Source organism: Phacochoerus africanus, chromosome 6 (assembly GCF_016906955.1).
Source record: "Phacochoerus africanus isolate WHEZ1 chromosome 6, ROS_Pafr_v1, whole genome shotgun sequence".
Classification (NCBI taxonomy): domain Eukaryota; kingdom Metazoa; phylum Chordata; class Mammalia; order Artiodactyla; family Suidae; genus Phacochoerus; species Phacochoerus africanus.
The window spans coordinates 57,904,944-58,010,004 of NC_062549.1; the positions used below are offsets into that span (position 1 = coordinate 57,904,944).

Below are 105,061 nucleotides of genomic sequence, written 5' to 3' on the forward strand. Positions count from 1 at the left end.
AACAACAACCACAAAAAATTACTGAATCTCCTGGGAAGAGTGTAATGTACACCTATAGGGCCTCTGCTCTTCAATTTGACCAAGTCTTGTCTTCAGGACAATTTCTTAAAGGAGCCCCACCGTGACTTCTGGATGTAGAGATTATGGGTTAAACAGTGATGCCAGGAAGCATCTGCCAGGGCTTAGCCTTGGTCATTGATTTCTCTAAGCCTAGGACCCAACTGTCTGCTAAAGTGCTGATTTCCCATTCCTAGTCTGGCCTGTTCTACCTAATTTTCTTGGTTTCCTTCCAGGGCTGGAAGGCTTTTCTGGGCTCTTGGTCATGTGGCTGAGTTCCGGGATCATGTGTCATTCTTGCCAGGCCTTTCCTTTGTGTGTCTGAACCAAAGCTTGGCTCTCTAGGAAAGGCACTTGTCACCTGGGTTCCAAGCTTCCATCCACAATAGGAATCATACCAGTCCTGCCCTACCCATAGGTCTGTAGAGTTTGGTATGCACACCTCCAGGATTAGCAATGAGATAGAGTCAACACCATCTGACTTCTCTCCACTGAGCCAGCCCCAAGAGCAAGAGGAGTGTCCCCAGCCCAGCTTTGGCTCACTTTTCAGCTTCCAACAAAACCTCAGCCAAGCCTAATGCCTTTTAGGATACCTGCATCCAAGCATATAACTGAACTCTCTACCACAGAAACATTGAGAGCAAGTCTAAGAAAAACATTCTGTAAACTTTAAAATCCCATGCACATTATGCATTAACAATAATTAGCGTTGCATTTCCATTAATAGAGTAGTGATATCAGACATACCATATATAAATAAGATCTGTAAGTTTTCCTGAGATGCTGAGTACCATGGTGAGTGTTGTTTCAATAGACAACATGCATTGAATTCTAAAGCATCTATTGGCATATTTGGCACCCCAAATATCTAGTTTCACTACAAAGTCAGCAGCCCTTGGTGGACATAGATAAAATGTGTTTTGCTGGCAACATGATTTCCAATAGGCATTTTGAATAACAAGACCCGGTCATCTATTTTATATTTTTACTGCATCCAAAAGAATATGAGCCAGCCAGGATAAATAAGGGGAAATTCAGTGTAGAGAACAAAAAAAGTCTATATGGCTTTGTGTTTCTGATGCTATCTGCAAGGGAGCATGCCCTGAAGAAATCTCCCCAAAAGAAGTTGTGCCATGTCACAATTTTATATACTCAAGTACCAAGATGCAGGCACAGTGCACTTGTTCTTGATTTAGATACCCTTGGTTACCAGAAAGGCAGAACCAGTCTGTGCATAATCATAAAATCTGCTGCATTGTGACCATGTAGAAAAGTCACTATGCTCTTTGCATTTAAATGCTGAGGTTGGCTTCTCTTCCCTGGGTCTGTGTGCTCAATATCTATTTGGCAGGAAGTTTCGATTTCATCTGCTTGGACCATTAGTTCCAGCCAGCTTACAGCCTCTTCTCCTCTATGAAATTCTTTAGCACCAAAAGAAAAATCTAAGGTGGCAAAGTGAAGCCATGGTTAACATCCTTTTATGCACATAAACATTCTCCTTAAAACATGTATATTCCACTCACAGCGAAATCATGGTAGCCAAGCAGTTGCCTTCATCCTGTGTTATTCAAAAGAATATTTCCATAAGCTTCCAGCTATCTCTTAAATCGTGTTTCTGTCAAGAGCTATTACATTCAGTCACAAAGTATGATTCATTCTCTATTATCCAGCCTCATGTGATTAAATCTATGACTCAGCAACATTTCAAGCCACTGTATCATACACTTTGGAAACTGTTCTCCATTTACTAAAATGATGAACGTTCACTCTTCCCAGGCCCGGGGTCTTCCACTTAAGCTCTCCAATCTTTACATGCTCTCCCCACAAGCCACAGACCAATGACAGACAATCCATCCCCAGGGCGATGCCCAAGAGATTGGCCAGAGCTCTTCCCCTTTCTCTCCCACTTAAGAAATCATGTCAAAAATCAAGTGAATGACAACAATGTTCTGATAAGTATAACCTGAAACACAGTCTGAACTGCCCTGAAAAAAACTATATAACATCATATCCTAGGAAATAGTAAGAACCAGCAACCTATTTCACAATGAAGCTCAACACGTCAGTGTATTACAAGAGCATATTTGAAAAATGCTGGTCCATAGTGCTGGTTCATTGTCTGGCAATGGGATTTTTACAACACTTTATATGCGTTGCTTCATCCGGTTTTCACAATATTCCTGGGAAGTAAGAGAGAAACACATTATTTCCCGCATATTAAAAGTTTTATATATATGAGCATGAGTCAAGTAAGCAGTTACAAATTGCACATCATGGGCATCGAAGCTTTTGCTGTATGAACAGAGGGAAGAAAGGAAGAGAGAGGGAGGGGAAATGAAGGATGTTTTAGGGTTAAGCTTGCAAGGCTTCATACAAAACACTTTTCTTCTTCACCTACAATTAGGCAATGAGGCTGCTAGAATAGTATTTCACAGAGTCTGTTCTACAAATTTATTTTTCCTCCATGATACTTTATAGAAAAAAAAAAGGTACTGAATTCAAATAAGTTCTGGGAAACACTGCATACTATGTCTCTCTTAGATACTCGCAAGGCCCTTTTTGCATAGTGAAGGTGCTAAAAGTCCTACAGTAAAGAATCATGTTTAGTTTTCTTTTCCTTCTTTCTTTCTTTTCTATTTAGGGCTTCACCTGCAGTGTATAGAATTTCCCAGGCTAGGGGTCGAAATGGAGCTGCAGCTGCCAGCCTATACCACAACCACAGCAATGCAGGATTGGAGCCACATCTGCAACCCCACAGCTTGTGGCAACACCAGATCCTTAACCCACTGAGCTAAGTCAGGGATCAAACCTACATCCTCATGAATACCAGTCGGGTTCTTAACTTGCTGAGCTACAATGGCAACTCCATAATTTTCTTTCATTTGCGTTATTACCATTTATTTGGCCGTGAAAAACCCTGCCTCCTGTAATTCCTATTAACATGATGTAGACCTGGGTTCTGAGGAACACACTTCGAGAACTACTGCATAAGGGGTTAATTGTCTGATAGTTCATATACTCAAGTGTCTTACTGATGTTTTACTCACTCACTTTTATTTGAAAGAAAAAAAATAGCCAGATGCCTTATGAGAATCCTTTATAAAGGCCTCTTTTTGGATAGAACCAAAAAATAAAAATGAGAAACAAAATGTTTATCAGTTCTGGAACTCATAAATACTGCCAGTTCACAAATCTTTGGCAGAAATCACTACCAAATGCAGTAAATCTTAATTAGTGTGAAGAAAAGTATCAAAGGTTGATGAACAACTTCCCTTCCTGAAAATGTGCAGTTTCCAGAGAAGTAACTAAAGCCAATTTTGCCAATTCTCACTAAGAGTGAGTAAGTGGAGAACAGGACTGTTAGCAGAGGAGGCCTTACAAGAAACAGATTTTGGCCTCCCGAGGCTAAGCAAGTGCAGAAAATGAATACCCATGCTTTAGAATTTTATTACTGTTTGTTTAATGATAACACCCTTCTTTAAAGTAACATATTTCTCTAACATGGCAGAGAGGAAGGTAATCTCATTACCTAGAGACTCTGGAAGCAAGGGTGAGCAATTTTTAGAGACTGCAAATGTGGTGATGCAAGAAACAGGGAAAAGCAAAACAAAGCAAAACACGTGGCCCCACCAAACTGAACTCCCTTAGGTGTGTAACTTATCTCCAACCTGACGTCCCACCTCTGTCTTAGTTTCCTTGGGCTGCTATGACAAAACACAATATTTTGAGTGGCTTAAACAACTGGCATTTATTTTCCCATGGTCTGTAAGCTGGCAATCAAAGATGAGGGTGCTGGCAGGGTGAGTGTCACAAAGGTTCTCCCCCACCTCACCTTCTCACTGTGCTCACAGGACTGTTCCTTGATCTGAGTGCTTTCTCCTCCTCTTCCCATAAGGGCACTAATTTCATCATGAGGGTTCCACCCTGGTGACTCTATTGAAATCTAATCACCTCCCCAACACCACCTCCAAATACCTACCACCACACTGGGAGTTCAACATACGAATTTTGAGGGAACGCAAATATTCAGCCTATGACACCTGCCTTGTGCATGCAGGCGAATAGTGCAGAATCAAAGTCCTCCTTTACACCTTCGAGGCAGAAGATACACAAAATCCACCCCCAACCTGTCACCAGCAATTCACATGCAGTGGAACTCACATAACACACTCCTAGTGAGGTTTGCTGCATTTTCCCCTGTCACGTAGAGAGAGCAAAACATTCAGAAATAAAGATTTCTAATGAACACGCTATGACTATGATCTTGCCAAGGGACTCACAACAGATTAAGCATCTGGATCCAGTTGCCAATTTACAGGAAATGCAGACAATAAATATGGTGATCTGCAAAAAATTTTATAGGTCCATTTCCCCAGGATCTTTGGGATATTCATTATAATGGAAAGAAAGCTAAGGGAAGAGAACGTGTAGATTAAAAACAGTAAAAAGTCGTGTAAAGTTTTAAAAAGTGGGCATGCACTCTTGGGTGATAAAATCATAGAAAAAGCAAAGTCAGGGTAGTGGGTAATGGGTACTTTCGGAAGGAGAAGAGGTATGATTAAGATGGGAAAATAAGACAAGTAAGTCCTGGGGATGCAATGTACAGGATGGTGGTTATAGGTAATAATAATGTATCATATATCTGAAAGTTACTAGGAGAGTAGATCTTAAAAGCGCTCATCACAAGAATAAAAAAGTGTAACTATGCGAGGTGATGGAAGTTAACTAAACTTACTGTCGTAGTCATTTTACAAAGGCTGCATATATTAAATCATTAGGTTGTACACCTAAACTAATATGATGGTGGAATTTCCACTGTGGCTCAGTGGTAACAAACTCGACTAGTATCCATGAAGAGGCAGGTTCCATCCCTGGCCTCGCTCAGTGGGTTAAGGATCCGGCATTGCCGTGAGCTATGGGTGTAAGTCACAGAGGTGGCTCATATCTGGCGTTACTGTGGCTGTGCCATTGGCTGGTGGCTACAGCTCCAATATGACCCCTAGCCTGGGAACCTCCATGTGCTATTGGTGTGACCCTAAAATAATAAAATAAAATAAAATAAAATAAAATAAAATAAAATAAAATAAAATAAAATAAAATAAAACTAATACAATGTTATATGTCATTTGTACCTCAATAAAAAATAAAATTCAAAAAAACAACAAAATGAAGGGGCTTCTGGGAAGGCTGCTAAAGTTCTGTTTCTTGACCTAAGTAATGGTTACGAGAGAATTCATTTTATTTCAATTACGTAAGATAGATAGGTTCTTGAGATCTAAATTGCATAGTGCCTTTAACTAATACTGGATCGTGTACTTAAAACTTGGGAGTTCTCTTGTAGTGCACCAAGTTAAGAATCAGGTGTTGTCCCTGCAGTGTATGCTCTGGTGAGGGTTCGATCAGGAATTTCTGCATGCCATGGGCACAGCCAAAAAAGTAAAAGTAAATAAATAAAACTCAGCAAGAGAGTAGATTTATGTTAAATGCTCTTATTATAGGTAAATAAATACACTAATAATAATAAAGGGGGTAAGAGAAAACTTTGAGAGGTGAAGATACGCTTATGACCTTGAAGGGGGTGATAATTTCATGGGTGTCTACCTATTCCCATACTCTTAATTATACACAGATTTTATAATATCAACAATACCTTACTAAAGTGATTTTTAAAATATTCTGTTTACAATAATTCATTAATCTCTATCTTCCTTTTTGCTTCACTTGTGTTTTATTTTAAAATTAAATAGCTTTAAAATAAAACAGAGCATGCAAAACATAGACTAAGCATATTTTTTGAAAAAGATTTATTCCAGGAAAGAGAAGAATTTTTAATAGGAACTATACTGTTCAGAAGTATAAATAAATACAACATTATAAGTAACTAAATTCCAATATAATTTTTTTGAAAAAGGGAATAATGCTTTATTTCATTTGTATATGTTCACAATGTGGACTACAAAAAGTGTCCTGTAAATAGCACAAAGAGAGAGAATTATAAATATATGAAATAATATATATCTACAGGTAAATCCCCTTCAGTTCCCAGAGAAGTTATTAAATTCATATAAAGTATTCAACCGTATGATTATACGTTTGAGAATCTATTTAAAAGAAATTTTTCCTGGAAAATAACTGAAGCAAATTGTCTCAAAACAAATCAACAATAAAATGAAGCACAGACTCAGCTGTTAGAGAACATCAAAGAATGTGTTGCAAGAGCATTCTTTCAGATTTCAAAGAAGAGTTTACTTCTAAGAGCACAAAGAAAGAAGGAAAGTTTCACTTTCTATAATTTAACCCTGAAATAAAGCCTGGCTAAAAGAGCGTTAATAAAACCACAGACTCATGCCAATACAAATTTAATAGCAAAAAATGTTAATAAAATGTTAATATTTGTAACCAATTGCTAATTGAAAGTCTACCACTATAGGACCAACCGATGCTTATTCCCAGGATGGTTTAATGCTAGAAGGCTTGCTAATATAATCCCCCCCTAAAAAAGAAAGATGAAGGGGAAAATATTCTGTAATCATAATAGGTCCAGAAAGCCCATCAAAGATGTATTTCACATTTTTTTAACTTATTAATCTTTATTAAGATTAACAAGATTTTTAAAATTTCCCTAGCCACCAGAACTTTTTACTCTCAACACTACTATTAAGATGCTCTAAAACATGACATATTGTGCCAGACATATTTTTCTAAGTATTGTTCTAGAAATAAAGAAATCGTTAAAAATGTTTTCTAAGAATATGAAATAGAAACAATTGAAAGGAGCTCATACATATAAGGAGATGAAAATATGCTAATTTTATTTGCAGTTAAAAAATAGTTTCTACACGAAGAAAACAAAATATTAGCTAACAATACCTTAAGAGAGTTTTGCAAAGATATCCAGTTACAAAATTATTTTTTTTCTTTTTCTTTTTTTTTTTTTTTTTTTGCTTTTTAGGGGTGCACTCGCAGCATATGGAAGTTCCCAGCCTAGGGGTCGAATTGGAGCTACAGCTGACAGCCTACTCCAGAGCCACAGCAACGCCAGATCTGAGTCATGTCTTGGACCGACACCGCAGCCCACGGCAACGTGGGACCCTTAAGCCACCGAGCGAGGCCAGGGATTGAACCTGCAACCTCATCGTTTGTATTCGGATTCTTTTCTGCTGCACCACAATGGGAACTCCCCAAAGTTAATATTTTTAAATGCAGCTTTCCTATATCAGAAAACAACTACTTTAAAGAAAATAAACATATTCGGATCACAATAGTTACTGTTATTCAATAGCCTTACAAACATCAAACGTTAGTAGTTAGAGATGGGATTACATGTGTTTCTTTTCCACTTTTATAGTTTTCTACACCGCTTTAAAAAAAAAAAAAAAGACAGGAGTTCTCATTGTGGTGCAGCAGAAACAAATCCTACCTTGAACCATGAGGAGGTTGTAGGTTCAACCCTGGCCTCGCTCAGTAGGTTAAGGATCCGGCATTGCTATGAGCTGTGGTGTAGGTCACAGACGAGGCTGGGATCTGGTGTTACTGTGGCTCTGGCGTAGGCCGGCGGCAACAGCTCTGAGTAGACCCCTAGCCTGGGAATTGCCACATGCCACGGATGTGGCCCAAAAGACAAAAAATAATAATAATTAAAAAAAATTTTAAAGACATATTAATTTTATTTTTTTAAAAAAAGACCTATTTTCTTTTAAAATTGAAAAAGAAAATGTGTCAACAAAATTTACCTTTGTATTTTAACAGATGATACATTTCAAAGGCATCTTCCATAAAGACTCACTCTGTAAAATTATTTTTTAGTACTCAAACTCAAAGAGGTTTTAGAAGATGTCTAACTCAAGCTCTCATTTTCAAATTGGAGATTTAGAGCCTCTCAGTTGACAAGTTTGTTTCATGTTTCTATTCAATGACAAAGGCAGAATTAAAACTCAGGACTTCTGATTTTAAGTCCATATTTCTGTTACTTTTACCTAATTTTGCTTATCCACTTCATTCACTATTTTATTAAGAATAATGTTTTATTTAAAATGGATGAGCAGTGGGGTCCTACTGTACAGCATGGGGAACTATGTCCGATCTCGTGGGGGAGAACATGATGAAACATAGTATGACACAAAGAATGTGTATATACGTATGTATGACCGGTTCACTCTGCCTTACAGCAGAAATGGACTCCACACTGTAAATCAGCTATACCCTAATTCAAAATAAATCTGATTATAAAAAAATAATGTTTTAGCAATTAATGACCTTTGTTGATTTTGACTAGATTTTAGAGTATAAATAAAACACTTCTTTCAAGTCACACGGATATTTTGAGCTTGGAGGCAAAAGTCATCAATAGAGGTTTAGGGATTCAGTCTAGCCTGTTATCAAAAATTCTTGCAGGTATGTCTTTTCATTTAACACCGACAATTTTGCCGCAGCCATGAGATGATTATTTTCTGTTGTCCATGAAGACTAAAAATGGAAAGTGTTCCTCTTTCCAGTGTCTCGTCTGCCCACATCCCACTCTACTTTCTACCCATCTAAAAACAGAAACAGAATCATATCCATTCACAAAAATACATGTCCTCCTTGCCCTTTCATGGAACTCTTTCAGCAGAATTAAAGGTTTTGTGGCCAGATGCTAGATATTGTTTTATTAATAAAGGGTTACACTCATTTATAACCATGTTTCTATGATCCCAATCCAAAAACTTGATTCAGAAGCGATCCCTCTTGTAAATCTAGTTCTAAACCCTGGCTCAACTAAACATAGTCACCATGGTCAACATTAATGATTAATAAAATAGCAGAATAAATAACAAGCTGCAAAGAATTAGCACCTAGACTATAAGCAAATCACAAAAGGGCCAGCAGTATGGTTTAGACCGGGAAAGGAAGAGTAATTACAGGTCTATTCACCAGGAAGCAGAGGCAGAAGAGGAGAGAGGCTAGGGGTCCAGCAGTTTTTGACTAACTTTAGAGTAAGTAACGAATTGCTCTGGGCTATGATGGTGAGAAGGTCATCCCCCACCCACTGGTACTTTTACACTATGATTATCTAATCCACTATCCCACCTGACTCTTCCATAAACGTCTCCCTCCACTCACCTCCCCCGCCCAAACACGTCTCCTGTCATCACTCTCAACTGATGGTTGTGCTTTCTACTTTGCTGGAAAGACTGAAACAGAAGATACATGAAATATCTATGGAAATAGAAGAGAGGCTCCCACCGTCATATTTGCTCATAGTAACTACACTTCTGTAATCTGCTCTCGTATTTTTATAGGTGAACTACCTGCATTTTTATCTAAGGCAACACCTTAGTTAGGCACGAGGTCACATCCAGTCTAGCTAGTCAAGGATATAGCTCCTCAATTCTCTCTTCTCTCTGCATCATCGATTTGCCACCCTACACCAGATCATTTCTATCAGCCACAGCACTGAACCACAAATCAGATTAGGATTTCCATTCACCACCAAGATACTAAATCCCCTGATCTGTTCTCAGTTTTTTTGTTTTGTTTTGTTTTGTTTTGTTTTTCTTTTTAGGGTCCCACCCACGGCATATGGAGATTCCCAGGATAGGGGTCGAATCGGAGCTGGAGCCACCGGCCTATGCCACAGCCACAGCAACATCAGATCTGAGCTACATCTGCAACCTACACCACAGCTCACAGCAACACCAGATCCTTAACCCACTGAGCGAGGCCAGGGATGGAACCCACAACCACATGGTTCCTAGTTGGATTTATTTCCACTGCACCATGATGGGAACTCCAATTTTCATCAAATCTGATTAACTGTAAGCATTTAAAATGGTCATTGATTTGGCTTTTAAGACAGGCTCCTGATTTTCTTCCCCCCTCACTGGTTATTCCTGCTCTGTTTCACATTAGTCCTATATCCTCATTGCCTTGGTGATTTTAATCCTGACTCCTGGCTCTAGATGATCACCCTGTCATGGACAACATGTAAATTTATATCTGCAACTCACAAATCTCCTCTGAAGTACATATTCCTATATCTAAGGCTCTAGAATGACATTTACAATTGAGATGAACATATCCAAAATAGAGCCTCTCCTCTCTCCAATGCTGCTCCATCTTCCCATCTCAATTAATGGGATCACCACCCATTCTGGTGCTCAAATCAAAATCCTGAGACTCATTTTGATTCCTCTCTTTTCGTCACACCCTACATCCAATCCATTGACAAGTTCCGATGACTTGACCTTCTTCATATTATATGTAAAACCTACTCTCACTATTGCCACCTTGGGACTGTCACTAACTTCTTGCACCTGGATTATTACAACATCCTCCAAACTGGTCTTTCTGCTTTCATCCTTAACCTGTACCAGTCTGCTTCTCAACAAAGCAGCCAGAGTATCATTTTAAAATGAGAACATATCACTCTTCTGCCTAAAATCCTGCATATAATATCAGTATCTCCCCACTCTAGAGAAAAAAACCAAATTATCAATATTGCCTGCAAAGCCCTATGCATCTAGTCCCTTCACTGCCTCTCTGATCTCCTGATTGCTTCTCCTTGAATCTTCTGCTTCAGCTACAGTGGATTCTGTGGTGTTCCTAGAGGAAATGAGGAATATTTTAGCTCAGGGCCTTTGCACTTGCTGTTCTCACAGGTGACATACACAATCTGTTAACAAATCCTAATAACCCTACCTTGAAATTAGCTCTAGAATCTGATCTTTTCTTAACACAAAGATGTTCTCTTATTTTCCCCTCAAAAATCTATAAGGCTTACTCAGTTCAAAATTAGTCCTGCCCTCATGGCAACCCCTAACCCTCAGGCTATTTCCAAACCCTCTTTGTTGAAACCCAAGCTTGGTTTACAATATGCCAGGATTTAGGAGCTGTGATTTTTCTGCCCTGCTTGCCTCATATTCTCAGATTGTTAACCGGCCCCACTCCTTTCTTTTGAGTGTCACAGTAGGTTTTTTTTTTAATTTTTATTTTTTTATTTTTTGTCTCTTTGCATTTTCTAGGGCCACTCCCACAGCATATGGAGGTTCCCAGGCTAGGGGTCTAATCCGAGCTGTAGCCACCAGCTTACGCCAGAGCCACAGCAACTCGGGATCCAAGCCGCGTCTGCAACCTACACCACAGCTCACGGCAACACAATCCTTAACCCACTGAGCGAGGCCAGGGATCGAACCTGCAACCTTATGGTTCCCACTCAGATTCCTTAACCATTGAGCCACGACGGGAACTCTGTCACAGTAGATTTTAAATTCATTTAATAAATCCTGTACCTCAAGGTATTATAATTGAGTCTGTAAGCCTGTCTTCTCTGTGATTTCTGGTACAGATAAGTCTCCTGGTGGTGTACTTGGAGGCTGCAAGTATAAATGGCCCCAAAGCAATTTCCCACATGACAATGGAAGTATTTACGCCATCTGCTGACTGTGGATAGACATGTTGCAACTCATTTTTTTATGTTTAAATAAGTATCAATTTGTGATGAAGGATGATAATGCTTTCTGATTTGTGGAATATACAAACCTGCCTTCAAAGATATCAAATGGGAGAAATGAGGCCAAATTATGTAAAGAATTGATCTGTGTCTCGAGAAGTTTAGAAATGTGACCCTGTCAAAGTTTGGAAAGCCTGTCCTTAAAAGCACAAAAACAGCAGATGCAAGTGTTTAGCTTTGTTCTGCTTTCACTCCTTCCAGATGCTAAAACACAAGGGATTTTTTTTTAAAAAAGTAACTTACGAAAACAAAAAGCAGTATTTTTGAGTTCTCTCCAATATTATACCAACAGACCAATTCTATGGAGAGTTCCAATGGCAACTTCCCAGGAAATTATGATGGAGAGTAGAATTTTAAGCTGACACTCTAGGACCTGATGTTGATGTTTCTACAAAGGGAGAGAACGGGTAATGTGGCTGTTATTATCAGATCTCTGTGTTGGTGGTACTAAAAAGCCTTGTCTTCTTTTTCTCCCAGAACTGTAGCAGACAAGAGCCAGCAGAAATTCTTTGCAAGGTGTCAAGCTCATATGAGTGCAGGGGGAGGAGGGGAATCTATCTCATGAAAGATGAAGACCTACGAAAGACCACTACTAAAGCAAAAGACTGTGGACCAACCTGGTAAATACCCTGCCTCTGGCCAGGCTGCATCTGCACCTTGAGAGGATTTGGTTAGGTTCTTTCTCTTCCTCCATCTCTCTCTCTCTTTCCCCCCTCCCCCTCAATTTTTTCCACACACACACACACACACACACACACACACACACACACGCGCGCGCGCGCACACACACACACACACACACACATACACACACACACACACCTTTATCCAACCACCATCATTCAAACACAATTTCTGATTGCAATTTGTAGACTCTCAGCCTTATAGTCTCTTACAGATCTCATGGTCCTGATCAGACTTGTGTTGAGGAAGTCTTGTGTTTAACATACTTGGTTAAATAACTGAGTGTAAATCTTATAACACGTGACATGCTAGTGAAAAAAAAAAGTAACGCTGAGATAATATTTCACTATCTGTACCGTGATTACCTCTAAGCATAGTGAAAGTCCCCATGATTGTAAATTACTAGACTATTTCACTTACACAACTGAGGAGAAAAAAAGGGTGTTTTCTTTTAGCCTGGTAAAGTGCTCCCATCTATACTTTACAGCCACTTGAAAGACTGAGTGACTAAGTGGAGAAATAATGTGCTAACTGCAGAGGTACAAAGGAAGAGAGCTGCCTTCCATTCTAGCTCCAGATTGCTTGCATCACTGAGTCAGGCATTTCCCCATGACTGGAAATGTCTCTGCTTCCTGCTGGTCCTCCTCTGCTGTGCTCTGTATCCTTGGAGTGGACAGACCTTCAGCAAAGTGCTAGATGGCCAAGTTGTCCTGAATGTGCTGAAATGGGTATTTAATATCATGAGGATGTTGTCTAAGAAATAATTCAAAAGCACACCACCAAATTGCCTTTTTAATTTACAAAGAAGAGCCAAGTAAGTCTTGAGGTTTGTTTGGGTTTTTTTGGCCATGCCTTGGGGCATATCAATGTTCCCAGGGGATCAAACCCATGCCACAGGAGCAACCCAAGCCACTGCAGTGACAACACCAGATCTTTAACCCACTGCCAGAGAACTCCATAGCTAAATAAGTTTTTTGTTGGCTTTTTTTGTTTGTTTTTTGTGTTTTTTTGACTTTTTGCCTTTCCTAGGGCCGCTTCTTGCGGCAGATGGAGGTTCCTAGGCTAGGGGTTGAATTGGAGCTGTAGCTGGCGGCCTACGCCACAGCCACAGCAATGCGGGATCTGAGCCACATCTGCAGCCTACACCACAGATCACGGCAACGCCAGATCCTTAACCCACTGAGCAAGGCCAGGGATCGAACGCACAACCTCATGGTTCCTAGTCAGATTCATTAACCACTGCACCATGACGGGAACTCCAGAGCTAAGGAAGTTTTGAGATGGATGTATTTATTACAAAACTATATCCCCACTTAACACCATATATTAACATAAATCATAGCAAATTACAGAATTGCCTGTTTTAAAAGTAGGAAATAAATAAAATAGAGAAATGGGTGAAGATTCTCAGCAAGTACACATTTCTAGTTATAAAATAAATAATTCCTGGGGATGTAATTTACAGCATGGCGATTATAGCTAACATTGTTTCTTATATTTGAAAGTTGCTAAAACAGTAGATCTTAAAAGGTATTAACAGAGTTCCTGTCATGGCACAGTGGAAAGGAATCTGACTAGAAACCATGAGGTTGCGGGTTCGATCCCTGGTCTTGCTAAGTGGGTTAAGAAGCGGGCATTGCCATGAGCTGTGGTGTAGGTCACAAACTCAGCTCAGATCTGGCATGGCTGTGGCTGTGGTCTAGGCTGGCGGCTACAGCTCCAATTCGACCCCTAGCCTGGGAACCTCCATATACCACGGGTGCAGCCCTAAAAAGACAAAAAACAAAAACAAAAACAAAAACAGTTATTAACAAACAAAAAGTATAATTTGAAAAGATACAGTTACCGCAATCTTCCTAGAAGCAGCATTTACAATAGCCAAGACATGGAAGCAGCCTAAGGGTCCATGGACAAATGAATGGATAAAGACTGCTCCCTCACTCTCTCCAAATATGTGTGTATATATATACACACGCACACACACAGACACACACACACACACATATACATATATCTCCATATCTCCCTCTCTCTCTCTCTCTCTATATATATATATACATATATGTGTGTGTGTATATATATATATATCAACATGGATGGACCCAGAGGTTATCATACTAGGTCAAGTAAGTTAGACATAGAAAGACAAATATCATATATCACTTACATATGGAATCTAAAAAAGATGACACAAATGAACTTTCTTACAAAAGAGAAACTGATTCACAGACATGGAAAACAAATTTATGATTACCAAAGAGGAAAGAGGGTGAGAGATAAATTAGGAGCTACTATAGTAATATATATATATATATGTTAAAATATAAATATATAAAATGGTTAAACAGTAAGGCCCACTCTATAGCACAGGGAACTATATTTGATATCTTGTAAGAACCTATAATGGAAAAGAATCTGAAAAAGAATATATGTATTATATGAATATAATATATATATTTAAAACTGAATCACTTTGCTTTGTACCTGAGAGTAACACAACATTGTAAATCAATTATATTTCACTTTTTTTTTAAAAAAAAAAAGCACCTATCACAAGAAAAAAAAAATTGTAGCTGTGTTGCAGTGAAGGTTAACTAAATTTACTGTGCTAATTATTTTGTAATATGTACATGTATCAGATCAATACACCTAAAACTAATACAGTGTTATATGTCAATTATATCTCACTTTAAAGTGAATAAACAAAACTGGAGAAAAGTCAATCTATCAAATTTCAGATGGCTTTTCTCATCTTAAAATGAGGAAAGATTTTTCATAAAGAATGTGATTATTATTTCTATATATTATATATATTATTTTAAAACTTTTGAACATGAAAATACATCATAAAGTCCAAAGGCAATTAATAAACTGGAAAAATTATTTCAAATTACATAAAAAGGCTACTGTATTTGTTAATGTGTAACATATAAAGATATTTTGTAAGTCACTAAGAATAGCCCAGTAGAAAAATAGGAAAAGGACATGAAGAGGACTTGTACCGAAAAACCAAGTAAATACTAGGTTATGTTGTGGTACTCTGTTAATCCTCAAACCTTAGGAATTTAGCACAAAACAAATTGAATTCTCATTCGTGTGACAAGTGTATCATATATTGGAGGGGAGCTTTGCTTCGCATAGTCACTTAAGGATCTAGACTGAAGAAGTCCCTGCTTATAGCTGTTCCATCTGCAACCTGTGTCCTTCTTTATGAGATGAGGTAAGAGAATCCCATGTAATCTTTTCTCTGTCTTGGCTCAGAAGTAATACATGTCACTTCTGCTCCCAAATTCCTTGGCTGGTACTAGTCATGTGCCTTTCCAGTTCCAGCATTGCTCTCTCTGCCAACCTCTCAAGTTGGCAAAGATTATGAAGAAAAAAAGAGAGAGAAAGGAGGGAAGGAAGGAAGGGGAGAAAGAAAGAAAGAGAGAGAGAGAGAGAGGAAGGAAGGAAGGAAGAAAGAAAAAGAAAGAGAGAGAGAAAAAGAGGAAGGAAGAGAGGGAAGAAGGAAAGAAGGAAAGAAGGAGGAAAAACCTGTGTTGATCAAGATATTTCTTGTCAAAAAAAGCAGTGTGAGCAAGGGAATGAGACATGAAACTGTATGACATATTTGGAATTCTGCAGAGTTTTAGCTGGAAGAGAAAGAAGAATAAGAAATAAGTTGGGGAGTTCCCGTCGTGGCACAGTGGTTAACGAATCCGACTAGGAACCATGAGGTTGCGGGTTTGGTCCCTGCCCTTGCTCAGTGGGTTAAGGATCCGGCGTTGCCGTGAGCTGTGGTGTAGGTTGCAGACGCGGCTCGGATCCTGCGTTGCTGTGGCTCTGGCGTAGGCTGGTGGCTACAGCTCCGATTCAACCCCTAGCCTGGGAACCTCCATATGCCGCGGGAGCGGCCCAAGAAATAGCAAAAAGACAAAAAAAAAAAAAAGAAAGAAAGAAGTTGGGAGGTAAAGAGAGGTCATCCTATAAAGGACCTTATAGAATTTAGGCTTCACTCTGAAGATAATTAGAAATTACTGATGATTTTTAAGCAGAAAGTGCTATGATAAAATATGCATTTTGAAAAATTACTCTGGCTGCTGTAAAAAAAAAAAAAAATGGAGGTGGAAAAACTGGAGCAAGGAAGACACTATTGCAGGAACTAATAAAAGTATCAATTAAAAATCAAGACTGTCTACTACCTAACACATTTGAGGCTGTTTTCTTAACTCAGGAGGGGGAGATCATATCCTCATGTCAATTTCATACAAAAACTAGTATTATAAACTAATTTAATTAAGCAAACTACAAAATTTAAAGTTAATTTCGCAGCTGGAATAAGAAGTTACAAAACCCAGTCCCCAACTATGCATAACATCAAGATCTTAATTAATCCTTGTGACTTTTTTTGGACCCTGTGCCCTCCTCCCAGTGATACAATGAGATCCGTTCTAACAAGCTAGACTCCAGTAAGCCAGCTATTTTCAACAATGTGACTCCTCTCTTTCCAAAACCCATAGACTATATATATGCAAAGCTTTTTCTGACTTCACAAAGGGAGGAGGATTCTTAGTATCAGTTTCTTGCATCTTCTCTGTGGCTTGTTCATTCTTTTTCTCTGAAGACTTACTTCAAAACCCCTTTGAAGTCTGTGTCCTCTCTTTATCATTTCTTCAACTGATTCAATAGACCACTTGAGAGAAAGAAATTGTAGGATTTAAGGGCATAGCCTGAAGCCAGACAGCCCAAATTCAAAAACTGGTGCCATCATCTACTCACTCCAGGAACTTACCTCTCCATATTTCAGTTTCTTCTAACACGAGGATAACAATAATGCTTATTTGTGGGAAAAGTTGCATGAATAGTTTCCGTTCTTTGCTGGAGCCATACACTTAGCACTTTGACTTTGTAGTTCTTTTCATTAAGAAGCAGTGTCCATTTCCCACCTTTTGAACCTGAACTAGTGCTTTGATTTGTTTTGTCCAATACAATATTAGAAAGTGATTGTGTGCAGTGTAAACTTAGGTTTCAAGAAGCATTACATGCCTCCACTCTTTCTTTCTTGGAATCTTGGTGTGGAGCCAGGTTGTCCTATCTGAGGCCATCCCAGGCCCACAATTCCCATTTAATTTGAAAGTGGACTGCAGATAAACGAGTGAGCAAAGCTGGGTTCTCTTGAGCTTAGCCAGGTTTTCCTACCTGAGGTCATCCTTTGCCCACAATTCCCATTTAATTTGAAAGTGGACTACAGATAACGAAATGAGCAAAGCTGGGGTTTTTTGAGCTTAGCCTAGATCAGCAGAAACAGTGACTTGTGAAAAATAAGACATGGCAATTGTAAATGGTTTTACGTTTTTAAGATTTTGAGTGGTTCGTCACACAGCATTATTATTGCAATAGACAACTGATGAGTTAATATATGTCAGGTACTTAAAACAATCGTTGGCATTTAGTAAGTGTTGTATAAATGTTGATTTTATTATTATTTGTAGTGGTAAAGGTAATAGTAGAGAAATGGGATTTGGATTGGAAATACAGACCTAAGAATAAGCATAAGGGTGGCTGGAGAAAAAATGACAATAGATGGGATTCATAGAAAACATTTTAAAAATCCAATTTCATCTGCTTTTTAAACTTAAGCAGATTGAAATGGGCATTTATTTCTGCTGTGTCGAGAAACATCCTCAAAATTAAAGGAATAAAAAACTGTAACATTCCATAAAGACAATGAGAAGAAGAGGTTGACAGATGCAAAAAGTTATATCAATTTAAAAGAGACTGGGTTCTCCTTAGCAAAAATCCTTTTATCAGATTCTATGTATGGAAAGCAGGGATACAAAGTGTGGCTAACAATGAGACACTGGAGACAAGGGTCTAAGTATCAACTTAGTTTGATTCCAGTCCTATAACTCTACCCAACACAGACAGACTACTACCATTTCCACCCACCTTCCCAGCCTCTCAGAGGAGTCTGAAGATTATTTTCTTGGGAACTGGGACCTGAGGCATTGAACTTTGGAATAGTAAGCAAAGTAGAAGGAAAGACTGTGGTAAAGAGAAGAGATAAAGGAAGCTAAGAAGAAACCAACATGCTTAAGAGTAGATATTCAGATCCCTCCCTTCCACCCTGGTGTTGGTAGACAGATTTATACAAACTCCCCCCCCCCACCCCCCAAGAAATAAGAAGACTCTGCTCTACTTTTAGCAAGAGACATAGTGAACAAAACCAAGAAAAAAAAAAAGACAAAGACTTAAATAAGTGGAAATAATTCAGGTTAAAAAATGGACATTTAAAATCTCTCTTTCTGTCTCACAACATACAAGAAAGTATTGCAGCCACAAATCAAGAAGAGGTTGCTACAAAAGTTAAAAAAAAAAAAGGAAGAATCAGAGAATAGGAACTCAAAAATAGGGGCTCTAATTACCCACTCACTGCTTCAAACTAAGACACCAAAAAGATGTACCCTCTTGTAAACAGACACTCTCAATAACACAACCTTTGATAGACTTATATAGCTGATCTTTTCATCATCTGGATTGTCTAAGAAATCTCAAACTTTGAACTCAGATTAAGATGGTCCCAGACTGGAAATGCCTCTGACAGAAGCAAACAAAAGTCCTTTCTAGAGGAGGATATCCATCACTAGAGACTTCAAATTATTACAAATTACAAATTATTATTATTATTATTTAGATGTTTCTAAAACAATGTCTAACAAGTAATGCAATGTGCCATAACCAAGCAAAGAAAGAAGCAAGACCCCATGGGTGAAAACAAGTGGAAAAACAGGAGATAGATATATATCCACAAATACTTGATATACTACCCTTATTATTGGATGTATAAGAACACTATAAAACATACATGCTTACTTTATTCAATAAAAAATAAAAGACCAAGATTCAATATTTCAGGAGGCACTATAAACTATAAAAAGTGACAGAGCACATTAAAAATGAACTAAATAAAATGTCAAAAACAGAAGAACATAATAACTGGAAAAAAGTTCTATGTAACTTATTAGATTAGACATAAAGAAAGAATTAGTAGGGGTGGAGGGATGGGCTGAGACTTTGGAATGGACATCTTGTAAAACCAGGTTATCATGATCATTGTACAACTATAAACATAATAAAATTTATTAAGTTTAAGAAAATTAAAAAATAAACCAAAAGGAAAAAAAAATAATTAGTAACCTAGAAGAAAATTTTGAAGAAACTAAATAGTGTAAAACCCTGAAATGTGAAGGTATAAAAAATATGGAGGAAATGGGAAGAGACTTTGAGAATACACTGATAAAGTATGACATCTCAGAAGTAGAAGCTAGAGAATAGAGCAGAGAAAATACTTGAAGAAATAACAGGTGATATTTTCAAGAACTGAAAAAAGACAGCAAATGACAGATTCAAGAAGCTCTAAAAATCTATAGCAGGATACGTAAAAAGAAATCCACACCTAGGCATACCACAGTAAAACTTTATACAAATTCATAACAATAGGGAAAATTTTTAAAGGGCCATAGGAAAATAGATTATTTTTTAAATAGCCACATATCCTACGATTCAGCAACTATACATGCCTGAATAAGTTTTGACAATTTATATCTCAATAAGCAAATCTCTAAAATAGACCTAAATACTACTGAAGAGTTAGACCATTCCATTGTTGGACAGCTCTAAATGTGAAAAAGTGCTTTCTTTTGCTAAGCCATCATCTCTCAATGTGTGCCCAATAGCTTGTTGGTAAATGATACATTTTTAGAGTTTACTGGTTTCTGTGGCAGAAACACTCCATGGGACATTACTGAAGAGCTGAGAAGAGATGTTTGTCATCAACTCCCCCGGGCCAGTATGAACCAGTGCCAGCACACTCTTGATTCTATTCCTGATTATGTCTTTCCTTAGCAAGGTTAAACATCCCTATTGCTTAGGTTATTTCCCTAATGCAGTCATTTACCTGTGGAATACTCATTCATTCAATGGATATTTATTAAGGACTACTTATTTGCCAGTAAATGTTCGAGGGACTCAATGTACATCAGAGAACCCCCCAAAAATGTCTTCATGGACTTAATGTTATAGTGGAGGGAAAAACACAGTGAACAAACAAGTAAATATGCAATCTGTCAAGTGCTGATAAATGGCATGGAGAAAAAGACATGGTGATAAGGTAGGGGGAAATGCTATTTTATTAAGAGAGAAGTCCTCACAGATAAAATAAATTACATATTCTTCTCTGCTCTCACTCTTTGCCATAATATTATTGATTAATTAGAGAGGAAAATATTGGCATGAAGAAAGCTAAATTTATGAAAACTTAAGTGTGTAAGCACTATAAGAGGTATTACTGTAAAGTCAAGATTGCAAATTAAGACTTGAAGAAAACTGAGTCAACATTTAACAAGTGGGAGGGTCCAGCAAATATGCAAATGTTCAGCCTTGCCTGCAACACTGGAAAACAAGGCAATGCTGATCCAGCATTCTGGCCTCCTTTGGACACGTCTTGAACTCTCCAATCACCACCAACCCTAGCAGGCTGTCTGCACTCACCTTACATTAAGCCAGCTACACTTGCGACCTGGCCAAAATTAATTAACAATTAAATTTTTAAGAATTCCATAATTTTTTCAATTTCTGATTTATTTTTCCACTATTTTATTTTTTATTATTTTTTAATACTTATAATCTACAAGTCTTATTTAGAGTTATTATCAGAGTTCCCATCACGGCTCAATGGCAAAAAAGCTGACCAGTATCCATGAGGACGCAGGTTCAATCCCTGGCCTTGCTCAGTGGGTCAAGGATCCAGCATTGCACGAGCTGTGGTGTAGGTCCCAGATACAGCTCCAGTCTGGCATTGCTGTGCCTGTGGTGTAGACTGGTAGCCACAGCTACAATTTGAACCCCAGCCTGGGAACCTACACATGCCACAGGTGTGGCCCCAAAGAGACAAAGAAAGGAAGGAAGGGAGAAAAGCTTCACTATTTTTAAAAGTTAAACTCTTAATCATAATAGAAAAATTTTTAAATAATATACTAGAGTCTCTGCAATCTACTCCAAAATACGTTTCCAAAATACGTTTTGAAGAGTAATCACATGAATAAAATAAAAGAGATGTATAAATTCACAAGGCAGCCTCTTTGAAGGGAAAAAAAATCAGGAAGTAAAATTTTCAGAGCGTTAAAATATTCATAACACCTTGTATTAGTAATTAAAGCACATAATATTATTTAGTTACTCATATTATTTCAACATAAATTGTTGGTTTTAGAGCACAGTTTTTCTTGTAATCACCTTTACCTTACCATCATTAATAGAGCATAATGAAATATGTGACATAATCTACTTTGAAAGTATTTAATATATGTTGGTAACATGGAGGGGTTTGACTAAATTAATTACAAATCAATGCAGTATATTTACATCAATGAATGTAGTATGAAGTTTATCGAATTATAACCCATCCAATTCAGATGGAATAATTTTTTCAAATTCACCATTCCAAAATACAAATAAAATTTAAAACCAACATCAAAACCAATACCTACACTAGTTTATAACACATATTTTAAAGACCTACTTTATGCAACATCATCTTCCACCTGCCAAGACATATACTTACAAAATTCTATTTACAGTGCTGCCTAGAAACCACTCTTAGTCATGATAAATATTGCTATAATGAAATAATTCCCATAAACCAAAATGGGAATAATTTCTAGAGCCAGTCTCCTCAATTTCAAATATTGGTTTGTGGGAAGGAAGAGGAGGAAGGTAAAATAACTAAGGTAGATCTTACAATCAAATTTATAATATTTTCAATTTAATAATATATGTAAATGGAAGTGTTTAGATACATGTTTGACACAAGAAACTACTTAATATTTAACTTAATTCTCCTCCCCTCAATATTGCTATTTCCTTATATCTAGTACTTAGTTACAGAACACTACCACACATAATGCATTAGATCCATCTAGAGACTATTTTTTTAAAAGAAAGTCTTGTTTCATATTTATAGTATTGTTCTATCTAGATTAAATGAGTCTGAACACATTAAATTGCTTAGGATAGTAATTGTTGCTTGTATAGCATTTTTAACACAGACAAATATGCCAAATATCAGAGATAAAATCAGATAGGTATGTTGAAATCATAATAAGTGAATTTGTTGTTCAAATATATAATTAAATTGAATGTGCCTAAAAGATGAAGTCTGTCTATATATAGAATTCTAATTAAAATGAGATATCCTAATTATTCTAAAGCTTAGTTATCAGCTGATGAGTAAATATCCAGCATGAATGCATGCATCTAGATCTAAGATGATATTGGCTATATGTTTACTGAGTGCGGTGATATGCAGGAACTGTGCAACTGTGCAACATTGAGAATAGAGCCACAAACAAGATAGATATTTGTCTCATGGACATGGAGAACAGATTTGGGGTTGCCAAGTGTGTGGCGGGGGGAGACTGGCAGTTTGGGATTAGTAGATGCAAACTATTGAAGTTGAGTGGATAAGCAATGAGATCCTGCTGTATAGCACAGGGAACTCTATCTAGTCGCTTGTGATGGAATATGATGGAGGATAATGTAAGAAGAAGAATGTGTGTGTGCGACTGTGTCACTTTGCTGTACAGCAGAAATTGACAGAACACTATAAATCAACTATAATAATTTTAAAAAAAGATAGATGTTTGTCCTTAGGAAATTGTGACTCTAATATCACAACACAAGCACCAGCAGAAGCAGCCAGGCATTCACTCAACAAGCTTAAATCAATCACCTAAGGCAAGACAGCCAATGCACGGCTCTAAAGACAACATAAACAAAAGGGAAGCCCTTGCCTTAAGGATCTAATAGTGTTGGGAGAAAATCATCAAAACAACTCTAACAAAGCTGACAAAGATTTGATAAAATAAGGACCTGGTCCATACAAGTGATTAAATAGAACATCCCTCAGGAAATAAAACCTGAACTTAACCTGAAGAATGGAGTGGGCAGGGGTACTCTAGGCTGAAAGCACAGCAAGTGCAGAGGTAGAGAAATCTGAAAGTCAGAATGATTTGAAGGTTCAAGATGCTGGATGGGACATCAAAGTGATTGGATGGCAGGAGGGTGGCACTAAATAATGAAGCATCTTGTATCGCACACAGAGTGTCTGTAGACACTGCCCCTAGGAAACAGGACACCATTGAAATACTTGGAGTGGCAGATCTGATTTTGTTAAAAACATCTTTTAAAGAGGTTTTGTAATTGAGGAGAGATATAAAGAGGACCTACGATAATATGTGAAAAAGAATGTATATGTATGTGTATGTGTGACTGGGCCACCTTGCTGTACAACAGAAAATTGACAGAACACTGTAAACTAGCTTTGATAGAAAAAAATAAAAATCGGAGTTCCCGTCGTGGCGCAGTGGTTAACGAATCCGACTAGGAACCATGAGGTTGCGGGTTCGATCCCTGCCCTTGCTCAGTGGGTTAACGATCAGGCATTGCCGTGAGCTGTGGTGTAGGGTGCAGACGAGGCTCAGATCCCTCGTTGCTGTGGCTCTGGTGTAAGCTGGCAGCTACAGCTCCGATTGGAGCCCTGACCTGGGAACCTCCATATGCCGCGGGAGCGGCCCAAGAAATGGCAAAAAGACGAAAAAAAAAAAAAAGAAGAAAAGAAAAAAGAAAAATCATTAACAAAAAGAAAGAAAGAGGACCTAAACAAAGACAGCAAGAAAGAATGAGAGAGGACAGTTATTAACAAGCAAATGACATCAAACAGAATTTAGTGATTAATTTTATCATTTCTCAGTTTCTGGCTGGGACATGAAACATATGAAGTATATATTCTAAAAGGATATTAAAAAGAACAAAGTAGAAAATAACTATGTATTAGTATATGCTGAGTTTCAGATGTCTTTGAGAAACTCAGAGATGCACCATATATGCTGGATACCTGGGTTGGAATTTAGTGTCATATAGGACTAGGCTGGAAATGTAAAATGTAGGCAATGAGCTTAAACCAATGGTTAAGACCATCCCCGTGGATGAGGTGACTCGGGAAGTGAGTGCAGCCCAAGAGGAGAGGCCACAGTCAGGACCCTGAGGAAGAGAAATGTTACAACACACAAGCAGCGAAAGAGAATCCAAAGAATGAGGAGGAAAGATTGCAAGTCTGTAGGATGAGAATTAGGAGAATGCGGTCAGTGGAAACATAGGAGAGGGAAAAAAAAACAAGAAAGAGTGATTAGTGTCCAATGCTTCTAAGATGTCAAATAAACTAAATGGTGAAAAGTACCCCAAACCAAAACCACTTCGTTTTTACAAGACTGGGTCCAAACTGAGTGGCCAGCAATAGAGTGTCGGCTGAAAAAATTATGTGTTTTTATATATAATGCAGCTCTCATAAAACAAAAAAACAGAAAAAGTCTCTGTGTTCTGACATGGAGAAAATATTTACCTGCTGGGAAAAGAAGATGAGGTAAAAGAAAAAGAGGTAGAACTTGCCACATAGAACTTCTCTGTAATATGTTTTCTGGATAGTTAATTAAGTACCATTGAAAATAACTGAACCTACCATATGTAAACTTGGTAAAATAAACATGAATAGAAAACATTGATTTTTAAGAGACTCTGGAATACAGTATTTTGATGTTAGGTATGTCCTTAGAGGGATGAATTCAAGGAACAGAAAGTGCTATGAAGGTTTAAAATTCTCTTCAAATTTATGTTATTTAATGTACTATTAGTTTTAATATTTTATAAGTACTTTATGTATATTGTTTAAAAATAAGTTATGTTTATATGTTTATATTAAATAATATCAATATTTTCAGTGGAAGAGAAAAATGATAACTTTCTAAATTTTAAAATGAAGTGAAAAAAGCTGAACTCTTAAAATGTAATTAGAAAGATCAATACTAATTTATAATTTTTCCAGCTACAACCGCTAAAATGACCTACAAGTAATGGGCACTTCTAGTGCCCCAATTGCGGTTTCTAATATAAATAATTTACTAAAGGAAACCAGAGATTCAATTCAATGACTGTTTGGGGGTTTATTTTGGAAATCTGAATATCTGGGTATTAGATAAGAATTAACTGAAATATAGAGATAGATGACTGAAAACAAAGCATATTGCTAAACAATGATCTCATTTCGGTAAAAATAAATATGAACAGCATGATTGTCACAAGTGTGATGGTTATATGGAGTTTTAATTTTCTAAAATTTTACTTGTCTCCATTAATTCAATGCTTACATTTTATGTGTTCTGTTTTCATAGTTATTTATTTATTTTTCTTTTTAGGGCCACACCTGAAGCATATGGAAGTTCCTAGGCCAGGGTTCGAATTGGAGCTGCAGGCCTATGCCATAGCCACAGCAACACCAGATCCTACACCACAGCTTGTGGCAACACAGATCCTTAATCCACTGAGAAAGGCCAGCGATCTAACCTGCATCTTCATGGATACTAGTCAGGTTCTTAACCCACTGAGCCACAATGGGAACTCACAGGTTTATAATGCTTTTTTTTTTTTTTTCTTTTTGTCTTTTTGCCTTTTGAGGGCCGCTCCCATGGCCTATGGAGGTTCCCAGGCTAGGGGTTGAATCCAAGCTGTAGCCACTGGCCTATGCAACAGCAACACGAGATCCAAGCCACATCTGCAACCTACACCACAGCTCACAGCAACGCCGGATCCCCAACCCACTAAGCAAGGCCAGGGATCGAACCTGCAACCTCATGGTTCCTAGTCGGATTTGTTAACCACTGAGCCACAACAGGAACTCCTATAATGTTTTAAAAGGCAATAGGGAGTACTATGATCAGCAACAGCTAGCCAGCTAGTTCACAGATGACTAGGTATGGTAGCCAGAAGCCAGGGTTCAGTAGAGCGAAGACGGAACAGGAGTGGAAGCTCTTAAAATTGAGTCAGGTACCCAAGAAGGAAGGAGAAAGTAAAGGAAGAAGCAGATAGCTCAGTCTCCAGGCATTCTTTCTGCCATAGAGCTCTGTGCTGTCTTTCCTCTCTCCAGACAATGCTTATTACGGACATGCATGTGACTCACTCAGTCACCTTTCAGTTTTTGTTTAGAGGTCACTTTCCCATTGAAGCCCATTTAAAAATCACGACACACTTCTCCATTCTGCACTCCCCTTCACATACACAAATTCCCTATCCTGATCCTATTAATTTCCATCAACCTTAGTAAATTTCTAACATTTTACATAGATATATATGTATTTACTTTTTATTATCTATCTCCTCCAGGAGAATGTAAACTCAATTTAACAGAAATTATTTTAGTCTGTTTTGTACACCGATATAGCCCAAGCACATAGTATTATTTGATAACTATGTATCGAATTAAAAGAAGTTATATAGGGTTGAGAAAAACTTGAGCACATTTATGTGCTGACCTTGACTAGTCTTAGGAAGAAACAAAGATTCTTCAAACAATGGAGCAAAATATTATATATTATATATTTCTTAAGAAACATACCCTATGAAATGGCAGCACTATGCTTTGATTTCCTGTTTGTTTTGCTGCGTTAGCAATTTTCCCTAATGTTTAACAGGTTTTCTAACCATGTCTTCCTCTTTAGATTATTTTCTTTTCGGCCAACAGTTTTTCTCCCTCATCTGCGTAAGTAAAACATTGGGCTTTTTTTGATCAGTGAAATATAATATTTTCTATTTCCTGTTATTTCCCTCCTTTAAAAATGATATTCTGTATCATTCTCATTCTCTGAGATTGCTAAACTTTTATTCAGATTAGAAAAGTAAAGCTCCTTTGACTCTAATTCCAAACTAACCCATATTATAACTTTTTTTAATTCTAAAGTAAACTTTATGAAATTAAGACTGTTACCAAAAGGTCCTTATGTATTTAGCAATTGCAGCTTTTTTGAGTCTTCAGTATATATAGTTTCACTTTGTATACATGCTCTAAGTGGCTTGCAATGAGACCTAATCAAAAAAAAAATGGGACAAAAAAAGGATAATGTACATTGGTCATTTAAGAATCACCCTCGGAGACTAGAAATTTTTGCAGGCATTCTCCAGTAATAATCAGATTTCAATCAGTGACTTCAGAGTAAAATCCAAAAACAATCCAAATAAGACAAACTTGAGGATTTTTAAGAGCCACAAAGATCACTGTTAGAAGGAGGGAAAAAAAAAAGACTAGAAGCAGAAAGAAATCTGGAAAGGTTAAATCTACAAAAGTGCTGGAATATATAGAGTAGATCAAATTCATCCTTTGCTGGTGTTGTTATTGTTACAGTAGCTTTGTGTTCATCTTGATTGCAACTACCGTCTTCTTTATGACTTTAGTTTCCTCTTGGTTTTTTCGATGCCCAGAGAAATATTTGTTTTGGTGACGTAAATTTAACTTTTTTTCTTTCCACTGCTAAGTCTTTGTCGGATTAAACTGTGAAAGGAAATAAGTAAACCTGATGGCAAACCTGTTCTTGCAAGTAGATCTCTTTGGCAGTTCTCTTTCGGTACTTTTTCTGTTGTATGCAGCTAATTCAATATACCATATCAGTAAAGGGAATTAACTGGACCTCCGATGGCTAACAACACATCCATTAGTATACAAATGGACTGGATGATGCAAACCACACAAGCTGCAGCTGGTAGCTATGTGGGCAGTATTTTTCTCTTAGACTAGCCAATACTCAATCCAGAAGTAGCTCAGTGAGTCTCAGAGGGAACATTTCAATATGAAACATAAAATGAGGAACTGCGAATTTGTAGTGGATTCTGATTATTTAGAATTACAGATTTTAAGGAATGAAATGAAAGAGGAGGAAACAGGAAAAAATTAATCAGGTATCTTGGGTTTCTTGGTTCCATCCTTTCCTACATCTTCAGAAGAATTTAACATGTTATCTATTAATATATAAATATGTTCTAGGGCCTGTCACACATGAAAACTTTCCATTATTTATTTATTTATTTATTGTCTTTTTAGGGTTGCATATGGAGGTTCTCAGACTAGGAGTCGAATTGGAGCTGTAGTCTTTGGCCTATGCACAGCCACAGCAACACAAGATCCAAGTCTCATCTTCGACCTACACTACAGCTCAGGGCAATGTCAGATGCTTAACCCACTGAACAAGGCCAGGGATTGAACCTGCATCCTCAGGGATGCTACTCAGATTCGTTTCAGCTGAGTCATGACAGGAACTCCTCCATTATGTTTCACATGCCTTTCAAACCACTACCTGATTTCTTTTATCTTTACCAGGCATCTGAAAAGTTGTCGCCTCTCATTGTGTGTCCATCTTTCCTTACATGCCACAGCTGGAATAGTGCTTCTAATTACACTGCTCTTCTCAAACTGTTTTCATGAGGGCCATACACACTCTCCACTGGGCCAAATTCAGTGGTCATGCCTTTCAGTATTCACTTTGTTCAATTTCTATGTGACATTTGGAAATACTACTTAATCTATTTTGAAATTCTATCTCCCTTGGTTTTCTGGGAAGCTGGCTTCTGCCTCTCCTACTTCACTGCCTATGATTTGTCAGTTTGTTGGTTGGCACCCAATTCTCCATCTACCCTTAATGCCCATGTCTCAAGTTTTCTCCTGGTATTGTCTCTCTCTCTCTTCTTTCTTCAAAGTTGCAGGTTGAATGATTTCATTCATTTACATGGCTCAAGCAATCATTGATATCCTGACATACCTCTTTCCATCAGACTTCCTGATGGTCTGATGTAGCTATTTTGATTCAATCTTCAGAAGAAACTTTTTTATTTTAATTCCTATAATGCTCAAAACTGGCAATCTTAGTCCATCCCTGGGCTGCATGAAATTAAATGTTTCATTGTTGAACTCCAATCAGTCATATAATGCTTAAGCCATTACAGTTTCTAGAAAACACACTGGAAACCTTTTATGAAGCTAGGAAAATCTGACAAATTCCCAAATCCTCTTATGAAGCTAAGAAAACCTGGCCAAAATAGCCCCAGCTCAGTTGAATATAATATGAAGAACAAACATACCTCAATCATGAATATAGTTGCAAAATTCTAAGTTAAATATTAGCAACTTGAATTTAACATCATGGTAAATTTGTGGTTTCTTCAGGAATGCAACAAGAAAAAACATGACCTTGTAAATAGATGTTAAGTAGTCATTTGATAAAATTGAAAATTCATTCTCAAGCTCAGGCTTGAAATGCAAACAAATCTGATTAGAACTGTAGGTTATCCACTTATAGATATTTTTCTCTTTTTTTTTTTCTTTTGACCACACCCAAGGCATGTGGACATTCTCAAGCCAGTGATAGAACTTCAGTCACAGCAGCAACCCAAGCCACTATAGTGACAATACCGGATTCCCTATCCTGCTGTGCCACAATAGAACTTCTGTTTTTCCGCTGAACAGATAAATGTCCTTTTGGAGTCCTTTTTTGGACTCTAACTTCACTAATTTTTAAAAAGGGTCTAGATAGTCAATCCTCTGCTTTAAAATATATCTCTACATTTCCTTTTCATAATATTCTTTTTCCTTGTAATTACACATTTAACATCTGTTTTCTCCACCAGACTTAAACCACCTTGAAGATATGCATTATTATGCACAAAGAGTAGCTTAATAAATGTGAGTATGCATGGCCAGTTACAGAATTTGTGGGTTCGATACAAAGCGAAAATGAGAGTACCCTTGTCCAAAAATAATTAAGAATTTCAAGACAATGAGTACCGAGCATTAAACCAAGCCCAGGGCCCTTCTAAGCACAGGCCTCATGTATTCTACACAGAACACATGCCCATAAAGTCCAATAAGTGTGTGTGTGTGTGTGTGTGTGTGTGTGTGTGTGTGTGTGTGTTTGAAATATGTTGAATATTATGCTTGGAAAATTAAATTACAGGAAAGTCAAAAAATATCTATAGACAGAATGATAGCTAGCATTCAGATCTCAAACTATATGGTCATGTTAAGCTGGTTAAAAATAGTTCAGATCATTGTCAAGAAAAGATGTTTAGGTTACCATAATGACTATTTTGATTGAAGATTATAGAACATTTAAAAAGGCATTGGTTACCCTTTAACAATTCTCTCTCTAAATTGACATTCATGTTGTTTTACTTGCATTTTTTTGAGTACATCGTATTATCCATTCCAAGAATGTTGTATTCTCTCTTAATATTTTTTATTTATTGGTTATAATTCATAAACTTTATATACTATTTTGTTTCTGTATTGACTTTTCTGCACAATTCATTGAGTCTAGGAGTGAGCATAATGGTAACCACTCCATTTTTCTAATCACAAAACATTGGCATATAAAAATTCACAAAACATTTTATCCTTATCTATCTGTCTTATGAAAATAATATTCAGCCTATCAAAATATCAACCACAAATTTAAGACTACATTTTGGACTTTTTTTCAAATGGTATTAATTCTACCATAGACAGAAAAATAATTTGATGTAGCTGGAGTGTGCCCATCTTCATGTCACAATAAAAATGCCAAATCCTTTACATTTTCTTTAGAGTGATTTTTCACACTTGGGGCCAGAGTCCAGTGAGGAATTTACATCTCCTCTCCTGGTGTTCTGAATAATTTCCCCTCATGCTTCCCAAAAGTTTGCTTAAGCACGAGCCCTTGTTCAACCAGGTTTTATGGTGACCGCATGAAACAGGAAGACAGATTTCCTGTTGAGCAAGTTATTGATGGATGCTCTTTTAATCGTCCCTGGAAAGTTTTTTTTTTTTAAGTGCAAGCTGCATGCAATTACACATCTTAATACTGCTTTCAAGAATTTGAAATAAATCAATAACCAACCTTGTGTTTAGTTATAGAAGTCACTTTTATAGTCCAGCCTCCTATTTCTCTACACCTCCACCTTGGTGTCATTCCCATGGAAATACTTGGCTTCCCCCCCCCTTCCCAATCTGCCTCCTGTTCTCATTTGCTTCTCTCGTTCTCTTTCCCTTTTCTTCTATTTCTTTTCTGCCTCCACATCCTTTCTTTCCACACATATTCCCATTCATCCATCTCCCTCAACTGTGCTCTCTCATTCTTTCACTTTCTGGATGGCTTTGTTGTGCTAGATACTCTTTTAAGTGGAAGTCAGCTTGGCTGGGCATAAGGAGGAAAAAGGACATGCACTGTAGAGGGGGTCAGAGAGGGCAGTGGGACCCAGATCATACAGGGACTTGAAAGCCTGGTGTGCAGAAAGAAGTGACCAGAAGGTGGTCACAGAGGGTGGCAAATGTAAATCGGATGTCCTGCTGCTATGAAGAGAATGTAGGGGGTGTGGGCAAGAGCGAGAACTGGAAGATTCCCTAGACAGCAGGGTTTTAATGGTTTACCAAGAGGCAAATCACAGAGCAGATTCAGAATGGACTCAGGATTTATTTTAGAGGTAGAGTTGACAGAACCTGCCTATAGATTGAGGGTGGGAAGTGAGACTAAAAGAGGTGTCAGAAATCCAAGCTTCAGCCTTAAGTGGGGCTGTTTCACTGTCTATTTCATTGTTTTTTGTATTTCTCCCTTTTTTTTCCCTCTTTTCTTTGTTCACACTAGAACAAAGAACCTGGAGCGCTCACATTCCCAGGGTAATGAATCTCACTTGGGTCTCAATTTATAACTCACAAACTCCAGAAAGCTTTCCTGAGGTCCCCACACTGGGACAAAGGCACATCCACATGATACATGGCCCTGTCTCTCTCCTGGCATTAATTTCTACATTGTTCACAAGGATTTTTAACACAGGAATTCCAAGTTGTGGACTCTTGAGCCAGTATAGAGTAGGTTTGGATCCAAGCTCTGTTACTAACCAGCTAAGTGAATGCTGGCAAATGCTTAAGGAAGTCTCAGTTCCCACATCTGTCAACTGCAGATAACAAAATTGTCTACCACCAAGGAAATTTTGTATGAGAGGATATACATAAAATGCTTAGCACAATACTAACACAGAGCAAAGGCTAAATAAATGAGAGCCATAATATTATCACTGTTATTACTTTACATTACCCACCTTCACTTAAGCAACACTTTTGTGGAATATCAGAAATCAAAGAGAAACAGAAAAATACCTAAATAATTCAGTCCTGGAAAAAATAAATGAACTCCTATGTAACACAGTCAAGATGGATAATTTAATTTATGAGTCAATTCAGATAGATGCAGTCATTGTCATTAACTATTATAGTCAGTCTCCACTCCCTTCCAAAGATAGAATTTACCAGATTAGGCGGACCCACCTGATTATTTTTCTTTGAGGTCTCACCTGGGCAGGTGCATATACAAAAGACAGAGAGGAAAGTGACTTGAGCAGTAGGAGAGACTGAGGGCGTGTCCCTCTCAACAATTCTTTACTTCCTTTTTTTTTTTTTCCACTATGCTACTTGGCATGGTCCACTACATCCGCGGCAAAAGCTGCACCGCCTCTTCCCTGACGTCCACTTGCAATAGCCCAGCTTTCGCCCTACACATTTGTGGCTTCCGTGGACATATTAGCAACCGATGCTTTTAGATCTTAGTAAAAGCTAGCTTTGTCAAGGCGGCAAGAGGTCATCTGGAGTCTCTTGCCTCGAATCGCCCTGATTCAGAAAGCCAACTCATTCCTCCTGCGGTGCTTTGGGAATTCGCGCCCTCCTCTGGTCTTGATCCAGGCTCACAGGAAGCGCTAGGGGAGGACGCAGGTGACCAGGGGGCGGTGAAGGAGCCACAGCGATTAACTCAAAAGATTGAACCTGCAGACCAAGCTCAAAGTAGAAACTGAAAGTACACCGCCGGCTGATCCTACGGAAGTTATGGGAAAGGCAAAGCGCAGAGCCGGGCCGTGGTGTGTGCCGCCCCCCTGGGGATGGATGAAACAGAAGGCGCGGCGTGGGTAGGAGGAACCAGCGGCAGAGACAGCCCTACCCGGCGTGGACTCTCGGCAACTCCGCGGAAGACCAGGGTCCGGGGAGTGACTATGGGCGGTGAGAGCTTGCTCCTGCTGCAGTTGCGGTCATCATGACCACGCCCGCCTCCCGCAGACCATGTTCCATGGTAAGCGCTCCTCTCCCGGGCGCATGAATTCGCGCGCCGGGCACGCCCCGGGGACTCTGGGACGCGCTTCGAGGCCCCGCGCCCAGGCGCGTCCGGGAACAACCCGGCCTTGCCCTTTGGACATGCAGAGAGCCCTGGCTCTGCCCTGGGCGGCAGTCACCCGCGTCGGATCCCTGGCCCATAGCCACTTTGCACATGGGACTGTTGCGCTTGTCAGGCTGCGTGCTAGAAGCAGTCCCCGACGCCGGCTCTGTCCCCAGATCGAGCGCTGCAGCCTCCGCGCCGCTCAGCGGTGGCAGCGGGCAACCAGGTCTCAGGGGTAGCAGTGCTCTCGGTCAGTCTCCCCTCGCCATCGCTGCCCTCTGTCAACCTGGCGCACAACCCACCCTCCCCCGGGTCCTGGCCGCGCCACTTTACTCACAGGCGCCCCCGGATCGGCGAGTATCTGGGCTCTTGTAGCTCCAACTCCTTAGAGAAGTGAAAGCGAAGCTCCCAAGGGACGCGCTTTTAAACCCCAAGGGGATAGGTCTCTGGAAAACCCCGTTTTCCCCCCTCTTTGAGGCTGGGAGTTTCCGACTGGGGCTGTACTTTGTGTCTTTTTCTGGAAACCCAAGTGTTCGGGCTGGCACTGAAAAAGGCCAGTTTCGGGTTTTTGTTTTTTTCCTAAATGGGTGCTCCTTGATGCAGGCAGAGTTACCAGGCATACTTCTAAATTCTAGACCCTTGCTGAGGTCTCATATGTTTCATTTGTGCGGAATACAGACCTAAGATGGACAGAGGCAGAGTGGAGGCGAACTGGATTCCGTTGGCAGCCGTATGGTCTATGTGAAGAGTACAAAAGCTGACTGGAAGGGGAAAAAGGGGATAGGAGATGTGAATGGAGAGGATCTGCTGAGGGAAATTCTACTGTTTAACAGTAAATTACTTCCTCAAGCAGAAGGAGACGGGTGGGGGAGGGTGCCGGAATAGGAGCAGATTGTTCTTGTGTTCGATGCCTGGTCTGTGCCCTTTCTTGGTTGCACCGTTAGGTCAAAAGAGGCCTTTCTCTTCTCATATATATTAAAGCATCAAAAATTGACATAACCAAGGAGTTCCCCATCGTGGCCCAGTGGTTAAGGAACCTGACTAGTATCCATGAGCACAGGGGTCCAGTCCCTGTCCTGGCACAGTGAGTTAGAATCCTGGTGCCCTGAGCTGTGGTGTAGGTCGCAGAAGCGGCTTGTGTCCTGTGTTGCTGTGGCTGTGGTGTAGGACAGCAACTATGGCTCCAATTCCACCCCTAGCCTGGGAACCTCCATATGCTGAGGGTGTGATCCTGAAAAGACAAAACGAAAAGAACAACAACAACAACAAAAAAATGGCATAACCAAGAAGTATCATATCCATAACAAGATAAAGAGGGGGTGCCAGTTTAGGGTATAGGAGATTTGTAATGGGCATCCTCCAGAAGTTTAATATAGAATTAGAAATCAAGTATATCCCTGTTATCCCTGCTTTCCTTAATGTCCATTGGAGCTCCTGCAATTGCTCCTTTCTTTATCAGTCCCCAGTTCTAATTCTTCCATCACCTCTGGTCTAAAGTAGAAAGGTAAAACAAGAAAAGGAAACTAAGGCGGCCATTATTAACAAGTAGCTGTCACATCCTGAATTATGTCTATATTAATCATGTGCCATAAGTTATCAGCAGTCAAAATACTAGAATTCTAAACCCCTACTCACAGCGATTATGAGTGGCTTTCTGCATTTTGTTCCCACAGATTTCACTGGATCCTTCAGGGTGGGGTTACTTCTTTTGTTGAAGTATAGAATTTTGCTTTAACTTCTGCTGTTCAGCAAAGTGATTCAGTTTCACATATATATATATTCTTTAATATTCTTTTCTGTTATGATTTCTCATAGGACATTGAATATAGTTCTCCGTGCTATACAGTAAGTCCTTGTTGTTTATCCTTCCATGTGGAAAAGCTCACTTCTGGTAACCCTAACCTCCCTCTCCACCCCTCCCCCAACCTCCTCTCCCTTGGCAACTACAGGTCTATTCTCCTGAGTCTGTTTCTGTTTTGTAGATAGGTTCATTTGTGCCATATTTTAATTTCCACATATAAATGATATCCTATAGTATTTGTCTTTCTCTTTCTGACTCATTTCCCTTGGCAGGATAATCTCTAGCTGCATCCATGTTGCTGCAAATGGCATTATTTTGCTCTTTTTTATGGCTGAGTAGTATTCTATTGTGTGTGTGTGTGTGTGTGTGTGTGTGTGTGTATACTCCATCTTCTTAATCCATCTATCAGTGTACATTTAGGTTGTTTCCATGTCTTGGTTATTGTGAATAGTGCTATTATGAACATAAGAGTGTATGTATCTTTTTGAATTATATTTTTGTTCCACGAGTGGGATTGCTGGATCATATGGCAACTCTATCTCTAGTTTTCTGAGGAACCTCCATACTGTTTTCCATGGTGGCTGCACCAACTTACATAGGATGGGGTTTACTTTTTACCCCCTTTTTTTTTGCTACTTCTTTTGAGAGTTGAGTACATTAAGGACCTACTATGCTATGCTATCTAGCAACTGTGCTATCTAGTTTAGGTAATTTAGTCATATTTGAGGACCCAAATATGGAATAGTAATAAAAATAGAGAATTGAAAACAAATGATAAAATCCTGAACAAGTATAAAGAATTATATATAGCCATATATCAATGCTCAAATATCTTGAACAAAAATGGAAAAAGTTATTTCATAGAACCAACTTACATGTTGAATTCACACATATGCATTGAGATTTTTTTTATGCCCTCCTCAGACATGTAACCTAGTGTAATAAAAGCAAATAATCAGTGTTTTTGGTTTTTTTTTTTCCTGAAGTAAGAATATGTGATGCAGTGTTTCAGAGCTTGACCAAGGAAGTGCATTAGTAAGATTCATGTGCTGGAAGATGGATTTTTGTACCTTTCTCTTGACTACATTTGTGCAGTTATTTTTGTAGGAAGCAGTACAGCTCAATGGCTAAAAGCTAAAAGCTAAAAGTTTCTTCAACTTGATAAACTTGGATTTAAATCCTGCCTCTTATGAGACACATTTTCTATGGGAAAGAATTTGGGCCCCAAATTCTCCACCTGCAAAAATTTTAATAATTGGTAATGCTTACCTCATGAAATGGTTATGAGAGTAAATGTAGTATTTTATGCAGTATTATAGGATGGCCTCCAAAATGCTTATCACGAGACTTGTGGATTGAATTTATAACTCAATCTTAATGTATTTGTGACAGATATTAGATCTTTATGTGAGCATAATCAAATTCATTTTTATAACCTTAAAAAGCTGATTTCCACATAATATGGTTATTTCCTACTGTTTATTAACTTTTTTCTTTATTCACTCACTTGTGCTAATTGTTTATATTAAAGCCAAATCTTGTATGTTCATATATGTCTTTCATTTCATTCTGAATGTCTTTTGACCTTTTTTTAAATCCCAGTGAAAATAGGACTGTGTAATGTTTATTATAGTCAATAAACACTGATTGATCTTAAAGACTAATGAAAGATTAAATTTAAAGGACTGTGAAAACTAATTTGTTTATGTTCACTTTGACCCCATAACTTAAGCATCCAGGATTGAATGTATTATTTGGCTTAAATTAAAAACCAACAAGAATTTTTTAGACAGCCATCATTCTGGTTTAACCAAATTCCCTATTGAAAACAAATTCTCCAATTTCAATCCCTTTAGGGAATCCTAAGAAAATTCCACAAGTCCAAGCTTGCCTTGCATTATTTCTTATGGTTTGTCTTTTTTGTAACCTAAAGGAAAGTTCAGGGTGGGGGTTGAGATGGGTATCTACACATAATCTAAAACTAAGCAAAAATAAAAGCAAAATCCTTTCCTATTATGAGAACAGAGTTAAAAGCATACCCAAACTAGGCAGTGTTAATACTACCTTCATTATGGTGTGGAAAAAAGGCTTCACTCTCCGACCAAACTGCAAGCTATTAATGAGATAGCTGGAAACCTATGAAGTGTGAGTTCAAAATTCAGAGTGTGTTTGCAACATTGTCCATCGCACAATCTAAGATCAAAAGTGTTACTGTGGTCATGGAACTCCCATTGTGGCTTGGTGGGTTAAGAACCCAACATAGTCTCTGTGAGGATGCGGATTCGATCCCTGGCCTCACTCAGTGGATCAAGGAACCAGAGTTGCCTCAAGCTGTGGCGTAGTTCGCAGATGTGGCTGAGATCTGCTGTTGCTGTGTCCGCGGTATAGGCCCTCAGCTGCAGCTCTGATTCAGTCCCTAGCTTGGGAACTTCCATATGATGCAGATGTGGCTGTAAAAAGAGGAAGGAAGGATGAAAGGAAGGGAAATAGATTCAGAATTAAGGTGCTTAAGGATTGAAAGGGACATTAAGAGATTAGTCTAAAATTTTCGTTTTACAAAATAGGTGACACTTTTAAGATACTCTGTCATTCACTCAGTCACACCAAGACAAAAGCCTCAAGTCTCCTCCGTGTTTTGCATCACCCTAGTATATCTGGAACTGAGTGATTTAACAACAATGACGGCAACCAAAGACACTCTTTATAGGTAAAAGCAAATAATATTTTAAAATTGAAACGCTAGTTGTAATTACACAAAGACTGAAATTTCCATCAAGCTATCATTTGAAAGCATTGTTAAAATGACATCAATGAATGAATAGGTCATTGTGAATTCTGGGAGCACTAAATATTGAAAATTGTAGTGAAGAGGGAGTTCCCGTGGTGGCTCAGTGGTTAATAAATCCGACTAGGAACCATGAGGTTGTGGGTTCAATCCCTGGCCTTGCTCAGTGGGTTAAGGAGCGGACGTTGCCATGAGCTGTGGTGTAGGCTGCAGATGTGGCTCGGATCCCGCGTTGCTGTGGCTCTGGTGTAGGCCGGCGGCTACAGCTCCGATTAGACCTCTAGCCTGGGTATCTCCAGGTACCCCAGTTGCGGCCCTAGAAAAAGACAAAAAGACAAAAAAAAAGGAAAAAAAAAATTGTAGTGAAGAGGACACAACTAGTGTTCATAGAAAATAAAACAATCTCCTTTATTAAAACATAAAATGTGGACCTTTGAAATGACATTTATGTATAATGGCAAAAATGTCTCTTTTTTTATTCTAATGTTTAACCATTTTGTTGTATTTCCTTTGAAGCTAATTTCAAGTTATACACTGTATGCTTTTCCTTACACTCTATTCTTCTCAAAGTGTACCTGCCAGACATCTGTAAAATAACAGATAAGAGAAAAGGTTTGACTCTGTGTAATCTATACAAACCTGATTATGAAGTTAGGACCCAGTAAATAATTAGCAATTGATCATTGTTTGAGAATCTTTGTGATGAAGGGATAGTAATAGAAGAAAGAGAAAAAGAGTTCTATAATAGTGCATAGAAGTGATTTTCATTCAGAAGACCAATGTGATAATAAGATCATGGCCATTTATGATCAAATCCTGGTGAAGCAGCAAGCTCAGAGTAGAATCCAGACCTGGCACATACTATTTTGTTTTTACAAAAAGCTTAGTAGGCAGGACCCTTTTGATCCTTAACAATAGTAAGTATAAGGCACAGAATAGTGCCTGGTACATAGTAGGTACTCAATTAAAGGTAACTAGCATCATCATCGTTTTTAATCTTCTAAGTGAATTCTTGCTCATCATGCGTATAGACACTTAGTGGCCAAACTGTGAACAGATTCTGCATCTCGCTTTATTTCTCTTATCTTGTCAAGTGTCAGTGGCACTTGCAGATGAAATATGGAATTCATGTTGTTCCCATATCTGTTACCCAGCCTACATTTTCTACTATAATAATATGGATCACTAAGAGCGCATAATTTATTGGAGAGTGCTACTCAATTTTATGTGATAGATAATGCTGAAATAAATGACAATGCTATTGGAAAATTTATGATATATTTAACAGTCTTCAGGTTGTCACAATATTATTTCCTCAGGTTCTAGGGAGTATTGTTTATAATCGTAAGAGGAGGCTTATGTGCGAAATGTACTCAACAAGTATAGTTAAAATTAATTGGGAAATTCACAGGAAATATATTGTCAACATAACTCAAGAGTTTAACAGAAAGATGCAAACAAGAAACTCTGGTAGTTTTATGAGGAAATCCCTATATAACCAGACTTCGATGTCTCAGGGAATTAATTACTGGCTTTCTATCAGTGTGTTACTACTGCCCAGAATGATGCCACTCATAATTTCATTCCTTTTGATTAACAATGGCCCCTAATCAGGAAGACATATTTAAAAATAGATGAAAATTACTTGTTAACAGGGTATGAATTTATTTGTTGGGTTTTTCTAACATGTCAAGAGCTGAGTTTGAAGACAATATGATTTTCTGGGCACATGAAATTACTAAAAAGATAAAAATTCTGCTAATATAAATATCAACTTTGGCACAGTTCTGGTAAAGGTAAGCCCTTTAAGGTGACTCATTAAAAAGAAAGAATACAGGAGTTCCCATCGTGGCACAGCAGAAACGAATCCGACTAGGAACCATGAGGTTGCAGGTTTGATCCCTGGCCTTGCTCAGTGGGTTAAGGATCTGGCGTTGCCATGAGCTGTGGTGTAGGTCGCAAACGTGGCTCAGATCTGGCGTTGCTGTGGCTCTGGCATAGGCCGGAGCAACAGCTCCAATTAGACCCCTAGCCTGGGAACGTCCTTATGCCGCTGGTGCGGCCCTATAAGGACAAAAGATTAAAAAAAAGAAAGAAAGAAAGAAAGAAAGAAAGAAAGAAAGAAAGAATACAACCACCATGCAGTATGGAAATAAACTTCCTGCAATGGTGCCTCTAGGAAGCAGCTGGACACTTGAACAACCATCCAGTTTTACATAAATATACAATCACATGCCATAGACCATATAATTTCAAAATTTTATAGCTTTTTTACCTGTAGTTAACATGTTTTTCTGTTGATGAAGCAAAGAGACTCTACTGTCATCCCATCTGTTTTGCACTTTCCCAAAGATCAATTTCTAAATAAAAACCAAAAGAGACCTAAACTCTAAAATACTGTGCTACTTTGTTGCATAATATTGAACTTTAGAGTTCTTCCCACACTATCCAAAAATCGAGATGCATTTTTAAATGCTTTGTTATTATTATTGGAAATAAGTGCTCAGGCCAATTGAAACACCACCAGCAAATGATATAACATGACTTAGGACATTGAGCTTATTCTTACTTCCTGTTGAATTTAGTTTCTTTTAGGTATATCTTCGGAATTCCTCCCCTGATCCTTGTTCTGTTGCCAGTAGCATCATCTGATTGTGATATTGAAGGTAAAGACGGCGGAGTGTATCAGAATGTTCTAATGGTCAGCATCGATGACTTGGTATGTGTTCGTTTTCCTCACATTTTATTTTTATTTTTTTGTCTTTTTGCCATTTCTTGGGCTGCTCCCGCAGCATACCGAGGTTCCCAGGCTAGGGGTCTAATCAGAGCAGTAGTTGCCGGCCTACACCAGAGCCACAGCAACGCGGGATCCCAGCTGCGTCTGCAACCTACACCACAGCTCACGGCAACGCCGGATCCTTAACCCACTGAGCAAGGCCAGGGATTGAACCCGCAACCTCATGGTTCCTAGTTGGATTCGTTAACCACTGAGCCATGATGGGAACTCCCTGTTTTCCTCACATTTTAACTCATTGGGAAAATTTGATGTCTACTCTTAATATGCAGTTTTATATTCAAGTATGTTTATTCCTTGAACTAAAGTGAAATAGCCAAAGAATAAAAAGGAGTGGGCTGCTAGCAATATATTTTTAGAGTTGACAGCATTATATCCTTAAAAAATAATTCTTTCATAGCCCTTCAGACCCCCACAACGGTCCTCCTGAATCCTAGTTTCCTTCACTATCAAATTTTTTGTGAATGTAATTTAGCATAACTGCATTCCCTCACCTCCCATTGACAGACCCTGTAAAAGCATTATATTAGGAGAGGGAAAATAGCAGAATATAATGTTTAAAAATTATCCTGAAAAGAGATGTATAGTTATTTTATTTATTGTTATACATGAATATATATTATGTATTTTATACATGTTTATATATATGCTATTTTATGAGTTATTTTTTTCCTTACTATGCATATTTTTGATAATAGATATTATTCTTTAGAGTAGTTTTAGGTTTACGGAAAAGTTGAAGAGGGAGTAGAGAATTCCCTTATACCCACTCTTCCTCTACACAATTTCCCTATTATTGCTTTGCATTCATGTGGTATATTAGTTAAGATTGATGATTTTATGGCCGCGCTCATGGCATATGGTGGTTCCCAGGCTAGGGGTCAAATCAGAGCTTCAGCTGCTGGCCTACACCACAGCCACAGAAACGCAGGATCCAAGCCACATCTGTGACCTCTACCACTGCTCACGGCAATGCCAGATCCTTAACCCACTGAGCCAGGGATCGAACCGGCAACCTCATGTTCCCTGGTTGGCTTTGTTTCCACTGCGCTATGACAGGAACTCCTAGGGTGTTACACAGTTCTGTGAGTTTTGACCAATGCAAAGTGCCCTGTAGCCACCATTACAGTATAGCACAGAATGGTTTTACTGCCCTTAACAATCTCCTGTGCTACACTGACTCATCCCTTCCTCCCTCCCCTTGAGTCCATGGCAACCAGTGATCTGTTTATAGTCTCTGTGGTTAGCCTTTCTAGAATGTCATATAGTTGGAGTCATTCAGTACAGAAGCTACTTCAGTAGCGTTTTTAGACTGGATCCTTTCACTTAGCAATGTGCACTTAAGGCTCTTCCATGACGTTGTGTAGCTCTCTTTTTATTGTTGAATAAAATTCCATCGAATGGATGTACTACAGTTTCTCCACTCATTGATTGAAGGTTATGTCTTGGTTACTTCCCAGTTTTGACAATTATGAATAAAGTTTCTATGAACATTCATGTTCAGGGTTTCATATGGACATACATTTTCAACTTATTTGGATAAATACCTAGCTTTTTGTATTAAACTAGTGGTGGAATATATGGAGAGACTGTTTAGCTTTATATTAAGCTCCCATAATGTCTTCCTAAGTGACTGTACCATTTTGCATTCTCACTAGTGATGGATGGGAGCTCCTGATGCTTCACAACTTCATCATTTGGTGTTGTCACTGTTTTAAGTTTTAGCCATTCTAATAGGTACGTTGTGGTATTTCATTTAGTTTTAATTAGCAATTCTCTGGTGTCATATGATGTGGAGAATCTTTTCATATACTTACTGCCATCTGTATATCTTTGGTGCCATATCGTAACTTACATCTTAACTGACATATTAACAATATTGAACCTTATTATTCATGATCATGGAATATCTTTCTGTTTGTTTCGATTTTTAGAATTTATTTCATGGAATTTTGTACTGTTCCTCATACTGATCTTGGTCATATTTTGTTAGAGCTGTACATAAGTATTTCATATTTTTAGTGCTCTTGTAAATCATGCTGTGTTTTGAATTTCAAATTCCAGTTATTCATTGCAGGTGTATAGGAGGACAACTGACTTTTTTATATATTAACCTTGTATTCCACAACCTTGCTGTAATTGCTTCTTAGTCCCAAGAGGTGGTGTCATTGTTGTTGCTTCTTTGAGATTTTCTACATTGACAATTGTGTGATCCACAAAAAATTAATTTTTTACAGTTTGAGAGCTGCATTAATATAACAGGATGTGTTGATTTGACAGTAATCAGTATTGGAAGCCCTGAATGGCAAAGAAAAACTCTCAATTATTTATAAGTTGGGAGAAATTGTCTAACCTTTCCCCTCCTCTCACTCTACTTTCTTCTCTACATACTTATACTCAAGCAACATGACATCTTGGGAAATTCAGTATCATACCTCTCGAAACTCCAGATGGTATTGAATATTGTACCATACAGAACTGCTGATTTTGCTTACTGATTAAAAAAAAGTGCACAATAAAGGGTAATTGCCCCATTTTACATTTCATGATTTTTTGATGTTTTCTGCATTAAGTGATGCTACTAAATTAATCTTTTTGAGTCAAAATAATGCTTTTTATTTAATTTTATCATGAATAAGGAATTAACAATTATTAGTTCTACAACATTTCTAAATAACTATATTGCATAAAACCCCCCCCCAAAAAAAGGAGATGATATGGGCAAGTCAAAAGAAGGAGCGTTTCATCCACCAGATTCATACCACAATTTTTTTTTGAAATATAGAGTAGCCTATCTCTTTAAAATACATAGCAGCAACAAGAATAACAGCAGCGAGTTCCCACTGTGGCCTAGTGAGCTAGGAATGAACCCAACTAGTATCCATGAGGACGAGGTTCAATCCCTGGCCCCACTCAGTAAGTTAAGTATCCAGCGTTGCTGTGACCTGTAGTGTAGGATGCAGATACAGCTCAGATCCCAAGTTGCTGTGGCTGTGGCATAGGCTGGCAGCTGCAGCTCCAATTCAACCCATAGCCTGGAACCTCCATATGCTGTGGCCCTAAAAAGACAAAAAAAAAGAAAAGAATAACAAAAAGCAACAATGGTAATATTGAAACAAAGCAAAACATGGCTATTCTCCATGAGAAGATTATTTCACAGGACATGAAAGAGTCTGTGAATGAATTAATCCAAGTGAATAATGCCATAATCATCTCGAGAGTTCTATAAATATGAAAGGATAAATTTGAGGGAAGAGGAAGGAAAAGTCACAAAGAATCATTCTTATCAATCAGCATGTACAAGATATTTTACAGGCATTACAGTGTTTCATCTCAGAAAGACCATTAATACTACTAGCATTTAGGAACTGATTGTTATAACTGATTGCATATCTTCCAGGTGTTAACAAATTTAACTCTAACAAATTTAGCCCCTGTGAGAGGTGTTCTTATCACCTTCATTTCACTGAGGAAAATTCTGAGGCCCAGGGTGGACCCAGTTAATTGGCAGAGCCAGGATCTGAGGCTCTGCTATTAACCAGCACACTCTCCTGCCTTCCTGTAGCAATCTCTGTGTCAGTTTATTCATTCAGCAAACACTTATGTGGAGTCTGTTATGGGCTAGTTATTATCGAACATCCTTCTGTGTGCTGGGGCAGTGGGGGTGGGAGCAGAAGCAAGGATTGACTGGATATAGACATATACTGCTTCTTCTAAGAAGCTTATATTTGGTGATGGTTAAGTCTTAGTCTGAAGAATTCAAGTTGCAGCTTGAAAAGGAGTGGCTGCCATACTCTTGTTTCAAACAGACTGGTTGTGAGTCAGATTTGGAAACAAAGAAATAACAAACTGTATTCTAGGAGGCATTGAGTAAAACAGCTTGATACTAGGAGAGAAACTATCATGTGGGATAGTAAACTGAGATCCAGACTTCTTAGACAGTACACCCTTCTTGTGAGCCTGCACTTCCAATAGGTATTTAGCATTTATTTGCATGTTATAGCATTTTCGTGGTAATTTTGCCTACATTATTACATTGTGATAATAACCAAACAATGAAAATGGACAAAAGATGAGAAAAAAACTATAGATGGAGTTTCAAAAAATTTTTCTCCCAAACTTGCAATGGATTATCCATTGTGGACTCCACTTTGAAAAGACTGCTGACATAGTGGAAGACACAAGTAGATGTATCTGTTAGAGCAAGATTGTGAGTGCTTTTTTCTTTTTAGGCCCACACTGCAGCATATGGAAGTTCGCAGGCCAGGAGTCAAATCAGAGCTGTAGCTGCCAGCCTAGGCCACAGCCACAGCAACATGGGATCCAAACGGCATCTGGGCCCTACACTACAGCTCAGGGCAATGCTGGATCCTTAACCCACTAAGTGAGGCCAGGGATCAAACCTGAGTCCTCAGGGATACTGTTCGGGCTCATTACCACTGAGCCACAACAGGAGCTTCCATGAGTGGTCTTGATGTGATGATGTTTAGACATAAACGAAAATCAGTAGTGATTTTATCACAAAGTAACATTGAACTATAGTACAGATTTTGAGCACTTTCTATGTGCAGTGTGAGCCATTAAAAAATAAGGTAGTCTTTGTTCTTCTATAATCTGTCAGGATGAGGGATACACATGTCCCTGTAATAAAAAAATAGTAATAGCAATACATTACAAAACTGTTCCATACACATTATCTTATTTGAACTTCACACTATTTCTATTAGATGATGATAATAATAACTCACACAAATTCAGGCTGTGTGCCAGCCCAGCTTTGATTACTTTCCATGTATTAGTTATGTAATCCCTCTGATAACTCCATGTAATGAGAAAATTAAGACTTGGATCACATAGTTAAGTAAAACTGGAATTCAGACCCAAAGCATTCTGGCTCCAGAAAAAAGCCCTCAATATTATGAGGAAAAGCAGGTGATAGCCCTGTTTTTGTTTTGTTTTGTTTTTTTTCTTTCTTTCTTTGCTTTGAAGAAGAACATGTGACAGAGTTGTGATGCTAACCTCATGAAAGAAGGGTATCAGGACTACTAGGATGGTGGCTGGACTCGTTGACTTGTAGGAAAAGATGATGGGGAGCTGAACAGATGTTTCCAATTCTGTTAAAGTCATCCAGAGCAGATCAACAAGGTGGAATTGAGTTGTAGAAGGAAGAAAATAGAAATGATGGGAACTATTACAAAGAATCCAGATAGGGCCCATGGTAAGGGGGAGATTCATTTTTCTACCTACCTCAGAGCAACAGGAGGTTCATAAAAAATAACAAGGACCCTTTTTCCATGTGGTCTGCTAAACAAGGAATGCAGATTCCTAGAACTCAGATGACTAAGCTGAATAGAATCAGCACTTTGAGTTTCTCAATATGTATTACCACATTATTTTCCAGAAAAGACCCATCAATTTACAGTTCTTACAGTCATGTATGAGATCATTATTCTTGTCAACATTGAGTATTTTTATTTTTGGTAATATCTACTAAAGCAATGGAAAAACAGCCTTTTGATTTACATTTCTTTGATTGCTAGGCACACTGGTTGTTTCTTTTAGCAATTACTCACATTTATGTTAATTTTGCACTGAGATAAATTTCAATATATATTTTTTTCATTTTTTAAGGTTTATCGAAGTAGAGTTGACTTGCAATGTTGTGATACTTTCTGCTGTACAACAAAGTGATTCAATTATACATGTACACACAAAAAAATCCAATGTACCTTTTAAAGTGTACAAGCTAGTGACTTTAAGTATATTCACAAGTTGCAGAAGCATCACCACTATCTTCACTTTCATCACCTCAAATAGTGAAATAATTTAGTAATTACTTTCCATTCTTCATACCCAGTCCCTGGTAGCCACTAATTTACTTTATGTTTCTATGGATATGCCTTTTCTGGTCATGCAATGTGGAGCCACTTGTACTAGACTTCTTTCACTTACCATAAAGTTCTCAAGATTCATCCATATTGTAGCATGAATCTGTACTTCATTTCTTATAGATCAATAGTCTATTGAATGGATATACTATATTGTGTTTATCTACTCATCAGTTGATGGACATTTGAGTTGTTTCTACTCTTTGGCTATTATGAGTAATGTTTCTTTAAATATTGGTTGTACAGGTTTCCATGCAATTCTCTTCAATATACACCTATGAGTGGAATTATTGGGTCATGTGGTAACTTTATGTTTAACTTTTGAGGAAATCCCGAACTATGTCCAAAGTGACTGCACCATTTTACCCTTACAGCACAGTGTATAAGGGTTCTAGTGTCTTTATATCCTCACCAAAACTTGTCTGATAAGTTTTACTCTAGTCATCCTAGTGGGTGTCAAGTAGTATCTCACTGCTCCTTTGGTTTACATTTTCCTGATGACTTATGATGTCAAGCATCTTTTCAATAGTGACTACTCTAATTGTCCAATGTATAGCTTTTTTGAAGAATTTTTTTCAAATTCTTGCTCATTTTTAAGTTGAGTTGTCTTTTTATTGTTCGATTTTGAGAGTTTTTTATATGTTCTGGATACCAGGCCTTTATCAGATGTGCAGTTTGCAAATATCTTCTCCTATCCTGTGGATTGTCTTTTCAACTTTTTTTTTACAGTGTCCATTGAAGCACAAAAGTTTATTTTGATGAAGTCCAATTTTTTATTCTTTCTTTTTTATTTTTTTGGTAATGCTTATGGTGTCCTATCTAAGAAACTATTGCCTAATCTAAGGTAACAGAGATACACCCCTTTATTTTTTATAAGAGTGGTATAGTTTTGGTTCACGCTTAGGTCTTTGATCTGTTTTTAGTTAATTTTTGCATATGATATGAGGTAGAAATTCAGTTTCGTTTCTAGGTTTTTTTATTACTTAATGATTTTTATAACGTTTATAGTTGGACAACACTAATCACAACTAAATTTTACAGCATTTCCATCCCAAACCCTCAGTGCATTCCCCCTTCCCCCAACCTGTCTCATTTGGAAACCATAAGTTTTTCAAAGTCTGTGAGTCAATATCTATCCTGCAAAGAAGTTCATTGTGTCCTTTTTTCAGATTCCACATGTCAGTGACAGCACTGGATGTTGGTGTCTCATTGTCTGACTGACTTCACTTAGCATGAGAATTTCTAGGTCCATCCATGTTGCTGCAAATGCCGTTATTTCTTTCCTTTTAATGGCTGAGTAGTATTCAGTTGTGTATATGTACCATGACTTCTTTATCCACTCCTCTGTCAATGGACATTTAGATTGTTTCCATGTCTTGGCTATTGTATATAGTACTTCAATGAACATTGGAGTACGTGTGTCTTTTCAAGTCCTGGTTTTGTCTGGATAGATGCCCAGGAGTGGGATTGCTGGATCAAATGGTAGTTCTATTTTTAGTTTTCTGCGGAATCTCCATACTGTTTTCCACAGTGGTTGTACCAATTTACATTCCCACCAACAGTGTAATAGGGTTCCCTTTTCTCCACACCCTCTCCAGCACTTATTGTTTATAGACTTTTTGATGATGGCCATTCTAATGGCTGGTGTAAGGTGATACCTCATGGTGGCTTTGATTTGGATTTCTCTAATGATGAGTGATGTTGAACATCTTTTCATGTGTTTTTTGGCCATCTGTATGTCTTCTTTGGGGAACTGTCTGTTTAGATCGACTGTCCATTTTTTGACCGAAGTTGTTTGTTTTTTTGGTATGGAACTGTAGGAGGTGTTTATAAATTTTGGAGGTTAATTCTTTGTCAGTAGATTCATTTGCAAATATTTTCTCCCATTCTGTGGGTTGTCTCATTCATTTCTAGTTTACCCACGTATTTTTTTTTTTTTTGTCTTTTTGCTATTTCTTTGGGCCACTCCCGCGGCATATGGAGGTTCCCAGGCTAGGGGTCAAATCGGAGCTGTAGCCACCGGCCTACGCCAGAGCCACAGCAATGCAGGATCCAAGCCACGTCTGCAACCTACACCACAGCTCACGGCAACGCCGGATCGTTAACCCACTGAGCAAGGGAAGGGACCGAACCCACAACCTCATGGTTCCTAGTCGGATTCGTTAACCACTGCGCCACGACGGGAGCTCCCCCACGTATTTTTTTTGAAAAGACTTTTCCCCATTGAATTGTCTTCAAACAATTATTCGAAATCTGTTGTACCAAAATGTATGGGCATATTTCTAGATTTTCAGTTCCATTCCATTGTCTATATATCTGTTCTTATGTTGCTATTATACAGTGTTTATCATAGTAGCTCCATAGTTAGTCTTTGTAAGTTGGAAGTGTGAGTCTTCCAACTATGATCCTTTTTTAACACTGTTTTGGCTCTTCTGAATCCTCATCATTTCTATTAGGTCAATTATTGATATTTATTCTGTTAATTGTCTACATTTTTAGGGATTCTATTGTTAAAATGCTTTAGAAATTAAATGCAGTACAAAACTTTTGCAACACAATGCCTCTGTGCAATCCACATAACTCCACACACCACTAAGCATGGCCAAGTCAGTGCTGTGGACAGAGCAATGACAGTGGTAGTGCTGTGAACAGCTTAAGGATATATTCTCCTTTGTATCCCTCAATATTCTTTGCCATTTGTCTATTGGCTTTTATTGAAATTCCCATTATTTGATAGGAGCTCATTACATATTAAGTATAAAAATTTTATAACTATCATATTTGTTGAAACATTTTCCAGTTTATCATTTACCTTTTTATCTTGTTTTTCTTGGTATACAGATTTTATTTTACCTATTAACGTGTGTAAAATGGAATTACATATAAAATAGGGTACCTTGTGAGCACCAAAGTGGGAGTTTTCATTTCCCTTTTTAAGGAGAGAAGTCAGTTAAGTCTTCATAGCAAACATGATTCTTTTTTTTCTCTCTTGACTTTTTTAAAGGTACTTTTTAGAGCAGTCTTATATTTACAACAGAATTGAGAGAAATGTATATATTTCTTATATATTCCATGCCTCCACTCATGCAGAGCCTCCCCACTATTAACATTACTCACTGAAAAGGTACATTTTTTTTTAATGAAGGATGCACCTACATTGACGCATCAAAATTACTCAAAGTCCACAGTTTCTCTTAGGCCTCACTCTTGTGTAGTATAGTCTATGAATTTGGAGAAAGTATAATGACATATAATCATATTATCATACAGAGTATTTTCACTTCTCTAAAAATCCTTTATTCTATGCCTGTTTCTCTTTCTACTCCCCTCAACCTCTAGCAACCACTGATCTTTATAATGTCTCCCTTGCTTTGCTTTTTCCAGTTTTATGTATTCTTTCCCAGTCTGTATTCCTTTTATTTCCTGTTCTTGCCTTATTGCATTAGCAAGTACTTCTAGTACAGTGTTGAAAAGGAGTAGTGTAAAGGGATATCCTTATCTTCTTCGTGATCTTAATGGGAAAACTTCAAGTTCCTCACCATTAAGTAATACATTAGCTATAGGTTTTTTGCATGATCTTTTATTAAGTTGACAAAGTTTGTTCTTTTCCTAATTTGTTGAGAGGTTTTTTTTTATTTCATGAATAGGTGTTATATTTTGTCAAATGCTAAAATCATGTGACTTTTTTTAAACTCTTTTGATGTAGAGAGTTACATTAATTGATTTGCCAATGTTGAATTAGGCTTGCATATTTAGAATAATTCCCACTTGGTTGTGGTGTACAACCCTTTTTGTATTTTTTTGGTTTTGATATGCTAATATGTTACTGAGGATTTTTACATCTATGTTCATGAGAAAGACTCATTTGTATTTTTTTTTTCTTACAATGTCTTTATCTGGTTCTGGTATCATAATGATTGTATTATAGAATGAATTAGGAAATTTCCCTCTATTTATACTCTCTGAAAGAAATTATGGAGAATTTTTATAATTTCTAGCTTAAATGTATGTTAGAATTTACCAGTGAACCCATCTGGACCTGGTGCTTTCTGTTTGGAGAGGTTATTAATTATAGATTTTATTCATTCAATAGATATAGTTCTATTTAGATCATACCTTTCTTTTTGTGTGAGTTTTGGTCTCACATGATTTTTGAATCTTAAAATACATGTAGGTTTTGCCAAAAAAGAGTAAAACAGGGTTGAGAGGATCCCCTGGGGAAGGGATAGATCATCTTGCAAAGGAAAGTAAATAAGAAACCAACTGGCATGGTGTGGTAGGGTCGTAAGAGGCAAAATGAGAACCAAATCTTCAGAGGAAGTCTGAACCACTGAATGCTGTACCCATCACATAAAGGAGTTTGGACATTTTTTTCTAAACAGGAAGTCACTGAGGATTTTGGATGGGAAAAAAAAGAAACACTGAATATATGCCCCATAAGAATAGAAATCTTTGTCCTTTGTGTTTACTACTGTACCCTGAAGGGCTAGAAGTCTCAATAAATAGTTGGTGAATGAAGGAAGAATGAGATAACACCATCATATTTTAATCTTATAACCATTTTCTGGCAATCATATGGATAATTTGTGGAGTAGGATGGAAAGCAAAGAGACAGTGGGAAACCACTTCAGAAATTTATTTTTTTAATTTTTTTATTTAAATTTAGATGAAAATTGTAGATAGGCATGGAACATGGTGATGATTCATAACTTTAGGGTACTTCAGATGAACTGATAGGCTTATTAAAACACAAATTGCTGGGCCCTTCTCCCAGACTCATATTTTTGAGGACTTGTGATGATCTGGGAATTCCACTGGATAACTCCATGTATGTCCCTGACTCATAAGGAAAGAAGTCATAAACTTAAATGAAAAATTAAAATAGCACCCTGATTTCAGCTAATACATAAATTCTATTGCGTCAGGTCTGCAGTGCCACAAAATACACTCTGTGGATATTAGCTCCTATGAGTTTCATTTGTTTTTCAGTTTTTATCTCAACCACAGTAACAAAGTAGAAATAATGTGGAAGCAAAAACTAGGCTGTAAATTCAATTAGCCATTATTTTAAAGTCATCCATTTCATTTTTGAATCCATGATTGAGCATCTATTTTAAGGATAAGTAAACCAATGTTCTGCAGCATGGAAAAATATTTTTTCATTGATAGCCTTGATTAGATTGCTTTTGAGTGAAACAGCATTTCAGTTCAGTGTAAGGGACACTGAATGAAGGATCAGAAGACCTGGCTTTGTTATTAGCAAGCACTTTGATCTTAGATACCTCATTTAACCTGTTTGGTACTTTTCAATCCCTTATGAAATGTGAAAACTGAATTATCTCTAGAGTTTATCATAGTGCTAAAATTTTTTGAAACAAGGGAAAGAGCCTATTTATTTCTTCTTTCCCTTCCTCTCTTCTTTCATTACTGGCCAGAAATTGATTATTTTCCTCCTTTTATAAATATTTATTAATCCTCTCCTATGTGGAATGCTCAGTGTCAAACATTAGACTTCTAAATTCTGACTCCAGTGGATATATAATCAAGGACTGGAGTGAAATATATTCAAAAATAATTATTTTATAAAGCAATAAATAAAACATATTTGGACAAGAAAAGACTATTCTTCACCCTGTTGAATAGTGCTCACACCCTTGTCAAAAATCAGTTGACCATAGATGTATGGGTTTATTTCCAGCTCTTTCATTCTATTCCATTTATATATTTATTTATCCTGTTCCAGTTCCACACTATCTTTATCACCATTGCTTTGCAGTAAGTTCTGAAAGCAGAAAGTGTAAGACCTTCTGATTGATTCTCATTCAAGATTGTTTGGCTATTTCAGTCCCTTGCAATTCCATATGAATTTTAGAATTGCCTTGGTGATTTCTAGAAAGAAGTCAGTTGGGAGTCTTCAAGGGATTTTGTTGCACCTATAGATCAGTTTGAAGGGTATTGCATGCCAGTACTTCTTGTCCATGAGTATGAGATGTTTCTCCACTTATTTAGATCTTCTTGAATTTCTTTCAACAATGTTTAGTAGTTTTCATGCTGTAAGCTTTGAATTTATTTTGTGAGGGAGGGAGGGAGAGAGGGAGAGGGAGGGAGAGGGAGAGAAGGAGGGAGAGGGTTAGGGTTATAATAAGTGGAATTTTTCTCTTAATTCCATTTTAAAATTGTGATTCTTAAGTCTGTACTCCTTGTATGCTTACCTAAGGTGATGTCTTATTTCCCCATACAAGTCTATATTTATCTTAAGGACAATTTATGTTTGATTCATCTTTGTATCCCACAGAATGCTCAGCATTGTACATGTAGTTTTTCATATGAATAATTATAGGAATTGCAATAATATATAATAAATAACTCATGAATTATAAATCAACACCAGAAATTAATGGAAAACCAGAAATTCACATAGGCTAGGAAGTCATTTTTCTTGAATATCTCTTTGGAAATTTGTTATAAATAAGATGTAAGGTGTTTTCCTGATATCTAATAAAAAGCAATTTTAGATGTTATACAATATTGTTTTATCTATACAAAAAAAGTTTTGCTTAAATATGGCTCATTATTATTGAATGATGTAGCTCTTAGTCACCAGAACAATCTGGTTAAAAATATAAAGGCTGCCAGAGATGGCCAAATACTTTCTAGGAATGACTCAGTCTAATTGCAGGCATACAAAGAGCTTGCTGTCCTTAAAGTTATTAAATTATGAAATCTCATGATGAATAGATTGGCTTTCACAATTGCCAGTATCTTTAACTCTGTCTCTGCCTCTATTCTAGGGGCCCTTACAGATTTAACTTCTGTTTTGACATAAACAGCTCTCAAATACCCTCAGGTCTGTATCCCTTCCATGATCTTTAGAACTATGCAAATACCAATTAGAAATCTCTGCCCAGATGTATTGTGGCACACCGTACATAATGGAAGACTATTTATCATCACTTTTGGCCAGTTCCTCCTTCTACATTCTCTGTCTTAGGGAAGAACATTTGCCCAATCATTTAGTCATGAAAGCCTGGAACAATCCTGACTCCTTCATCTCATCCATCACCAAGTCCTATTGAGTAGTATATCTCCTTAACACTTATAAGTCATTCACTCTATGGACCTCCACTACCTTAGTCTTTAGTAATTAGACTAAAACGCACTGTAAATTAACCGGATCTAATTGATATTGTAAAATCTTCATTGAACGAGAGCATAATACACATTTTTTGCAAGTTGACATGGAATTTTCACTATGGTTAAACACATTCTGAGTCCTAAAATACACCTTAACAATTTTTTTTTAAATAGAAATCATGCAAATTACGCTCTCAAACCGAAATGTAATTAAACTGGAAATCAGTAACAGGAAGATAAAGGAAAAATCCCCAAATATTTGCAGACCAAAAAACACACTTTTACATAGCATATGGAACAAAGAAAAAGCCTCAAGAGAAATTTTAAAATATTTAAAAATTTTTTTTAGTATTTAAAATATTTTTATTTAAGTGAAAAAAATACACATTAACAAAATTCATGGAATACAGTAAAAGCAGTGCTTAGAGCATTGAATGCATATATTAGGAAAGAAGATATGTTAACTATCGAACTTTCCATATTAGAAAAATAGAAAAGATTAAACTACTTTAAATTGATGAGAGGAAAATAATTAACAAAAAATAGAGAAGAAATTGAAAACAAGAAATTAATGGAGAAAAATCAATGAAACCAATAACTAGTTATTTGAAAAGATGAATAAAATTGGTAAACCACTTTCTAGCAAGTCCAACCAAGAAAATAAGAAAGAAGGCACAACTTACTAATGTAAGAAATGAGAGGCCACTATTACTAATTCTATGTCTATTAAAAGGATAATAAAGGAATATTATTGTGATGGTGAACTTTATGAGTCAATTTGGACAGGCTGCGGTACCCAGTTGTTTGCTCATGCACCAGTCCAGATGTTGCTGTGAAGATATTTTTTCAATATTATTACCGTTTAAATCAATAGACTATGAGGAAAACAGGTCAAGTTACCCTTCTTGATGTGAATGACCCTCATTTGTTATGGACTAAATGTCTGTGTCGTTTTCAAAATTCATGTATCAGAGCCCTAAACTCAAATGTAATTAAATAAATTTTTCTCAAATCCTACTTGGCTGAGAATGTTTATAATGAATTTCTGTAGGATTTTTCAAATTCCTCTTCTTTGCCTATCCAGTCAAAATAAGGTAAGTTATTCTGTAAATATGAACAACATGATTCCAAAGTATATGGAACATCAAAAATTGACTCAAAATGGATCATAGACCTAAATGTAAAACACAAAACTATGAAATTCATAGAAAATAGTATAGAGAAAAGACTAGGTAACCTTGGATCTGATGATAACTTTTTAGGTACAGCACCCAGTAGTACAACCCATGAAAGAAAAAAATTGAAATTTGACTTCATGAAAATTAAAACCCTGCTCTGAGAAAAACAGTGAAGAGAATGAAAAGACAAGCCACAGATTTGGGAAAAAAAAATATTTCCAAAACACTTATCAGGTAAATATCCAAACAACTGTTAAAACTCAATGATAAAAAATAACCAATTCAGTAGGAAAAAAATGGGCAAAATACGCAAACTGACACCTCACCAAAGAAGATGTACACATAAAAAATAGGTATATGAAGTGATGTTCAATATCATATATCATTGGGAACTATAAATTAAAATGATGAGATGGAACTACACAATTATTAAATGAATGGAATAAAAAAACACTCACACCAAATGTTGGCAAGGATGTGAAGCTGTAGGTATTCTCATCCATTGTTGGGGGGGCTCTAAAACAGTACAGCCATTGTGGAAGGCAGCCATTATGGAAGGCAGTTTGGCAGTTTCTTACAAAATTAAACAGTCAGGAGTTCCCATTGTGGTGCAGCGGAAACGAATCTGACCAGGATCCATGAGGTTGAGGGTTTGATTCCTGGCTTTGCTTAGTGGGTTAGGATCTGGCGTTGCCATGAGCTGTGGTGTACCTTGCAGATGCGGCTCAGATCTGGAGTTGCTGTGTCTGTGGCCTGGGTCGGCAGCTGTAGCTCCAATTGGACCCTTAGCCTGGGAACCTCCACGTGCCATGGGTACAGCCCTAAAAAGACAGAAAAAAAATTTAAACATAGTCATACTATGCAATCACTCTTCTAGATATGTACCCAAATGAGCCGAAAACTGATATCCACATTAAAACTACCATGCTAATGTTCATAGAAGGTTTATTTATTCATATTTGCCAAAAGTGGAGGTGACCAAGGTGTCCTTCAACAGATAAACAGACGAACAAATGTGGTATGTTCAGTCAGTGGAATATAATCAGTGATAAAAAGAAACGAACTATCAAACTACAGAAAGACATGGAGGTATCTTCAATGCATATTGTACCAAAGAATCCAGTCTTAAAGAACTACATACAGTATGATTCCAACTATCTGACGTTCTAGAAATGGCGAAATGGTGGAGACAGTAAAGAGATCAGTGGTTCCCAGAGACTGGGGAGAGAGGAATGAATAGGCGGCATGCAGGATAATTTTAGAGAAGTGAAACTATTCAGGATGACATTTTCATGATGGAAACATAACATACATTTGTCAAAACCCGTAGAACTTTACAGCACAATGAGTGAACCTTAGTATAAACTTTGAATTTAAGTTAATAATAACGTAACAGTAATGATTCATGAATTGTCCTTTTTTCTTCTAGTTTGTCTGTAAACCTAAAACTGTTTTTAAAAGTAAGTCTAGTTTTTTTAAAAGACGTACGATAATTAATTAATTTAAATATAAAAGAAGACTAGTTTATAATTATGTAATTTTACAAATCCAGTGTCCTTTTTATTTTTTTTATTTTTATTTATTTATTTATTTTTTTGTCTTTTTGCTCTTTCTTTGGGCCGCTCCCGCGGCATATGTAGGTTCCCAGGCTAGGGGTCCAATCAGAGCTGTAGCCACCGTCCTACGCCAGAGCCATAGCAACGTGGGATCCCAGCTGCGTCTGCAACCTACACCACAGCTCATGGCAACGCCAGATCTTTAACTCACTGAGCAAGGGCAGGGACCGAACCCGCAACCTCATGGTTCCTAGTCGGATTCGTTAACCACTGCGCCACGACGGGAACTCCCAGTGTCCTTTTTAATGCATAACTGGTTGCTAAGGAGGAAAAAATACATTTCCATATACAGTTTTCTGGCAGAATGAGAGTAAGAACTAGTATCTTATTTTTTGAGGTCCTATGATATTAGATTATTTATGAGTGAATTGTTTCTGGCAGGTATTCACTTACATGGTGAATTTATTTATGAGAGAAAGAAGCCTTGGCTGGTCATCTGGACTCAGCAGCAGATTCAAGATAATTGTTCGGAAAGTTTAATCCAGAATAGAGTATACAGACTGGCATGACTTTTTTGATCCAAGTATCCTGCCATTGCAGATGTCTTTGGAAACAATGCTAGACATTAAGTGTGAGTTAGATAATTATACATTTGAGACCTGAGATCTGTACACCTTGTACAGCTGGTACTATTCTCAGGACTAGGAAGACCATCAGACTATGTTACACTAGTTTTCTTTGTTGATACCTTTTTTTTTCCTTTTCTTTTTATGGCTGTGCTTGAAGCATACAGAAGTTGCCTGGTGAGGGGTTGAATCAGAGCTACAGCTGGGGCCTGCCTATTCTACAGCCACAGCCACACTGGATCTCGAGCTGCATCTGCAACCTGTGCCACAGCTTGCAGCAATGCCAGACCTTAACCCTCTGAGTGAGGCCAGGGATTGAACCCACATCCTTGCAGAGACAACATCAGGTTCTTAACCCACTGAGCTACAATGGGGGAACTCTTTTGTTGATGTATTTTAGCTGCAACAGAAAGAAAAAGCATAAACCCAAAGCTGTGGATGGATTAAATAGTCCTGCTTTGTCTCCATGGCATATGTAAAGAAATCTAATCTGCTGGCCCTAAGTAAACTCTATATTCACATACAATTCAGAAGACTGAAAAGAGATCTCTACGAATTTAGCAAGTGGGGATAGAACTAGTTTAATTGGAAAAACTGGAAAGATATGACATCATGGTACACTTGATCTCCTGCAGTATGCCACACCTATTTTGATGGCATATCATAACCTGTTTATAAAACTACTGTGATCACATTACAGCGAAGAAATGAGGTAACATAGAGTCTAATCTTAACAATGGACTTTAACACATGCTTTAAACAATCACACAGTAGAGTCTAAAGGTAAACTCTTATTCATTATCTAAAATATACTACTGGGTTAAGATGACACATGGAAGCATATTAAAATGAGCTAAGACTGAGGACCTAAAAACCTTGTAAAAGTATAAAAGTGCATCAAACTAAGTAAAAGACACTTCTTTATGCAAAAAGGTCATTGAAGACTGGCAGCCTGAGAAGGAGAAAAACCTTTCAAGAACCCACGTGACTAATAGCATCTCCTAAAATCACAGGCCTCCAAAAATAATAGGATACGTGGTGTAGTGGGTTGAGTGGTGACATCCCAAATGAAACAGACCTGGAGACTGTGAACATGACTTGATGTGGAAACAGGGTCTGTGCAGATATAAGTAATGAATCTCCAGATGAGAGTTTCCTCATCTGGAAGAAGGAAGGTGGATTATGTGGGTCCTACATCCAATGACAAGTGTTCTTAGAAGTGAAGAGGAGAGAAAAGACAAAGAGGAAAGGCCATGTGAAGCAGAAATTGGAATTAGACAGTTACAAGCTAAGGAACGCCAAGGATTACTAACAGCCTCCAAAAGCTAGGAGAGAGGCATGGAACTCAGCCAACACTTTGATTTCAAACGTGGGCCTCCTGAACTCTGAGATAATAGATATCTATTGTTTTAGGCCACCCAGTATGTGGACATGTGTTATGGCAGCCATAGAAAATGCACACAGATGGTAACAGAAGTGGAAAAAATTCTGAAAAAGATCTCACTAATACTCCACCCTGGAAAGAAGCAGCAGACATGTCTGCTGGGGAAAGGCAAGCATAGTGGGTAAATGATCCCTGCATGTCACGGTCTCTGTCTGCAGCAAAACACTTCACTCTCCATGGGAAGGAAACCTTGAAGGCCAAGTGACTACTCTCCCTAAGAAAGGCAACTCATCAAACCCCACAATGAACTTGGAGAAAAAAAAAATTGTTAGAAAATGGAGTTCCTGTCATGGCTCAGCGATAATGACCCCAACTAGTATCCATGAGGATTGGGGTTCAATCCCTGGCCTCACTCAGTGGGTTGAAGATCTGGCATTGCCATGAGCTGTGGTCTGGGTTCCAGATGCAGCTCAGATCTGCCATTGCTGTGGCTGTGGTGTAGACCGGCAGCTGCAGCTCTGATTAGATCCCTGCCTGGGAACTTCCATATGCTTCAGGCATGGCCCTGAAAAAGCCAAAAAAAAAAAAAAAAAAGGAGCACAATCCTTGTTCATCAGTTCAACTGACTATAACTTTGCCTTTGCCTTCTTCCCTTCCCCTGTTGAACTACCACTCCACACACCCCATCCATCCATTTTATGTTCCCAGGTTTCACAAGAACAGATATGACAGACAAAATTGTGGCCTCACGTAGAAATGATGAGAAAAGACAATGTTCTCTGCTTGGTGAGAAATGCAGCATGAGCTGTGAAATCAGTAACTATCAGGACAGAATGGCCCATTGTATGTTCCAGATGAAAATAACAGGACAATATACAGAAATACCATGGGCAGTAAAAAACACTTTTTGGATGATTTTTCCTACAAAAGATAATTCATCAAATGGAAGAGTAAAATAACCTTTGATAGGAGAAAATTTCCCCCAATGACTGAGAAAAAAAACAAAAAAAAAGGAATTAACAGAGCAAAGGGGCATATCATGTACTATTAAAAAAACTGATATAAAATGAAATTGTATCTCGGTAAAGTGACTGAACTTCAAGAAAAAGAAAATACTTCAGTCAGTCAGTTAGAAATGGCTTAGAAATGGCAAGTCATCTTGCAACGGGAAATATGAGTGGCTTCAGATTTTCCACATCTAAGTGCAAAAGATAATGGAAGAATAGCTACGAAATTCCAAGGGAAATAAAATGTGACTCAAAGAATTCTATACCTAGACAAGTTTTTGTTCAAGTATAAATTACACAGGCAGAAAATTATGCATCCATGTCCAAATGTAGGAGGACAGAACACTCGTGAGCCTTTTCTTTTAAAAGATGGAAAAAACAAAACTACCAGCCACAAAAATCCAACCAACCAAGAGAAAAGCCTAGACACTGCAGTGAAGAGTCAATTGATGAATGTAAAATTCACTTCCTTCTAGAATCTGAGTGGCCTCTCTTCTCCCTGCAATGTATTATATCCTTTCATTTTCCCTGTGCCTCTTGCTATTATCTGAAATATTCTTATCTGTGAGGGCAGAGACTTTCTTATTAATCACTGTATCCCTCAGCATCTAGAATATGACTTAGCACAGAGTAGACTCCTCAAAATTGTTTATTGACTGAATGAGTAAATGCACATAGTTGACTATATTTATATAAAAAAGTGAAATGTGATTTTAAAATTAGAGTAATTTTAATTAAAATTATAGTCTAAAAAGACATAGAGAACTGACTTGTGGTTGCCAAGGGGGAGGGTGATGGGTGGGATGGACTGGAAGTTTGGAGTTAGTAGATGCAAACTATACGCTGAGAATAGATAAGCAATGAGTTTCTGCTGTATTGCACAGGGAACTCTATCCAGTCTCTTGGGATAGACAATGATGGAAGATAATATAAGAAAGGGAATGTGTATAAATGCGTCCCTGGATCACTTTGCTGTACAGCAAAAATTGGCACAACATTGTAAGTCAACTATGCTTTAATAAAAAAGTCAACTAAAATAATAAAATAAAATTATAGTGTAAAGGTGTTAATATACACAATTAACATTACAAAATTTATTATGTGACTTACAGTTTTTACCGTAATGACTATACTTGTGACTTCCTACTATTTTTGGTATATGTGCTACCAATACAAGCACATGCAGTTTACCTATTGTCTTGCTTATCGTTGCTGGACCAGGCAGTGTTTACAGATATGCTCTCAGAATATAGCAGTTCTCTGTGATTCTGCACAATAATCTGATCTATCGTGCATGGTTATATCGCTTTGCTTGGCATTTTTCTTAGGTAAATATTTATCTTTGCTCTGCCTGTGACCATCTCACTTCAGTTCACCAGTATCTTTAAATATATTCAGTCTAGGAGTTCCCGTCGTGGCTCAGTGGTTAATGAATCTGACTAAGAACCATGAGTTGTGGGTTCGATCCCTGACCTTGCTCAGTGGGTTAAGAATCCGGCGTTGCTGTGAGCTTTGGTGTGGTTTGTAGACGTGGCTCTGGCGTAGGCCGGCGGCTGCAGCTCCAATTAGACCCCTAGCCTGGAAACCTCCATATGCCGTGGAAGCAGCCCCAGAAAAGGCAAAAAGACAAAAAAAAAAAAATTCAGTCTAGTACTTCGTCCCTCATCTTCTCTCATTAATAAAATCCTATGGGTCCTATAGTTGAAAATTATATAAAGTTCAGGCAGTAAAAGTTCAGGTAATAAGGCAGTAAAAGAAAAGAGTATATAAGCACTGGTAATTAGAAATTTATATTTGGAACATTTTTTAATTGCAGATTGCCCTGCTTGTGAGATAATATATATCATTACTGCAGAGTAACGTTAAGACTGATGAGTGATTAAAATCATCCAAAATGATCAATGTGCATACGTTGGCAGGTATGCAATGAGTTTTTCTAGATCTCTGTAAAATCTTAACCTTCTGTTCCTTAATAGTTCAGTTAAACATTGATTAAGCATCTGCCAATTATAGTTTGCCAGTTCAAAGATGTATGATATGTATTCTCTCTAAGAACCCTAATGCCTGTCAGGAGAATTACGATTTTAATAGGACTTTGAAAAATGAATAGATCTTGAGGAAGTAAGCTTGAAGTTCAGAAATGTAAATGCAATTTTGTATGAAAATGTCTAGAAATTTCTGCTAGTGATTACATGCAGGCTATTAAATAGTGAATATGAATATAAACAAAGACCAGCCCATGAGACTGGGTCCTGGTCCTGTAACTTCACAGTTTTGAAGTAAAGACAGACATTTAAGTAAAGAATTACAACACAATTGGCTAATGCTGATAATTAAAGTGTAAAATGTTTAGAGAAAGCATCTTATTAAATATAGGGAGTTGTATTTAAAAGTCAACATGTGGCTTGAGCTCCGGTGGAGATCTGAGTAAATAAAGTTTGGAAGTTAGGCTATGATTGTATCTTAGAAGGCCTTATCTTGCAACCTGTAGAATATGAATTTAATTTTCTAGGACTGGATAATAGGGAGGCATTGACAGCTGTTTAAACTCATAAGGGTTAGTTAGATCTTGGAATTGGAAAGGTAACTCATATGGCTCATACAAAATAAATTGGAGATGAGAAACATTCAGAAAGATGGGTTATTTCAGAGTTCAGAGTTTACATATGATAGCAGATGGGAATATGTGACCAGTGATATTGTCATTCCCGCAGTAATTTTTGATCATATGAAGATATAATGGAAAACTTAAAAACTGGTAAAATGCAGTTCTTGCATGAGAAACAAGGAAATAACAAGCAGTAAATACTGAATGAGTGAATGGTATTCTTAAAGCAAAGTTCCCAAAAGGAGTAATGGGACTGAACTGGCCCCCAGCAGGTAGAAGTAAAAGAGGAAACTTTTCTAAGTAGGAGCAATGAGAGCCACAACATGAGTAGAGTCTGTCCTAGGGATGGAGGATGGTCCCTGCAGAATTCCCTTTATAGGTGCCTATTACTCTAAAGACTTGGTTTACTCATACCTGGCCAGGCTTCTATGCTGTCGGTACATCTTGTCTTTGAGGACAATGATATTTCCAATACTCCCATGCTTTAAGAGGCATTTTGTGAGAATTACTATATTGGTCTTTTTTTTTTTTTTAGATTATAGTTGATTTACAGTGTTTTGTCACTATCTGTTGTACAGCATATATATATGACTCATCTGACTTTCTGTCATGTTGTCTTCCATCTGCATACAATTGGATATAGTTCCCTGTGCTATACAACAGGATCCCATTTCTTAGCTATTCTAAATGTAACAGTTTGCATCTACCAATCCCAAACTCCCTGTCCATCGCATTTCCTCACCCCTACCCCATGGCAACCACAAGTCTGTTTTTATGTCCGTGAGTCTGTTTCTGTTTCATAGACAGGTTCATTTGTGCCATATTTTAGATTCCACATATAAGTGATATCATATGGTATCTGTCTTTTTCTTTCTGACTTATTTCACTTAGTATGAGAATCTCTAGTTGCATTGTATCAGTCATTTTTAAAGGGTCTATGTCAGTACTAGATTTGGCAATATTGTAAGTTTTCTAAACCTGGTTTCTTTATCATGTGCCTCGAAAGGTAACTCTCAGCCAGATAAGCAATGAAGATATTGGGGATATTGCAGGTCACATAATGACAATATGTGTGCTTCATTGATTTCTGTTCATGATGATTATTTATACAGGTTATTAACTCAATGACTGTTATTGCTGTTGAGGACTCTGAGGTTAGAAATGCAGTTTAAAAAGATAAATGGTTTCTCTGCACCATGAAGACCATAGATATGTTTTAATCTGACAGTGAGTGATTTATTATGAGCTTTTTAGGCTTTTGTGAATATTTAGCCTGAATCGAGCACTTGCTAGCTATGTGACATTGGATAAATTACTTAATCATTTTATGCTTTATTAATTTCTAAAATGGGTATAAAATGATTATTCACACTTCATGGGGTTGTTATAAGGATTAAACAAATTAATATATCTAAAGTGTGTAAAACAATACCTGGAACTTAGTAAGCATTCAACAAGTGATGGCTCTCATAATATCATTTATGTTAGAAATGATATATCTTTAACAATGTCTTCTAAATTTACTATTTGACGTTCTAAGAACACAAGAAAATAAAAATATGTAATATTTTTAAATGGCTACAAATTTCCATTATGAGGATGAAATTCTATTAATATTCAAAGTATACATGATAATTTTGCATTTATAGAACCTAGAAATGAACCATCAATAACTAAATTTTCAAGTTTTTATTTACCTATGAAATTTTTTCAAATAATTCCTGCACAGAACTCCAGTGAGACCTTAAGCCTTGACTATTCCGCATCTTTTTATGCCTTTTTCTTTCTTCCTTTCTCTCTCTCTCTCTTTCTTTCTTTTTTTTTTTGCAGCCACACCTGCATCATATGGAAGTTCCCGGGCTAGGAGTCAAATTGGAACTGCGGCTGAGGCCTACACTACAGCCACAGCAAAACCAGGTCTGAAAGGCATCTGCAACCTATGCCATACCTTACAGCAGGCAATGCTGGGTAATTAATCCACTAAGTGAGGCCAAGGATTGAACCTGCATAATCATAGAGACAACGTCAGAACCTTAACCTGATGAGCCACAGCAGGAATTGCTCATGCCTATTTCTAAGTGGTCCCTGAGTCATCCTGGGATTACATGGAACATGGTATGCCAAAAATACTGCTGAAGTTCAACAGATTCACTTTACAGATGAGGAAATTCAAGGAGAGGCTACATTGTATGAGCACAGTAGTATAGGTCTACTGGTCAGGAATGGAAATGTTTGGGTCAGAGGCCCAGCTTTGCCACTTTGGCTTTGAGACTTTGGACAAGTCAGTTAACTACTATGTGTCTGATTTTTCTAATTCATAAAATTAGAATTATGACTTGTATAATCTCTGAAGCCCATTACTGCTGAATAATTATTCAATACCTACAGTGGATATATTAAGATGCAGTTATCCAGACCCATTTCAGTGTGCTTCCCATTGCAGTGATGTAAGACCACAGTCTATTTAGAAGAAACAGATAATGGCTACCCTATATGAAACTTTTATATATGTCTCATAATAACATTCCTACAAATCCAGAGTAGATACGTATAACTTTATCTGTAGCGCTACACCAACTACAGGTGACTATGCTGCCAGGTTTCAATAATTATTCATTGTTTGTATTTGACGTTAGCATTGATATTTAGGGAAATGTGCCAATTGTTGAATCATATAATTCCTGGAACACTACTTCTTATTCTCAAACTTACACAGCCACACCTTGGTTAACACAAGTGACTAAATCATCAAGTTATGTGTTGGTAATGCTGAAAAGGCATTCCATAAATAGAACATGTATATTTACTTCCAGAAAAGACGTGTGATGCTTATGCAATTTATATATATAAGTTCTTTTTCATATTCTTTTCACCATAGGTTATTACAAGATTTTTTTTTTCTTTTTAGGGCTGCACCTGTGGCACATGGACATTTCCAGACTAGGGGTGGAATCAGAGTTGTAACCACTGGCCTACACCACAGCCACAGCAATGCAGGATCAGAGCCCTGTCTGTGACATAATCCGCAGCTCACAGGCAACACTGGATCCTTAACCTACTGAGCAAGGCCAGGGATTGATTGAACCTGAATCCTCACGGATACTAGTGGAGTTTATTACCACTGAGTCACAACAGGAACTCCACAAGATATTGAACATAGTTCCCTGTGCTATACAGTAGGACCTTGTTGTTTATTTTGTACATAGTAGTTTGTATGATTAACTTTTTTAAAGTGAACCTCATCAAAGAAATTCTATAGAGGTATTTTCACAAGTGGAAATTCATATTAACAAATTTTCTTTCTTGGAGTTCCCACTGTGGCATGGAGGGTTAGTGATCTGGCATTGCCACAGCTACAGCTCCGATTTGATCCCTTGCCCAGGAGCTTCCATATGCCATGGGTGCAGCCCCCCAACCCCTGCCTAAAATTATTTTCTTTTCTAACTCTTCTGCATAAAAAGCATTTTGAGGGTACTACCATGATATTATTTTGAAACATCATATTTGATCCTATAGTCATTTTTAGTTTTATTTTTAGATTAATGTTCTTTGCTGTTATTCTTTACCTGTTCTCTGCAGGATGATCATAAATATTAACTTTCTATTTCTGCTATTATTTATATACTTTGGAGACATACAATATAAAAATATTGTTTTACAAATGTAAGTTAAATGAAAAGCAAAGCAACAAAAAATTTCATGAGAATTGCTTTACTTGGGCTTCTCTTGGTCATAGGAAGGACTGGGATCAACATAATCACATGGTGGTAGCCTCAGAACTTTGGTTAATTAGCTTAATAGTTGTTAATTAGTAGTACTATATGTTCCTCTTAGAAGTTTAGCATAAAATTTAGTAGGAAGCATGTTTTAGCTATTAAATCGCTATATTAAATATCCCCTGTTTCTTGAATATCAGAGCACAATTAGTATATATATATGCATTGTCATAACAAAGAATAAATGCTAAACCAACAAATTTCAGCTACTCTTCCCCATCCCCTTGTTTACCTACCTAAATTGGGCCATAGATGAAGGGAAGGCAAGGAATACAGGGTTTAATAAGGATGTGCTGTCTTAGTCTTTGCATAAACTTGGTATCTGTTATCTTCTCAAAACCTGTCCATTGAGGATGAGTTCTTAGAAATGGAGAAATCCAAAGAATTAGGGTGAACATAGTTGAGTGTACAGATATTTATCTTTTTTATGTGTTTTTCATTCTCCTACTTTTGGGATAGGAAATGTAGACCGTGATTATAAGTTTGGAGTTGATTAATTTATCCTTTGTTTCACAGTGAGTATTCCAAACTAAGGTGCACCTGTTTAACCAATAAGATATCTCCAAATGAGAGCCAGTTCTGTTATGCAGCTAGACTCACCCCAGTTGTACATTTCCAGTAAGACCGAATTCTGACAAAAAGGCTTTCTTCCTGTTCTTCTCTATTCTTCCCATAATTTACATCTACCTACTACCTAATTTGCTTCTCCAGGCAAAGAGGATAAGCATCGCAGTCAGCAATACACTATGAATACTTCCCCAACAAGTACTAATCATCATAAGGAAGAGCTGAAATCAGGCCACATCCCTGACCAACATCTTTCCAACGGTTACCACTCATTGTTTACTGAATGCAAGACCAATACCCTATGTGGGCATTTGAGAAGCATCATATGCTCCTAGTCTACATTTGTAGCCTAATTACTACTCTGCATTGTCCTTGACACTACAACCAAACTGGACAACTTATTATTTCCCAAATGAGTCCCACACTTTTATAACAGAGTACCACTGCTCTATACTCTCTCATTCTGGAATTTCTTACTTTCCATGTCTTTCTCCTAAAATATTCACATACTCAAATTTAAGTTCCCTTAAGATTAAGCTCAGGTTATACTTCATTCATAAGTCCAGTCAAAAATAATCCTTCTGGAGTTCCCTCTGTGGCTCAGCCCTTTAAGAACCCAACATAGTTTCTGTTCCCTGGCCTTACTTACTCAGTGGGTTAAGGATCCAGTGTTGCCCCAAGCTGCTGCATAGGACACAGAGGCAGCCCAGATCTGGTGTTGCAGTGGCTGTGGCATAGGTCTCAGATGCAGCTCAGATTTGACCCCCAGTCTGGGAACTTCCATATGCCAAGGTACAGCTATAAACAGAAAAAGAAAAAAAATGAATAGTGTCTTATCTTGACTACTATTAAGGCAATTATCACTCAATATTTTGTGCTAAAATATGATTTTGCTTGTATATCCAATAATTTTTTAAGTCGAATGAATGAACAAACAAAAAAGATCATAAACTCTGTCATGTGGACAGGGTTTAGGATTTTTGAAGAATATATTTTCTTGTATTTTTGGCTAGAACTTAAATTCTCAAGCCTCTTATTAAACTTTTTTGATTGAAAAAATTTTAATCAAGTTGACATTACTTAGATGGCAAACTTGGTGTTGTAGAAAGAGCAAAGGCTTTGTAACTGGACAAACCTGTGTTTTTATGCTAGCTCTGCCTATCATTAGTTTGCCATATAGTCTATTTGCGAATCCACTTTGTCTGGGATTATGGAGTATAATGGTGATTGTTGCTGTGTTGTGTACTATTTGCGCTCTTAGTCATTCTAAGACATTCTAGGAAATGGAAAAGATTTTTTTTTTTTTTTAGCAGGAGAAGAAGGACATCCTTCCTTTCTTTGGGACTATATATGAGTTGTTCTAAAATCTAGATAAGAGAGGACAAGAGCTATTCTTTTGCTAAAGGTGACCTCTCCCTAATCATGTGAAGATAGAGCAAGAGTAAGCCACAGATTTTCATTGATAACAAGTAGCTGCATCAAAAGAGGGGTATTTATAGAGTATCCAGAATCCATAATATCAGTTATGAAATCCTCCAGAAGGAAGAATATGTATATCAGTTAGTATGCTCTCACTTACAAGTAGCAAAACACTGAATATAAATGAACTGATGCATAAAGAACATCTATTTGCTTATATAACTTAAAAGTCCATAAATTGAGTGCTTTCAGTTGTGGCTTATTCAGAACTTTAGCTCTATTTGTTTACAATTCTTTCCACTCCGCATTTTTCTGTGAGTCCCGTAGCTATATGGCTACCCATAGCAACAAAATTTTCTTGCTTCTTTCAAATCCAGGAGACTGATCATTTTCTTGACTGTAACTAATTAATCAAGGTCCTAGCTATTCCCTGATTGGATTACCTACAAAATAATCGTTATGCTAGTGGAACACCAAGACCCTGATTGCTTTAGGACTTGGGTTTGTTTGTTTGTTTTTATTTTTGTTTTTGAGCCAGTTGCTCTGAGAGGAGAGAAGTTATAACCCTTACTGACTCCATATCTAAGTCTTAGACCAGTCAAAGCCCAACCCAGAGATAGGAGTGGGATTAAGTCCATTTAAAAAAAAATCACATGACTGCTAAATAATGAAAGGTGGAAGAGATAAGATGTGGAAAGAAACCACTATGTCCATTACAATAGGCATGCTTATAGTTCCAACAGCTAGGAAAATGCTTTGAACATAATAAAAGCTATGATCCCTCTCCACAGCTGGAGTGGTTACATTCATGGTTGTCACTGGAGAAAGAGCTTTACCCCAAAAAGTGGTGGTTTTGTGAAGGTCATCATCTCTAGAAGCAGATCTTTGATAGCAAGTTGAGGAGACCAAAAGGAAGAACTTGAGTTTATTACAGAGCACATATTAGATAAACCATGGGGAATTTCAGAAATAACATGGCACTTTGAGAGGAATTCATCTTCAGCAGGTAGGAAGTTAAATGTTTATATTGTGATAACGTATGTAAAAAAGAGAAGAGTGACTTTATATTGTAATCATTGCATGGACACACATGGAAAGGCTTCCCAAAAAGAAAGGCAAAGACTTTATATATACATGTTATCCTTCTACCTATCTTCCTCCCCCTCCCCGACCTCTCTCTTTCTCTCTCACATACACACACACACATTTATTGGTCTGTGTACTCGTGCATGTGTGTAAGAGAAGGTAACTGATACTGTAGCTAGAGTCCAGATAATTAATCTATGAATAATATATAATTCTGAAAGAAAATAACAAATGAAAAAGAAGCAACAATTCCAGAGTTAGAGATATTTCTGTATTTTAAAAAATATGTACAAAGTCTGTTGATTCCAAGTCAACAATAATAATGAGACAAACACTAGAAGAAAATTTCCAACAAGCATATTTTCTAGAAGAATAGGGAGAAATGGTTTCCAATAAAATAGAATTAAGCTGTCTATTGTTCACCAATTTTTACCTCCAGTTGACCAAATTTGACTTAAATTTGTGATAATAAATGTATGAACCAACAATCTTAGACCTAGGCAAATTTCATTCAATGTGCCAAGGAGCATGAAGATATAGAAAATTCAGTAAGGATAGAATTTCCTTATGTTAAATAATAACAGCAAACACTGACTCTAGGATTAGTTTAGCCAAACCAGATATTAATAAATACAAAAAATAGAGAAATATGGTGATATAAAATGACCACCACTAACTACTGAACTATTTAGTGATGTCTAGTAGTAATAATGGAAACACGATAAAAATGTGTTTCACCTAAAAACTAATATGCAAGTATACGGTTACAGGACTGAAAAAAGGTAAAAAAGATGATCAATTTCTATTCTTATATCCAAATGACCAGCAGAAATGTTTACTGTTTATGTTGCGAGAGAATATAATTTTAATATTTTCTGGCAAACTGTTTTCAAGTAATTGTCTTTTATATATGAAAAGTCATAAACCAAAATTAGAAAACAAATGAAAAGGTGCATAAAGGAATAGTAATGAATACCTGACAATAAATGTGAATTATTTAATCTCTGAATTTAATTGTATACAAATGCATTATATGAAAAATATGTCTAAGACATAGAAAGTTTTTAAAAATTCTAAACAGAAAATGTAGCAACTTGTCATTAAAAGACAAACAACCTAAGAAAATGGTTAAGAACAGCCTATTCATAGAAAAGGAAATGCTTGTTGTCAATTAACATGAAATGATGCTTGTCCTCTAGCAGTCATGGAGATGCAAATTTAAGCTATAATGAGGCACAACTTTTCACATATTAGCATTGGTAAAATTGTTAAAGGCTTAAGACAGCTGGTGCTGGCAGGGGTGTGACAAAATGGATTCTCTTATTTGCTGGTGGAAGCATGAATTGATTTTACTGAACATAATGATTTTTAAATGAATATACTCTTTCCTTCAGTAAAATTCAATTATGGGAACCAACTCGACAAAAATGAAAACCAATATAAAAGGAGATAGTATACACATACAAATATATACACACATACACAGGCGGAGATGTCTATTGCAGCATTGTTTATTGAAGCAAATATTGACTTTGTTCGTCAATAAAAGTGCTGAGCAAACCCTAGGATACACTTAACGTAGACTATTATGCAGTTATTTAAAAAACAGTTGTAGCTATCTTTAACATAGAATGATGATCATAAAATAAAGGGAAAGTAAGACAAAACAAGTCGAAGAGTAATGTACATACTATGATCTTATATTTTTAAATGGCAGAGGGAAATGCCTTCATAACCTGATACGTGCATTGTATATGTGTGAATTTTGTACCCACATCTAGGCACATTACACATACACATAGGTTTTTGAGCAAGAAGGGTATTCTTATCAAACTGCTACACTTCAGGTAGGTGATTCTAGTAGAAGCAGTGGAGAGGAATTAGAAAGCTTTTCATTATATATCTCAGTACTGTTCGAATAATGACAGGCTAGCAATATATACCACATTGAAATATTTTTATGTTCAAAATAATTTAAAAAGTTAAAAGATGAGGAGTTCCCATTGTGGCTCAGCAGAAAGGAATCTGACTAGCATCCATGAGAAAGCAAGTTTGATCCTTGGCCTCTCTCAGTGTGTTAAGGATCCGGCGTTGCCCTTGAGCTGTGGTGTAGGTTGCAGACGCGGTTTGGATGTAGTGTTGCTGTGGCTGTGTTGTAGGCCGGCAGTTGTAGCTCTGATTCGACCCCTAGCCTTGGAACTTCCATATCCCGTGAGTGCGGCCCTAAAAAGATTTTTTTTAAATGTTGAAAGATGAGAAAACTACATTATGCAAACCAAAATCAAAATAGTACAAATAGGGTGAGAAAATACTTTCTTATCCAAACTGGAATACTTTTTAAAATGCAAGGGGGAGCTAACCAAACAGGCTATCGTTCTGGTATAATCCAGAATGATCCCAGAAAACTGGGAATTACATCTTGGGGATGTAAAGTACAATGACTTTTAATAGTATTGTATATTTGAATATTGCTAATAGAGTAAATCTTGAAAGTTCTCATCATAAGAAAAATATTGTAATTCTGTATAGTGATGGTTGATAACTAAACTTATCAAACTAAACTTATTGTGGTTATCATTTTGCAATATATACAAATATCAAATTATTGTTGAACACCTGAAACTAATATTATATGTAAAATATGTCTCAATTTTTAAAATGTCTGGGGTTTGATATAGCAAATCAGGAATCTATGGTTTCAATGTATGCTGGGCAATTTACAGGATCCTAGGAGGCAAGAGAATGTTACACTTCTACCTTGGTATTCACTTTGTCTAAGTTATATCACCTTTGGATGGAATGCTGATATTAAATGATATTTTGAAATGTTGAGATTCTTAAGAAATCAGTCACCATGGATACAAAGCTAATTACAGATGCAGTCATTAAATGACAGCATGTTAATCTTCTGTTGATTCCCACCTATGTGAACAGCTTAGTAAACACGTCCCTTAGAAAAAGTTTATTTTTCCAAGGGTTACTTCATCACCTGGTACTCATAGGTTGCAACAGTTGTGTGGCGGATATTCGCTTCTATTTGTTTGCCTCTATGAGGAGCATTCCTGATGGTCTGTTCATAACCTCTCCTCCTTTTTCAGACCTTCCTGCAAACTGACCATTCCACAGCCTCATCAAGGGCCAAACCCACAAGGGTCATGGAACTGAGAACCTCTCTGTAGATGCCTCTAGGCTAAAAACACAATGTTCCACTTGTTTTTATTGTAAAATAATAGTTATAATTAGTATAATAAATATTAACAATAATAATAAGTAATAAATTACCATTATCCCACCATCCATGAATAACCATAACATTTTAATGCACTTCCCTGTATTTTGGCCATCTGTATGTCTTCTTTGGAGAAATGTCTGTTTAGATCTTCTGCCTGTTTTTTGATTCGGTTTTTTGTTTATTTGCTATGAAGCTCCATGAGATTTTTGTTTATTGTGAAGATTAATCTTTTTTTGGTTGCTTCATAAGCAAGGATTTTCTCCCATTCTGTGGGTTGTCTTTTTGGGGCTTTTTTTTTTTATGGTTTCATTTGCTGTGCAAAAGCTTATAAGGTCCTCATAGAGTCAGTTCTTTGCATGTGGATATCGAGTTGTTCCAGCAGCATTTGTTGAAAGAACTTTGTTCCACTGTATTTCCTTTGCCTCTTTATCAAAAATCATTTGACTATATTTATGTGTGTTCTTTTCTGGGGTCTCTATTCTGTTCCATTGATCTATTTTTCTTTTCTCTGGCCACTTTCACACTATCTTGATTACGATAGTTATAAAAGTCTTGAGCTGAGTTGGGTCAGTGCTCTGACAATCTTCTCCTTCAATATTGAGTTGGCTAGTCTGGAGCTTTTGCCTCTTCATATGTTTTAGAATCCATTTGTTGATATTTATAGAATAATTGGCTGAGATTTTTACTGAGATTGTGATCAATATATAGGTCCAGTTGGGAGAACAAACATCTTGACAATATTGAGTCTCCCTATCCATAAACATGGACTATCTTTTCATTTATCTAGGTCACCTTTGCTCTTTCACCAGAGTTATGTAGTTTTCATCATAAATATCTTGTACATATTTTGTTAGACTTAAACCTAAGTGCTGTAAACAGTGTTGTGCTTCTAATTTCAAATTGCACTTGCTCATCGTTCTATATTGGAAAACTATTCATTTTTGTCTAGCCTTGTATGCTGCGACTTTGCTGTAATCATTTATTAGTTCTAGGAGGGTTTTTTTCTGTTGATTCTTTAGTATTATCTACATAAATGATAATGTCATATAATAAAAAATATAGTTATATATTTTATCCTTCCTAATTGGTATACATTTTATTTCCTTTTCTTGTCATATAAAATCACCTAGAATTTTTGATAGAGTTTTGATAAGCAGTGATGGGAGGGACATCTTGCCTTGTTCCTGATCTTGGGAAAGTTTTGAGTTTCTCATCATTAAGTATGATACTAACTATAGGATTTTGTAGGTGCTCTTTATCAAATTGAGATAGTTCTCTAATCCTCATTTACTGAGAGGGTTTTTTTAATGAATGAGTGTTGGATTTTGTCAGTTGGTTTTTCTGCATCTGTTGATTTGATCATGTGATTTTTCTTCTTTAGCCTCTTAAAGTGATGGATGACATTAATTGATTTTTTTGAATGTTGAACTGGTCTTGCATACATGGGTACATACCACTTAGTTATGGTATATAATTATTTCATACATTGTTAGATTCAATTTCTTTTATTTTTTGCATCTGTTTTCACAAGGTATCTTATCTTTGGTTTTCTCTTCTTATACCACCTTCATTTAGTTTTGGTATTAGGGTAAACCTGGCCTCACAGAACAATTTAGGAAGTATTCCCTCTGTTTCTATCTTCTTGAAGAGATTATAGAGAATAGCTATAATTTCTTCCTTAAATATTTATTAGAAACAATCACTGAACCCATCTCTGACTTGTGCTTCTGTTTTGTAAGGTTATTAACATTTGATTAAATTGCTTTAATAAAATAGGCCTATTCAGATTTTCTATTTCTCAGTAAATTTTGGCCAATCGTGTCTTTTTAGAAATTGGTCAATTTCATCTATATTATTTATTATCTAGAATACCGATTGTTATCCTTGTTAGTGTTCATGGGATATGCAGTGATGTTCCCTCTTTCATTTCTGATATTAGGAAATTTGTGTCTTTTTTTTTCTTAGTTAATCTGGCTAAGGCTTATCAACTTATTTTCAAAAATGCAGCTTTTTTGATTTGTTGATTTTTTTATTGATTTCCTATTTTCAATTTCATTAATTTCTGCTCTTTTATTCTTTTTTCTGTCTTTTGCTTACTTTGGATTTAATTTTCTCTTCTTTTGTAGTTTCCTAAGGTAGAAGCTTAGATTATTGATTTTAGATACTTTTCCTTAGTTAACACATGCATTCAATACTATAAACTTCCCCCTAAGCACGGCTGTCACTGCATCCCACAGATTTCAGTGTTCTGTTTTTATTTTTATTTCTCTCAAATACGTGTGTGTGTGTGTGTGTGTGTGTGTGTGTGTGTGTGTGTGTGTAGTCTAGGGCCACACCTGCACCATATGGAAGTTTCCAGGCTAGAAGTCAAATTGGAGCTGTAGCTACCAGCCCACGCCACAGCCACAGCAACATGGGATCCAAGCCACATCTGCAACCTATGCCACAGCTCACAGCAATGCTGGATTCTTAACTCAATGAGCAAGGCCAGGGATCAAACACCCCTCCTCATGTCCTCATGGATACCAGTCAGGTTCGTTACTGCTGAACCACGATGGGAACTGCCTCAAATATTATTAAATTTCTCTTGAAATTTCTTCAGTCTTCATGGAACTCATGGAACTTCAAGGTGTATTTTACCTCTAAATATTTTGGGATTTTCCAGCTGTCTTTCTGTTATTGGTTTCTGGCTTAATTCTGTTCTGATCTAATAGCAGACATTGTATGATTGCTATTCTTTTAAATTTGAGAAGATTCAATTTATGGCCCAGAATGTGCTCTCTCTTGGAAAATGTTCAATGTGTGCTTAAGAAGAATATGTAATTTGCTGTTGTTGTATGAAGTATGAAGTAGTCTATGGACACAGATTATATATAGTTAATTAATTCTGCTGCTGAGTTCAACTATGTCCTTACTGATTTTCTGTCTGCTGAATCTGTTTCTGATAGAGAGACATTAAAGTTCCCAACTATAGTAGTGGATTCATCTATTTTTCTTCACCACGTGTGTTTAGACTCTTTGTTATTAGTCATATACTCATTAAGAATTTCCATATCTTCTTGGACAATTATCTCCATTATCACTATGTAATATCCATTTTCATCCTGATAACTTTCTTTTTTTTATCTTTTATTTATATATATATATATATTTTTCTACTGTACAGCATGGTGACGCAGTTACACTTACCTGTATACATTCTTTTTTCACACATTACGTGTTCCATCATAAGTGACTAGACAGAATTCCCAGTGCTACACAACAGGATCCCATTGCTAATCTATCCCAAAGGCAACATTCTGCATCTATTTATCTCAAGCGCCCAGTCCCTCCCACTCCCTCCCGTTCCCCCTTGGCAACCACAAGTCTATTCTCCAAGTCCATGATTTTCTTTACTGTGGAAAGGTTCTTTTGTGCCATATATTAGATGCCAGATATGTGATATTATATGATATTTGTCTTCCTTTTTCTGACTTACTTCACTCAGTATGAGAGTCTCTAGTTCCATCCTTGACTTTTAATCTCTGTGTATATTTATATTAAAAGTAGACTGTTTATAGACAATGTATAATTAAGTTGTGTCTTTTAACCCACTCTGACAATCTTTGTCTTTTAATTTGTGTATTTAGACTCGTGACATTTAAAGTGATTATTATTAATATAGTGGAATTAAAATCTACCTTTTTTTTTACCTTTTTCTATTTGTGTTCTTATTCTTTGTTCTTGTTTTTGTCTTCATACTTTGTTTTAGTTTTGATGCTTTATGTAATTCCATTTCTGTCCATTCTTAGCATAATGTATGCTTTTAAACTTTTATTACTGGTTGCCATAGAGTTTGGTAATATATTTGCAACTAATCCAAATCCACTTTGAAATAACTCTGTGCCACTTCATGAGTAATACAAGTAGCTTAAAATAACAAGTGTTTCTAATATTTTTTCTTTCCTCCTGTCCTTCATACCATTGTTTTCATTGATTTGACTTATATATAAGCACACATTTTATGTTTGTGCATATATAAATGTGTATATATAATCAAATTACATATATTCAAATGCATTGTTGCCATTATTATTTTATTCAAATTGTTAGCTCATTTAAGAATAAGAAAATGAAATGTTTTTTAATCTTAATTTATTCACTCTCTGATGCTTTCTTTTTTTATGTAGATCTGAGTGTCTTATCTATATCACTTTTCTTCTTTCAGAGTTTTTTTTAACATTCCTTTCGAGGCAGTTCTACTGGCAACAGATTACCTCAATTTCTATTTATCTGAGAAAGTATTTATTTCTTCTTCCCCTATTAGAGCTAACTTCTCAGGATACAGAACTCCAGGTTGATGGGTTTTGTTTTTTTTTTTTTTTCCACAACACTTTCACTTCATTTTCTTCTTGTTTGCATGGTTTCTAAAGAGAAATTGGATGGAATTTTTAACTTTGCTCTTTTATAAGTCAGGTTTCCCCTCTGACCCCTGTGATTTCCTTCAAGATTTTTTTTATCTTTGATTTTTCTAAAGTTTTAGCATGTAGTGCTTAGGCATAGGATTGGGGGCATTTTTTCCTTCTTGGTGTTCTGTGAATCTCCTTGGTGATCTGTGGCTTGGTGTCTAGCATTGATTTGGAGAAAATCCTCAGCCATTATTGCCTCAAATATTGCTTCTGCTCCTTTCTTTTTTCTGATATTCTCTTGCATATGTTACACCTTTTGTAGCTATCCATAGTCTTAGGTATTCTGTTCTGTTCTTCTCTTCTTGGTATTTATTTTTCTTTTTTCTTTTTAGTTTTGGTAGTTTCTATTGTCATACTCTCAAACTCAGAGATTCTTTCCTCAGCCTACACACAACTGTGTTTTCATTCTACTATTTCTTTGATCCATAAAGTATTTAATAAAGCGATATGATTAAATAAATATAACTTACTGTTAAGGAACTTACTTGGTAAATATGCTACTCTAATTAAGAGTGCAAAAATACATAGTATATCAGAAACTGGACTGCGAGATGGGAGTCGTTGGTATGCTGTGGGCATTAGTCGGTATGTTTTTACAGGAGTGGAGTATTGATTATCCCAGCAAGTTAGTTAAATGAAGATTAATTAATCAAGTCCCTTACATATGTTCTTGCTTATGCATATACGTTTGAATATATGCTTATACATAGCAACATTTTCTTTTGAAATATTTTTATTATAAGCCTGTTTTATTATGAGCTTAAGCCCTTGCTTATAAATACTGCCTTAAAGCAAATATCATATCTGCTTAATATTTCATTTTACCATCTATTATCAGGTGTTTTTCTAATTTAGTTTTGCATTATTTATGTGAATACATTTTGTACAAGACTCAACTTACTTGAGCTTTTAGTTGGCATTGTACACTATGGATCACACCTTTTTTTTTTTTTTTAATGGCCACATTTGTGGCAACATCAGATCCAAACTACATCTGTGACCTACACTGAAGCTTGCTGCAATACCTGATCCTTAACCCACTGAGCTAGGCCAGGGATTAAAACTGCGTCCCCACAGACACTATGTCAGGTTCTTAGCCTGCTGAGCCACAATGGGAACTCTGGATCACCACCTTCTTAAAACAATCTCTTCTCCAGGTTTTCTAACTTTCTGGCTTCTATATGCATGTGACTATTTGGCACTTGTATTTGGATCTCTGAATGTCAACTCAAACTTCATCCGTTTGAAACCAAATATACATTTTATTCACACCACCTCTTCTACTATTTCCCTTTGCAGTGAATGGCAACAGAGCATATTCTGTTTGCATACACCAGAAACCCAGGAATCATCCCTGCCATGTCAATCTCCCTTAACTTTAATTCTCAAATCCTGTTCTGTTGTTTTCTAAGTATTTCTCAAGTCTATTCACCTATCTTTACATTCTTTTCCATCACCAAGTTCAATAAGCCAAGCACCAAGCATCAAGTCACAGCCTCCTAAGATTTACACATATACTTTCGAAGCCATATATACTTTCGAAGCCACATATACTTTCGAAGCCACATATACCTTCGAAGCCATTCACCATGCCGCTATTAATATGATCTTTGAAGAGGGGATTCGGTCATTAACTATTGCCTTTAGAATCAAGACAAAGCTCCTTAATAGACCCCTGCATAATTTGGTCTCTTCCAGACCTTCTGTTTTATGTGGTAGGGTGATTTCTCTTGCTTTCTCAGCTTTATAGTTGCTTTCCCTTGCTCTCTTCGTTCTAGCAGTCTCCCTGCTGGAGTTCCCTCCCATTGAAACTGCAGCCATTCATGCTATTTTCTATATCTTTAATCTTCCTCTCTTTTCTCTTTCTCTGGTTTACTTATGCTTCAGAACTCAGTTTAAGTGTTTCTTTCTCAGAGAATTCTTCACCTAGATTCCTAAGTAAAATCTTGTATAGGGCTTTGTTATAGCATAGACCTTTTATTCATAACAATTATCAAGTTGGGATTTGATTGTGGTTATTGGATTGGTGTCTATCTTTACCACCAGACAGTCACCTTCTTGAAGGAAGGAACTATCTGTGATTTTCATCACAGTCCTATCTCCACTACTATATGGCACGTGGTAGATGCTCAGCAAGTATTTGATTGAAGAATAAGTGAATGACTTTTCATTTAACCTAGAAATCAACTGCCAGTTTGTACTATAATCTGGTAAGCTACCTGACAAATAGTAAAATTTATAACATTTGAAATAGGATTCCAAGAACAGTATAGACCTTTTCAAATTTCATACAGAATACAGATTTCATTAAAAATAAGTCTCACTTTTCAAAAGGTTCTCCAAATGTGTCTTTATGTGCTGCAAGGCTTTGGGCCATGGGGAGGTTGTGATAGTGATAATCAGAAATGAAGAGTATTTCTGTAGAGACCAAATTCATTTTTAAAGAATGCTAAGACGGAGTTCCTGTCGTGGCTCAGTGGTTAACGAATCCCACTAGGAACCATGAGGTTGCGGGTTCAATCCCTGACCTCACTCAGTGGGTTAAGGATCCGGAGTTGCCGTGAGCTGTGGTGTAGGTCACAGACACGGCTCGGATCTGGCATTGCTGTGGCCGTGGGGTAGGCCAGTGGCTACAGCTCTGATTAGACCCCTAGCCTGGGAACCTCCATATGATCGCGGGTACGGCCCTAGAAAAGACAAAAAAAAAAAAAAAAAGAATGCTAAGACATGAGATTGAATCTTTCTTTTTCATTGAAAACCCCAATCTGTAGGCCCAGATCTATAAAATGAATAGGAGAAGAATAGAAAAGAGATAGCCATCAGTTATGTAGATGCTGATAAGAATCATTTATAGGCTATAAATAGACATTAGTTTATTTAGAGTACAGCACATGTGACTGTGAGTACCCCATTAGAACAGGCATATGGAAGAATTATTTGGAAAAAAAGCAGACAAAATGGAATTTTTAAAAATCAAAGATAAATATGGAAAAGGTAAAGTGAAATAGAGAATCTATTGTGGGAGTTCTCTTGTGGTGCAGTAAGTTAAGGATCCTGTGTTGTCACTGCAGCAGCTTGGGTTGCTGCTGTGGCTCAGGTTCGATTCCTGGCCCAGGCTCCATATGCTTCAGGTACAGCCAAAAAAAATAAAAGAAAGAATATCTATTGTGTACATATTTAGTATTTCTGAGGAAGAGACTGCTACAAATGCAATAGAAAAAAATTCAAAGATAGACGAAAACCATGCTAAATGAAAGAAGATATAATTCTGCAAATCAAAAGGACATGTATTTTAGGAACAACTTACATAACAGTGGTTTATACTGGAAAATATTGAGTTCATAGTCAGTGTGCTTTTCACTTATCTCTTGTGATTTTTCATATCCATAATAAATATGAATAAATATTCAAATATGTTAGGACATCTATAAGAAAGCACTACTGATAAATAATTCTACTATTTGTTAAATCAAAAGATGGATATATACGGTTCTTTCAACCCCATGATTCTAGAAATCTTGTTTGAGTCATCCTTCTCATAGGGCTTAAATGAAAACAACTTCAGAAAGCAACTGTAATTGGCACTCCTGTACACTCATGTTAAATTTATTCATAAAATGCACTAAAGTTTAGTCAATTATAATTGTGACTTTTCTAGGTGTCAGCCTTTTAAGTCAGCTTTTTAAGTAACAACTTTATCTACTACTGCAAACATTTGGCAAACAAATCACCCTGGTATAACATTAGCTTTCTGTGTCTATCCAAAATGAGTTTTATTAAATACTTGGAGCAATGATTTAACTAATATGGATTTTCAAATATTCCTGTGTCATGAAATTTGTTAAAATGTTCTAATAGGTACTAATTCATATATTCGGTAAATTGGAAAGAATCATACAGATTAGCTGCACATTTTATCTTCTTTTGCTGAAGGATGGCATAAACAAAATGTATATTTTATTTTTATTTTATTTTTTTACAGCCACACCTGCAACAAATGGAGTTCCCAGGCTAGGGGTCAAATCTGAGCTGCAGCTGCCAGCCTACGCTACAGCCACAGCAGTGTAGCATCTGAGCTACGCCCATGACCTATACCAGAGCTTGTGGCAATGCTGGATCCTTAAACCACTGACTGAGGCCAGGAATTGAACCTGCATATTCAGGGATACTATTTTGGGTTCTTAACCTATTGAGCCACAACAGAAACTCCCAAAATGTATATTTTATCAGAAATGTATGCATGATTTATTGTCCTTCTTGATGTTAAATGCAAATCAATAGAAAAATGATTTAATACGAAAACATTAATTCTCCACTACCTTTTCTAGACTGTGTGTAAGGGTAACATGAGAATAGGTATTGAAAAATAAATCTCTTTGAACTTGAGGTATTTGCAGTATGACTGAGATGGTTGGCACTGACAAATCTGTTTACGTAGCATACTTTTCCAAAGGTAGGAAATGATGTGAGGAGTTCCCATCATGGCTTAGTGGTTAATGAATCTGACTAATATCCACGAGGATGCAGGTTCAACCCCTGACCTTGCTCAGTGGGTTAAGGATCCGGCATTGCCGAGACCTGTGGTGTAGGTCACAGACGCAGCTCGGATCCTGCATTGCTGTAGCAGTGGCATAGGCCGGCGGCTGTAGCTTCGCTTCGACCCCTAGCCTGGGGACCTCTATATGCTGCAGGTGTGACCCTAAAAAGACAAAAAAAGAGAGAGAGAGAGAAATTATATGAAAGTGTCTAAAGGACACAGCATTCACCCTTTATATCAAACAGTACAAGAGAATGGGATTTATTTTCTGGTATTTGTTTCCCCATCCAGCTTGGCAGAGGACCTTGCACGTTGGCCTGTAATAAGTGTTGAATGGTTAAATGAATGATTACGTGTTTAGGCTCTAATGCCTATAGGTAAACGAGATAATGTATACATTGAAAGTCAGATAAACCCAGAGACCATTTATGCTCTCCAAGGGCGAGAAGAATCATGCACACTTCTCTGAGAGGCAGATGAAGATTGGAAACCTATGACTGAATCCTGCCATTACTCCACTTCGTAATCTGTTTCTTTGATGACAACACATAGGCTAAGATTGCCTGAAGTCCTTTAGAAGCTCTGATAGCATGGAATTGCTAGCTTGCTGGACAGAGCTCCTCTAACCCTGTGTGTGAACAATCCGAATCCTTAAGCTAGTCCTCCCTCACTATGTCAACTACGTTCTTGATTCAGGTAATCCCCACATTCTAACACTATGTTCCTTAGAAAAGAAAAATGAGAATGTGCTGGTCTGTCTTCCCATTTGTATATCACAACACACTGATTTAATCTCACTCTTTCTCAGTGAAGTTCTCCCTCAAATATCCCAAACTGGATTGTTTACAGTGCTGTAAAGCGAAGTTTAACCTTATTCTCACTGAGAGAGAAGAAGGTTATTGAAGGGGCTTTCCCTTCATTCTAATATAAATTCCCTTTGCTGCTAGTGGCAGGAAATTGGACCCAACAACTTCTTAAACACATCTCAACTTCATGATTTCAAAATCCATAATACTGTGTCTATATAGTATAACTTCTGAAACAGGTACTTTTATTTTGCCAAATGAGCCAGATTCTCCCAGTGATTTCTGGAATTAAACTGTGGAGTGTGGGGAAGCTCTAAATATCGGAGGGTTGGTATATTTATTTATTCTTCAACTATAAAAAATTATCTTTGTGCCTAGTCAGCTGAGCCAAGCTGAAGTTACTTTCCTTAAAATGCACACATAAATACCAAGTATTATAAGTTTGTTATTTTTATAATTACTACTTACCAGAAGAATCCCCAGTTTAACCGTATTATTTTATATCATTTATTACAGGACAGGATGATAGACTTTGATAGCAATTGCCTGAATAACGAACCTAACTTTTTAAAAAAACATTCATGTGATGATAATAAGGTAATGACAATTATTTGGAGTTTATATGTCATTCAAGCTTGATTTCACAGAAGCTTATATTTTTGTATCTCTGTTAATTATATTGATTATATTAATAACATAGCCTTTTGGTTCTAACCTGATAACTCCCGCTGACATATTAAGTTATACTGTGCTCTTTTGTACTTTTATTCTACAAAAAGCCCTGTGCCATTTGGTAAATATTCCTTTCAATTTTAGCATTTTATTTTTCATCTTGAAAATACTAGAAGAACTGCTGAATTCATAGACATATAGCTCTTATTTCTGAAACTTTTATGCAAGAAAATGCTTGTCAGAATGACTGCACACACACAAACATAAGTAATGTGTAAATTTAGTTGAAGGCATTTTGAAACTTTTTCCCTTTAAATATTTGCTTATCCTCACAATGGCTGAGTTAACCTCATGACATGATAATATGTCCTTAAATTATATTTTAAAAAATTATAAATATTAGTTAAATATTTGAAAAACTGGTTTTGGGTGAATAGTCCCTTTATTTTCTCATTGCCAGCTACCCATCCACAGCTCAAAAAGGGCAAAAGCAGTAACAATTAAAAAAAAACACACATACCTTTCATTATTGTTGCTTCCAGAAGCCCTCTCCTTTAGTTATCTTGTTTAAAACTGAATAAACTTATGCTACGTTCACTCATAAGCAATAAGATCATACATAACAAAGAAAGGAGACTTTAAAAATCAGGTAATTATTAAACTAAGTTCTGGGTACTTTAGGCTGTCCCCTTGGAGCTAAACAGTTTCAGGCTCAGTACGTGTCAGTCATGTGATTAACTGGAATAGAAGAAAACTGGGGTGGAGGTGGGGCATTATTTAGAAATACAGTCCTGGCTTTAGGCTTCTCAGGAAAGCTTATCATTTCTTATTGTTTTATATGAACCACGGCTCTTCTGATGTTTTTTCTGTAATAGGAAGCTTCATTTTTATATCGTGCTGCTCGAAAGTTGAAGCAATTTATTAAAATGAATATCAGTGAGGAGTTCAATCACCATCTATCAACAGTTTCACAGGGCACATTAACACTGTTCAACTGCACCAGCAAGGTAAGCGGAGTACTGTTTACTTTGAACAAAAATATAAACTTCTGAGATAGGCTATTATCATTCTTGTATGTCCATATCCATTAGCATAGAAATCTAGGTGCTTATACAAAAGTTGAAATACATTTGCATAATTCTGGAAGAGGAAAGTTTCAACTTGCAAAGTACCTATTCATCTCTTGGTTAGGGCAAATAAATTGTTTATAAAAGGGGACTAAAAATAAATGAAAGCAACATTGTAAATCAACTCTACTTCAATTTAAAAAAAGAAAGTAAATAAGTAAATGAAAGCATATTTCATGCCATAATAACTTCCAAAGAGGCTAGTGTGATAAGTAGGGTAAGGAATGGTAAATTTTTATTTCTAAAACATCTCAATTTTAATCCATATATATACATATTTATAAGATATCAGACAATAAAACAGGTAATCAAATGTATTTCACAAATATCTTTGCGTATAAAAACTGGGTATATTTATGTCCAATTTTCAATATTTGTACCTCAATAATTTTGATTAATACAGGGCTAATTTTTTCCTACTTCTCTGCTAGCAGTTAACAACAACAAAAAATTCTGAAGCTATTGAGACTAGACAACAGTTTCTTCAACTGCAAAATGGAGAAAAATATAGTATCTACATTAAGGATATTGAAAGGTTAAATGGCATAATTTATATATCATGCTTAGTACTAAAATATTTCAATAAATGTTTAATGATGATAATGGTGATGATGATAATTACTCCCGCTTTTGGCCACACAAAGCCAAAAGATTTCTTGCAATTACAAAAAAAAAAAAAAAACTTTAAATATTTTTATGATAGAAAACGTGTTGTGTTTTTAATTTTAAATATTATTAGTTGCCCGCAGAAGGGAAAATGGTAAGATTGTCTTTGAACCCTATTGACAGTGTCGATATATGTTGGGCCATAAGATAATAAAGGTTGGACCACTTCCTTTATCATTATGTATTTACTTGATGCAAACCAGTCTCCTCCTAGGGTTGTGGATTTGTCAAGCTTATTTCCAGTCTTTTCCCCTTACCAATGTTAGTCAATGATATGGAATTTCTCCTGTTCTCTTTTCTGTAAATCTGATCTATCCTGTTCTGTGCATCCTTCAAGATCAACCTTAAGATATGTGAACACTTTATGTTTTAGCCTACCAGCTTTTTTTTTTTTTTTTGTCTTTTTGCCATTTCTTGGTCTGCTCCTGCGGCATATAGAGGCTCCCAGGCTAGGAGGTCCAATCGGAGCTGTAGCCGCTGGTCTACACCAGAGCCACAGCAATGCAAGATCCGAGACGCATCTGCGACCCACACCACAGCTCACAGCAACACCGGATCCCCAACCACTGGGCAAAGCCAGGGATCGAACCTGAAACCCCATGGTTTCTAGTCAGATTTGTTAACCACTGAGCCACAATGGGAACTCCTAGCCTACCAGCTTTTAATCCTTATTTATAGTGATTTAAAGTACAGACAGCCCTTCATATCCGCGGGTTCTGCATCCTTCGATTCAACCAACTTTAGATCAAACATAAAAAAATAATTCTAGAAAGTTCCAAAAAACAAAACTTGAATTTGTTGAACCACATTGACAACTATTTACACAGCATTTACATTGTGTTTACAATTATTTACATAGCATTTGCATTGTATTAGGTGTTATAAGTAATCTAGAGATAATTTAAAGTATACAGGAGTATGTACATAGGTTATATGCAAATACTACACAATTTTATAGAAGGGACCTAAGGATCTATCCCTGGATTTTGGTATCCGCAAGGGTCCTGGAACCAATTCCCCACAAATACCAAAGGACTACTGGACTGTTTAACAGGAGAGTAGCAAATACATTTCATGTTGCTTACCCATCTAATTGCTTAGTAGTGACTGTTGGAAATTTTCTGCCGAGTAAAAGCCTCAAGTCAGGGCTTGAATGAAAAGACTGCAAAGCAAATGAGTGATATCGCCTCATGGCCCAGGAAGAGTTAAGGGTTGGAGGTAGACCATATATTTGCAATTCTTTCTCTCATATGTTGAGCTTTGCGTTGATCACCAAATTCCAAAATCAACTAATTGCAGAAAAAGAAAATATACAAATAATTTAAATCTTGAAATTAAATAAAACATGCTATAAAATTCACCTGATACAATCTAATTTTTTTTAAATGATGAAGCAAAATGTTAAAGATGGTCAGCTATATTGCATTTTCTTCATGAGTTGGATGTGCTTCAAGCTTTTTACTGTTGTTTATTTCATTTTGCTTCTGATGGGTAAAGCTTAATAAAATGTATAGTCAGGTGTAATTTTAAAAGGTATCATATTTTTGTATTCCTTTTCTAATATTTCATTGCTGGTATACAGAAATGCAACTGACTTCTGAATGTTAATCTTATATCCTGCTACTTTGCTGAATTTATGAATCAGTTCAAGTAGTTTTGGGGTTGAGTCCTTAGGGTTTTCTATGTATAGTATCATGTCATCTGCATACAGTGACAGTTTGATCTCTTCTCTTCCTATATGGATGCCTTTTATTTCTTTTGTTTGTCTAATTGCTGTGGCTAGGACTTCCAAAACTATGTTGAAGAGCAGTGGTGAGAGTGGGCATCCCTGTCTTGTTCCAGATTGGAGTGAGAAGGCTTTCAGTTTTTCCCCATTGAGGATTATATTTGCTGTGGGTTTATCATAAATGGCTTTGATTATATTCAGGCATGTTCCCTCTATACCCACTTTGGCGAGGGTCTTGATCATGAATGGATGTTGGACTTTGTCAAATGCTTTTTCTGCGTCTATTGAGATGATCATATGATTTTTGACTTTTCTTTTGTCAATGTGGTGTATGATGTTGATTGATTTGTGTATGTTGAACATGAGTAGCATTGAGAACTTTGTCTAGATACTCATGTTGCAACAGAACAAAGGGTGGGGAAAAAATGTAATTGTAATGTATACATGTAAGGATAACTTGATCCCCTTGCTGTACAGTGGGAAAATTTTAAAAAAATGTATAGTTAAAAGTTAATAATTTAATGCTAATGTTATTTTCACGTTGATTAAAGCTGTAGTTTTGTCTCTGTTAGCATACCCTCTTCTATATTAATTTTTCACACCTCACAGCAGTTAACATAGTGCTGCACAAACCTGCAAAATTATGGATCCAAATTATTCAGAAGACTGACCTCTCTTGTTTCTTTCTTTTCCCTATCATTCTATTTCTAAATGAAATTAGTATTCTGCCAGATGAACAATAATTAATTTAAAGTAGATTCTCAAATAGATTAGAAGAGCTGAGAGTAATATGAAAATTAGCTATTATATTAGTGGGAAGAACAATAAAGGATTCATAACCACTACTGTAAATGTGATTCTGTTCTTAAGGTTAAAGGAAGAAAACCACCTTCCCTGGGTGAAGCCCAACCCACTAAGAATTTGGTAAGAGTGATTGTATATTTTTCTCTTTTTATCAGCTTTTTACTCAATTCCTTTCTGTTTCTCTTTGAATTGTTTCCTTTTATATGGTTGGTTTTGAAAATATTCATCATAATAGTGGTAAAAGAAGGGAGGTGTCCCTTAGAAATTGGATCTCTTTAAGTTGTACTTTTTAGAAACAACTATTTTAAAATTAAAGAAGCTAGGGAAAATGTTGGAAGGTTTTTTTTTTTAAAGAAGCAAAATTAAAACATTAATAGTTAATAGGCAAAGGACATGAACAAACTATATAGGAGAAAATAAGCTGGAAAATAAGATTTGGGAGTTCCCATTGTGGCTCAGCAGGTTAAGAACCCGACTAGTATCCATGAGGATGCGGGTTCAATCCCTGGCCTTGGTCAGTGGTTTAAAGGATCCAGCATTGCTGCGAGATGTGGTGTAGGTTGCAGACGTGGCTTGGATCTGGCATTGCTGTGGCTGTCGCATAGGCCAGCAGCTGCAGCTCTGATTTGACCCCTAGCCCAGGAGCTTCCATATATGACAGATGTGGCCCTAAACAAAGAAAAGAAAAGATATGAAGAAAAAAATCCACCCTAGTAAAGAAATGCAAATTAAAAATGAGAACTCATTTTATACCTATTTTACTAGTATAGGTAGAGTGTACAATATATACTGGATATGTATAATAGTATATAAATATTCTATATTTATATACATTTGCACACTACTGTTAGATAGTATTGCACAAATTATATAGCAATATATATTTATAAGTCAGAATATTTAATTACTTCTAATTAGACATAAAAATGAAATAAATATTAACTAGGATGAGAGAAAAATGAACAGACCTGTATATGAGACCTGTTCATGAGAGTGACAGATTCTTCTTTCACATTTCCATTATTATTATGTCATTTGACCAAAATATATATGGCAGTGTGGAAATTCTTTATTCCTCTTAGAGAAGTAGGGTGAGTCTGCACACCTTGGAACTCAGGAAAGTCTAGGAATTCCACCTGAAGTGAAATAGCTGAAATGAATCCATGAGCAGTATAAATACATTGAGGCTGAGGGAACTTGGAAAGAAAGTTAGAAAACAGAGGTAACAATTGTGTTCCCAGGATTGCAGAGGCAAAATCATGGTTCTTAGTTTTTTTTTTATCTTTTTAATGAATGTTCAGTCTTGGTCTTTGAGGAAAAGTCATGAAATTTTTTCTCACATCTCTGTATTTCAAATCTGCTTAAGTCACACAAACTTCAATTTGTACTTCTTGAAGATGTCCTGGAACCTTCGTTAAGAAGAATAGGAGAAATGCTCCTTCATATTTGTCTTTGAAATCTGTTATCTAATTTCTTAAGTGCATTATTTAAAGGGTATGTGTTTGTGTTACTGAATATATAATATATATAAAGGAAATCTGAATTTGTGACTAAACTACAAACAGAACAAACAAGCTCAAGACCCACTCATTATAATCACTTGACATGTGACTGTGCAGTTTAGGTATCCTCTCTGCTGCTCAGTTCAAGTTCATAGTTATTAAGTAGATAAAAATGAAACAATGTAGGTAAAGCACTGAGCTCAATACTTGACCTAGAGAACACCCAGGAATTGCCTGTTACCTAAATGAAGAATGCCTCTACCCTATGCTTTGAGATCCAAAGCCCAGGGACTCACAGGAGTATAACTGAGTATGTGCACAGCCACTCCCTTATGTCTGCTCCATGTGCAGTATTTCTTTCTCCACTTTTTATAGGCTGTGCAGGTAGCCCTTTTGAAGATTTTTATCAGGAGCTAAAAATTAGCTTATTAGGCAGTCATCTCCCATTCTCTAGTGAAGACAAGGGCACAGGCTTAATCAGGCATATCCTTTTTAATTACCTTTGCCAGACTAAACTTTTCAGTATTACTATTCTCAGGATTCTTTTCAGTATTAATTAGCCTTCCCATAAAAATATTTTTTCCATTTTAAAAACTCAATTGAGGAATCTAGAAAGCTTATTCACCAAAGTTTATTTATTTATTTATTTATTTTTGAGTTTTCCTTCATTTCCTTTTTCACAGGATTCTTTTTTTTTTTTTTTCCCGCCAAAGTTTAAACAGCATTTTATAGCCACTATTGTAGCGGTGAAAGGAGCAGCCACCTGATGTAGCTTTTTCATTCGTCTTAAATCTTAAACCACAACAACCTACACATCACTGAGCACAATTATAGTTACAAATCATAGTTTTAAAAAAAAAATCTTGCAAGACTCTCCTTTTTAATTAAACAAAATTTTCATTATTACTTAGCCTGATGGGAATTAAAGGTTGAATATCTTAAAATGTGTATTTTTATGAAAATGTGGACCTAAAACTTTTTTTAAATGTATTTCTCTAGGAAGAAAATAAATTTTTAAAGGAACAGAAAAGACAGGGGGACTTGTGTTTCTTAAAGATACTACTGCAGAAGATAAAAACATGTTGGAATAAAATTTTGAGGGGTGCTAAAGAATATTGAGAGATACGGAGTGGCAATATAAAAACTCAAGAGTTTTATGTATCCTCCAAGAATCTATCTGCTCATGCAATTCCCCGGGGTAAAGTGCCTCCTGGAAGTGACTGAACGCATGATGGTAAAAATGGAATGGATTACATTAATACTAGTGCTAGAAGATGGACATAAACAATGGAAACCGAATGCTGCAATCAACAAACTGTTGCACATGTATGTGGACATGTACCAATTGGTATTAATTCCCAGCTGATTTTAGTAAGACAATCCATGTAAGATATTAGTTGCAATGATACTTTTTAAATCTGTTTAAAATGTTCAGAAGAAGACATGTAAGTTCTATGAAGTATATACAGGGTACAAGGATTAAAAATCAACATTGAATTATTGCCAAAATAGTTTCATGGCCCACTATGCATCGGTATACTGCAATGAGAGTGGAAATTGTCTTCTGTGCTAGAAGTGTTTCCAGGTTAACAGTGAGATACGGATAAGGTGCATGAGAACAAGAGTCATGCACCTTAAAGAAGCAGTAAGCATAAGAAAGGAGTCCATGATACTTAAGAGAGGTATCAAGAGATGTAATTAAACATGAATGTATAACACAGTGCCTTTAATAAATGATTCAGCAAATGTTTTAAAATGAAAATAAAGAATAATTTCACAAAAAAGTCATCTGTTCCAAGGATGCTAAACCATAGTACTGAATTACTTTTGTCATTTATGTGTAATAAAAATTGTCTAAATGAGTTTGCCATTTGGGAAGTATATTTTTAAGAGAATAATATATGTTAGCCTTTTAATTAATGGACTGTATATTTAATTTTGACAGTATATCTGTATATAAAATAGTTTCATACCATATTACAAATTGCTTCCTTTGGATAGCATTTCTCCTGTGATAATAAATGATCTATGTGTTAACACTGTCCAATTCACTTAATGAATCCCAACAGGATTTTTGAAGACCAGGATATTTGGTGTTGTGCAAGTATTTGATTTCTCACTCTCATTGAAACATGACTCTCAAGTCTTATTATCAAGAATGTACGTGACACTGGGAGCCCCAAACTATGTAAGAACAGGAACGCTACTACTTTATCTGTATGCTAAATTTTGGTCCTTTAAAAGAAACTCGTTTCTTTTAAACAGATCCTGTTTAGAAAAGTTTGCCAACAGTCTTCACATACTTACAAAAGGAACTGAAAACACTATTCTAGGCAGGCCAGAGTTCTAAAACAACCACCACCGCCTCATCACCACCTGGTTAAGCTCTGACTGGCTTTATTTGGTCTGCAGACGATGCTCAGGTGCCATCCTCAATGTGTGGAGGTAAGACCTTCCTCTCTGTTGGTGTCTGTCTCTCACTCTCATCAACCACATGGAGTTTCCTCCTCACTGGACCGAACAGCTGCATAGAATTGTATAAACAATTGTACTGAATCCACTGACAACCTCATTAACAAGGCTTTGAACCAACTATGTCTTCTGTTCGGTTTTCTTTTTCTTTCTTTCTTTTTTTTTGGGGGGGAGGGGGCCGCACCACCCCCAGCATGTGGAAGTTCCAAGGCTAGGGGTGGAATCAGAGCTGCAGCTGCCGGCCTACACCACAGCCACAGCAAAGCCAGATCTGAGCCGAGTCCATGGACTTCACTACAGCTCATGGCAATGCCAGATCCCTGACCCACTGAGCAAGGGCAGGGGTTGAACCCACATCCTTGTGGATACTAGTTGGGTTTGTTAACTGCTGAGGCAGTTAACAAAAAAAAAAAAAAAAAAAATGATGGTAACTCCTGTGTGGTTTTCTTTATTAACTTTGATAAAGGGAGTTGACATGTTTTAGGAGCAAATGATTATTTACCAAGCTTTTTCTTCAGATGACTTTTCTTTTTCTTTTTTGTTTTTGCACCATACCCATGGCATATGGAAATTCCCAGGATAGGGATCGAATCAGAGCTACAGCTGCCAGCCTACACCACAGCCACAGCAACTCGAGATTCAAGCCATGTCTGTGACTTAGGCCACAGCTCATAGCAACGCCACTGAGTAAGGCTAGAGATCTAATCCACATCTTCATAGATACTAGTTGGGTTTGTAACCTGTTGAGCCACAGGAGGAACTCCCTGTATGTGGATGCTTTAAATCAGAATTTTCTGAAGACTGTCCCCAAAAAATCCTAATCCTTATTGATTCTTAAAAAAAAAAAAAAAAAAAACCCAAAGAATTATGAGTTTGAGGTCAGATTTATTTTCTCTTGGAGAGTCAAAATTCATATATTAAAAGTTCTGTAAATACATATGGCTTTATAAAAAGTTTAACAATAATATAGCATTTCCAAAATTTGACTACATAACACCACTTTTTTTATGCAAAAACCAGCACACTTTGAGGAATATTGCTTTATACAAAGGGATTCAGTTAAAAGTCTTTTAAAACAAGCTTTCAAGGAACCTGCTGAAGGAAACACTCTTTCCAGGATTAAGGTAGTTCTCCTAAAACTAGAAGCTTTTCTTTAAGCTTCTTTCACTGAATAGCCAATTGAAAGACACTTCACCAAATCTACTGTAAATATTTCTTCGAAACACACATCCTTTGAGACAGTCTTTATGATACTCTGTCCATGCAGTCTTCATGTCTTTAGTCATTATGCTTGTACTGCCTAGAAAATTCTTTCAAATTCTATCCGGATCCTGCTCAAACTTCAAGGGGCGTCTCAGGTCCTTTCTACTTGGTTGCTGTGGTATCCATGATACTCTAGATAGGCCTGACCTTGTTTTATGGTGCTTCATTCGCTCTACTGCACTTTGCAGGTATTGGGTTTTTTACACATTGAAAATTTGTGGCAACCCAGTGTTAAGCAAGTCTATCTGCAACCATTTTTCTAATAGCATTTGCTTGCTTCATGTCGTTGGTCACATTTTGGTAATTCTTGTGGTATTTCAGACTTATATTTTGTTATGGTGATCTGTAATCTTTGATGTTGCTATTGATGTTACTAGAAAATTTTGACTCACTGAAAATTCAGGTGATAGTTAGCATTTTTAATAATAATTTTTTTCTTTTTTTGTCTTTTAGGGCTGTACCCATATTATATGGAAATTCCCAGGCTAGGGGTCAAATCAGAGCTGCAGCTGCTGGCCTATTGCGACAGCCATAGCAATGCAGGATCCAAGCCACATCTGTGACCTACACCACAGCTCATGGCAACACAAGATCCTTAACCCACTGAGCAGGGATGGAAACTGCATCCTAATAGATACTATTAGGGTTAGTTACTGCTGAGCCACTACAGGAACCACTCGATAAAAGTATTTTTAAGGTATGTATATATATTTTTTTAGACATGCTATTGCATACTTGACTACAGTATAGTGTAAGCATGACTTTTATAGGCACTGTGAAACCAAAAATATTCATGTGAGTCGTGTTGTTGAAGTGGTCAGGAACTGAACCAGTAGTATCTCCAAAGTCTGCCTCTACTATTAATATTTCTTCCTTTATTTTTTTATTTTTTCTTTACAGGGCACCTGCAGCACATGGAAATTCCCGGACTAGGGGTCGAATCAGAGCTGCAACTGCCAGCCTACACCTCAGCCACAGCAATGCAAGATCCTTAACCCACTGAGTGAGGCCAGGGATCAAACCCTCAACCCCACAGACACCATGTTGGGCTCTCAAACCACATGTCATGGTAACACCATACACCACAGCCATGGCCACACTGGATCTGTGACCTACACTGTAGCTTGCAGCAATGCCAGATCCTTAACCCACTGAGCAAGGCCAGGGATCAGACCTGAATTCTCAAGAACACTATGTCAGGTTTTTAACCTGCTAAGCCACAGTGGGAACTCCTTATTTCAGTCTTGATTCTGACCAAATAAGGTCTGTGGAAATATCACAGGAGAAAAGAAACAAAATAGGTATATATGTTGATAATTGACAATTCTAGCAGCTTTTAATGTCTATATATTAAAGTATATTTAGACATTAATTTTGTGGATTCACCTAGATCCACAAAATTATCATTTGAGAAAGATGCAAAAATGATTATTCCGGTTTGGGATTAAACTGGGGCTTATTTGCAATCTCTCCATATAAAATGGTAAGAAAGAAGGATATTTTTCTGTATAAGAAATTTTCTAAGCAGAAGAGAGTTTACTGTTCAAGAGACTATTCTAAAAGTGAATTAATTTTCTATCACATTTAAAATGAAAATTTAGGTAAGTGGCAATATTCCCATTTAATGTTTGCTACTCTTGCATGCTGATTTATTACTTTTCTTTTGAGACCCATTCTAAGGGTCTCATCCTTTCTGAAACCCTCCCATACATTTCCAGGTGGGATTGACAATTATTTCATTCATGCTTCCACTGTTCAGCTTAACAAATAACTCAGTAACCTACCAGGTGCTACCATGTGGAAAATGGACATGTTTGCTAGTTTCCATCTTTGATGCTTATCACAGATTCTCTTATGTCTGAAATAATCTGATTCCAGCAGGAACATTTTACTTAGAAGTTTAATTGACAGAAGAAATCTTAGAGACTATTCTAGAAATGGTCCAAATACTATCACAAATAAAAGGAGCTTGATTTGCCCAGTGATTTATTTGCAATTATTTGAAATTTATTTGTTTATTTGCAATTATTTTCAATTTACTTATTTAAAATTATTGATTTGCAATAAGGTGAGGTAAAAACCTTTCTAGTAGAACCAGAAAGATCTGCCAGAAAAATACAAAATAATTATTTATCCTGGAATCTCCTTGACTGGCATTCCAACAGAAAGGAAGGAATGGATTTGTCCTTTGCTGTGAAAAATCTTAAATGTGTAGGCCAATACATCTTTCTGTTTAAGAGAAAGTTGTTATATTCACTCAGGTAAAATTAGATTCTAGGGTTGGGACTAATATATTCACAGCCAAGTGGGTTTAAAGAGGAAGCTCCAATTTTTGAACATAGAACACTTAACAGGAAGATGGAACACAAACCCATGTCTAATGTGACAGTCCTCGTCCTAAGGGTACAATAAAGTCTGTCCCTTATGGAGCCTATATTCCAGGAAAGGAAAGAGTAAACAATAAGTAAATAAAATTATTACAGAAAACAAATTATGGAGAAGAAGGAAACAAAAACAGACTGGTGAAGAGAGGTGGTATTTTAGGTTAGATTATCAAGAAAGACCCCTTTAGAAGGGAAGAAATTTAAAAGTATTTTATTAGGCTTAAAAAATTTAACTTTTAATGTATGACTGATAATGTTTACAAGTTTAATAAATTTCATTGAAGGATTCAAGTCATTTTGCAACAGAGATCAAAACAGACTATTTCAACCGTAGTGCATGATGCTGCGATAGAAATAAATTATGAGATGATCCAATATTTGACTTTGAACTTGTCTGTTGCTCTAAAGTAGTGATATACAAACTTTACTTTGTAGTTTGAAACAATTTCAGATGTGTAGAAGAGTTGCAAATACAGTACAACGTTACCATATACCCTTTACCAAGTTTCTTCTAATGCTCTTAAGAAACCATAGTACCTTTATCCAAACAAAAAAATTAGCTTTACCTGTTGTGGGTGTATCTGTGCTATACATTGTAGGATGTTTAGCAGCATCCTTGGTCTCTACTCACTAGACACCAATGGTATCCTCCTGCAAGCAGTGACAATCAAAAATGTCTCCAGCCATTGCCAAAATGTCCTGGAGAGACAGCTGAAACCACTGTCCTCAAAGTTTTTAAAGTCACACATTTTATAGTCAGGCTAGGTCCATGACTCACTTTGAGTTATTTTTTAACATAAGGTGTATATTTAGGTTCATTTTTTGCATATCGATATCCAATCGTTTGCCATTTGTTGAAAAGACTATACTTTAACAACTGAATAGACTTTGTGCTTTTATAAAATTCAGTTGACAGCATTTGTGTGGATCAAATTATGGATGCTCTAGTCTGTTCCAATGATCTATTTGTATTTATTTATTTATTGTCTTTTTTTTTTTTTAGGTTTGTACCCACAGCATACATGAAAGTTCCCAGGCTAGGGGTCCAATCAGAGCTACAACCACAGCCTACACCACAGCCACAGCAACATGGGATCTGAGCCATGACTGCGACCTACGTCTGTGACCTACACCATAGCTCATGGCAACACCGGATCCTTAACTCATTGAGCAGAGCCAGGGATCAAACCCACATCCTCAGGGATACTAGTTGGGTTCCTTTCTGCTGTGCCACAGCAGAACTCCTGTTCCAATGATGTAAATGTCTATCTTTTCTCCTACGCAACACTGACTTGACTACAATGGCTTTACAATATCTAGAAATTGGGTTGAATGAGTCCTCCAATTTTTTTCTTTTTCAGAATTGTTTTGACTATTCTAAGTCTTTTGCATTCTCCATATACATTTCAGAATCAGCCTGTCAAACCACAAACAAACATAACTTGTTGGAATTTTGATTGAGATTGCATTGAGTCCGTAGATTCAACTGAGGAGAACTGACATCTATACTGATTATTCTTTGAATTAACACAGTATATTTTTCTATTTGGACAATTTTTTTTCTTTTTGGGCTGCCCCTCGGCACATGGAGATACCAGGCAGGGGGATTAGATCTGAGGTGCCGTTACAACCTACGCCTCAACTGCAGGAACTGCAGGAGCCTTTAACCCACTGTTCTGGGACTGGGTGGGGATCAAACCTAAGTCCTACTGCTGCAGAGACACCACTGATCCTGTTGTGCCACAGTAGTAACCCCTCTATTTAGATTTTTTAGTTCTTCCACCAGTGTTCTGTAGTTTTCAGCATACACATATTTTGTCAAATTTATGCATAACTATTTGTGTGTGTATGTGTTCACATGCATACCTGCATACTATTATATTTTAAAAATCAAATTCCTACTGCTTGTTGCTGGTATATAGGATTGACTGACTTTTGTATATTGTCCTTGTATCCTATGACCTTGTTAGAACTAAACTTACAAGTTCTCCTTTTTTTGATGGATTTCTTGAGATTCTCTACATAGACAATCATGTCATCTACAAATAGAAGTTACGTCTTCCATGAATGCAGACACTTCTAAAATTTCACTTTTTAAATTCTTAATTTACCTTCAGCATAGACCCACCAGGCCAGATTTTGTTAAACTTTACTTTTTGAGGTTTGGCTTATGAAAATAATAGGTAAAATGTATTTGCCTTTTTAAACTATCCATTGCTCCATTCCATCATCAGAAGATTTGGATACATATATTTTCCAGGGGCTTTGTCTCTCAACTGTCATTGAGAATCATTGCGCTAGAATAATAATACTAATAGAGTTATTGATAGGTTTCTACGAAAAAAAAATTTCATTTCAACGAGTTTTCAAATTGCCTAGTTTGAAGACTATGACAAATACACATATTTGTTTTCTAAATATGTCCATCATTCTCTGACATGTCCACCTCTCCTGCAAGGGATCCTCTACCAGCCATGACTTCTGCCTGGTGGCTCTGTTCTTAACCATTGTGTACTCATGCCTGTTTCCCAGCTAATGAGAAAAGAGTACAGGGCATCTGCCCAAAGTAAAACTAATTGATAGCTTTGCTCCAGAAATTTGATTCAAAATTCCAAATAAATTTGCCTCAAATGAGTCTGAAAAACAGAGGAAGTTTTTTTTTAAACTTTTATTATTTTTTTTCTACTGTACACCATGGTGACCCAATTGCATACATTCTTTTTTCTCACATTACATGTTCCATCATAAGTGACTAGACATAGTTCCCAGTGCTACACAGAAGGATCTCATTGCTAATCCATCCTGAAGGCAACAGTCTGCATCTATTAAACCCCAAGCTCCCAGTCCCTCCCCTTCCCCTGTGGCAACCACAAGTCTATTCTGCAAGTCCATGAGTTTCTTTTCTGTGGAAAGTTTCCTTTGTGCTGTATATTATATTCCAGATAAGTGATATCATATGGTATTTGTCTTTCTCTTTCTTACTTCACTCAGGATGAGAGTCTCTAATTCCAATCACGTTGCTGCAAATGGCATTATGTTGTTCTTTTTTATGGCTGAGTAGTATTCCATTGTGTATATATACCACATCTTCCTAATCCAATCATCTGTCAGTGGACATTGCCAACAAGCACTTGGAACAATGCTCAACATCACTGATTATTAGAGAAATGCAAATCAAAACTACCATGAGATACCACCTCACACCTGTCAGAATGGCCATCATTAATAAGTCCACAAATAACAAATGCTGGAGGGGGTGTGGAGAAAAGGGAAACTTCCTGCACTGTTGGTGGGAATGTAAGCTGGTACAACCACTATGGAGAACCATATAGAGGTACCTTAGAAAACTATACATAGAACTACCATATGACCCAGCAATCCCACTCTTTGGCGTATATCCAGATAAAACCTTCCTTGGAAAAGACACATGCACCTGCATGTTCATTGCAGCCCTATTCACAATAGCCAAGACATGGAATCAACCCAAATGTCCACTGACAGAGGAAGTTTTAAGATTTTATTAAGTTACACACTATAAAACTCTTAGAGGAAAACACAGGCCAAATACTCTCTGACATAAATGAACAGCAACATCTTCTCAGATCCACCTCTTAGAGTAATGACAATAAAAACAAAAATAAACAAATGGGACCTAATTAAACTTAAAAGTTTCTGCACAGCAAAGGAAACCCTAAACAAAATGAAAAGACAACCCATAGAATGGGAGAAAATCTTTGCAAATGAATCAACTGACAAGGGATTAATCTCCAAAATTTATAAACACCTCCTATAGCTCAATACCAAAAAAACAAACAACCCCATCCAAAAATGGGCAGAAGATCTAAACACACAGTTCTCCAAAGAAGACATGCAGATGGCCAAAAAACACATGAAAAGGTGTTCAACATCACTCATCATTAGAGAAATGCAAATCAAAACCACTGTGAGGTACCACCTAACACCAGCCAGAATGGCCATCATCCAAAAGTCTACAAACAATAAGTGCTGGAGAGGATGTGGAGAAAAAGGAACCCTAGTACACTGTTGGTGAGATTGTACATTGGTGCAACAACTGTGGAAAACAGTATGGAGATTCCTCAGAAAACTAAAAATAGAACTACCATTTGATCCAGCAATCCTACTCCTGGGCATCTATCCAGAGAAAACCATGACTTGAAAAGACACAGGTACTCCAATGTTCATTGCAGCACTATTTTCAATAGCCAAGACATGGAAACAACTTTAATGTCCATCGACAGAGGAGTGGATCAAGAAGAGGTGGTGCATATACACAATGGAATATTACTCAGCCATTGAAAGGAACGAAATACCAGCATTTTTAGCAACATGGATGGACCTAGAAATTCTCATGTTAAAGCCATACAATGAGACACCAACATCAAATGCTCTTACTGACATGTGGAATCTGAAAAAAGGACAGAATGAACTTCTTTGCAGAACAGATGCTGACTCACAAACTTTGAAAAACTTATGGTCTCCAAAGGAGACGGTTTCGGGGGTGGGTGGATGAGCTGGAGTTGTGGGTTGGAAATCTTATAAAATTGGATTGTGATGATCATTGTACAACTATAAATGTAATAAATTCATTGAGTAATAAAAAAATAAATTAAAAAAGAGGTTTTATTAAGTTACGCACTGGCAAGCTGAAGGAATGAGAAAACAAAACAGGTACCATAGTAGTGAGTGAAGATAACAGGCAACAGAGAATGGACAGATGAGCTAAGAGAAGCTCAGAGGCTGGCAGATCGACCAATCCTTAGAGGTTCCTCAGGAGCTGAATACCTTTAAGGTTTAATGTGCATGCATTTGTATTAAACTCCTTCCCCCTCTTCCAATTATCTTAGAAGGATTCCTGTCCCTTATATATGAAAGTTATATTGAGATTATTTTATATTGATGAAATAAGAATGAAAGTTTGAGAGTTAGGTACTATATTAAGAAGGTAAATGACTAAATTTTGCCTCCCTAAATAAGACAAAGTAGTTGAGTCAGTCACAAACAGGGCTTTATTTTTAATGAGCAGGAGATTAGGAGACTTAGAACAGTCTTGTGAAATGAGGAAACAACTCCTTTTGTGTTATTCTCAGGTGGGGTGGAAAGTTTCAGTTTGTTTCAAGATAATTATATATATATATATATATATATATATATATATATATATATATATATATACATATACACACATACATATAGAGAGAGAAAGAGAGACATTTTAGGGTAGAATGGGTGACAACAATTTTCTTTTTCCTTTTATTTCAAGTTTTGTTTTATTTCAGTTTGTTTCAAGATAATTTTATATATATATATATATATATACATATACATATACACACATACATATAGAGAGAGAAAGAGAGACATTTTAGGGTAGAATGGGTGACAACAATTTTCTTTTGCCTTTTATTTCAAGTTTTGTTTTATTTCAGTTTGTTTCAAGATAATTTTATATATATATATATATATACATATACATATACACACATACATATAGAGAGAGAAAGAGAGACATTTTAGGGTAGAATGGGTGACAACAATTTTCTTTTGCCTTTTATTTCTCCATGATTTAGGACCAAAGAACACATATTCAGATTTTATGCCTAAATCAGATCACCTCACCTCTCTCTATTTCTATCATACATTGAGTAAGCCAAAATCATTTTAGTGGCCTCTGTAGCACATATAATCTGACTACCTTAATTTTCTAATTTTCTGTTTCTTGCTCATACCATTCCAATTACTGGGATTCCACCTCAGAACCTTTTTTTTAATCTTCTGCATGAAATACTCTTTTTTCCTCTCCTCTACATACTTGTTTAAACAGTACTCTTTAACAGAAAGCACTTAAAATTAGAAGGAGCAATCTAATAAACCATTCAATGCAGGAAACAGGATAAACAGTCCTCCTCTTTAAGCTGTATGTTCAACTATCAATTCTCCATACAATCATCCCTGAAAACCCTATTTAAAATTGCAACCTGGAGTTCCTGTTGTGGCTCAGCGGGTTAAGAACCCGACTAGTATCCATGAGGATGTGTGCCCAATCCCCGGCCTCACTCAGTGGGTTAAGATTCCCGAGTTTCGCTGTAGCATTGCAGCCTAGATCACAGATGCGGCTCTGTGGTGTAGGCTGTGTAGGCAGCTGCAGCTCTGATTCGACCCCTAGCCTGGGAACTTCCATATGCCGCAGGTGTGGGCATTTTTCTTCTTTTTAAAGGAGAAAAAAAATAATTGAGACTGACTTCCACTCTCCCTCCCATCTCATTCTAATCACCTCTTCCCTGCTTTATTTTCTGCCACAGCACTCATCGCATTCCAATGTAAAATATATTTATTGATTTATCTTCTTTATTTTTAATTTTACTCCACTAGATGGTGAACTTCAAAAAGGCAGGCATTTTTGACTGTTTTGTGCACTGCCTCCAGAACAGTGCCTGGCAGATAAAATGAATTAAATAAATATTTGAGGAACATATATAAGTACATCCAAAATTACATCATAAACAATTGACATCATTTATTAAGAGCCTGTTAAGTGTCAGACATTGTAGCAAAGACTTTATACTCATTGCTGATAATCCTCAAATTAGCCCTGCCAGATAGATACAGTTATACTCCAAGTATGCTTCTTTAAATTCAGTTTATGATTTTCTAATACCAGGGTTGGGATGAGGGAAAGTGTCCATCTATTAAAGAATCCTTCCTACAAAATATGGTTTTAAGCATTTCTCCCATTACCATAGTCATTATAAAAGGGAAGCACAAGTTCATACCAAATTTTACCACGAAAAGTTTCTGAGTGCAAATAACAGATCCCAATCTCAGTTTAAGGAAAAAGGAATTTATTAAATGCTGTTGGGTAATTCATAGACTCTCTGGAAGCCAGCTAATCAAGTCTGACAGGTGTTCAGCCAGAAATAATGCCCAAATTATAATGAAAGGCTACTTCACTGGAGGACAGTCCACTGAAGGGCCTCCATGGGGACATGCGATTTTTTTGTTGTTGTTTTTGTTTTTTAGGGCCTCATCCTTGGCATATGGAAGTTTCCAGGCCAGGGATCAAATCAGAGCTGCAGCTGCCAGTGTATTGCTACAGCCATAGCAATGCAGGACCCAAACCACATCTGCAAACTACATCACAGCTCACGGCAACACCAGATTCTTAACCCCACTGAGAGAGGCCAGGGATTGAACGCCCATCCTAGGATCCTCATGGATCCTAGTCGGGTTCATTAACCTCTGAGCCATGAAGGGAACTCCCAAGGATATGTGATTTTTTTAAATTTTAAGGTTAAAAGTAAAATAACTTTAAATCATTTAGTATTTGAACTTAGATCTGAAGCTCTGAGCTCACATTCTTTAGCTGCTGTCAGTTATTATGTCTACAAAAGTAAAAAAAAAAAAAGATTCTCAATTGCCTTTTAAAAAGCATCATTCAACCACTGATATTTTAATAAACCATTACCTTTTTAAATTTAATTTTATTGGAGTATAGTTTTCAATGATGCATTAGTTTCAGGTGTACAGCAAAATAAATCAGTCATACATATAAATATATCCATTTTTTTCCCTTATAGGTTATTATAAACTATTGAGTAGATTTTCCTGTGCTATGCAGTAGGTTCTTGTTAGTCATCTATTTTATACAGTGGTGTTTATGTGTTATTCCCACCCTTCCAGGTCTCTCTCCGCCCTCAATAGTTTCACCTATGGTAAGCATAAGATTGGTTTTGAAATCTCTGAGTTTGTAACCCATTACCTTTAATCCTTTGATGCCATTTGACTTATTCACATGAATCAGTGTGTTCTTCCTGCTTTCCCCTTTGGCATAGTCCCTGGTCCGGAGTTAAAAGTGGCAAGTCACCTCTGGCAATAAGGGTTCCACTTTTTTTTCTTTTTAGGGCAGCACCTGCAGCATAGGACATTTCCAGGCTAGGGGTTGAATCAAAGCTGCAGCTGCCGGCCTACACCACAGCCACAGCAATGCCAGATCATAGTCTGAGACCTGCATTGAAGCTCAAAGCAATGCTGGATCCTTAACCCACTGAGTAAGGCTAGGGATCCAACTCACATTCTCATGGAGACTAGTCAGGATCTTAACCTGCCGAGCCACAATGGGAACTCCAAGTGTGCCACTTCCTGACTCTGCCACAGCTGCCTTTGAAGATAAATCTCTCTCCACCATCCTTAAGAGACAACAGAAACTTACAGAGTGTCTTTTTCCTCACATTACTTGTTTTAGAATCCAAGTCTGGGTGTTCCTGTTCTGGCCTAGCAGGTTAAGAACCTGACATGGTGTCCCTGGGGATGTGGGTTTTCATTGGCCTTACTAAGTGGGTTAAGGATCCGGCGTTGCCACGAGCTGTGGCGTAGGTTACAGATACAGCTTGTATCTGATATAGGCCGGCAGCTGCAGCTCCAATTCTACCCCTAGCCTGGGAATTTCCATATGGCATGGGTGTGGCCCTAAAAAGAAAAAAAACAAGAATCCAAGTTGTTTAGTAGTTCCAAGGTCACATGACTACTCCCTGGTGGCAAGAAAGGATGGAAAATTAAACTCTGGCTATGATTTTGAGGCAGTAGGGTTCAAACACAGAAAACTCATCAAACATAGGATTTTCGAAAGATTCTAGCTACAAACATGACAAATGCTCATTATAGACAGTGAAAAAAATTAGGTTTAAAGTAGATCAAGACAATTTTTCACTACTAGGTATGTCTTAGGCAATGTTTAATTTCTAGTATTGGTCAATGTTTTCTACTTAGAGTATCTAAGGCAATGAGTGATAAGCCCCTGCCCCTCCTCACATACAGCTTTCTGGTAATGGCATCAGTGAAAACAATATTTCTAGTGATACCAGAGGGAGAATTGTAAAAAAGCAAAGACCATAAGAATATAGTGCCTCACCAAAGACCCAGATGTGATCTAGCATACATGCTGCTCATTTAAATGGTGCTTTGATTTTGTCTATGGTAAGAAACTTACTGGAAAATAAACCTAGTGTTTTAAATTTTCAAATTAATACTTAATTGAATAGCATGTTTCCAAAGAGAATTACCCTTGAAGAGTTAGTTTTCAAAATAAAATAAAGAATTCCTGATGTTTCTTGTGGGGGTACATATGGGAGTTTTCCTTATAAGGACTCAAATTTGGAAAGATTAGCAAGAATAAAAATATTTTTTTAAAACTTTCTGGTTCTTAAAGTATTATTCTTTGTTGTTGTTGACTCTTTTTTTTTTTTTTTTAGGGCCGCACCCATGTGATATGGAGGTTCTCAGGCTAGGGGCCTAATCTGAGCTGTAGCCACCGGCCTACACCACAGCCACAGCAACGCCAGATCCGAGCCACATCTGCGACCTACACCACAGATCACCACAACACTGGATCCTTAACCCACTGAGTGAGGCCAGGGATCAAACCTACAATCTCATGGTCCCTAGTCAGATTCGTTTCCACTGCACCATGACAGGAACTCCTTAAAGTATTATTCTTGACTAAAATAACAAGTAGAAGAAAACAAGATAATTTTTTAAACTGTTTAAAGTTTTAAATCATTTAACATTTGGTAAAGTACAATAGGTAAATATGTAAAAATAGATCTAAATATTTCCAATACATACACACACACATTTGCCCCCACAGCTCAAAAACAGAATGGCAAAAAAAAAAAAAAAAAAAAAACCCTCTAAGATATTTCTATACTATGTTTAATTCTTATTTTATGCTCTATGAAATTAAAACTCACTTGCATTCCTTGGATTCTTCAAATCATAAGTGATAAACATTTAAGGGGGAGGGCTATAATAGAATGTAATAAATAAGAGTGAAATTCAAGAAAAATAGGCTTAATAAAATTATGCAGAGTTGAGAGATACCACTTTTAATAAAAAAGGTGTTACAGAAACAAACCGGCATAACTATTACAAGGGCTATCATCTACATCTGTGAATGTCAGAAAACAAATGAAGATGAGGAAGTGATTTTAAATAAACTATAATCACATGCAAGTGATTCTGAAAAACGTAACCCTCTTCATTTTCTAGGAAGATTAAAAAAGCATTATATATTTGTTTTAAAATCGACAATACAGGAGTTTCCACTGTGGCACAATGGGATTGGTGGTATCTCTGGAGCTCTGGGACACAGGGTCCCGGCACAGTGGGTTAAGGATCCAGCGTTGCTCTGAGCTGTGCCACAGGTCACAGATGTGGCTCAGATCCTATGGTATCATGGTGTAGGCCTGCAGCTGCAATTCAGCCCCTAGCCTGGGAACTTCCAAATGGGGCAGGTGCAGCCCTAAAAAGCAAAAAAAAAGAATCCTTCTTTTTGTCTTAAGTTGTAATTATCTGTTTACACATCAGCTTCCCCAAATAAATTATCCACCTCAGCACAGGGACTAAATCACATCTTGCTTCTATCTCTTGATTCCTAGCATTTCATATAATGAAGAATACATAAAACATTTTTAAAATGTTT

General features: G+C 36.8%; 1 protein-coding gene across 3 annotated transcripts; it reads left to right on the forward strand.

Annotated features, from left to right (window-relative positions):
- Positions 1–32,595: 32,595 nt before the first annotated feature.
- Positions 32,596–91,093, forward strand: IL7 (interleukin 7). 3 transcript variants are annotated; one of them, XR_007135433.1, is made up of 7 exons: positions 32,596–33,234; positions 40,490–40,623; positions 82,467–82,547; positions 83,498–83,629; positions 87,012–87,065; positions 89,447–89,773; positions 90,713–91,093. XR_007135433.1 is itself a non-coding variant. In XM_047783699.1 (6 exons), the coding sequence occupies exons 1-6, from the start codon at positions 33,225–33,227 to the stop codon at positions 89,564–89,566; spliced, it is 531 nt and encodes a 176-aa protein (XP_047639655.1). In that variant the 5' UTR covers positions 32,596–33,224; the 3' UTR covers positions 89,567–90,455. The 3 variants fall into 3 exon arrangements, 2 of the variants coding, with proteins under 2 accessions (XP_047639655.1, XP_047639657.1); XM_047783699.1 differs by lacking the exon at positions 90,713–91,093 and having other exon boundaries at positions 89,447–90,455; XM_047783701.1 differs by lacking the exons at positions 82,467–82,547; positions 90,713–91,093 and having other exon boundaries at positions 89,447–90,455.
- The last annotated feature ends 13,968 nt before the right edge of the window (positions 91,094–105,061 follow it).

What these genes read in the sequence shown, in the direction of transcription:
- IL7 (XM_047783699.1), top strand. An exon ending in ATTCATGTGATGATAATAAG is followed by an intron (nt 82,548 to 83,497) that starts GTAATGACAATT and finishes TTTCTGTAATAG; the next exon opens with GAAGCTTCATTTTTATATCG. An exon ending in CCCAACCCACTAAGAATTTG is followed by an intron (nt 87,066 to 89,446) that starts GTAAGAGTGATT and finishes GTATTTCTCTAG; the next exon opens with GAAGAAAATAAATTTTTAAA.